The 140,961-nt window shown below is 46.5% G+C and overlaps 6 protein-coding genes and 1 long non-coding RNA gene across 8 annotated transcripts in view; 6 read left to right on the plus strand and 1 right to left on the minus strand.

Annotated features, from left to right (window-relative positions):
* Nucleotides 1-1,788: 1,788 nt before the first annotated feature.
* PPP1R3F (protein phosphatase 1 regulatory subunit 3F) lies at nucleotides 1,789-31,167 on the plus strand. The gene is made up of 4 exons (XM_063119145.1): nucleotides 1,789-2,937; nucleotides 21,488-21,543; nucleotides 24,505-24,581; nucleotides 29,868-31,167. Exons 1-4 carry the CDS (start codon nucleotides 1,802-1,804, stop codon nucleotides 30,975-30,977), a joined length of 2,379 nt encoding a protein of 792 aa, XP_062975215.1. The 5' UTR covers nucleotides 1,789-1,801; the 3' UTR covers nucleotides 30,978-31,167.
* Nucleotides 31,168-36,499: 5,332 nt separating this feature from the next.
* Nucleotides 36,500-37,667, plus strand: LOC134396519 (uncharacterized). The gene is made up of 2 exons (XR_010025278.1): nucleotides 36,500-37,277; nucleotides 37,357-37,667. It is a non-coding gene; the product is annotated as an uncharacterized LOC134396519 (long non-coding RNA).
* A 5,096-nt stretch (nucleotides 37,668-42,763) lies between these two features.
* On the plus strand, nucleotides 42,764-60,981 carry GPR173 (G protein-coupled receptor 173). The gene is made up of 2 exons (XM_063123031.1): nucleotides 42,764-42,977; nucleotides 59,166-60,981. The coding sequence occupies exon 2, from the start codon at nucleotides 59,256-59,258 to the stop codon at nucleotides 60,366-60,368; it is 1,113 nt and encodes a 370-aa protein (XP_062979101.1). The 5' UTR covers nucleotides 42,764-42,977; nucleotides 59,166-59,255; the 3' UTR covers nucleotides 60,369-60,981.
* A 15,549-nt stretch (nucleotides 60,982-76,530) lies between these two features.
* On the plus strand, nucleotides 76,531-82,243 carry LOC134394039 (putative testis-specific Y-encoded-like protein 3). The gene is made up of 7 exons (XM_063119161.1): nucleotides 76,531-77,350; nucleotides 79,114-79,191; nucleotides 79,383-79,494; nucleotides 79,583-79,728; nucleotides 79,809-79,888; nucleotides 80,143-80,270; nucleotides 80,543-82,243. The coding sequence occupies exons 1-7, from the start codon at nucleotides 76,604-76,606 to the stop codon at nucleotides 80,653-80,655; spliced, it is 1,404 nt and encodes a 467-aa protein (XP_062975231.1). The 5' UTR covers nucleotides 76,531-76,603; the 3' UTR covers nucleotides 80,656-82,243.
* Nucleotides 82,244-86,138: 3,895 nt separating this feature from the next.
* Nucleotides 86,139-93,723, plus strand: HSD17B10 (hydroxysteroid 17-beta dehydrogenase 10). Of its 2 annotated transcripts, XM_063119137.1 has the most exons (7): nucleotides 86,169-86,202; nucleotides 87,533-87,647; nucleotides 87,760-87,924; nucleotides 88,033-88,197; nucleotides 90,346-90,474; nucleotides 92,633-92,741; nucleotides 93,330-93,723. In XM_063119137.1, the coding sequence occupies exons 3-7, from the start codon at nucleotides 87,763-87,765 to the stop codon at nucleotides 93,518-93,520; spliced, it is 756 nt and encodes a 251-aa protein (XP_062975207.1). In that variant the 5' UTR covers nucleotides 86,169-86,202; nucleotides 87,533-87,647; nucleotides 87,760-87,762; the 3' UTR covers nucleotides 93,521-93,723. The 2 variants fall into 2 exon arrangements, with proteins under 2 accessions (XP_062975206.1, XP_062975207.1); XM_063119136.1 differs by lacking the exon at nucleotides 87,533-87,647 and having other exon boundaries at nucleotides 86,139-86,202.
* Nucleotides 93,724-95,233: 1,510 nt separating this feature from the next.
* On the minus strand, nucleotides 95,234-109,383 carry RIBC1 (RIB43A domain with coiled-coils 1). The gene is made up of 8 exons (XM_063123032.1): nucleotides 109,364-109,383; nucleotides 105,911-106,041; nucleotides 104,630-104,711; nucleotides 100,217-100,561; nucleotides 99,041-99,159; nucleotides 98,196-98,423; nucleotides 95,941-96,107; nucleotides 95,234-95,315 (listed from the first exon to the last, which is right to left on the minus strand). Exons 2-8 carry the CDS (start codon nucleotides 106,025-106,027, stop codon nucleotides 95,234-95,236), a joined length of 1,140 nt encoding a protein of 379 aa, XP_062979102.1. The 5' UTR covers nucleotides 106,028-106,041; nucleotides 109,364-109,383.
* Nucleotides 109,384-109,707: 324 nt separating this feature from the next.
* Nucleotides 109,708-140,961, plus strand: part of SMC1A (structural maintenance of chromosomes 1A) — a 36,070-nt gene continuing 4,816 nt past the window's right edge. Inside the window, exons 1-21 of the mRNA XM_063119138.1 lie at nucleotides 109,708-109,954; nucleotides 112,589-112,777; nucleotides 113,984-114,096; nucleotides 116,412-116,615; nucleotides 120,310-120,548; nucleotides 122,144-122,402; nucleotides 124,510-124,650; nucleotides 125,918-126,000; nucleotides 126,349-126,556; nucleotides 126,688-126,873; nucleotides 128,155-128,334; nucleotides 129,100-129,246; nucleotides 132,027-132,164; nucleotides 132,839-132,955; nucleotides 134,400-134,506; nucleotides 134,642-134,783; nucleotides 134,888-135,033; nucleotides 136,631-136,784; nucleotides 137,045-137,155; nucleotides 139,337-139,484; nucleotides 139,590-139,744. Coding sequence (XP_062975208.1) covers nucleotides 109,846-109,954; nucleotides 112,589-112,777; nucleotides 113,984-114,096; nucleotides 116,412-116,615; nucleotides 120,310-120,548; nucleotides 122,144-122,402; nucleotides 124,510-124,650; nucleotides 125,918-126,000; nucleotides 126,349-126,556; nucleotides 126,688-126,873; nucleotides 128,155-128,334; nucleotides 129,100-129,246; nucleotides 132,027-132,164; nucleotides 132,839-132,955; nucleotides 134,400-134,506; nucleotides 134,642-134,783; nucleotides 134,888-135,033; nucleotides 136,631-136,784; nucleotides 137,045-137,155; nucleotides 139,337-139,484; nucleotides 139,590-139,744 — 3,276 coding nt within the window. The 5' untranslated portion in view covers nucleotides 109,708-109,845. The remainder of the gene's footprint in view (nucleotides 109,955-112,588; nucleotides 112,778-113,983; nucleotides 114,097-116,411; nucleotides 116,616-120,309; nucleotides 120,549-122,143; nucleotides 122,403-124,509; nucleotides 124,651-125,917; nucleotides 126,001-126,348; nucleotides 126,557-126,687; nucleotides 126,874-128,154; nucleotides 128,335-129,099; nucleotides 129,247-132,026; nucleotides 132,165-132,838; nucleotides 132,956-134,399; nucleotides 134,507-134,641; nucleotides 134,784-134,887; nucleotides 135,034-136,630; nucleotides 136,785-137,044; nucleotides 137,156-139,336; nucleotides 139,485-139,589; nucleotides 139,745-140,961) is intronic.

Raw genomic sequence — 140,961 nt, forward strand, 5'->3', positions numbered from 1 at the left:
TTCGGAGCCGGAGCTCCGCGGCGAAGAGGAGCGGAGTATGGGCGGAGCGGCGCAGCGCGGAGCGGGCCAACCCGAAATTTTCGGATCGGCCCGCGGGGCGGAGCGGGGGGTCCGTGCACACCCCTACTGGAAGCCATATTTTTGTGAACCGCCCAGAGAGCTTCGGCTATTGGGCGGTATAAAAACGTAATAAATAAATAAATAAATAAATAAATAAATAATAAAAAATAAATATCCTCTGCCCTGCAAGCCCCTTGTCCCCAAGCCCAATTTATTGGGTGGCACTATTAATAGACATGGCACATAAGCAAAAAATAGATAGATCTCTGTCCCAAAGAGCTTACAATCTCCAATCACATCATGTGGTAGTCAATGGGGAAAGAGCAAAGCAACAGGCAAGGATAACAGGAGGCTGAATGTGCATAGGTGCAGTAGCACATACTGAGGCTTCATCATTCTTGATGGGATCAAAGGCTAAATTGTTATGGAGAAGGTGGGTGAGGTATTTATTTATTTATTTATTTATTACATTTCTATACCGCCCAATAGCCGGAGCTCTCTGGGCGGTTCACAAAAATCAAAACCATTCAAAGTATAAAACAACAGTGTAAAACCATAATATAAAATACAATATAAAAGCTCAACCAGATCAAAACAGCAGCAATGCAAAATTACAAATTTAAAACACCATGTTAAAATGTATTTATAGATTGTTAAAATGTTGGGAGAATAAAAAGGTCTTCACCTGGTGTGTAAAAGCATATAATGTAGGTGCCAAGCGAACCTCCTTAGGGAGCTCATTGCAGAGCCGGGGTGCCACAGCAGAGAAGGCCCTGCTCCTGGTAGCCACCTGCCTCATTTCCTTTGGCAGGGGCTCATGGAGAAGGACCTCTGAGGATGACCTTAGGGTCCGGGCAGGTACATATGGGAGGAGGCGTTCCTTCAGATAACCTGGCCCCAAGCCGTTTAGGGCTTTAAATGTTAATACCAGCATTTTGAATCGGGCCCAGGCCTGGACTGGCAGCCAATGAAGCTGGAAAAGGACTGGCGTAATGTGGTCTCGTCGGCCTGTCCCTGTTAGTAAGCGTGCTGCCCTGTTTTTACACATGCTCGAGAGTGCCTTTCTTGTGGGAGGATACTTGGCCCACTTTACATGCTCAGGAGCTAAGTCGTGGCATTAAAAGCAAGTAAGCGCCTGGCACACATTTTTGCCATCTCCTTCCCTCCCCGACCAGCACCCTCAAACAGTGTCTCTGGCTTTTCGATTCGCGAGTGGGAAGTGCTGTGTTGTTCCTCCACAACCCCACTCTCCGATGCAGGGGCTCTTCGGAGGAGGAACCCGGCGGTGTGGGCAGCGATGCCGCGCTGTGGCCAGCCAGCCTTCCCACCGCGCGCCTCTGTGCGCGCGTAGCTCGCCGTGCATGATTCGCTTCGCCTGATGCTTCGCTGCTTCTCTTCTTGTCGCCCCGGTTTTGTTTTGCATTTTTTTCTCCCCCCCTGGGGAAAAAGGGGAAAAGAGAAGGATCCTTCTTGTCTTTCTATTGGTGCCGCCGCTCTGCCTGCCTGCCTGCCTGCCTGCCACCAGCCTCGCAATCCTCTTCTCCTGCCTGCCCAGCTTGCTCCACCTCCCTCTCCCGGCTCGCTCCACCCCCACATCCACCCTAGCTCGTTGTCGTCGTCGTCGCCCCCCCCCGCTTCTACCTCCCCCCCACCCCCACCCCCACCCCAAAGAGCTTCGTCAATAGCAGCAGCTGCTGCCTGCGCGGCTGGCCCGTCGTCCTCCCTCCCTCAGCCGCCCGCCATGGCTCGCGCGGGGGCCTCCTCCTCCTCCTCCCCACCGCCGCCACTGCCTCCCTTGCCTCTGACTAGGGAAGCGGCAGAAGGGGGGGAGGAGGGGGAGGGGGAGGGGGGAGAGGAAGAAGAAGAGGAGGAGGAGGAGGAAGACCCCCCGCTCCGGGCTCTCGTGCCACGCTCCTCCCCGGTGCCCAGGCCCCAGCACCCCACCGCCCCCGGGGGGAGCAGCTCCTCCTCAGAAGACGACGACGACGACGACGACGTGGGGCTGGAGGAGGAGGAGGAGGAGGAGGAAGGGCACCACCAGCACCCTGGCTTGGCAAGGCCGCTTTCCCAGCATCCTCCGGGCCTGGCTGGGCCACTTTCCCAGCATGCAGTGCAGGATAGTCAAGGGCTGCCCTCCCAGCATGCTCAAGGGCAGGCAGGGCTGTTCTCTCAGCAAGCTACTGCTGTTGACACCACAGTGGAGGAGTCCTCCCAGCATGCCGCAGGCCGGCACGTGCTGTTTGCTGATGCCTTGGGCCTGCCCTTGGCACGGTGGCGGCGCTACCAGCCTTGGCCGCCGCCTTCGCCTGAGTCCCCCCCTGAGGTGATGCCCCCCTTGGCCTCTCTCCCAACCTCTACAGCTACCTGCTACCTTCTGCCATCTTTCGTGTTGCCGCCAGTGGGTCAAGGTGAGGACGAAAAGCTCGAACGCCTGCGCCGGGTCAAGGTGGAGCTGGAAGAGGTGCTGCCTCCTGAGCTGGGAGAGCCACGGGTGCTACGTGGCACTGTGCGCGTGCTCAACGTTTCTTACCACAAGGCCGTACACGTGCGGGCAAGCCGAGACCGGTGGCAGAGTCACCGCGACTACCCTGCCCTCTACGTCCAAGGGGGCTCACCAGATGGGGGCCTGACCGACCGCTTTGCCTTCCGCCTGGACTTTGGTCATGACGATGAGGAAGATGAGGAGGAAGGAGGAGCCCGGCTTGATTTTGTGGTGCGGTATCAGACTGACGAAGGTGTCTACTGGGCCAACAACCAGGGCAGGAATTACAGTGTGGTACTGAAGGGGGTGGTGCCTTCCCAGAGTCTGCCTAAGAGGTCTGGCAAAGAAGGTGAATCGCGCCGGCTCAAGAGCTGCATGAGGCCAATAAAAATCAGGTAATGCTTCTCAGTACCCTACATGCCCTTGCCTGGAAATGACACATCTCTGAGAGTTAGCAGTTCCTTTGCCCTGGTCCAAGACCTGGGTGTCTCTGCTCCCCAGATCCCTAACAGATCCTCTAGATTACACTCCTCTCCCAAAGGAGAGGGTTTGTATTCAAGATTTTTAATTCCTAATCCCTGTGCCATTATCAATTAATTTCCATCCCAGATTGACCAAGACTTGTTTCCCATTTAGCTTGTACCTTACATGCAGTAACACTACATATTTGCAAATTGGAGACTCCCTTTCAGACAAAACGTATTCCTTGTGAAGAGAGAAAGCAGCTATACGTAGTTTTAAGAGGAGTCAGAAAAAGTATGACCTTAATTTAAACACTCAAGTGTGCTTGGTTCCAATTCCTGCTCCTTTCCCCTCTTTGAATGTTTTTGATGGGTCCCTTCTCTGTGTCTCAGTGACGCAAGTGATTCTTGAGATGGGCATCTCTAAGGGAGGTGCACACACTTACCAAGAGAAGGTGTGAGCTTTTTCCTGTCCCCTCCCAATTAATGCCTTAGGGCATTTTCTCATGTGACCCTGAAAGTACCATTGACATATTTGTGTGTACATACATTTGAATGTTAACAAAGTGGAAGAGGGCCATTTTAATGCAAATGTGTACTCTAGCTACTGATGGTTTGCATCCAGATTACAGAACAGCAAAATGCATTCAGGGTGGTTTTGCAATTTATGAAGCAAACACGGGTTGTGTTTTCAGTAGTGGACATGTTATATATAGATTATATACAAGCTTCTTTAAACATCTGTACATATGCATCTGGTTGGTCCAGGTTTCCCAGGCTTGGTTCTCACTTAGGTGGTAAACCGGTGTCTGGGCCATTTCACTCTGAAAGTGGGAGCTTATATGAATCACGATTGCAGTCTTCCTCAAGCTGGTTCCCTCCAGATGTTTTGGACTTCAGCTCCTGTAAGCTCCAGCCGGCAAATTGCCAAATATTTGGTTGATTAGCATATTTTTACCACCATAGGGAGGATAATGTTTGAATTTTGCTGTAGGGAATAAGGTTGTGTACATAGCAGGTGCATTTGTGGGTTAAAGTGTACTTTTCAGTGTCCTGTGTGAAAACAGCTATATCAGGGCCCAAATGCAGACTTTCTTAAACATTATACTAAAGCAGACTGCAACAGACGTAGTGATGATAACCAGTGTTGGGGTATATTTTATGAATAGAATGATGAATGCTTGGTTGATTCCAAACTGGCTTTTCCCCCTGGAATTGCCGTTCTTGGTTGACTCAGTTTTTATGGAGAATCCAGAAAACATCATCATCAAACTGTTACAGTCCAGTATTTTCTGTGTTTTTCTCCTTTGATTTTTAACACTTTTTTGAAGATTTTGAGAGTATGTGGGGAAGATAAAATGCAATTTCAGCACTAACTTGAGGAAGGTTGACAGGCAAAACACTTGAGACTTTTCGGGGCTTCTGTGCTTTTAATTAACAATTCTTGTTTGCAAGTCCTGACTATTTTATTGCTTCTTGTTGACTGTGGTTAAGGGATTAGACCTCTTCCACAGGAACAAAAACGAACATTAGAGTAATCCAGAGAAGCTACTGAAGGGGAAATTAAGAGGCTATCTCTAATGCCCCAGCTGTGGTTCAACAGGAAGCAATCAAATGGCAAGGACCTGAGAACAGGAAACTTTTAATTAGCTTGTGCCAGGACCTTTGCTGAATGGGATTTACTTGTGAGCACATACTATAGAAGGAGGTTGGCCATGAGAAAGGGCATTGCTAGATGTTATAACACTATACTAAAGGTTATCTGCAACCCCTGTTTTAATTGCAATGTCAACTAAGTATGGAAGAGTAATGCCTCAGCAGCACTATAGGGCCCTAATTTGAAAACAACCCTCATAAGCTCTGATTCTCAAGGATCCCTTGTTAAGGCCCCCAGATGTAGAAACTGTGTCCATTATAGAGCAGGGAGGAAGACATTGTATAACAAAACAGGAGAAAGGTCAGGGAAATAGCAACCATAGAGTGAATGTGCCAGACAGCCAGTTCTCCCAATGTTTGGCCTCCGAGGAAGCAAAGAACTCCCCTAGAGTAGCCCAAAACAATTCACTTGAGCTAGAGGAAGGTAACTACCAGCTTATGAGTAAACACTTAATCACAAGCAAGACATGGGAGCCAGGGATTTGGTTTGACTGTTACTGGAGAGCCACACATAATACACAAAAGAAGGCAGACAGGGAAGAAATAATATGACTTCATGATCAGATAGACTTCGAGGCGAGGAAACTAGGTGACAATAACTGCTTTTGCCTTGGCTGAGGCCATAGAGGCTTCAACCTGGGTGACCATATGAAAAGGAGGACAGGACACTTGTATCTTTAACAGTTGTATGGGGAAGGGGATTTCAGCAGGTATCGCTTGTATGCGTGCAGCACCTGGTGAGATTTCCTCTTCACCACAACAGTTAAAGCTGCTGGAGCCCTGCCTTCTTGACCAGTTACAAAAGAGGGCAGGGCTCCTGCATCTTTAACTGTTGTGGTGAAGAAGGGATTTATTTATTAAATTTATTTATTATTTTATTTATTTATTAAATTTATATACCGCCCCATAGCCAAAGTTCTCCGGGCGGTTTACAAAAGTTAAAAACATTGAACTTTAAAAAGTATACAAAATTTTAAACCATCAAAAATCTAAAAACCTGGTGCTGCATGCATACATATGACAACTGTTAAAGATACAGAAGCCTGTTCTCCTTTTTATACCCTAGATTCAACCATCCCCCTGCTTCCTTGTGTTATTTTATCAGCATTTCAGACATAGTATAAAAATGTAGAGATTATTTCCTATGGGAATCTTAAGGCGCATGTGCAGTCCAACAATTTTTGATCTGTTGCACTTGCCTTTGGCTGTTGACAAGAGTGACTCACCTATTGTTTTACCAAAGTTATACCTAGGGAAGCTTAAACAGTTGTTTTCTTGCCTGGGGATAGACTCATTGTGGCTGTTGGAGATCCCTTGAGTTTTGTCCTAGGCAAAGTGATAATAATAATTAATAATATCCTACCTCATGGGGTTTGTGGAAAGTTGCAAGAAGTATGGGAGTGTATTATTCACCTTGAGCCGTAGGATAAGATAAGCTATGCTTTGCCAACTTTTGTAAACTGTCCAAACACGCAGACATCTAGAAATATAGGACTTTGATTACCAGGTGAGGTTTGTGAGCAACTTGTCATACTAAAAAAAAATGTTTTTAACATTTGGCCATTGGGCCTAAAATGTGTTTTTGGTCTCATCTGGAGTAGGGTGACCATATGAAAAGGAGAACAGGGCTCCTGTATCTTTAAAGTTGTATAGAAAAGGGAATTTCAGCAAGTGTCATTTGAATGCATGTAGCAGCTGGTGAAATTTTGTCTTCATCAAAACAGTTAAAGCTGCAGGAGCCCTGCCCTCTTGACCAGATAGAAAAGAGAGGCGGGCGCCTGCACCTTTAACTATTGCTATGAAAAGGGAATTTCACCAGATGCTGTCTGCATACAAATGGCACCTGCTGAAAATCCCTTTTCTCTACCACTGTTAAAGATACAGGAGCCTTGTCCTCCTTTTCATATGGTCACCCTAATCTGGAGGTTCTTTGTTCTGGACAGTTTATGTCATATCTTTCTTCCTTCATGTTTTGCTTTAAATTTATTTAAAGGCACATTTATCCTGCTCCTCAGCCCCCCAAAAGTCTCCTGGAGTTACTTACATACAATCAATAGAAACAAGACAGTCCCTGCTCACAGGCTAACATTCTAAAAAGTCGCAACACAAAAGGAAAAGGGGATGAGGGGAGCAGAGGAATAAAGCTACTGGTCTTTCAGCTGGGCTGGTGGAATGGCCCTGCTTGCCATCTGTTGCAGGCTGCTGAAATTTGAGGTGTTTATTTCCCGGTTCTGTTGCTGGGCTGCCTACAAGATTGGGCAGTGAGGATTTTTTCTGGGTTCCTCTCTGTTTGGCACCTCAAGAATGTCCTCCTTCAGGGACCATTCATAGAACAGGTAGGGGCAAAACTTGTAGTTTTCCTCTGTTGGGTGTTCTGGCATCAGGCCCCCTTTCCTTGTGACTCCAAGCATTTGATCTATTCTCTTGTTTTTTTCACCCCTCCCAACGTCTGACCATTTTTCTGCCTTGCCCTCCCTCAAATTCTGCTTAAGGTGGGGAATCGTGACTGTTTTGTTGGTGCACCCCTTTCTTCTTTCAGGTCTTATGTATTCTGTGTTTTTTACTGAGGAATTTTCCCTCAACATAATCAAGGCTGTAGGTACTCCATGCTACAAAAATGATATTCAGATTTTGCATCCAAGGAACCCAAATTCCGTGTGAAGAAAAGCAAAACTGTGCAACGTGTAAATCCTACAAACTGAACATATTCCTGTCATCCCTATCTTAGTTGCATAATCTATTCTGCAGTTTTTAAAAACGATTTTGCTTAATTTATTCTGGTTCTGCCAATCATGGAAAGAATGAGAAACTATGCAGGATGGTGCACCCCCGACCCTACTCACAGAAATCTTTTTACAGCAAAGTCCTATACATATCTCATCATAAGTAAGTCCCACTGAGATCAATGGGACATACTCCCAGCTGAGTGGGTATGGGATTGCAGTCATACTTACACTTTTTGGCACTTGGGAATTCAATAAGCATTGTTATTATTATTATTATTATTATTATTATTATTATTATTATTATTTATATAGCACCATCAATGTACATGGTGCTGTACAGAGTAAAACAGTAAATAGCAAGACCCTGCCGCATAGGCTTACAATCTAATAAAATCCTAGTAAAACAATAAGGAGGGGAAGAGAATGCAAACAGGCACAGGGTAGGGTAAGCAGGCACAGGGTAGGGTAAAACTAACACACATTTTAAAGCATATCTTGCAGCCGTAAGATCTAGAGAATTCCATTTAAACATAATAACAGCTGAGATTCTCCAAAGTGGATTCCTGTGCCTACTATCACATTCTGTGCTTTTTCTGTGGTCCCGAAGAGTTATGTCGTAGATGCTCAGCTATACACGTAACCTGCTCTTTACTATTCTTTTCTCCTGAGTTACAAAGTCTTCTTTTCTAGTTCTGATGTTTATGAAGCAGCTTTTGCTGCCACCAGTAAAACAGTTGGTTGATATGATACTTTCCCATGCCATTTCCTTTTATTAAAGCCTACGTTCTTGTCTTGGCAGCCATGCTCTTAGAGGGCCTCAGAAATTAACAGACCAGTTGCCACAATTGTACTTAGATAGGGTGACCATATGGAAAGGAGGACAGGGCTCCTGTATCTTCAACGGTTGAAAATACCCTCTTCACCACAACAGTTAAAGCTGCAGGAGCTATACTAGAGGGACCAGATACAAAAGTGGGCAGGGCTCCTGCAGCTTTAACAGTTGTGATGAAGAGGGAATTTCAGCAGGTGCGTGCATACAAATGACACCTGCTGAAATTCCCTTTTCAATGCAACTGTTAAAGATACAGGAGTCCTGTCCTGCTTTTCATAGGGCCACCCTAACTTAGCAGGGCTACCATTCTTACCCAATGCGTCTTTCATAGAGCCACCTCCCCCTTTTATATTCATTATTCAGGCCTGACCACACCCAAAGCCGATCTACAGTGTACTTCTGCAGATCAGTTGAGCATCTGGCTTAGTCACATGGTGCTCCTGTAGGTCAGCTGTCCCCACGGCTGCATCACAACTGATAACATGAAGCTACTGTTTTACTACAATGAGACTGCTGCAACTCGTTATGTGAAAGAGCAGAGCACCAAAGGACAGCTTCCATTCTGTAAGGGGCCAACAGTTGGGGACTGAAGGAAAGATTTGGGCAGCTGCATGCTGCAATGCCCTCTGCTTTGGCTTGACAGTGAAAGGCAGCAAGAACAGAATTATACCATGTACGTTCCAGAGGTGGGCATCCTTCAGGCTTACAAGATCTATTGTGTTTTCCTGGAATCCCAAGGCTTGGGGGAGTGGATGTAAGCAACAGGGTGCCTCTAAGCATGTTCCCAGGCCAGGGTTTTATTTTTAGTACCAGGATCATACTCACAGTATTTTCATATACCTAGGGTGACCATATTTGGGAAACCAAAAAAGAGAACACCTAGTGTGTGTGTGGTGAAGCAGCTTTCTGAGTCCTGCAGAAAGTACGTTATTCCCCCGCCACCTTAAAGAACCCGATTGGAGTGGAGGAGGGGAAAGGATTTCATTCTGCACCACCACCATCCACTCCAATTGGTTTTTTTTTTCCTTTTGCAGTGGAGCATGAGTGCACTCCTCTCATTGTTTTCAAAAATGGCGGCCACAACGTCCTTCCAGGATGTTGTGCAGCCGTCAAGTCACCCAGGGAGGATCGCGGAAGCCAGTAAGTCTGGGATTCTCCCCTTACATCCTTGTAGTATAGACATGCCCAGAGTCTAAGAGTACAGGTTCCTGCCCCAAGGAATTTACAATCTAAAATTCAACACAGTGGAAACAGCAGAGTAAGGGAAAGGAAATGGAGGCAAGAGTAAACTGGGACGCAATAAACCAATGTTTTAGTTGCATAAGCTTAGACTTAGTCATAGAGTAGAGCATAGGAATTAGAGGGTTGTGTCAAAGGCTTCATGGAAAAGGTGGGCTTTGAGAAGCAATTTGAAGGAGGTAAGACTAGTGGAATCATCTAGGTGTTCTGGAAGGCAGTACCAGGCATATGGGGCAGCAAGTGTGAAAGGGCAGAATCTTCTGCCGCAAGAATGACTGAAATAATGTGTTTGAAATGCTTTGAACACTCTAAAATATTATATAAAGAGAAACTATTATTATTAAACATTTAAAGCAGAGCAACTTTTGCAACTTGATCAATGTTTTCAAGCATCTTTTAATTCTGCATAACCCCATCGATATTTATGTAGCATGGTTCGATGGAAAGCACGTTGAGAGAATTGTTGGCAATGGGGCCGACAGAGGAAGGGACTGTGGGCATTTCCTTTTTATTATTTGGATCAAAGTACTTTTTATTCTTTTAAAAAGTAGAAAACTGAGAGACCTAAATACTTTCAACAAAATAGTTGAAGTAGGTATTAAAAGATGCTTGTGTAGCATTAAACCAAAAGCTGGGAACGTGTTGTATGTGCCAGCCTCAGGTGTGAGCAATTGCTCTGTGGTCTCTTGACTATATTGACAATAGTATTTCAAATGAGTAGATGGTATCTTGATAGTTCACTCTCAGCAGAAATCCCCACCCACCCTTCACGTGCAGAATCATTGACGACCTTTGTAAGTTGCTTTGTCAGGTGATATTTTACAACTCAGGGAGGGAGAGGTGGAAAGGACCATGGAACCATGATCTATTCTGAGTTTCATGTTGTAGTCTGAATTAGGGTGAAGACAAACACAACATTCCTAACCTTAACAGTGGTCATAGCAACATCTTCACTCATGGGTGAAGCCTGCTTTGCAGATTTCCTTTCACACATGTATACCAGCAAGTTGAATGCTGGATCAACTTTTATCTTGCCTTTCCTCACATTTCAGGCATCTGTTCACTTTAAAAAAAATTAAAGCAGCAGTAAGCCTATATAAAGCAGTTGCTGGGGAACATGGGTAGGAGGCTGCTGTTGCACCATGTCCTGCTTGTTCATCCCTGGCTGATGGCTGGTTGACCACTGTGTGAACAGAGTGCTGGACTAGATGGACCATTGGTCTGATCCAGCATGGCTCTTCTTATGTTCTTCATACCAGGGCGTAGTCTGAAGGCACATGAGACAGCTACCTTGCTGATGCTAAGCATGTATGGGTCTGGTTAGTGCTTGGAGGGGAGACCACCTGGGAACTGCAGGTAGCCACCTTCAGTTTCACGATGGAAGGAAGATGGCATATAAATTAATAAACAAATGAAATAAACAAACAAATATACTTGAATATATTAATCCTTTTCTTCACCTTATCTTCTCCCACCCAAAGTTGAAAAACTGCTTAGCACATTGGGGAGAGAAGTGTATTGATGTTATGGATACTAGCCAATGGGTGTTTTCCACAGCAGGATTCTCCCTAATTCAAACTGAAACATTCTGAAAACTTGCAGAACCATTTTTCAGACCTCACTCCAAGACAGAAAAATGAATAGGTATTTTTGTGGATTCTGGCATTCTTAAAATATTGGGCGGATTCCAGTGTTGCATGAGTGGACTTCCTCCCCCATTCCTGCACACACCCCAAATCTGCTTTGGAGGGTCCCCCAAACTTCTGGAGCAGATTTTGAGGAGATGCACAGGGCAGCATGTGGGGAGGGGGGATTCTACCCCCTTCTGGTTTTGCTGACACTCTAAAGAAAAGTACTCGTGTTCATGTCCCATTGAAATGAATGGGAGCTGCTTTTGCTCAGCTTCTATTTATTTCAGTGGGGCTTGAACAGGAGAAGTCCCCATTGGATTATGCCTTGAAAGTATGAGGAACAGGGACCAAAACACCAATAAGCAGACATGCAAACACATCCAATCTCCGTGATCCTTGTCAAATTCTATAAGCACTCTGAATCTCTTCCCCATTTTGTTGCAGGGATGAAGGTAAATTCATCAATCTCTGCTTGCTTTGTGGGGTATTCTGGGCAGAGAAGGATATCTGCCTTCTCCAGGATTTGTGCTTAGTCCTGTTTTAAGGACCTGTTAGCACAAATTGGATAGTATAGACCTAGCGTTTTCTTACAGGATCCATTCCTTGTTTGTTCCTTCAGTGAGGGCTCCTCCCCTTATTTGTAGTATAGTCCTGTTTTATGGCACCTAATCTTGGAATCTGGGAATCTACCATTTTGGATTGTGTGGAATCTGAACCAAATTCTACACCAAGCATAGTCCAGCACGCCTGAAGGACGCCAGGCATGTATAAATTATGCAGATTTGCATACATTTGCTTATTTATTCAAACTGTTTTCACATGCTAGTTGGAAGGAATTCTGCAGGGTATGGTATTACTTCTCCTAAGAAGTAGGGATCTCATTTGGCCCTCTGCTTTTTTGAGTCTTCACCAGACATGGGTTGTACACTTTCAAGTGTATCTTTGCAGACATAACTTGCTTTTAATAAATCAGAGCAGAGGTTCTGAAGTTGCTGAGTTCTGCAACCAGTGCAAAATTCTGAGCTATTCTTGCTTTTGTGCAGTACATACACAGCTGTGGCCTATAGTTCAGACATGTCCATAAGAGATATGGAAGTTGTGATTGATGATACGCTCTAGCCAGCGGTATCTTTTGAGGAAAGCAGCAGTTATTACTGAACTACCTGTGTTATCCCTTAAATCAGCCTTCTCCAACTTGGTGTCCTTCAGATGTGCTGGACTACAACTCCCATCATCCCCAGCCATGATGGCCAATTGGATGATTAGGACTGTAGTCCAGCACATCTGAACGGTGCCGGGTTGGGAAAGCTGTCTTAAATGTTATTTTCCCCTGGGCACACTTGGAACTGCTGCTAACTAAATCCAACATAATGTTGGAGAAAGGTGAAACCTTGAGACACATTCTTTGGTAGTCCCTTCTATAAAGCAGTCCTAAAATTCTTGGGCAAAAAGGCCCACACTAACCTGAATGTGTCATTCATTTTCCAAGAGCGTTTCTGATGTGCAAGTCTAACTGGAAGCTATACACTTCCTGTTCAATAAGCCTTTCCCATCCTGCCCCTACATCTCTATCCCCCATCCCCGAGGTTTCGAGATAGTTATGTGGCGGCTAAAATGTATGCTTAACAGTCTACTAGCATTCAAGAAAGCTATAAAGACTGATCTCTTCCGGCAGGCCTATCCAGTGGAATTTTAAGATGTTTTTAGAATCTTTTAGGATGTTTTTAACAATGTATATTATGTTTTAATTCAGTTTTATGGATTTTATCACTTATTGTTGTTTCCCGCCTCGATCAAAATGGAGAGGTGGGTAAGATATAAATTTATTATTATTATTATTATTATTATGCTGTATTATGTTCAGAGCTATCCTTTCCTTTGTTATTTCTTTGCCTATTCCAAAACTGAGCTCTGGTGCTGAAAGCACATTCTGAGGCTGAATTCTAGAGGGATCAAACTCAAATTAAGAATCTCAGCTAAATATTTTCGGGTCACAGACTGGGACCCTGTGATTTTGTTGAGGATGGTGCAAAAGTCTTAGGTTGGATTGCTGTGGCTACAGTGGGATTGAAGAATTTTTAAAAATCTTCTTTAAATAACTTGGCCTAAAATCCAAAACAGAGTTTAGACATGCTTAAGCCCATTGAAATCAGTCATGCCTAACTCTGCATTGGATTTAGGCCCATGTTCAAAAAGGCTTTAACTGTCTGTGATTCAATTAAGATGTTAAGTCAATATAGCTTTTCATTCAATTTAAGACATGGAGAAATGTCATTTTCTTTCCCCTGCCCCCAAAACCATGATTTAACAGTCATTGGTGAAAACAGAGTCATCCTTTTTCTTCCTTTTTCTTCAGAACGAATGAAATGCCCATCATTTTGGCAGGTGAAGGGCAAGAGAGCTCATGGATTGCAGAGACCCCAACACACACACCTAGTCACTTGTGTACCAGGTGCGAAATATGATCCTCTCCTGTGGTTCAGCATGAGGGAAGAGAAAGCACGCTTTGCCAAGCTAGTGGAAGCTGTCACCCCCTACCAAGTGAGGGCGAGAAAGAAGGACTGCGTACCACCACGGGCCCAGTGATCTTGCCGCTCCCTCAGTCCACAATAGAAGTGGATCTCTTTGAGTTGCTTTGAGGAGAAAGAGAAGGAGCAAACTCTCTTTCACTGCCCAGGGATACTGTGTATGGGTTTAAGGGGCTAAGGCAGAGGTAGGCAGCCTGGTGAAGGCTCTCCAGATGTTTTGGACTGCAATTCCCACAAACCCTTGCCATTAGCCCTGCTGACTGGGGCTAATGGAAGTTGTAGTCCAAGACATCTGGAGGACACCAAGTTGACTACCCCTGGGCTGGACCATGCTGAGAGAATGGATTGTCTCCTTACTCTAGGAACTACAGTGCCCGTGACTTTCAAAGGATTGGGTGGAAACTTTGCTTCTCACTTACCTCCTGTTTCCCCCACCCCACCCCAGGAGCAGCATCCAAGTAAGAATGAGGGGACAGTGTGAGGTGGGGCAGGCAGACTCGTGAAAAGGGCCCTTCACTGCCCTTGTGGCTTTGCATTGTCCCTGTACTTCAGTCATTCTGAAGACACTTGGGCTTATTTCTGGGCAACTGAAATCTAATTTATTGTTGCTCAGAATGCCTGTGATTAATTAAAAAAAAAACCCGCTGTAAGTTCAAATATATAAAACTATTTGACATATATGGTATATCTGATTCTGTGGAACTGATGTGATATAAATTCCTAGCATAAATGATACCATGGGCTGCTTGCGAGAGTCACCTTCTTGTGTGAGAAATGTAATGTGTGAGTCATAAATCCATGGATCTCAGCTGTGACAACTTCCATGACCTCCAAAGCTTCAAGATGGCTGAAGTTGCTGCAGCAGAGATCTATGCGCTCCTTGCAAACATTGCATGGAATGTTTATATTGAAGAGATTACTTTTTTGAATGGGAAGAAAGATATAACAGCTGTACAGGCCAGCATCCAAAATTTCCTCCGGCCTTATAAGAGGCTTGGAGGAAGATAAAGAGTATGCATTAAGCAAGTGGTGCTGGGCATCAGGATTCCTGGATTCTGTTCCAAAATATGAGAGTTGGGATACAGTAGGAGGTGAGTTCTACACAAGTTGTGACCACCTTGCTTACCAGCCATGTGTGGCAACCTGGACACCCTGCTTCCACCACCACCCCATTTATTTTTTTTACAGTCATAGGCAGTCAGCAAAGCCAGAAAGCTTATTCAACACCTGGCAGCCTGCCCATACTTGGGAGGAGAGCTGTGCTTGGCCTGATGGGTCACAGGTTCTTCAGGCCTGCAATGGAAATGTTTGGCAAAATCTGAGAGTCTAGCCCCCACCCCCCACCCCAATTTGAAGGAAGTCTGAGAAGAGAGGAGATGTAAACACCACACCTTTTATCTGTGTCAAGCTTACTTTTTTCCACTGAGTGATAAAAACTTGTCGCTGCCACTCACACATGTCTGCTCTCACTGTCTAGAAATCCTCGCAGACAGGCAGGTGACACATTTGTTCTTTGGCTTGTCTGCCTTCCCAACCTCAACCTTTCTCCTCTGTCATCTCCTGAAAGGTTTTGATTCCCCAAGTGGTTGGGGGTGCCACAGCTGTTGCTCTATACTGGTACAAGAGAAGTTTTTCGTTTGCTCTGACGAACCCTGAGATCTTCTGAAAAGCCATTGGCCAGATACTTCTACCAGAGTTTGGATTGATACAAGGAGTACCACTGTGGGGTTGGGTTTTTTTATAAATGAAAAACAGTATCGAAATTCTCTGAAATGAAATAAATAATATTTTTTAAAAAAGGAGTAAGGCCTTTTCTGTGGGGTCCCCATCCCTGCAATTCACATTTTCTAGGGAAGGTTGCTAGGCTCAAACCTTCCAGCTCTTAGGAAGATAGTTCCTTTTTGGAAAAAATTTAAGCTGCAAGAAATGAATAGTTTTATAGCTGTTGTTGAAGTGAGCTTTTTTATTCACGAGTTTAAAAGTTTTCTGTTGACAATTTTAGATGACTTTTTGAATTTTATTGTTCTTTTGTATTATTGGGAATTGCCTTGTGAGGCACTGAGGGGCTAAAGCAGCCTTCCTCAACCTGGGGCGCTCCAGACGTCTGGAGCGCCCCAGGTTGAGGAAGGCTGGGCTAAAGGGTGAGGTAGAAATGATGATGATGATGATGATGATGATGATGATGATGATAATAATAATAATAAATGAGTGCAAAGTGTAATCAATAATCAAAAACATTTGATCAATTTAAAAGTTGCCCCTGATTAACTGGGGAACAGACTTTGGTAGGGGGATTGTTTTTAGTATTATTTATTTATTATTTATTTATTTTATTACATTTATATACCGCCCCCCAGCCGAAGCTCTCTGGGCGGTTTACAACAATTAAAAATAGTAGACATTAAAAGTATACAAAAAATTTAAAAAACATAAAAACATGTATAAAAACAACAACAGTATTCATTTAAAACAACAATTCTGGGTTCCATTAAAACAAACTTAACGTTATTAAATGCTGTTAAAATGCTGTTAAAATGCCTGGGAGAAGAGAAAGGTCTTGACCAGGCACCAAAAAGATAACAACGTTGGCGCCAGGTGAGCCTTATCGGGAAGATCATTCCACAGTCGGGGGGCCACCACTGAGAAGGCCCTCTCCCTTGTTGCCATCCTCCAAGCTTCCCTAGGAGTAGGCACTCGGAGGAGGACCTTAGATGTTGAGCGCAGTGTACGGGTAGGTTCATGTCGGGAGAGGCGTTCCATCAGGTATTGAGGTCCCAAGCCATGTAGGGCTTTATAGGTTAAAACCAGCACCTTGAATTGGGCTCGGAAACATATAGGCAGCCAATGCAAGCGGGCCAGAATCGGTGTTATATGCTCAAATCTCCCTGTTCCAGCTATCAATCTGGCCGCCGCATTTTGCACAAGCTGCAGTTTCCGGACCATCTTCAAAGGCTGCCCCACGTAGAGGGCGTTGCAGTAATCTAATTTGAAAGTTACCAAAGTATGGACAACTGAAGCTAGGTTATCCCTGTCCAGATAGGGGCGTAGCTGGGCCACCAACCGAAGTTGGTAGAAGGCACTCCGTGCCACCGAGGCCACCTGTGCCTCAAGTGACAAAGATGGTTCTAGGAGAACCCCCAAGCTACGAACCTGCTCCTTCAGGGGGAGTGCAACCCCATCCAGAACCAGTTGAATGCCCCCCATCCGATCAGAGGAACCACCCACCAGCAGCATCTCAGTCTTGTCTGGATTGAGTTTCAGTTTATTAGCCCTCATCCAGTCCATTGTCGCAGCCAAGCACCGGTTCAGCACATCCACAGCCACACCTGATGAAGTTGAAAAGGAGCAGTAGAGCTGCGTGTCGTCAGCGCACTGATGACAGTGCACTCCAAAACTCCGGATGACCGCACCCAACGGTTTCATGTACATGTTAAACAGCATGGGGGACAAGACCGATCCCTGCGGAACTCCATACTGAAGAGTCCACGGGGCCGAGCAATGTCCCCCAAGCACCACCTTCTGGAGCCGTCCTGCTAAGTAGGAGCGGAACCACTGCAATGCAGTGCCCCCCACTCCCAGCTCAGCCAGACGTTCCAGAAGGATACCATGGTCGATGGTATCGAAAGCCGCTGAGAGATCAAGGAGAATCAACAGAGTCACACTCCCCCTGTCTTTCTCCCGACAGAGGTCATCATACAGGGCGACCAAGGCTGTTTCCGTGCCAAAACCAGGCCTGAAACCCGACTGAAATGGATCCAGATAATCAGTCTCATCCAAAAGTGTCTGGAGCTGTCCCGCCACCACCCGCTCAAGGACCTTGCCCAGGAATGGAACATTTGCTACCGGCCTGTAATTACTAAGATTTTCCGAGTCCAAGGAAGTTTTCTTCAGGAGTGGTCTCACTACTGCCTCTTTCAGACGGTCTGGGACCACTCCCTCTCGTAGAGAGGCATTAATCACCTCCTTGGCCCAGCCGGCTGTTCCATCCCTACTAGCTTTTATTAGCCAAGAGGGGCAAGGATCCAGAGCAGAGGTGGTTGAGTGGACCTGTCCAAGCACCTTGTCAACATCCTCGAGCTGTACAAGCACTTACATAGGGTGACCATATGAAAAGGAGGACAGGGCTCCTGTATCTTTAACAGTTGTATTGAAAAGGAAATTTCAGCAGATGGCATTTGTATATATGGGGAACCTGATGAAATTCCGTCTTCATCACAACAGTTAAAGCTGCAGGTGCCCTGCCCTCCTTTAAATCTGGTCACTCTAGTATAGCTCCTGCAGCTTTAACTGTTGTGATGAAGAGGGAATTTCACCAGGTTCTCCATATATACAAACGACACCTGCTGAAATTCTCTTTTCTATGCAACTGTTAAAGATACAGGAGCCCTGTCCTCCTTTTCATATGGTCACCCTAACTTACTAAAACAATAGGAGGCCGGAGCCATTTTAGAAGAGACAACTTCCCTGCTTTTCTCACACGCCGGACGGGATGCTCGCTTTAATCTGTGCTTGTGTCATATTGAAAAAAGGAATGTTTTTTCCTTCAGTATTTTATTCATCTGTAGATCAGTGCAGATTTAATTGATTAACATTCGTACAATTAGTTGCCTAAGATTTCTTTAATGTGGTAACAATAATAATAAAAACATGCTCAATTGTCAGGAAATTCCTGAATCTGTAAAAGACAGCATGACTTGGCAAAGCTCGACATGTTTGTCTAGAAAAGCCACCATGAGCGAGAAAGAGATAATAATAATAATAATTATTATTATTATTATTATTATTATTATTATTATTATTATTCAGAGGAAGAATCTGGCCTGGTCACCAGGGGGTTCCCTAAACTAGGCCATGCTCCGGCTTCTGTTCCGGCTCGCCTCTTGGGTCAATGCTGCATCTTGGGTCAATGCTGCATCTTGGATCAATGCTACATTCTCCCACACACCACACAGGTAAAGAAACTCCTACTCCAGCGAATTTCCTCAGTTCAGCTATTGACACAAAAGGTAGATGGAGTTTGTAGCGCATATGTGGTATATTTCTTCCCCTTCTCCCATCCATGATTGAACATTCAGAAGTGGTAGCAGAAGCTGAAGGGAGCATCGTCAGGGCTTGAGGAAAACAAACCCACTAGTTTACTGAATGGGCTGCACAATTTGGATCCCATTTGAAACTGGTAAACAACTCCTGGCTGCACTGTAGAAAAGCAACATTGCAGGGGAAGCAATACAAAAACAGGGCAAATAAATTAAATAAGCACAGGGGAGTTATTTTGGTGCCTTTGTAATTCGTCCTTTTTCTTCTGCTGCCCCTTATGCCTGGAACGCTCTTCCAGAACACTTGAGAACTACAAACTCAATCACAGCCTTTAAAACTCAGCTAAAAACTTTTCTTTTCCCTATAGCTTTTAAATATTGAGTTTGTTCTGACTCTATACTGTCAGCTTCACCCTACCCGGTGCCTGTTTACACTTCCCTGTGCCTGTTTGCATTCTCCTTCCCTCCTTATTGTTTACTACAACTTTATTAGATTGTAAGCCTATGCGGCAGGGTCTTGCTATTTACTGTGTAATCTGTACAGCACCATGTACATTGATGGTGCTATATAAATAAATAATAATAATAATAATAATAATAGTCTTTGTGTAGGTGTATCAAATATTACAGAGGTGCCCAATTGGATTTTATTAGATTGTAAGCCTATGCGGCAGAGTCTTGCTATTTACTGTTTTACTCTGTACAGCACCATGTACATTGATGGTGCTATATAAATAAATAAATAAATAATAATAATAATAATAATAATAATAACAACAGTCCTGGCCCCTCAAATCTCAACCAGACTTTATTTATTTATTTATTTATTGCATTTTTATACTGCCCATCAACCGAAGCTCTCTGGGCAGTGCACAATTAAAAACCCATAAAATACAACTATACATTTAAATGATGCACTGGTTTTAAACGTTTGAATTAGTTGTATGTATTTTATGGTGTTTTTATTAGTGTTGTACCCCGCCACGATCCAGAGGGAGAGGCAGGTAACAAACAAAATTATTATTATTATTATTATTATAACATTAAAAAGTTTAAAAGGCAACATAAAACCAGTTACTTTTGAAAATAACTTTATTGCATATTAGCCGCATGGGCCATTCGCAAACAGATGAGACAATAACATACACTAGCCAGCAAAAGTGCTACAAAAAAGAGTAACTAGGATAACAATCATCCAGGTTATAATTACAATGTTAACCAACATATAATATTGGTTATTAGAATTTAATCGTTTGAGTCATTAAAGCCTAAGGAAAATCCGGTGTAAAAAGGTATGTCTTCAGGAGGCGTTTAAAAGATACTATGTTTTCTGCCTCCTGAACCGAACAAGAAAGAAATAGAAACTTTTCTTGCAGCAGGTCAGTCAGTTCAGGAGCATGTTTTTAATTCTACCCACTCTCTACCCTCAGATGAAGAATGGTTTCCATGGAAGTACCATGCCTTTCAAGTAAATTCGAGGGATTCTGTGAAACAGTGTGGTTGTAATAGCGTGTTTCAGGTTATTGCCCATTTAACATTCCCTGTAACTAACAGACTATAACCTGCTCAAGTGAGAAGGCGTTGTCATTACACTTCATCATAAAAAACAAACAAATTGCAATCACTGTATTAGTTCTGCAGGCAAGATGGAACTGGGAAGCCAGAGACCTGAATAGTTTCTGGTTCAGCAGGCCAAGTCTGCTGCAACGTGGAGTGGAAGGCCCTGCAAAATGGTAATGGGGTCCCGTTTAAAGAGGGAGGTTGACAAAATGGGTTTTGGATGTCCAGGCTTTTGCTGTACAAGCATGGCATTAAATACACCCGGTGCCATGGCTGGCCAGCATTATTTTGCACATAGGACTGCCACTGCTAAATCTAATTTGTGTGTGTTTTCCCTCAGAAGAGCGATAGGCACCTAGCACTGCCTTAGGGTATCCGTGTCTAAGTGTATTCCATAACATCCTCCAATCACCTTCCTTCATCTACAGAGGCATTCTTGGAATTGTTGCTATCCTGCTTCCTTAGCCACATAAAACCACAGAATATCCACACATTCTGATTCCCACACTTTTGGTTCATATCAAGAGTGACCATACAGTTACATAGAGATCAGACCTCAAATCTTACCCTTCCACACCTCTCAGGTAGACTAAACCTGAAGGTCTTAATGGACCTCTGAAGACACAACTTTTCATCACAACGTTTGCTCTGATCACATGAAGCGCTGGGTTTTACTGCGTGCCCCAATGTGAAACTAGAGGGGGCTGTGGGACCTAACCTCATATGGGAGAGGGCATGCAAATTTGTCAGCTTCAAAGCTTTGCTTTCGCTTTTTTAAGAGAGTCTTGATTTTGGGTTTTCAGAGTTTCGGTTGCAGTTTGCACGAGGGTTATTAAAAATACAGAGAAAAGAAAAGGCAAAGGGTACTGGGAAAAGACTCCTCTTTCTACGGGTCATTGAGTAAGGCCTCATCCAGGCAACTGATTTGCAAGATTTTGGTTTGGTGCTGTAGTGTGTTCCTGGAGTTTGAAGTGTCCCAAAGAAAGGTATTATTTACCATCTCTGAAAAGAGTAGTCTAATGTCACTTAGATTATGAATTTAGGTGTATGTCTCCACATCCTGGGTTGTCTAGAGTTGGTACATGACTAACAATCCGAGGTTGTGCTGAGGATTGGGATCAGCAAATGAAATCCAGCATGCTTTTTATTCAAATTTGTTGATAAAGTACACTCATGAGAAAGCTTTAAAGTTGCACAGAATTCAGGTTGCACCAGCAATTCTGTCCCAGTAATCCGATGCAACGTCTAACTGCCAGCACTCACTTCTGTGTTGCAGGTCAAGTGAGAATGAGCTGCGAATAGAGGACATTGCCCAGCCGGCTTGTACTGAAGGTAGGTGCTGCCCTGCATCTTTCTAGCCTAGCCTTCTAAAGCTGGGCAGAAAATGTCACTAGGGTCAGTAGAGATGGGTTGAACCGATGCCATTGAACATAGGAAGGTGCCTTGTACTGAAACACATGATTGCTAGCAGAAGCATCTAATTCTGATCCACTAGGACTTGTCTTATGTTCTTATGTCTACTGTGATTGAGAGCAGATCGTTCCCTGTTCTGCTACCTGAGAGATATTTTTAACTGGAAGTGCCAGGAATTGAGCCTGGGATCGTCTACATTGAAAACATGTGCTCTAACACAAAGCCATGGCCCCTCCATATAAGACAGCAAAGGGGATGTGATTTGGAATGGGGAGACATCAGGAGAAGAAAGAGCGAAGAAGCACCACATTCTCTCCCTTGCTGCTTTTTGTCTTCATATCACAGCATCAGGAAGCTCCCGGGGAGGGGAGCACCATTTGTTACAAGTATTTGCATTTGCAACTGATGCCTTGCTTGGCCCTAAGAACAGAAGAAGGCTAGGTCAGATCAATGGATCCATCTAGATCAGTATTCTCTTTAGGCAATGGCCAACCAGATGCCACAGGGACATTCCCAAGCAAGGCAGGACAGAAGATCTGCTTTTGGCAATCATGACTTGTTGGCTTCAGCGATCCATGTAACTATGCAATCATTTTCATTCTGGTGGATATGATAATATCCTAGAGTGGTAAATACAGCAGGCTAATTCTTTGTGGCAAGACAATATTTCCTTTCGTTTCACCCTATTTCAGTGCCCTTCAATTCTTTTAATTTTAGGGTGCATTTAGTCCGTATTTTCTTATTTGATAACACCAAACTGAGTTACCTGTTCCTTCTTCTGTTGTTCGTTTTTAGAGCACTTTCTGGGTTCCAAACACATTGGGCATTTATTTATTTCATTTATTTTACTTATGGATTTTTATGCTGCCGTTCAGCCAAAAAAGGCTCTCACGGCGGCTTACAAAAGTATTTCTTGACAGTCCCTGCCCACAGGCTTACAATCTAAAAGACATGACACAAAAGGAAAGGGGATTGGGAGGGAGGAGGAGGAGGGGGGAAAGGAAGTTGCAAAGTTCTTAGTTGCAAAGTTCAGCAGTTACAGTTGACAGCAGGAGGGAGGGAGCTCTCAGCTGGAGCTGGACCCAGGCACGGTGGAGAGGTGCCTGGCTGCTGCTTCCTCCCTCACTGGTGGCATGTCTAGATGAGGGGGGTGGAAGGCAACGATCTTGCGATTTTATGATCGCGAGATTGTCACCCTCATCTACACGTGGTGTGTGACATCGTGGCCGCCATTTTGGATTTATTTTTCTTAAAGGAGAAGGAGCGCACGAGCACTCACTGAAATTGTAAGTTTTTTAAAAAACGAAAAAACCTCGTGCTTACCCCACCCCCCGTGGGCACAGAGCTCCTGAGGAGCTCCGTGCCCAGTTCTTTGCGTTACTCATGAGGAGCCAGAGGAAAACTGCAACAGCGGACCACATGTTCCGCCATCTCGGGATCATTCGGAAAAATCAGAATTAATGGGTAGGGTGATATCTTGGGGAAAGGGAGGAATCATCCCTCCCTGCTCCCGGGATGCCCTGCACATCATGATCCCGGGACAATCCCCGGGATATCACCCCATCTAGCCATGCCCATATATTACCCTATTTCTTCAATTCTAAGACACACTTTTTTCCCATATAAACATCTCTAAATTTTATTAATTTATTACATTTCTATACTGCCCAATAGCCGAAGCTCTCTGGGCGGTTCATAAAAATTAAAACCATAGTAAGACAACCAACAGGTTAAAAGCACAAATACAAAATACAATATAAAAAGCACAAAATGGGGTGCGTCTTAGAATCGCTAGTGTGTCTTAGGGTTTGTTTTTTTCTGTTGGTGGTACTGAAATTAGTATGCGTCTTACAATCGATGGCATCTTACAATCGAAGAAATACGGTATCTTGGTTATCCTTACAAAAATCTCATAAGGTAGGCCAGTGTTATGGTCCTATTGGCTAGATCATTTTACATTTTACATGTAAAGTGAACTACACTTGCCAAAAATGACACTTCAGTGATCTGCATTTACTGAAAATGGTAAGTGGTAGAAATTTTAAAGAAACCTTTGGCTCTGCAGCATTTTCCTCTTACTTTGTGTGTGTGTGTGTGTGTGTGTGTGTGTGTGTGTGGCTTCAGAGACCACATCAGGGACCACAATCAGTCCAAGAACTAAGCTAGTGGCCTAAACTAGCTTTTTGGAACTTAACAACAGTATAGTAATCTTGTGTTTTCTAAACACAGAAATCTTTTATTTCATTCCCTCCCATACATATGCTTTTGCTCAGAGGCCTTCTAGTATTGGTACACTTCAAAAACCACCAAAAAAGCCACCACACCATGCAAGAAATAACCAGAAAAAATGGGTGCTGGGGTTTCTTGGCAGAAGTGTTCTCAGATTTGCTAATCAGATTATCGCTCCACACATTCATTGAAACCATTATATTGTGCAAGATCAATTAAACTGAATGGAGATTGTAGGTTAGGCGTGCTTGGTGAATTATGAAGAAAAGCCAAGTCTTGCAATCTAAGTTGTACCACATTACATATATATTTGCTTGTGTTGCATATTATTTTGCTAGTTATGGGGAAGATCAGAGAGCCAGGCGGAGCACTTGTCTCAGCCTCTCACCACAAGAGTTCTGCTTAATCTTATTCTAGTTCCTCAGATTTCTCCAGATCTTATTCCTACCTTGCAAGTGTCTCTTTGCAACGATAAGGGCCAGGAACTTGTGAGATATATACATATATGAAATTGCCCAGGTACTGTCTTCCTTGCACCCTGCAGTTCTGAGGCTGTGAGTTGCACACCTGCACCCATCCACATTGAATTGCTGCCAAATATTGCCTTGGACGAGGAAGGGCAATTCTGACTCCTTCTGACTTTTTCCTCAGAATGGAACACTGAAAGAAACCTGGCCAGTGAATCTCCAAACCCTCCTGCACTGCAGCCCCCACCTTATATGACACAGGTAAGGAGTGAACGCCCTAGCACTACACTAAAGCATCAAGGTAAGCAATTATTTCCTAGGGAGAGTGCCCTCTTTGTTGCAGATTGTATTTACTCATATTTATTTACAGTTTCCCCTATCCCAATGTATCTGCCAAGGTAGCAAATATCTCTGTATCCTGTTCATCATTACAACAATAACTCCCCCCCCCCACTAATAATCTAGTGTGGTAGGAGACCCCTGGAAGAGAATCTGGAAGGCATATGATGCAGCCACCTTGCTCAATCAAAGTAGGTCTAGGTCGGATTAATACCTGAATGGAGACCACCTGGGAACCTCATCTGCTCCCCCTTAAGTTCCATCATTGAAGAAAGGCAGGATATAAATCATAAATTCAAAATACAATACCTGTTTCATTTCTCTATAATCAGTGTGATGTTAGGCAACCGAAGATGAAGGCAGATGAGATATTTTTAGAAGCAGGGAGACCAATTTGGAAGAGCCTTCTTCTGGATTCTGTTCTGGGGGGAAAACGGTTCTGTCTGTTTGTAGCAGGAGCTGGCTGTACAGAGCACTGATTTATTTATTTATTTATTTATTTATTTATTTATTTATTTATTTATTACATTTTTATACCGCCCAATAGCCGAAGCTCTCTGGGCGGTTCACAAAAATTAAAACCACAATAAACCAACAGGTTAAAAGCACAATTACGAAATACAGTATAAAAAGCGCAACCAGGATAAAACCACGCAGCAAAATTGATATAAGGTTAAAATACAGAGTTAAAACAGTAAAATTTAAATTTAAGTTCAAATTAAGGGTTAAAATACTGAGTGAATAAAAAGGTCTTCAGCTGGCGACGAAAGCAGTACAGTGTAGGCGCCAGGCGGACCTCTCTGGGGAGCTCGTTCCACAGCCGGGGTGCCACAGCGGAGAAAGCCCTCCTCCTAGTAGCCACCTGCCTCACTTCCTTTGGCAGGGGCTCACGGAGAAGGGCCCCTGTAGATGATCTTAAGGTCCGGGCAGGTACATATGGGAGGAGGCGTTCCTTCAAATAACCTGGCCCCAAACCGTTTAGGCCCCAAATGATTTTCTGCCATTATGTGCGAACAGCCCCCCCACACACACACACACACATAAATTGTCTACCAGACAAACCCTGAGTAGGGCAACAAACCATGGTTTAAATAAATCATGAGTTAATGTTACATGGCCAACCGTTGTGTTTGGATAATATGCTAACCCATGGTTTAGCATTACATGAGAACAGGTCTTTGTGAGCCTCAGGCTTGTGTACTCACCTCTTCCGCTGGCACAGAACCTTCTGATTCCATTTTAGATTAACCATGGTTTAATCTAAACCTTATAATCCTTAAACTGTGGTTAATTTTAAATATGGTTTGTTGAAACAAGACAGGTTCATAAATTATGGTTTAAAGTTGGCTTGTTTCAGCAAAACATAGTTAAGATTAAACACAGTTTATCAGGGTTTGGACACCACAACAAGCTGTGGTTAATATTGATTTATTTGTTTGTTTTTTATTTATTTAAGGATTTTTATGCCGCCATTCAGCCAAAAAAGGCTCTCAGGGCGGCTTACAAAAGTATTTCTTGACAGTCCCTGCCCAGAGGCTTACAATCTAAAAGACATGACATAAAAGGAAAGCGGATTGGGGGGGAGGAGGAGGGGGAGGAGGAAAGCAAATTCAGGCACTACAATCTTAGTTGTAAAGTTCAGCAGTTACAGTTGACAGCAGGAGGGAGGGGGCTCTCAGCTGGAGCTGGACCCAGGCACGGTGGAGAGGTGCCTGGCTGCTGCTTCCTCCCTCACTGGTGGCCTCTGCAGAGACAGTTGGTAGCAGGAGGGAGGGGGCTCTCAGCTGGAGCTGGACCCAGGCACGGTGGAGAGGTGCCTGGCTGCTGCTTCCTCCCTCACTGGTGGCCTCTGCAGAGACAGTTGGTAGCAGGAGGGAGGGGGCTCTCAGCTGGAGCTGGACCCAGGCACGGTGGAGAGGTGCCTGGCTGCTGCTTCCTCCCTCTCTGGTGGCCTCTGCAGAGACAGTAGGTAGGGGCTCTTTGAAGTGGAAATGAAGTGCCAGGTGGGAGACGGAATAACGGGCCTTGCAGGAGTTGTAGTGGAAGAATCACAGAATCATAGAATAGCAGAGTTGGAAGGGGCCTACAAGGCCATCAAGTCCAACCCCCTGCTCAATGCAGGAATCCACCCTAAAGCATCCCTGACAGATGCTTGTCCAGCTGCCTCTTGAATGCCTCTAGTGTGGGAGAGCCCACAACCTCCCTAGGTAACTGATTCCATTGTCGTACTGCTCTAACAGTCAGGAAGTTTTTCCTGATGTCCAGCCGGAATCTGGCTTCCTTTAACTTGAGCCTGTTATTCCGTGTCCTACACTCTGGGAGGATGGAGAAGAGATCCTGGCCCTCCTCTGTGTTATTATTATTATTTATTTATTTATATAGCACCATCAATGTACATGGTGCTGTGTGTGACAACCTTTTAAGTATTTGAAGAGTGCTCTCATGTCTCCCCTCAAGCTTCTCTTCTCCAGGCTAAACATCCTCCACAAGAACACTTTCTTTCCTATTCTTAACGCTGGATTTCCCTATAAAGTCAATTTTGCGTGAGAGAACGGATCAAACATGTAATTGCAACATCCCTCTAGCAGCCAAAATTGCAGGAAGGGGTTTATTTATTCTAATGTATCGAGAAACGAGTGCCACCCATTTGGGAAGATGGTCTAAACATAAGGATTCCAGAACTGACTAGAGTGGAAAATCTAAACGAACTGGAAAAGACCAAAACTTAGTGCAAGCCAATAGGTAGACCCGGTCTGGAAAGATCTGGAAAACCAAACCCACCTTCTTTAATTGGAACTGCATTTGTTTCAAAGGTATTTGTGGTGGGGAAGAACCCCAGAAGAATTTATGTAACAGAGCATTAAGTTATTGAAAATATTTAATGAAAATATTCATTAAAGGAATCCCACGCATAACATAGACAATTTGAAGTATAATACCCATCTTTAGTGTGTTGACTTTATCTCACAGACTCAACTTTAACGATGCCCATCTATCTATGTCTTGTGAATCTCATTAATCAGCTTATTCAAATTAATTTACTTAATTGAGATATATCTCTGTGTATAAGTATTCCCAGATAGGTAATAAAATCAGGGCACCATTAAAATTGGCCATTAGCCAACAATGTAGGAAATATGCTATCTTCATTTGGCATCAATTCAGACTTTGACCAATTAATTGAATAACTGAACAGATCACCAAAAGTATTAACCAATTTCATCAAAGCAGGCCTGCAGTTTAGAAATAAACAATGAAAGACCATCAGCTTAAAAATAATTTTGAATTCTTAGTCAGCATGCACAAACCTATAAATACTACTATCCTGATTAATTGCACAAGCCAGGGGTTCCAAACATAGATCAAATATCAATGGGGAATGTGGACATCCTTTTCTAGTACCTTGCCCAAGCATGACAACCAGCCATGGGTCATAACTCTTGCTCTTGGGATTGAAAATAAAATTCTAACCCATTTCAAAAATTCCACTTGAAAACCAAAATTACTCAATGTAGCAAGCATAAACTTCCAATGAGTTTTATCGAAGGCCTTCTCAGTTTCTAAGGAGACAATGGTCGCCTGGTCAGTTCTTCCTCTGTTTAAAGCTATCAAATCCACAACTAATCTCAAATTATCAGCCCTCTGCCTGTTTTTAATAAATCCCACTTGATGTGGTCCGACATTTCTTGTTGAAATCTATCAGCTAAAATTGCCATTAATATTTTAATATCAACACTGTTTCAACCCTGAAAAACAAATTATCTACTTGCTTTCGATCCAAACTGGGAGAAAAACATTGTCAGGGCAAATCCTGGAGCCCCCAAGTCCAAGTGTTTGCTGGCAAAGTCTAGCCCCAACAGCTAGAGAGACCGTAACCCAGTTCACACATAACAATTCAAGAGCTGTTGAATGCAGGAATTTGTGGGGTCACACAGCAGTGAGCATGCTTTCAATCAACAACCCAGGAATAGGGTTGTTATCATGATGTCCGAACTTTGAACTCCAAGTTGTTTAGTCTTTATACAACTCAGAGTTAGCCCAACAGCAAACCACTGTTACCCCTAAACAACCCAGAGTTCTGGATTCAGATGTCATGATAATGAGGCATTGATTGAATGCAGTAGCGACGAGCATGTGGGAAGCAGCACCTGCGTTCCCTGCTGTTAAATGTTATTTATGAACCAGTAGGTATCTGGAGCAAAGAGAGCAATGAGCAGGACAGGCAAGTTGCAGAAGGATATCCTGGGGGCCAACTTCAGTGATGTTCTGCCCACAGGGAGTGTTGCATAGTAGGCTGTAGTATGAAATTTGCCACTAGTCTGCAGTTTGAGTGTTCCTTCTCAAGCCAGTGACCTTTGTGGCACCGATAGGAGGAAGCCGGAAGTCAGGACTCTTGGTTTGATTCCCGTGGCACATGCCAGACATTGGTCTTTACTACTTCTTAGGGCCCTAAAATTTAACTAAAATTAAAGAACTCAAAGATTTTTTTCTAACCTTCTGTGTAGGAAGGAAAGGAACCTCTCGTGTAAGCACTGAGTCATTACTGACTCTTGGAGGGACGCCAGCTTTCGCTGACGTTTTCTTGGCAGGCCTTATAGCGGGGTGGTTTGCCGTTGCCTTCCCCGGCCGTTATTACCTTTCCCCCAGCTAACTGGGTCCTCATTTTACCGACCTCGGGAGGATGGAAGGCTGAGTCGACCCGAGCCGGCTGCCTGAGAACCAGCTTCCGCTGGGATCGAACTCAGGCGGTGGGGAGAGTTTCAGCTGCAGAAACTGCTGCTTTACCGCTCTGCGCCACACGAGGCTAACCTTCTGTGTACAGGGATATTTTGACAAATGAGTGTGTTTGTGGAGTCTACAGCACTGGAACATTTTTTAAAAAAAAAAAGATTAAATCAGTATTTGCTGGAACCACTGGTCCAAAGAAGAAGTGGTGGGTAAATTGGCTGACTATTTTTCCTTCTGTAGGTATACAATTGGGTATATGTGTGTTGTTCTTATTATTAAGTAATGCCATAATTATTCCGCAACAAAGACAGGTCCATTGCAATCTTAATGACAAAACGTTGTGCTGTCAAGGCAGGCCCCTTAGCTGTGCTGCTTCTATAGCTCCTCACATAGTTGTGAGTGTTCATCGCTTTTAAGATAAAAATCGCATCCTGCCATTTTCTTTGTATATCTTTTCTTCTTTCTCCCCATTCCACCTAGATTCCAGAGCTCATGGTCACCACCAATTCCCCAGAAAAGAAGGAGCCTTCTAAAGACCATCCTGTGGATTTCACTGACTCCCTACAGGCACCAGCTTTCAAGGTCCACCCTACATGCCATGAGGAGCTGAAAGTGCCGTGGGGCTTGGTGCTGGGAACTGAAAAACATCCTGTGGGCCAGTGGGATTTTCCAGAGTTCAGCAAGTGTGACCTCACCACAGAGGGGTCTTTCATGGAGGAGTGCAAGGAGGAGCAATTCAGAAGGTACCAAGAGCTGCCCTACCGCTTGGAGGAAGATGCCATAGATCGGGAGCTGGAGCAGCTTTACCTGTCCCACTTGAGCCGGCTTCGAGCAGAGGAGCTTGGAGGAAGAGGGGAGTGGGCTGAGGAGGGCTCAGGCAACCCCAGCAGCCCTGCACCTTCTCTCATTGCCCTGAGGCAGAGTGTCTTGACTGACCGTGACCTGATAGTCAACTGGACAGGCCCCGAGAGAGCACTGAACAGCTCCCTAGCAGAGGAAATCACGCTGCACTATGCCAAGCAGCGAGGTGATGACTCCAGGGACAGTGAGGAGGAGGGATTCACACTGGGTTGTGCAACTCGGGCGCCGCCTGAGTTGGTGGGACCAGGCCGTGATAGCCCACCAGTTTTACTAGAAGGCCGCTTTCGAAATCACCTGGAGGAGGGGAGTGTCCAACAGAGTCCAGCTAAGGACTCTGACTCCTTAGTCAGCTTGAGAGTGGTGTCACCCAACACTTTATGGCCTGCTACTCAGGAGGCCATGGTGATGCCCCTGGTAGTCCCAGCCCGGACTCTAGTGCCCCTACCAAAGCGGCCCACAGATCTGCCGTCCAGCCCTCTCGGTGCCCATGGACAGAGCAAGAGCCAGAGCCAGAGCTTCTTGATAGGGCAAGGCAGCCTCTGGCTGGGTGAGGGGCTTCATGCCCACAAGCCTACTGAAGCCAATCCCAGCAATCAAGGCGAACTCGAAAAGATCTTGACCCGCTCCTTGCGGTTCCTCAGCCTCTTCGTCTTCCTGCCTGTGGTTTTCAGCAGCTGCATGCCCCTGGTGGCCATTACGCTTTACCTCCTCCTGGATTGGTTCTCATAGCTTGGCATCCACACTCAGAGGTGTTGAAGAGCCTGAGGGAAGACTTTCTGTAGCTTGACTCCATCCCTGTTCCTCCTGAACAACCATGGTTTGTATATGAGAGGGGGGGGGGGGACGACAACTCAAGCCCTCTTGAGAGATTATGGCATGTCTATGTAACGGCTGCTCAAGATTTTCTGAAGTTCATGCACTTTTCTTTTCTTTTTTTTGTGTGAAATCATCTGGTATAAGAGGTGGAAGATTGAGGGGTAAATGCATTATTTATGGCCAGCCATGAGAAAATGATCAGGATTGCCTCTAAGTGTGGCAAGATTCGGCATGAGTGCTAAAGGCCCCATAGTCCCAATTGCACTCCCATTCTCACAGTACCAGTCAGAGGCAGTGTGAGAAAAACCTTGGGTTGGCTGTCTCCCACTTGCAGGTTAAGAGGGCCAGTTAAAGATACCATGCCCAAGGATATCCCACCCACCCAAATCACAGAGCCAGTACTGTGACTTGAATCTCATTGTTGCCAGGTATAAGTTTGTAGGAGGCATCTGTGATGGAGAAAGCATATTTTTCTCCTTAAAAACAAATTCCCTTCTTGGGGTCTGGCAGACTTTAATTTGAATTTTTCAGCCTTCTCCATTCTGGTGTTTGGCTTTTAAAGCTGAAATCATAAGCATACTTACATGCAAGTAAATCACATTAACTTGCTTCTGGTTTAGGACTGAGGCTAAAATTTCCTTAAAATTATCACATTCTATTATTATTATTATTATTATTATTATTATTATTATTGAGAAAGTATACAGGTAGACTTGTGTACTTAAGATATGCACTATGAGCAGGGTTTGAGTTACTTCTTTTGTGCAAAAGCAAAAACTTTTTTAAAGGGATAATATTAAGCTATTTGAAAATGTCAAGCTTTCACATTTTAAAAACGTAATTTTAAATTATCCATCTGAAAATTTTTAAAAAGAGAAGGTTTTAAGATCAAAACAATTCTGTGAAATCAGTGTGTTCCCATTCTGTACAAAATATTGTGCAGAATTTAGCACCTAGATTCCTGGGCAGGCTGGATCTTTAAGGATCCTTTGGCTAATGGTCTCAGGAAGCCCCCTCCTGCTGTGGGTGTGACAAAAAAGACTGGTGAATGAAGCAGGAACAAACTAGTTAGCTTAGTTTCTATCTCGCTCTTCTCAAGGGCTATGGGGAGGTAACAACCATTAAAAATAAAATGAAACATACATAATAAAAATAAAATACCCAACTGAATTAAAGTTACCCCACTCCGGTTAATCCCGTACCATAGAGGAAACTTTTACAGATCTTCCAGAAAGTATACAGGTTTAGACTTTGACAGACTGGTCCATACGGTAGCCTATATGTGAGCTAACAATTCTATCAGTGCTTTCATATGAAAAATAACAGAAAAATGGATGACCACTCCCCTCCATCAAAAAGCCTAGAACATTTTATTCTTGGGAGGCAGGAAAATTGGATTATTATTTTTAATGGGGCACAATCCAGCAGGATTTTCTCTTGTGCAAGGCCCAATAAAATTGAGCTGTGCAAGTACACAGTAATGCTTTTGTACAGCTCCGATTCCTTTTAGTGGGGTTTGTACAAGTGATGGTGCCCTTGGTTCCCATAATTTCATATTGTTTTAATCAAGCTGGCAAAACAGAAAGATGCTTTCCGTTCTGAAGGGGATGGTGACGTTTTCAGCCTTCTGTCCATCGACCTTCCGCAAAATTCAGCTGCTACCATTCCAGATGATCTCAAAGGTGGCAACGCTAAGTTCCATTCATGCTGCAGTGCTGAGCCACATCCCAGCTTCTTAGTGAGAGCCTTCAGACTGCTGATTCCGTCTCTGCTCTAAGGACCCCTTTTCTGCTCATGGATCCACCTATGCTTCTCTGCCACCAGCAGGGTCCAACACTGAGGACTACAAGAAAGCTTCCCCCCAAACAGATGGCCCCGTATTTATTTTTGTACCTGGTGAGAAGGCCTGACCTTTGTACCATAGAACTCACCCCATGATAGAGAGATTTTATTTATTAACCACTAGCAGTACAAACCCAGACTGGTGGTTTTGTAGATTAAAATAATTTATTATTCTATATCCATCTATGTTGTCTGCAGCAAAACAGTAGATTGGAAATACCTTGCCTTCATGTGCAATAGGATGAACTGGCATTGACACACCATGAAAAGACAGCCCGCCCGCCCCATGCTACAAAACATGCTTCGTTACTTCCTCTTGAATGTTGTGCTGTCAGCAGCTGCTGTGATATCGTTTGTGAGGCCTTGTGGAGGAAGAGGGAGGTGTTTGTGTGGGTTCTGAGGTCAGTCCCCTCTACTGATCCAGACTCAGCCCTGCTTTCCCCATCCAATGGCAAATGCTCTTATCTAGGGAATGTAGGTGTTTTTGGAAGGTGGAATGTTGCTCGTGCATCGTGAATAGAGATCGGAGTCCACTCCTGGTTTCACAGTCGTCTGTGGAAAAATCTGTATTTGCCGAACAGAAGCTGAGAGCAGAATGTAACTAGCAGTCACAGCCTTGTGTGTGTGTGTGTGTGCGTGCATGCACGCGTGCGTGCTCATACTTTTGTTGGTTTTTCCCATGGTTATGGTCTTCGTCCTTTCATCACTGTTTCTTCTTCTGGCTTAGTCAACCTATCTGATTCCCCTATCAGAGGCCTACTACTTGTCCAAATATGTCTGAAGACACCTGTTCCACCTCACAACAGTCTTGGAAGTCTTTTGGTACACCCACCTGACTACAAAGCATGCATCAGTTATACTTCACACATCTGCAGAAGCATTAGGAGAATTCAGAGGTAGCCTTGCCATGAGGTGGCTGCCTTAGGTGATAGGTTTGGGCCCAACTTTAAAGGCTGTACAGTGGGAGGCAAATAGATCTGAGCAGTGCATACCATCTGCTAGGGAATTCTCCTGAACAAGTTGCATTGAAATGAATAGGAGCTGCTCAAGAGTGTTCCTGTGTTCCTCATCTCATTTCAGTGCAGCTTGTGCAAGAGAATGACCCTGCTAAATATGTGCTATGTTAATTAGCAGGAGGTGCCTTGGGATATTTCAGGCATCAAAATAACTTGGATTGTCCTGGGTAAAGTCCAAGTTTAGTTCAGTGTAATACAGGGGTGCAGAACCTCAGGCCCAGGGGCCAGATCCAGCCCTCCGGGGTTTCCCAGACAACCACGCCACAGCCCTTTCCTCTGGTTGGGTAGTTTCCCAGCTTTTGCGCAATCCCTCCTGCCATTGCTGGTTTTGCCTCCCCCCCCCCCCGCTGGAATGCGGTCCCCAAGAACTTCTCTGAAATGAAATTGGGACCTTGGGCTGATAGAAGTTCAACAACTGCTGGTTTGTGGCCACTTTCAGGCCTATTTCTGACCCACAACACTGTCTGGGCTGTAACATTTCACATTGCAAGAAGGTTCAGAGCTCACAGGATTGGAGGCTTCTCCATATCCCCCTGAAAAAACAAACCCTGCACAGAGGGAGCTAGCATGTTGGGGAGAAGGTTAGACTAGAACCCTTCTTCCTTATATGCCAGTTTCTATATGATGGGATTATTATGTTTTTATGGAGTGTTTAGTTATATGAGTCCCCAGCCTAGGTCACGAGCGTCAGCTAGACCTACTGGTCTAGTGCGACGGAGGGGTGAAAATCTCACGATATTTTTATCGCAAGATCTCCCCCTCTGTTTACACGCGGTGCACGATGACCTCAGAGGGAGAGGACGTTGTGCCCGCCATTTTGTTTTTGTTTTTTAAAGAAGAAGGAGCACACGAGCGCTCATGCGCAAAAGGTAAGTGGGGTTTTTTTTTAAAAAAAATCCCCACTCCCCCCCACCCCACCCCCCCAATGGGCGCAGAGCTCCTGAGGAGCTCTACACCCCATGTGAGGGTCCCAGCTCCTTGTGAGTAACTGCGAGGAGCCGGAACAAACTGATGGTGGGCCACAATTTCCGTGGTCTTGGGATCAGCCCAAGACAGTGGAAAAAGCAAGCCTAAAGTGTAGGGCCATATCCCGGGGCAATGGAGGGATCATCCCTCCCTGATCTCGGGATCCCCTGTGGGTCATGTGAACGCACAGGGATGATCCCGGGGATCGCCCCGGGATAAAGCCCTATCTAGCTATGGCCTTAGTGTGTTAACAAAAACCTATCTATAGAATTTCTCCCATGTACTTGCATTTGTGTACAGAATGTTGGTTCTGTTGGATCCCATGTGCTATCTAACCTCTCACCAACAATATTCTCATTTTACGCAAGTCAGTGGTTTCTTTGTTCTGAACAGCAATAATCTGAAAAAGTTCAGCAGGGACTCTGTGGAGTTTTGGATAATAAACTTTACCATAAATGTCAAGTCTGAGTGCTTCTAGGAGAGCATGTATATAATGTGTACAAGGTTAGCCTATTTTTAAGGGCGCCCTTGTCTGCAATGTGTGTACAAAGTATGAATGGCATTAACCTCTTGTGGAATCTGAAATGTAAAGAGTAGAAACATCAAATACAGAGGAACCAAGTTTCAAATTACTGAGTTCTTCGATGTGTGCTACACCCTATTTCATCCCAGTGAAAGGTAAGTTAGCATGAGAGACCGTGACTTGCCCTAAAGCTACCTAGTGAGTGGGGATGAACTTGGACTTCCCCAATGCAAACAAGACAAGATTATCCACAACACAAGAATAGGTTTGGCTTCACATAGGAAGAAGAAAACATGTCTTCTTATCCCAGTTATAATCCTGTAAGGCTTCCCACAAGTCCAAGCTGGAACAAAATCTCATCACCCTTGCCCTCCTCAGCTTCAGAATGTTGATAGCTTGCTTGAGTTGCTATACTTCGGTACAACTAACTTGACCCATTGATTTCAATGGGACTTTTGTGTGACTAACTTCAACTAGCTAAGGTCCTAAGTACGGAGAACTAGGAGTGACATATAAGCCGTTTCTACACCTGCCTTTTTCCCCAGGATTGTCCTGGGATCATCCCTGTGCATGTTTACACCTGCCTTTTCCCCCGGGATTGTTCAAATGCATCCAAATACCACACGGGATCCTGGGAGCAGGCAGGAACGATCCCTCCATTTCCCTGGGATAATCCTTCGGTGTAGAAAGGGCCATAGTGGCAGTGTGTACTGGGAAATCTCCAATTCGAGCTCTTCTGGTGGGCTTTGACAAGCCACCGTCTCTCAGCCTTTGCCCTCCATTTTGAAGTTGGCGATAATAGTATTGTCCTAATGTAAGGGAGATGCTTTGAATGCACCTCTGAAATAGTATCTATTATTATTATTATTATTATTATTATTATTATTATTATTATTTACACTTATATACCGCTCCCATAGCCAGGGCTCTCTGGGCGGTTTACAGAAATTCTAAAATTGAGGTAAAAACAAGTATACAAAATTTAAAACTCTAAAACACAGTACATCCACACATAAAGCATTAAAAACCAATTAAAAACTAAACATGTGGGTAATTAGGATGTGCCGCCATATGCCTGGGCAAAGAGGAAAGTCTTAACCTGGCACCAGAAAGATAGCAGCGTTGGTGCCAGGCGAGCCTTGTCAAGGAGATCATTCCATAGTCTGGGGGCCACCACCGAAAAGGCCCTGTCCCTCGCTGCCACACTCCGATCTAAACACGGAGTACTATTGTTAGGACTCTTCTTAGCTCTAGAGTTTTCAAAGTCCTTTGCAAATTAAGTCTGGCTCTAAAAACACACACATCAGATTAAATCAACAAAGAGTCTTGTGACACCTTAAACACTAACAGATTTATTCTGGTAGAAGCTGTTGTGGACTATAGCCCGTCTTATGCCAGAATAAATTTGTTAGTCCTTAATACAAGAGCCTTTGTTATTTTTGCTGCAATAGGCAAACATGGCTACCCTCTGGAAATGTTACAAGTTGTATTTATTTGACTTCAAGGCTCTTCAGAAATAGTCACCAACGGTATGCTCTGTTACGATTTGGAGGGGAGGATGATTCACATGGTCACTTGTCCATTTGTGCTGACTTCTGCCCCCGGCATGGCAACTGTTCATACATATCCTTCTACTATGATTGCAAATTACCTGATGCGTATGGAAAATGCATTGTGGAGAGTTTCATTCATGGGTGAGTTGGTGCTTTGTCCACGAAACTGGTTTGCTATGGCAGATTCAATCCTTGCAGACCATTGGGGAGAAAATGGTTGTGTGGACTGAATTAGGTGTGATTGTGGACCCTCATGTTCAGTTGTGTCTTTGAGACTGATCTTGCAGGAGAAGATTCGTGAGAACTGGCAATGGTATATTTTCTTGATACAGTTTAGCATAGCCACACATAGTCAGTGATAGAAACAAAAACCAACCAAAAAACCCCAACAGCATTCTTCCTTCATCTTTGGGCTGACCCTGTAGTGTGGAATTAGATTTCCATCCCAGAAGCCTTATTTCCTTAGAGGATGTTCCTCAACCAGGAACTTTTCATCTGGAAACAGATCTCTGTAGGATAAACAACATGAAAGCTGGTTGGAAGTCTCATTGTCTGTTGTGTACCTACTGCCCTTTGTCACTAGCTATGGGACAAGGGATAGGATGGAACGTGTTTTCAGAGACTTGTGTGTGTGTGTTTGTATGTATGTGCATCATCTGAGCTGTGCCTGCATTGGAAGCACTAATAAAACATCCTGACCACAGCACTTGTGTCCCTGGGATTTTTTTGGGAAAGTGCAACAGGGTTGGTACAAGTATCTTCTGAGCTGTCAACCATGCAGTGAGTTTCTGGAAGTGTCACTGTGGGTAGCAGCTGCCAACATAAAGGAATTGACTAAGCTCTTCCCCAGGTAGGTAGAAGAGAAAGACACCAAATTGTAGCTGTTGCCTCCCTTGCTGGCCTCTTCCACCCTTGAATCAGTGAATGACCAGAGGAAGTCAATTGGAGGGGATGTCCTACCCACTAGTTGAGGATAGGCCTGCACTAAAACCTAAACTAGTTTAACTGTCGTGGCTCCCCGCCACCACCTCCAAGATTCCCAGAAACTGTTTTTTAGTGAAAATGTAAGTTAAAAAGGCATACACAATACACGTACATGTGGCTCTTTCACTGTATATTGTACTGCGCAGAGGGACTGCCTACTCACACAGTTTTGAGAGTCTAGTGTAGATATGCCCAAAGCAGGGCAGTTTGTGGCTCTCCAGATGTTGGACTACAAATCCCATCAGCCGTAGCCAGTATAGCTGGATGATGGAAGTTTAACAACCTCTGGAGGTCCATAAGTTGCCTACCCTTGTTCTAAAGGAACCTGCATCTTGTAGTGGTAGCCCTACATCAGTCCAATCAGCTGTGCCTGAAAATACCTGGTTGCAGTTTTTTGCCCCAAAGTTGAGAGGAAAGGGCCATTCTACCAATGGATGGGTGGGTAGAGAGGGATTCCAGTGAGATCTAAAACCTTGATTCTGTGTTGCCTGAGACACTTTTATGCACATCCCTAGAGCCTCTTGCACAGGGTATAATAATTTTAACCAAGGTTCAGCTCTTTGGGGCTTGTTCTGAGTGTGACCAGAATCTACCCCAGAATAGGAGAAATTATAAGGACAAGCGTGTCTTTGTGCATGTTTAGAGTGCTTTGCTCAGACTGTTGGGAGAGCTTGGGCTTCCAAGATGGAGCCTACGACAATAAGATTTCTTTGAGTGAACAAGCTACAAAGGGAGTTTAGGAAAATTTCTTGTATCAGTTTTCAAGAGAAGACACTTGTACAGGACAGTTTTAGGGTTAGAGAGTATTCATCTTTTATATGATTATAGTGATGGATTCTTGTATTGTCTTACAATAGAGCATTAGCAATTTATATAGCCTTTGGGCCAAATCCTACTCTCTGATTGATGCCACCTGCCTCTCCTTTACATCTTGAGTCAGGTGAGGCAATAGGAGTGTACCTGGAATTGGTAATGGACTAGATGAGGGCCAATCAACTGAAAATCAATCTAGACAAATTAGAGGTATGAACAGTGTAACAAGAACCCTGCTGGATCAGACCAAACATATCCAGCATACTGCTTTCCATGGGTCAACTAGATGTCTGAGAAGCCCACAAACAGGATATGAGGGCAATAACCATCCTCTGTTGTGACTCTGATACTGGACATAGCATATATCCATCGTGACTAGTAGCCATTGGGAGCTTACCCTCCATGAAGATGTCTAAACTTTTAAAAACATTTAAACAAGTGGCTGTCGGTACATCTTACACTACATCTGGATATTGCATTCTGGACATTTTAAAATGATGGCTGCCTGGTGTCAATGGAAGATGAGCACCCAGATCCTCCACTCCTATCAGAAATGTGCTACTGCTGCTAGCCAGGTGGTGGGTGGAAGGTGGCGAGAGCACAATCATTGGTGTGGCAGTGACAGGCTCTATCAGCAGTAGGCCAAACAGAATAGCTGTCAGGCCCTGATGGGATCTGCTGGGGTGTATGGGTCCCAGCATTGACTAAAGGGTGCTGAGTTCTGATGCTGACACTGTTTAATCCGGTCAGAGAGGTGGAGTTCAGCATTTTCTGTATAGAATTGTGCTCCCCCAAAAGCAGGGCCCTCCAATCTCTTAGGATTGGTGGGCACATTTGGAATTTTGAGAATGACCTGAGTGCTCTCACAAAATGACTGACATGGGAAACCTGCCCATTCATAAAATGGTTGCCACTGTAGGGACGACCTGTCACAAAACACTCATTTCCCAGAAGGCAAACTAGTGAGACTAAAAAAGAAGTAATTTGCCCGAGAACCTAAATAGAAGGCAGAGATAGGGGCTCAGCTTCAAAACACAAACCACTCTTTTGAATCCAAATAAAGCTAGTATGGGAGCGCAGCGCTTTGCTTTGCAGCATGCCAATGTCCCAGTTTAAAAAGTTAATTTAAAATAATCCTAAGAAATGAAATAAAAAATTAGGAGGAACTGGGAGCCTGCCAGATGCCAAGAAAGGTGTCCACTGGCACCATGTTTGAGACCCTGGCCCTGAAGGATCAGGTACACAGTTTGATCCATCTTTGTCATTGGAAGCTGAAGTGGCTCAGAGCATCTTTCACCAGCTGAGGCTGGTATGACCGTTGTGACCTTTCCTGGACAGAGATGCTATGAACTGGTAACCGCTATTACATGTCACTGTACATAGGGCTGCATTTGAAGAATGTCTGGAAGCTTAAACTAGACTTTTGGACAGGACCAGTTGGTGGGAGTATATCTCAGGAACACCTATATATCTTCACTGGTGACTAGTACATTTCCATGCACAAAGACCTAGTATTTACCTTTAAAGCTGTACAAATTTTGGGGTCAGGATATTTGAAGACATGCCCATCAAGCTGCCTGTACATTACAATCCTCATTGGAGGTCTTCCTCAAGGTGCCTCCAGCCTTCTCAGTTGGCACACTTGATTATGGAATTCTTGTTGCTCATTTGGTCCCAATTTTGTTGTCATTTAGACATCATGTGAAACCCTTTTTATTTTCACTGATTTATTAATTTCTGAGGTTTTTTTTTATTGCTCCCAGTTTTATCTGTATTGCTATCGGAGCATTGTATTTTACTCTTTGGTCTGGTTCTTTATAGTTAGCTGCCATTATAATATTGAAGGGCAGTGTATACATTTAATAAATAAATTCTTAGAGGGAAACAGGTGTGGACGAGAAGCATCTATGACAGTGGTCTTTGGGGAGAAGGGTTAAGCATAGGCTGTTGGCCCACCTCACTCACACACCCCTCCCTCGTCCATCTGGACCTCTAGTTGCTGATCATGGCTTTATTGCCACCACATGGGAATCATTCTGCACGGCTGGAGAACTGCACACAAACAGTGCGTTTGCGGCTATTTGGGTGGGGTGGGGGTGGGGAATCGTTTAAAGATTTTAATTGCAGAAGTTTTCCTTCTGCATTTACAGCTATGGTTGACTTGGCAACCAAGTATTAGAAAGTGCAGAAAGAAAGGAGAATACAGTATTCTAGAACGACTGAGGGTGACCATATGAAAAGGAGGACAGGGCTCCTGTATCTTTAACAGTTGTAGAGAAAAGGGATTTTCAGCAGGTGCCATTTGTATGCAGACAGCATCTGGTGAAATTCCCTTTTCATAGCAATAGTTAAAGGTGCAGGCGCCCTCCTCTCTTTTGTATCTGGTCAAGAGGGCAGGGCTCCTACAGCTTTAACTGTTTTGATGAAGACAAAATTTCACCAGCTGCTACATGCATTCAAATGACACTTGCTGAAATTCCCTTTTCTATACAACTTTAAAGATACAGGAGCCCTGTCCTCCTTTTCATATGGTCACCCTACGACTGAGTGAGAGAATTGGGCTAAAAAAGATGTGTGTTTGGGGGAGGGGGGTGCGCGTGTATAGAAGAACCAAGCGATGTTGGTTGCATCACCAACCCACAGCCTTGAAGGAGAGGAGCTGGGAGTAAAACCCGGAATCCTGGCTTGAGCTCTGGAATGAACCGCCAGACCGACTTTCCAAAGCTGCGACTCGCCACTGACCCATCAACGTCTTCCGGGGTCTCCCCACCCTACTCTGTGGTGCGTTTGGTTCCTCCTACCAGCTGGTCCTGATGTTGCAAGTGAAAAAGGATGCTCAGTCCTGGTCCAAGCCCTCCCTTCGCCGCTGGGGCCGAAGCTCTCCGGAAATTCCCGAGCCCTCTCTCTCTCTCTCTCACACACAGACACAAACACACACACACACACACACACACACACACGGGGCAGGGGGGGGAGAGAGATGCGCGCGCGCGCATACACACACATACACAGCGCGCGCGCGCGCGCTTATCACTGGCCATTGTCCTCCCTGCTAGCTTCAACAGCCATTTCATCCAGCGCTGCTTCCTTCAACACACCGTCCCTCCCTCTCTCTAAAGCATCAACTCAGTGGATCTGATCCTGCACCACCAACATCTTCTCCCTATGGAGCTTGGAGACTCTGGGACCTAAGCTTCTCTTCCCCCTCCCCTCCCTCCCTCCCTCCCTCCCTCTCTCCCACCCCATCTGAAAGAATCTTCCGGTGGATGGGACCAAGATGGCTTGATTTCCACTGCTACAGGAGCAGTTGGGTTTGGGGGTCCATGTTGGAGGAATCCTACTGAAGAAATGGACTAAGCCAGAGCAAATCTTTTGGGATCCGTTGGGATTTGGGGGCAAACCCAGCTGGGATGTGTGATTCAGTGCTTTGGGTTGCCCTGATGAAATGGTCCAGGGGAAGATCTGGCGAGACCCTGGGTTTTGCTGTAGGAATGGATCAGTCCGGATAATTTTTTTTTTTTCTTAAAAGGAGGAGGGGGGTTCCTGCTACTTGGATTTCAGAGTGGAAATGGACTGATCCAAGGTGTGATCTGGTAGGAGGAAAACCTAGCAACCTGGATTTTGCCGCTGACTGATTAGAAAGTCAGACTAGACCAGCTTGAATTTCATGGGGGAAAAGATGAAGTAACCTTGGTCCAGACATGGCAAACGGGGATCAATTCGGCTGGATGCATCCTTTAACCCGGTGGTAGACTCTGCACTCCATCTCCACCAACCAACCAACCCTCCTCCTCCTCCTCCTCCTCAGCAAGGGCTGGTTCTGTCGTTCTCCTAAGCATTAATCACCATGACGAAAAGCGGTAAAGACTCGGATCTATGTTCCAGATGCCACCTTATCCAGGCTGACTACAGAGGACAATAGGGGGGAAGGGCAGGATCAGGGCCTGCCGGAAGAGACTGAGGGGGAGGGGGCGATCCCGTCGAGATGACAGCTTCCCCATCCCCATCCCTTCCTGGGAAAAGGAAACAGGACTGGCCCTGTCTCCAAGGCAACAGCTCTGGGGCATCCCTAGCCAGTCTCCCTTGATAGGGTGTGAGCCTTGAGCAGCCAGGACAGGATAGGGTGGATCGGGAGGAGGCTCTTAGCTCTCTCCCCCGCAGCCAGCTGGTTGGGGTATCATCTCTACCACTGATTTTCCAGACCAGAGGAGCGGAGGTGAGCAGGCCCAGTCACCAGGCAAAACCGCATGCTCAAAACTGGTGATGCAGGGCTGTTGTCTGTGGCCATCCCCCCACCCCATAAACTCCCATCTCTCCTTTCTTTCATCTCTCTTGTCTGCACATCTCTTCATCTCACTGTCCATCCACTTATATCTCTATCCACCCACCGACACATACACCCTGCTGCCTGTCAGTCACAGTAGGAAACCCCTCTTTCCTTCTAGTCAAACATCTCACTCATTCTACCTCCCACCCACCCCACACACATTGTACTGCTTCTCCATTACACACTTGTTCTTCAGATGTCTCCATGGAACCACTACCTGTTTCTTGTCTTTCCCTGTGTGTGGGGTGGGTGGAGGGCGCTTTCCCCCCCTCTACCACCCCCTATTCATGGCCAAACTGGGTGTGGGAGTCTTATTTCCATTTTGCAAGAGCTACATCCACCCCACCTTCTTGCTGCCTGCCAGCTCCTTTTGTCTGCTCCGCCCTGTTGCTCCTGAAATCCCACGCCCTCTCCATTCTATTGTGGGTCGTCACCCCCACCCCGCTAATTTGTAATTATTTAAAGACATGGGAGGAGGTGGGGGAAGATTTTTAGCAGATCTGGTGCTCAAGCACCATCATCCCCCCCCCCCGACCTCTCCAAAATTGTCATTCAGGAAGCATTCATATAGAAGAGGATTTGTCCCTTTCTATCAAACTGAGACCACTTGTAACAACCCAGCCTCCAACGCAGCATCTGATTTATAATACTCCTCTTCACCACTGAAATCTGCAAACCAAAACACAACAAAGGGCCTAAGACCCAATTCGATGCAGAAAGATGGAGTGGGCTCTTGGTAGGGGAGCACAGGGGTCCCTTTGTTCCAGCATACCAGGCCTTGTCTGGATTTAGTAAGCAGTGAGGGGATAACTTTTAAGACTGCATGTATTCTAAATCTGGAAAAAAAAAAAAGCGATGTGAGGCTAATTCCCCCTCCTCCCCCCCCACAGAAAATGCCATGGTGTAAATTAGTAGTAAGCACCTTGTAAACCTCAGATGGAGCCATGTTGGTTTAAACGCCTGACACTGACTAGTGTAAAACAAAATTAAGTCTGTTAGAGAAATAGTACCTGGTTCTCTCTCACCCCAGTGTAAACGATGTGTAAAATCAGAGGTAATGACATTTGATTTGAACTGTTTGCATTCAACACAGTACTAGTGCCATTCAGGGGCATCTCCATTCTGAATGGCTTTAATTTCTGTTGGAGACAATGTACTAATCTCCACAATTGTGCTCACATAAGTAAATCCATGCTTCATGCTTGTAAATAGCCACTCATCTGGTCATCTGTAGTGAATAAGAATCACCCCCAGACAATCAGGCAGGCAAGCTTTACAAAAGTGAGAGTTATTTTGGCCCCCAAGACTAAATAAGAATGGTATATTTAGGGAAGGCATGCTAGTAAAAAATAAATAGATTGTGTACTAGTGACTTTAACAGACTTATTTTCAAGGGTGAGTAAATCACTAGTAAATTAGGAGTAATATCACTTCAGACAATTTGGCTGACTGTGATGTAAATAAAATGTTATTATACTTAAGTTGGGGGTGTGGGTTGCTTTCTATCCTTTCCACATTCATTGTTGAAAATTAGCAGTAAGCTAATAACGGATGAGTTAATTGGAATAATAGCAGGATCTTGGCTATGTTAGTTTCGTGAAAAAACTGAGTAAATCAACCAAATGTAGACCTATAGTAACTTAAGTGATTTCAGTCACTAAAACCAATCAGTATGATTTCGTAGAGTAAATCAGTTGACATCTCTAAAGGTAAAGAGACCCATAGGTGCCTAATCCCACTAGAAGGTCTCTAGGAGCTAGTGCCTTTATTTTACTGATAACGAGCCAGAGTGCTTATGTATGTGAAAACAGGTAAGAGAACATTAAGTGTTTGTTGTATGGCATAGTATCTGAATGGGCATTAATCTGTTTGAATGGGCATTAATCAGTTGCTGTGTGTGTGTGGCAAGCGGTTCATTGGCAATGTTAATCAGTGTGTGTGTGTGTGTGTGTGTGTGTGTGTGTGTGAGTCCACGTAATGAACAGAGGCATGCCTAAAGATAATTATCAGTACATTGAATGAGTGTGTTGTGCAGTACAATCCTAAAATAGTTTATTCAGAAATACCACTGACATCAATGGGACTTACTCTTTAGTAAGTGTGTTTGGAATTTTAGTCTCTCTGTGTGTGTTCGTGCATCCATACGTACATAAATGCCAGCATTTATGTTTGAATGTGTTTGTCTATTGCATGGGTATATTGAATGGATATCAGTGTCAGATGTGCATGACCAGAGTAGGCTGTTGGTGTTTTTGTGAATGAATATTATTGTGTGCTTCGGTCTGTAAGTATATAGAATAGGTCCCATAAGTTCCTCTTGATATACTCATGGATTGTATGGACAGACACATAATTGTGTCAACACATAACCTTGTAAAACTTTAAGATACCACAAGTCTCTTTGCCCTCCACCCCAATTCCATGCCTGCCTTTGTGTATTTCTCCACAGAATGATCTATCTGCCAATAAAACCGGACACTGGTATGCATAGATCAATCAGATTATGAACGTCAGTGAAATAATTTGTGAGTCTGGGAAGAAATTTGTGTATTGCTCCAAAAAATGTGGTACTGAGACCCTGTACTTATGCATTATATGCTAATTTTTATAGATGTGGAATAGTGTGCTCATGAGTTTGTGAGTTTGTGTGACTTAATGAGTGTTAAGGTGTTTCTCTCTCTCTTTCTGCGTGTGTGTATATAATCATGACTATGTGTATGTCCATTTGAAAGTACAATATTGCCTGCAACAGTATCCCTGTATGTTATATCAATCGTATTAGGGTGTTGTTAGTATGTGTTACTGAGGGGCACAGAGGAATTCCCTTCCCAATATAGGAGCAGGGTTCAGTGCTGCCATTGCGTTTTATCAAATGTGGTAAGGAACATCTGTGTAGAGGGAGTTCTCAGATACTCAGCTGGTGTTCTGGCATATAAAATCTTATACTCAGGAAACTGAAAGGGGCATCTACTCAGGGCTAAAATCCAGGCCCTGCAGCTACTACTCCCCCCAGTTGCCAAGCTACAGGCTCCGGAGTTGAGTAGAGGGAGTGGTAGGTGTGGCAAAAGGACTTGCTGACAGTCCACTTGGAGTGATGAAAAGAGGTCACTGGCCCACCTCTCTACATCCTGCTTAATGTAGCTCTCCTGTAAAGCTACATGCTGTCCAGGGATCTGGTGCATCCCCTACCTCAAGTCAGGACCTATCCAATTCCTCTCTCAGATCAATCGATGTAATTCGAAACAAAGGGTGGCACAAACAGGTGTTTGCAAAGCTGATAGGTTCAGATGACTCAAGCAAGTGAGTCAAGCTGGAAAACACAGGAGAGGAGGAAACAACAAATTCTACCAAATTCCCCCTAATCTGTTGAACAATTCTTTAGCAGCGCAGATGTAAAAATAAGGCAGACTCTGCATATGAGAAAAAAGCCCATCCTGAGATTCTCCCAAGAAGGAAAGTGAAGGGCACAAACACATGCTATGCATGATAGAGACGATCCCTGGCATTCTCACTTAAAACGATTTCAGATAGCAGGGCTGGGAAAGAATCCCTGCCTACAGAAAGCTGAAATTTAATTGGCTCTTGCCACCCAAAGTTTGGTCTTTAATGACCCAGCTCCAGGAGCAAGAATGTACATTGTTGCACCATGTACATTGATGGTGCTATATAAATAAATAATAATAATAATAATAAGAAGAAGAGCCCAGTATCACATGTGTGTGTGAAAATATCTTACTGATTTCTGGAGGCCATGACTGGTGCATAAGGACCAGTCTGGTGCATTATTCTTTATATAAATATTCACTGTGTCTCTGTGTGTGTGTGTGTTGTACGTGCATGAATTGTATATGTGTGGAAATATGTGTATGTACTTATCTATTACAAGCAGAAACGTGTAAGACCACAAGGGGTGTACATGAGATAAAAGGGCAGATCCTGTGATTCTAGGTGCAACATGTATGTGTGTGTGTACATTTAAAGACAAGGCCCACATATTGTTTTCTATTTCTGTAAGTAAAGCTCGGCTTGTGGCTAGAATGTGCATGTGTGTGAATTTGTGAGGAAATAACAGAAAGACCTTCATATGCATGTAAAATTGCATAAATATGTTGTGACTTTATTACTGTAGGGGAAAACTCCAGCGTTAGTATTCATTGCAATGTATTGCATTGAGAGGTGGTAGCTGGAGCTTGTGTCTTCATTATGTACATAAAAACCCTTCAGCATGGCCAAAAAATGAGTAGGCCTATGCAGACACAGGGTGAGGGCTAGGCAGATGAACAAAGCAGCAACAGGTAACCCAGGCCTATCTTTGGATCTGGAAGGCCTCTCCAACCTGCCTTCCTGAACAGCAGGGGTAATCTGCCTGAGGGCTGTCGTTATTATGAGAAGTTGTTGCAGGCTGAGCTTGTAATTTCCCAGATTTCCCACCTCCGTTTCCTCTTCAGAAGCAGACAGAGTTCCTGAACATCAAGAAGAGGTGGGGTAGCTGTGGATGGGTGGGGATAAGGTTTTCCCTCCCTACAGTAAGGTGACCATATGAAAAGGAGGACAGGGTTCCTGTATCTTTAACAGTTGTAGAGAAATGGGATTTTCAGCAGGTGGCATTTGTATGCATACAGTATCTGGTGAAATTCCCTCTTCATCACAATAGTTAAAGCTGCAGGTGCCCTCCTCTCTTTTGTATCTGGTCAAGAGGGCAGGACTCCTGCAGCTTTAACTGTTATAATGAAGACAACATTTCACCAGGTGTTACATGCATTCAAATGACACTTGCTGAAATTCCCTTTTCTATACAACTGTTAAAGATACAGGAGCCCTGTCCTCCTTTTCATATGGTCACCCTACCCTACAGCAGCAGCAGCTAAGTCTGAGACATTTTCAGTCTGGCTTTCCTAACACAATCTTAACTGTCATCTCCTCCCCCCATAGAAGTGAATGGAGCTAAATCACTTTTTGTGGCAGACAGAAAACTGTTGCTCTTAGAGACAATATTGGTGGAAGATTAACATTTGCCCCCCTAATGCTAGGGTGATGACCAATTAAATGTTATAGTTTTGTATTTCTGGAAGTGTTACTCTCACTTAAATACTGTCCTGGAAAATCGTGGTTTTCTCACTGAACTGAATGAGGGAAAACAAACACTACAGACACACACACACACACACAGAGCAACCCGGCTTTCTCTGACTGCATGTCTTCCTGCACATCCCTGGTCCTGGGAGCCCTGCAATATTCTTGATCTCTGACTGCCCCTATCATAATAGTAGGCACTTTACAAGTCAGACATAAATTTTAAGTAGAAGATTTCACCAATATGTGTTTGTGATTCAGGATTATATTTGTGTCACTGTCAGAATATGCACTAGGGTGACCCTATGAAAAGGAGGACAGGGCTCCTGTATCTTTAACAGTTGCATAGAAAAGGGAATTTCAACAAATTTCCGTTGTTTATATGGAGAACCTGGTGAAACTCCCTCTTCATCACAACAGTTAAAGCTGCAGGAGCTATACTAGAGTGAGCAGATTTAAAAGAGGGCAGGGCACCTGCAGCTTTAACTGGTGTGATGAAGAGGGAATTTCACCAGGTTCTCCATATATACAAATGACACCTGCAGAAATTTCCTCTTCAAAACAACTGTTAAAGATACAGGAGCCCTGTCCTCCTTTTCATAGGGTCACCCTATGCAGGCCTGTATTTCTGTAGGCCAAGGTAGGCCTGAGTTTCTAAGCCAAAAGGTTGCTTTCATATGGCAGCGAGATGCAGCATTCAGTCCCACCACCCAGCTGCCCCAACCTTCTTGCCCTACAGCTTCCTTTCCCTGTACTTCTCGATACTCTTCCATGATATTCGCTCAATCAGAGGCAAACTGACTGCCAGGACAGCAGTAATTGGGAGTGGGTGGAATAATTCAGTGAATATCCCATATCAGAGCCTTAGAAGCGGGTGGGGCATAGACAGGAAACACTCTTCCTCAGCCCATATGTCTTCCACAGTGATCTCTCTGCTCTCTATCTTGCTTTGCCCCTTCATTTTAGCTCCCACGGAGCAGGACTTTCCACACTCTGCCCTGGTTGTTGGGAAACCCTGTGGTGTGTTTGGGGGAGAAGTATTCCTCTGCCCCTGAAGCAATGGGGGCTGGGAGTGTTACATTGGTCCCAGGGGAAGTTTGTCTCAAATACTGTGCCAGCTGTTATGTCAAAACTCATTTCTAAAAGATTTCTTTTTTAGGAAAGTTGGGGACTGTATATTCTTTTCGGGGGGGAGGGCATGGTAAAACCCTAACCCTGCACTCCCCCATTGTCCAATTAACACACACGGACAGACCAAGTTTGTTAATGAGATACAGATGAGCAGACAGTTGAGGAAATAGCCATTGCAGTAAATTGTATTAGTAAATGGGCTATAACAGTATATTAATGTTTAATATCACAAAATGGATTTCTTACTTACAGAATTGCGGCAACTCAAGTTCATTGCAACATTTACTATCTGGGTGGGCTGTCGTGAAAGGGAGCCATGCACTGGTATTTTGTGCCTCTCTGTGTACATTTACCTGCATTTTTACTAGAGTCAATATGCAACCCCACCCCATCCCTGAGATTTAACAGAGTTTGAATGTCAACTCACATTAACTACGTTTTCATTCTCTAAAATCTCTTCATCGGATAAAATAGTCTCAGTGATTTACTAGGTACCTCAAGGAGGAAAGGAAAGGAACCTCTCGTGCAAAGCACTTGAGTCATTGCTGACTCCTAGAGGGATGCCTGCTTTCGCTGACGTTTTCTTGGCAGGCCTTTTAGCGGGGTGGTTTGCCGTTGCCTTCCCCGGCCGTTATTACCTTTCCCCCAGCTAGCTGGGTACTCATTTTACTGACCTCGGGAGGATGGAAGGCTGAGTCGACCCGAGCCGGCTGCCTGAAACCAGCTTCCGCTGGGATCGAACTCAGGCCGTGGGGAGAGTTTCAGCTGCAGAAACTGCTGCTTTACCGCTCTGCGCCACACGAGGCACAGGTACCTCAAAATAGGGACTAATCCTGGTATCCAAACTATGCATCTTTCCATCTAACTGCAGGAGTTTTGTTTTTTCAAAATGTTGATTGCGTTAGCTGGGGGTGGGGATGAAAATTAACAGGATGGGAGTAGTCATGGGTGGGGGGGGAAGAGAATTTGAATTTGGTTAGGAGCAAAATCTCAAGGCAATTTAGGGCACAATCCCATGCATGTTTAGACAGGAAAAAGTCCTAAAATTCCCAGCATTCCCAGCCCAGGAATGCTGGGAGTTGTAGGACTCTTTTGTCTAAACATGCATAGGATTGCACTCTTATGGGATAAAATAATGATACAAAACTAAAGTTCACATTAAATTTCTATAAAATAAAGGCAATATAAATAAACAGGTCAATTTCATAAAACCACCTCATTCTGTACATTCAGAAATGTACAGTCAACACCAGCATATTATCCAAATACTTTTATAAACAAAAAATATCTTTTTTTTAAAAAAAAAATTATTGCTTTTCCACATTAATTAAACATACATCATTACAATAAAAGAAAACAACAACAACAACATACATGTTGAGTAAATGTTGAATACATATATATTGAGTAGATAATAACTATAAAATATCATATCATAACATAATCATAATCATTCTTAACATATAAGTGCACCCCCCACCTCGGGATCTATTCCTGATTCCAAAATCTCATACTCTCATCTGCTGGCGGTTTCCCACTTCCCTTAGAAAACACAAATATTAGGAACTGTTTCCAAATTCCTTCAAACTCATTTATTTTAGTTATACCTTTCCTCCACTTAATATTACAAGTCAATTTATCATTAATAGCTATATCCCAAACTTCTTTATACCATTCTTCAATAGTGTATTCCCCTTGAATCTTCCAGTTCCTAGCTACCATCAATCATGCTGCAGTCAGCAAACTCGATATCAATTCTTTAATTTCTTTCCCACATTTTAAATCTTCAAATAGTGACAGCAATGCAATTTTTGGTGTTTGAAACAAAAAATATCTTAATCAGATGCCTAAATACAAGCAGAGGTGGCTCCTGACAAATCTCCCTGTGGAGGGGAGGGCCATCCGTGAAAAATCCCTGCTCCTTATTCTCATGAAACTAACTACTGATAGTCATAGCAGTCAGAACAAAGGTCTAAAAAGGAGAACTATGTACATGTGGAAGGATGTCATACAACAGATTATGGGAACAGGTACAGAGGCTTTTTACATTGTGCATATCTAAGCTCCGTACGCTGACAAGGTTTCTGTGCCCTCATGAGTTAGACAGAAAGAAAAATTCCACTAAGTGTAGTGTTAGTGCATCGTTGAAGCAACACAGTGCTTCAACGATGGGAAAAATTGCACCTGTCGAATTTCCCTTTCCTTGCTATTCTTAAAGTTACAAGATCCCCCAGGCTCTGTTTTTTGAAGATGAGGGCCAGGATCTCTTCTTGATCCTCCCAGAGTGCAGGACACAGAATAAAAGGCTCAAGTTACAGGAAGCCAGATTCTGGCTGGACAGCAGGAAAAACTTTCTGACTGTTAGAGCAGTACGACAATGGAACCAGTGACCTAGGGAGGTTGTGGGCTCTCCCACACTAGAGGCATTCAAGAGGCAGCTGGATAACCATCTGTCAAGTATGCTTTGAGGTAGATTCCGCAATGAGCAGGGGGTTGGACTCGATGGCCTTGTTGCAATCCTAATAAAGAGCAACTCTAGATGTTAGGAGATGTACCAACATTTAGCTGAATAAATGCCTTGTGCTTCAGCTTTAAGAACTCCCATTGCAGTATCCAACTGGGGAATTCATGTGGGGCGGGATTGCACATATATCAGTTCAAATCTGTGCATCCCCACTTGCTCATGAGCTCTTCAGATATCGCAAAAGATGCTCAGAAAGCAGCAGTGCAAGGCATTCACGCCCCAGCTTTTCAGAATCACCTGAAACTGCACTCAGTGTACATGTACAGTGTACATGTGTGCACGCGTATAGCTAGGGCGGCATAGTGTGTGTAAGATAATGAGTTATGAACTAGCAAATATCTCATCTCAAGCCGTAAACTCGCTGAGAGGCCTTAAGTAAGGCCTTGGGTCTGCCATCTGGGGGATGAGGGGGACTACACTTGTACCATTAACATCAGCTTGACATGAAAGCAGGTAAAATCTCCCTCCTCATTTTATCTCCAATGTTGAAAAAAAAACATCAACTGCTTAATTTCTTCATATTGAGTTACTGTTAGAAGCACAGAGCAGGTGCAGGAAGAAAAGTTCCACATCCTTTTCAGCCCCAGCCTCACAACCACAGAGGGCCAGCCAAAGATTATTGAGATGATGTGTGCAAAGCGATTTGAGCGCATCTGATCAGAAACCTGGGGAAGGAGTGGAGTGGTAATAGTCTCCTTGCTACTTGACAGAAGCATACTAGAGGACTGACTCATCAAGTGGTTAAAATGTCCACTGTGATATGTTACTAGTACCACTTGGTAAACAGCCACCTGTATTTACGTGATGTTTCTGCTGTGGAAGGCAAGGGCGGGCAAGAAGTGGTCTGTGTGAGAGAAAGCGAGACTAATTCAACATCCACGCGAATGAGTCAGGCTGCGGGAACTGCATGACACAGCAGTTTAAGTCTGTTTGGCAAACTCTTGTGTGCACTTGACTGGGGTCAAGGTAGTATGTGTGTTTCTTTCTGGGCATATTATTGGATGGTTTGCTTAGATTAGAAGGACGCATCAATGTATGGTGTGTGGAAAGGCCTTATATACTGATATTTGGGGGATATGGTTCCCTTTCAGTCAACAAAGGTCTACCGTTGGAGGTAAATGACACTCCTCCCAACATACATGTATTGAAAGAATAGGTGGGGTGGGGTGGGGGTGTCAAATAAATTAGGTCTGCCCAGCAATACTGCCCAGTGGCCACACACATTTGGAGTATATCAGAAGAGGCTGTATGTGCAATGCTCTCACCTTGTATGAGAGCCTGATTGGGGCAGGATGTGTACATCCTTTGTGTGAAGGAACTCTATTTGTGTACATTGGTATGTACGTACAGCTGCGTCCAATGCACTCAGAATGCATGGAAAGTGGTGGCATGGCTGGCTTATACAGCCCCACAACACAGACACCCTACACATGTGCTCTCAGCAGAACCCCCCCTACTGTGTTAGCTCCCTTGTGTCATAGTGATGAACTATCGGACTTAGACTGGGGAGACTTAGATTTCAGTCCCCACTTGCTATGAAGCTCACTAGACCAACCAGATTCTCACGGTAGTTCTGAGGGTAAAATGGGTGAAACCTGCCTCTTTCATATGTACTGCTTCTTGAATGAAGGGTAGGTAAAAATGTGAGAAATATACAAATCAAGTCATGCCTTACTCAGGTCTCCTGACAGTCTGGAAAAACGAACTTTGTAATGTTGTTCAGGCTGGAGGCAGGGTAGTGGGTGGCAGGATGAGAAAGGTGGAAAGTACCAATGGAGGAATTGAAGTCCAATACATCTGGAGGGCTTCAGGTTGGGGAAGGCTGAACTAAATTGATAGACACACTCAATTGGCCCAACTTCATTCATTACATTTCTATACTGGCCTTCCAGATGTTGTTGGACTGCACCCATGACACTCTCTCAAAATTCCAAACATACCCACGGACCCAAAAAAGTTGGGGATCATTTGTGAAGCTCTTTGTAGCAAAGGTTGCTACCTGTGCCTCATTTTTATTGACTGCTCATATTTTGAGAACTCTACCCATACAAAGCAGAAGATGTATTACAGATGTTTTCCCCAATGTCGTTTGAGAAAGCAGATTTGTGTGTCTGAATAAACTTCAGCCAATTATGCGTTCAGTGTCAAAAATAAAAGGGTACTTTGAACAGGTAATATTTTTCTCATATTTGCATGACAAGCTGCACCTGTCCAAATCCCCTCTTTTATAAAATTATTAAAGATTCAAGAGCCCTGGCTGCTTCTCCAATTGATCACTTTAGGAGCAGATTCATTAATCCAGAGAAAATAGTGTTCTCTCATTTCTGGACCCAAAATGTAGTTCCTTGTAGGACCATATGTGTACGTGTGCTCAGATGTAGAAAGTTGAATGCAAGAATGTTATTACTTCTTAATATTTAACAATAGTAAATAGGTATATTTGTTTTATGTTACGTTAATAGTGCAGAGGTGACCAAAGTGTTTTCTTCTTCTCCACGAAGCTTAAAGCATGGGCTACCAAAACATTTTGCAATATAAACTTTCCCACATAGCCTTGATTGCACATTTTCACATTGGGTTCATAAATTTGAAATTTTAATTGTCACGCAAACATCTCACGGTCAAAATTCTAATATTTTCAGGATTTCAAAATTCAGCACATCCAAGGAAAATGGTTAGGTCCAGTTCTAGAGTAAAGCATATGTGTGTGGCGTTTTTTTAAAGCAACATCCAAGATAGGCACACTCATGTATTCTACTCTGAGAGCCAAGCTAGACATAATGTGGGCGATTCATGACAGTAGGCAGGACAGCAAAGGGAGAGGAAAGATGAGGGAAGAAATGGGAACAAGAGAATGGGAACAAAAATGTCAGTCCCTTTCTGGATTAAGGCTGCCTGTTTAGCAGCTGTGAGGCGATGCATACAAATTCCATTTCTTAAAACTAAGCTCCTAACCTGCTCCAGGACTCCTCTGGATAGGCCAGCAGCCTGTTTGTACACACTGTGAGGATTTTCCAAGGGTTTGGCCAGTATTCATGTAACCATGAATAAGAAAATTGAAAGCGGAACCCCACCACCTTCCCAGTTTTTGATCCCTTTGAGATTGATTTGGTCCCCTGGAATCAGTGGGCGGTTTCAGACTTACACAAAATAAACCACTCAGAATCAGCTACTGGTGCCTTCGCTGGCGACTCTTAGGACTTGACTGGTTTTGAAAGTGGACAGTAAAGAAACATGAGAAATTATCAGATATGTCTCCAATGCAAGATATGTCCCTATCAACATCTTACCCTCTTGCCTCCTGCTGGCTAACCCAGCATTTCCCAAACTTTTGAGAGCTGAGACTTTTTTCTGAATTAAAATAAGTGTTCCTCTTATTTTAATTCCACTCCACTCTCACATCTAACTGCTAAACTAGATGTAATGTTAAAATATTTCACTCAAATAACAGCCACAGAGGACCTAGATTGTTATTTCAGCAAACAGGGAAAGGGGAGAGGATGGCCAGAGTCTTAATGAAAATTTCCCTCAAAGCTACTATTGACTCTGGGGAAGAAGTTTCTATTGGTGCCATCTGTAGTTTGGTCCTAAAATATCCACTTTTAGAATTAGAATGAAACTTTCCTCACCCTCTTTCTCTGTATTTCTGGAGGAGTCATTTATATGCTCATTGTCTCTTCATTGGGTGGAGGCAAGTGCAGAACAGTGACTTGCATGTAGTTGGAATGGCCAGACCATCCTGCTACATCTCTACACTGGGAGTGGATGATTGGTCCAATCACCTCTGAAGCAGGGACACAGCACAATTACCAACCCACAAAAGAGGCTGATTGGAAGAAGGCCAAGCCAGAATCATGCAGAGATGCAGCAGGATGCCTCATTTGTAGGTGGACACTTTGGGATCACAGGAACCTTTAATGAATTAGTTTTTTGTCATGCCACACTTGCAAGTCTTCCAGGATACACATTTTGCAATTTCCTGTGTACAGGTAACCCATTCGAAGGGAGACATCTTTCAGAGTTACATAGATAAGGGTATTTTAATAGGGGTTTTTTTTTTATGTGATGATGAAAAAAGCAGTACCTGCTGAAATTCTATACTATGATAATTTTATTGGGGAGGTCCTGTAGTTTAGTGGTAGCAATAACAAACAAATGCTAAAGGGCACACAACTGTTCAAGGAATATTATAATGAGTAACAACACATAACAAAAGTAATTGCACAACGCAAGCAGAAAATGGTGAATTGAACAATTCTACACATAGGGCATACAGTTTTGTACAATTACTTTTGTTATGGGTGGTTACTCATTCTAATATTCCTTGAACAGTTGTGTGCCCTTTAGCATTTGTTTGTTATTCCTACTCGCCCTTTTTGGGTAATTCTGTGAGTACAGTGTTAGCACCTCACATGCAGAAGGTTCAATCTCTGGAATCTCCAGGTAGGACTGGGTAAGACTGCTGTCTAAAACCCTGGAGAGCCTCTGTCAGTCAGGTGCAGTTAGATGGACCAATAGTCTGGCTTGCTGAAAGGCAGCCTCCTATGAAGGAATGTACAAATTGTGTAAAATTCATTCTGTCTGTGTTTGGCAAATTGTCAGGTGCCTTTTATTCCATTGTCTGCCCACCAGTGGAATCAGGTGTTTTTTTAAAAAAAAATTACTATTATTATTATTATTATTATTATTATTATTTATTTATATAGCACCATCAATGTACATGGTGCTGTACAGAGTAAAACAGTAAATAGCAAGACCCTGCCGCATAGGCTTACAATCTAATAAAATCATAGTAAAACAATAAGGAGGGGAAGAGAATGCCAACAGGTACAGGGAAGGGTAAGCAGGCACAGGGTAGGGAAAAACTAACAGTAGAAAGTAACAGTAGAAGTCTGCACAACATCAAGTTTTAAAAGCTTTAGGAAAAAGAAAAGTTTTTAGTTGAGCTTTAAAAGCTGTGGTTGAACTTGTAGTTCTCAAATGTTCTGGAAGAGCGTTCCAGGCGTAAGGGGCAGCAGACGAAAATGGACGAAGCCGAGCAAGGGAAGTAGAGGCCCTTGGGCAGGCGAGAAACATGGCATCAGAGGAGCGAAGAGCACGAGCGGGGCAATAGTGTGAGATGAGAGAGGAGAGATAGGAAGGAGCTAGACCGTGAAAAGCTTTGAAGGTTAACAGGAGAAGTTTATATTGGATTCTGAAGATTTGCATGCGTGCAAATTTGCACAAGTTTGCATTTGCGCAAATTCACATGTGTGAAAATACACACATTTCCCCAAAACAGGCACTTTTACTCTTTAGCCTATGGGGGAAATGCACATTTTTTGTCTTTTTAAAAAAATTGCGTATTTTTCTACAATGACATTTGCGTAAATTTCCCAAAGCTTAGAAAGCCAGTCTGCAAAACTGCGGAATCTGCCCAACAGGGGAAAAGCTGGTCTGCTGCGGAATCTGAGGGTTAAATTCATAAAAATCCAAACTCATTTGGTTTTATTGCAGTTTTCTCCAACATCCCTATTCCCATGTCCCTCTTAAAAGTATTAAAAATTCAGTCCGCTACATCTTGCCACCTTACACTGGTCCAAGGTTTTGGCAACACGAGTGCACAAAATAAGTGAAGTGATTACTGATTTCAGTGGGACTTGCTCCCAAATAAACATGCATAGGATTGCTGCCTTAATAAAAACAAGCTTCTTTTGATGAAAAAAGCGCATGCTTTGGAGTTAGTCAGAACTCTTCGTGGGGCAGAATGACAAGACAGCAAAATTCTTAGGTACACAAAGAATTCAGTTATCATTGACTAACAAAATTGCTTTTAGTAACTTCAAAACAAAATCGTCTTTATCCCCAAGCTGTATCTTCATCAAACGATTATAATGAAATATATTAACTAACAGAGTGTTAAATTTAGAAAGATTACTACGTCCCAGGCAAGTGCAAGAAACATAAGATCATTCTTAGAGCACTTTCCTTCTATAACTCTCTGACTGTTGACTGTGATATGCAATTCAAATTGTGCCAAGCAGCTTTGCAGAAATGACATCTCTCTTGCCTGAGCCAAAATTAAACCATGGTCTCCTATCCCAATTCAGAGGGCACATCAAAATTACCAGTTTGTATCTATTCCATACCAGTTTAACTTTCATGTCTTCTCCCAAAGAATCCTGGGAATTCTGGTACAGATCCCTATGCCACCACTCCCAAACTACAAGGATTTCCTCTTGATATTTTATTTATTAGATTTCTATACAGCAATAGCCAAAGCGCTCTGGGCGGTATGCCCTACTAGGACTCAAGAATGTTGTCTCTCAAAGCTATTCCCATTCCCTCTCCATCAGCCTACTGGAAGGACAATGACCTTTGATTGACTCAATAAAATGTTTGGATGACTGACATTGAGCATGTTTTGTGAAAATTCTGAGCTGTATGTTTTGGGGGTTGTTTGGCTTTTTGGAATCGTTGGCTGTTCACCTCTAGAGGGCAAACCATCTCAGCTGATATAGTGTTAGGATTATGCCAAATGTTTTTATGGTCCTTATTTTATTTGTTCTCAAAACAGCCCTATGAGGAAGGGCATGGTTCTTTCCATTTTACAGACAGAGGCTGAGAAGAGAGTGATCTGCCCAAGGCCACCAAGTGAATTCAGTGCAATATATCGTTGGTCTCCCAGATTCACGTCCAATACTGGCTTAAGGAGGCAGTGGATGAAAGATCTTCCTTCTTTTGAATGTCGGTCACTTAAGGCTGGAGGAGGAAGGCATTGTCGATTTGTCCTCTTCAGTCAGGAACTATCTAGCTGGGGAATGAGTTGTGTGAAAAACCAGCTCAAGCAGTCACTATCTCTCAGCCTAACCTATCTCACAGGGTTGTTGTAAGGATAAAGGGGAACATTATATATGATAAGTTCTTAGAAGGTCAGAATAAAAATACAATATTTTATCACATGTGTAAACCAGGGAGAGAATTCAACAGATGCCCAGGATGCCAGAAATAGCAGGCAAGGATGGATTCTTGTGCTGCTGGCATGACTTGCTCTTTCTGGAAGCCAAGAGTGAGCCTTCAAAAATCCTTTGCAACATCACAGGGTATTCTGGACGTCACTTTTGTGCAGATACATCTCCACCTCATCTAGAGCAACAAAAATCCTTGAGAAAGCTATGGATGTTGAGACTTCCCTTCTAGGAGTCTGGGAGCATCTCATTTAAGTTTGAAATGTTTCTGTTTCTTCCAGATCACTGCATCTTTGTGCTTGATTTGGGCCTTCATATAGGGATGTTGTGAAAAAATATTTATGTTACTATAATGGACTAATGCTTCCTTTCCCCCACTTTCCTCCTACCTTTTCCCCACAGAAAATGCCTCCCTTTAGCACTGGGGTCATGGGCCATCACCGCGCACGTCGCCGCTGACCCAGATTCCCCCTTTCCTTCCCCCACCTAAAGATGGCCAGTGCAAATGAGACTGAAGAGGCCCACGGCTCAGCACCACACGCAGCCTCCACCTATGCCAAGCTGCTGATCCTGGGCCTCATTATCTGTGTGAGCCTGGCAGGGAACCTATCCCTCTCACTGCTGGTGTTGAAAGAGCGCGGCCTCCACAAGGCCCCCTACTACTTCCTGCTGGACCTGTGCCTGGCTGACGTGATCCGCTCCGCTGTCTGCTTTCCTTTCGTCCTTGTCTCCATCCGCCATGGCTCTGCCTGGACCTACAGTGTGCTGAGCTGCAAGATCGTGGCCTTCATGGCTGTCCTCTTCTGTTTCCATGCTGCCTTCCTCCTCTTCTGCATCAGTGTCACCCGCTACATGGCTGTGGCCCACCACCGCTTCTATGCCAAACGCATGACCTTCTGGACGTGCATAGCTGTCATCTGCATGGTGTGGACTTTGTCGGTGGCTATGGCCTTCCCACCGGTCTTTGATGTAGGGACCTACAAGTTCATCCGTGAGGAGGACCAGTGCATCTTTGAGCATCGCTACTTCAAAGCCAATGACACCTTGGGCTTCATGCTCATGCTAGCTGTGCTGATCTTTGCTACCCACGTCGTTTACATCAAGCTCCTTCTCTTTGAGTACCGCCATCGCAAGATGAAGCCCGTCCAGATGGTTCCAGCTATCAGCCAAAACTGGACGTTCCATGGGCCTGGAGCCACTGGGCAAGCCGCGGCCAACTGGATTGCTGGCTTTGGCCGTGGTCCCATGCCTCCCACCTTGTTGGGCATCCGGCAGAATGCCCATGCTGCCAACCGGCGCTTGCTGGGCATGGAAGAATTCAAGGCTGAGAAGAGGCTAGGCAGGATGTTCTACATCATCACCTTGCTCTTCTTGGTTCTCTGGTCACCCTACATTGTGGCCTGCTACTGGAGGGTATTTGTCAAAGCCTGTAGCATCCCCCACCGCTACCTCTCCACAGCTGTTTGGATGAGCTTCGCCCAAGCTGCTGTCAACCCTATAGTTTGCTTTCTACTCAACAAAGACCTCAAGAAGGGCTTAGTGGCCCACATCCCCTGCTGGAGGACAGAGCCTGAACTACCTAGAGAGCCTTACTGTGTGATGTGAGGAGTGCTGAGGGTTGGCTGAAAGGCATCCACCCGTGCCAAACTGAACTTGGGTTTCATTTTCTTTCTTTCTTATACATCACACAAGATGCCAAACAATGGGTCGTTCTTCTTCCCCTGCAACTTTGGTCATGGTTCCTCAGAGTATTTGGTATCACAAATGGACTCTGATCTCTCAGTTATGCTAGGGCAAATATCGAAAATAACCCATTAACTGTAATGAGAACAGAGCTGGATTCTGGTCTCATCTCCCCTAGGGTAAATCCAGAGCAATACGATGACTGTAACTGATCACCAGTAGTATTCCATCCAGTTCTTAGAAAGGGTGCAAAACACCCTGTGTTTTACAGAGCCTTCGTGTTTTGATAGCCTCCAAACTCTACCAAATTGCTAAAATCACTCACCACAAAAACCCCTAGAACTAACACCTTCCAAGCTTCTTAGTATCCATTGTTTCCTTGATCTGGCACTTATAAAGTTATGCATGGCACCACTGAAAGGCCAGGGTCAGATTTTTGAGTTTAGATCTCTCAGAGTGAAGGCAGAGCCATCCCACTCCCTGGGACAAAATGGGTTTATGCTCAGCAGGGTTGATTTAATTTTACACCTGGAAGATGGTGATGGAAGCAGAGTGATGGAAAGTGCTTTTATGCAAGATTAGTTTTCTGATCCAGTCAGTCAGTCCATCAATGACATCAGTTCCACATAGTCTCAGAGTTTAGGGCGGACTGGGGGTGTTCTACAGGAGTAGGAAAGATGGAGAAAGGGAGGATGGCGTAAAGGAGGCAGCAAACACAGCTGTTCAAGGGAATGCCAGGGAGGCAGCCGTGACTTAGCTCTTTGTCAGTTAGAAGCTGTAACCAGGGAGCCTTGGAAACCCCACCTCAGTTGCCATGGTAGCAACCAATCCAAGGCCCTGTGGACCATGTCACCCTGGAACAATGCAAGCAGGAAGATGCGGGGTGGGGTGTGGGGGAGGAGGAACCCACCAAGAAATCCTAATGCATTCCCTAAAGAGTGGGAGAAGACAGAGACACATCAATGAGCAAGGCAGACAGTGGAGAGCATCCAAGGCTGCAGAAAGTGTAGGGTGACTACTAGGACATCACGAGCAATGATGTCAGAATGTCACATACTCTACTGAAATGGAAAGCAAAAATATCCCTGTTGGGAGCTTATTATGCTCCAATAGGTCCACCCTTCCCCCCCCCTCACACATTTAAATTGCACGGCACATTGATTTCATCCTTGCCATGTTACATCACCGCAGAACTGTTTTCGCTCTTGTTGTGAGATGCATTCAAACCAAGTATGGGAAGCCCACTGCTCCCAGAGTTGCTGTCTCGTATCTTTGGATTTATTCAAGTGGACAAGTTGATGAAAGAGGGCAACAGCCTTATGGGTGCCCAACTCTAAGAAAGGAATCAAGCCTAGAAACAAAAAGTGGGGGGGATATGGGGATAGGAGCTTTGCCTGCTTCTGAGAAGAAAGACAGGTACAGAAAGACAGGTATAGAGCAAGTGGGAAAGAGGACTCCAGACCTCAGTAGTAGTAGTATTTTTTAAGGGAAGGGAAAACATGGGGGAGTTCAAAACTTCAAGGTTTAGAGGAAGAGAAGTTGGGAAATGGAGTGGCTGGGTTCATTCTTAGCTGTGATCCCCATCCTTCTCATTGTTGCATTACCCCTATGGTAAGAACTTCCTAAATTCAAGCTGATAAATTCCCAACCATTTTGTTTGATCCCTGCTGAGGATGGGAGTGGGCATATAGGGCACTTTAACTCCATATGACCGTTGTTAGCAATGACACGCCCCTTATGAGGTGAGGTGGGAGAAATGATTAGTGAGGAAAGAGGTAGCTGGTAAGAGGGCCTAGAAGAGGGCTTGTTGGGCAGTATTGTGGGAGAAAAGCAAATAGGACATGAAGAGCTGAGTCAGGGGAAGAGCTAAGGGAACAGAGCACAGTTCGAGAGGTGGAGGAATCAGAGCCTGGGGTTGGGGAGAGAGGACATAGGGAACCAGCTAAGAGCATGGTGCAGGGGTTGGGGCTTTCCCCCACTCTTCCCACTTCGAAGGACCCTGATGTTGACTTTTGCCTCTGAAGACAAGACTGTTCGTCTTACCCTCCAGTCCTGCCACCACAGTATGGCCTTAATCACTGGCCAGCATTACGGCCACCCCAAGGAAATCCATATTTGAAAAATATGGGAGCTGTACACCGAGTATTTCCAGAATTCTTTTTCTGGAAAGAGACATGAAAGAAATTGAGATTTGCGTTTTTTTTGTTTTTGTTTTTTAAGGGAAGTGAATAAAGAAATTGCGACTTCGATGGGGGAGGGAGGGTTGGGTGGTGGGCACCGGACAGACAGATGGATGTGTGTCCCCTGCGATGTACGCTTCTGAACTTCTATCAGATGGGGCAGCTTGGGGTGGGTGGGCAAGGGGGATTGGTTCAGGGGTGGAAATGGAGATTTGGGGTAGGGATTCAGTTTGATCCTGCCCCACCACCCCCTTTTTGTGTCAAACTTTGCTTCCATTCCCCCCTTTTTCTGGGGTTTTCTTGTTTCTTTTTCTTTGGTTTTTTTTTTTATAAATATATAAAAAAGATGGAATGAAATGCAAAATTCCTGGGTGATTCTTTTGAGTCAGAAGCAAAATCTTTTTTTAAAAAAAACAACAACCCAACTTGAAGCTGTATGGGCAAAGTGTTACCCTTTCCACCTTGTGCCATTTTCCCAACGGGAAATAATGTGTTCACCAACCACACAGTACTTTGTTTCATTTTACATCTCCTTCTGGCACTTAACCAGGAAGATCGCATGCTGGCAGGACCAGTAACATTTTGACAAGCTGGCAATCCTAATATGGATTCCAAGCTTAACTATGGATTCTGGGATGCCAGACAGGGTTTAATGCAAGAAAAGGGATATCACTGTCCAGCCTTTGTCTCTCCTTTCAGTGCTAATGTCTCACTATAGGTGACAAATTATATTAACACATTTGCATGGGGAAAAGAGCATCTATACACAACCTTTCCCTCACCCAATATACAGCCCCTAGGCTTGAGCCCTGGTTCTGCTGTTAATCGAATAAATAAATCCACAACAACAGAACAGCAAAAAATGGAAGAACTTCTAAAAGCTTTTGTAAATAAAAATGGTCTTAAGCATCTGGCAGAAGGTATCTAACTCTGGCTGGTTACTATTTAACAGTCCATAGCAGGGGCTATACAGGAAGTATTTGGGGGGCAGGATTTGACCCCTGGAGCTCCACTTGCCTCTCCCTAAAGTATAAAGATAGATTTCCTTAGCTGAGCTATTCCATAGGATGAATATGAATATATATTTTATTACGGTCATTGACCAATACCAACAGTACATTTAACAAACACTCTATACAAAATATGTTAACACATTAAAACTACCAACATCTAGAGAGTCAGAGTTCAAAACAATTATATCAACAAATCCATCTAAAATCACAGAGTACACTCAGGGGCTAAAAAGGTACGGCATGTTATTGCAATTGCACAAAATTTAGCTACTTTATTGGTAATATAGGGAATCTTATCAGAGAGTAATAAGGAAATGTAAAATTTTGCAGTTCTACCCGGGTATTTATATAAAATAGGTAGAATAAGATCATTCCTAAGATCCCGATAAAAAGAACAGTATAAAAGTACATACCTCACCATTTCAACATCCCCGTTATTACAGGGGCATAGATGGTCTTGGAATGGTATTCCCTGGAATCTCCCCTCCAAAAACTTGGAGGGCAGAACATCAAATCTGGCCAAAGTAAAAGCTTTTCTATAGTTAGGGTAAGTCAGATTAGTCAGATAAGCACTTGACATTCCATAGGATGGAAACAAGTACAGAAAAAGACCTGCTCTGTACATTGGCAGATTTTACCTCAACAACAGAAGATACATGAAGAAGAACCACAGCCTAGACCTGAGGGAACGGGGCTGTTCCACACACATCACATGCTCTCTCCTCTTCACTCACACAGAGGCAGGCATGCTTCTTCCACCACACTAGCCCCAACTCTGAAAATGAATGTTGGTCATTGGCCCATTATTTTACTGACCCAACTAGTAAAACCATATTTTGGTCGATTACCATTGAAAAGACAGTAGCAGTCCCAAGAAAGATGTCCCCTCCTCTGGACCTGCTAGGCTCCACTCATGACCTTTCTATTTTTCACAGTCATTTTTATTTTCTCTTTATGCTGCTGTTGTATTATCAATAAACAACAACAGAGAGGAGCCCGCACAGGTAACAAGCACAAAACAGGAGACCTTTAAAATGATAATATTAATATAAACTCTGCAAATTCATAACTGTATTAGCTGACCATTCAATTATTTATTGACATAACACATATATGTATGACCATTAAATATTGTAGGAATTTTTATATATCAAAGCAACTTTTTTGCTATAAGAACAATGCACAGAGTGATGTATTATTATAAAGCAGTGGTTCTCAACCTGGGGCACTCCAGATGTGTTGGACTGCATCTCCCAGAATGTGGGGCATTCTGGGAGTTGTAGTCCAACACATCTGGAGCGCCCCAGGTTGAGAAAGGCTGTTATAAAGCAACATATTTGCTATGAAAACACTGCACAGAGTGAAATGACTACTCCGGATTACATTCAGCGTTTCATTACTTCATCAGTCAACTCTGTGACAAGAAACTTTAATTCGTATAAGGTGCTCCATATCTTTCTCGCTTCTCTCTCACTGAGCGTTGCAGATAAAGCTACAAGCACAAAGGTGATAATTAGTGATAATTAGTTTATATTTATATTATCATTTTACAGGTGTCCTGTTTTGTGGTTGTATTATCAATATAAAGAACATTGTCGGCCACTGCTCTCCTTTGGACGGACCAAGGAAAAGTTACTGTCAATGCAGAGACAGTGTAGTGTAGTGGTTAGAGTACTGGACTGGGAAGATCAACATGCAAATTGCCACAGCCATGTCATGCTTACTGGTGACCATGGGACAATCACTCTTTCAGTGTAATTTATCTCACATGGTTGTTGTGAGGATAAAAGGGTCGGGGAAGAATCGTATACAACAACGTAAACTCCTTGGAGGAAAGGCAGGATATAAATACAATATAATGCAGGAAGTATAACTGTTGGGCAGTTGAGCAATTCTGTTCATCACAGGGAAAACTATGCAAATATTTTCACTCATTCTATAACAGTATCCTGTGTGTAGGTCAGGCCGTCACTTGTCTGATTTTAAATTGCTCTGAGCTGTTTGTGTTCCTTAGGTTGTTGTTTTAAAAAACACCTTGAAGCTTAATGTCAGACAATGGCACGCCTTTAAATCTATTAGCATATGTACACAAGGACAATCACCAACAAGACAATACCCAGGACAATAGGACAACAGGACAATAACCAGGACAATAACCAACTCTGATTTAGAGCCTGTCCGGAATGGCTGTATTTCAGGGATTGTTTGGTGTTCAGTTTAGAGACATGACAGGGACCAGATTTTGGCTGTACAGACTGCCAGTGAAACAAGTACTTCCAGTGTTGTCTAAAGAATAATTCTGGGGGAAGAAATCCTTATTTATTTATTTATTTATTTAAGGATTTTTATGCCGCCATTCAGCCCAAAAAGGCTCTCACGGCGGCTTACAAAAGTATTTCTTGACAGTCCCTGCCCACAGGCTTACAATCTAAAAGACATGACACAAAAGGAAAGGGGATTGGGAGGGAGGAGGAGGAGGGGGAAAAGGAAAGCAAATTCAGGCACTACAATCTTAGTTGTAAGGTTCAGCAGTTACAGTTGACAGCAGGAGGGAGGGGGCTCTCAGCTGGAGCTGGACGCAGGCACGATAGAGAGGTGCCTGGCTGCTGCTTCCTCCCTCACTGGTGGTCTCTGCAGAGACAGTTGGTAGCAGGAGGGAGGGGGCTCTGAGCTGGAGCTGGACCCAGACACGGTGGAGAGGTGCCTCCCTGTTGCTTCTTCCCTCACTGGTGGCCTCTCCAGAGATAGTTGGTAGCAGGAGGGAGGGGGCTCTCAGCTGGAGCTGGACCCAGGCACAGTGGAGAGGTGCCTGGCTGCTGCTTCCTCCCTCACTGGTGGCCTCTCCAGAGACAGTTGGTAGCAGGAGGGAGGGGGCTCTCAGCTGGAGCTGGACCCAGGCATGGTGGAGAGGTGCCTGGGTGCTGCTTCCTCCCTCACTGGTGGCCTCTGCAGAGACCGTTGGTAGCAGGAGGGAGGGGGCTCTCAGCTGAAGCTGGACCCAGGCACGGTGGAGAGGTGCCTGGCTGCTGCTTCCTCCCTCACTGGTGGCCTCTGCAGAGACAATCCTTGAATATCTTCAAGTCGCTGGAGAGATTTTTTTATGTGCAACACAATATTGAAGGCTCTTCTCAAACAGCAACAAGTTTGTCTAGGAGACAGTCCTCCATTTCACAGTAAAACCCTATTCCCTTTAACCCCTTTCCTGATAAAGCGTTCTTTTTGTCTTCTGAACCTTTTGTGTGCAATTCTTTAGCCTCTTCAAAGAATATAAAGCTGCTGCCTTAAACTTTGGACAGGTATTCCAGAAGAAACAAAAAATTGGGTTGGGAAGGATTAAATCCCTTTTCCAAAATTGGGTGCATGACTCTCATTTTTTGAAAACCAAAGGGAGTACAAAATGCAGGAAAGATATTTTATCTTGTAACTGCTTAGCCTACATACATTAGTTTTTCTCTCCACACCAAACCCCTACACATGGCGCCTGGAAACCCTTGAAAATTCCATTTTCAGCAACTGACAGATGGATTTCTACTTCCCCAGTGCTGCTGCTATGGTGATTAATCTGATTTAATTGGCACAGGAAGACCCAACTATAGTTTTGAGCATCTCAGGGGGATCCAGCATTAGGAGATGGTTCCAGGATTCTTGCGTCCTTCAGGACCTTCTTATGTATAGCAGAACATAAATAGATGTCAATTTGAAATGCATGGTTGGCCCTACCATGAGATACGATGAAGCTGCTGCCTCAAGCGGCGGATCTGGGGTGCTGTTTACTACAAAGGGAGAGCCGTCCTGTTTTTTTAGCTTCAAAGGCCTAAGCTCAGTTTGTATGAGCATTGACATTTCTCCTTATTTGCTCCAAAGCGTGGTGGTTTAGATTTTTCTGCAAGAAAAACAACAACAGAGAAGCTGGTGCATATATACTGAGAACAACAATAGCATTAATCAGAGGCTAACTAACTGACCTGGGATAGCAAAATAACAATTGTTTTTGGGAGGATGGAAAGCTAGATAAGCTAGTGCCTATGAGCTCACCAACATACAGTGTGGTGTAGTGGCTAAGGTGTCGGACTGGGAGTTGGGAGATCTGGGTTCTAGTCCCCACTTGGCCATGGAAACCCACTGGGTGACTTTGGGCCAGTCACAGACTCTCAGCCCAACCTACCTCACAGGGTTGTTGTGAGGATAACATGGAGAGGAGGAGGATTATGTATGCCACCTTCGGTTCCTTGGAGGAAAAAAGGTGGGATATAAATGCAATAAATAAATAACATACGTAGTCTTCTCCCTGCAATCCCCTTGGCAGTTTGCAACTAGTTTGTAAATGTTTTTGATGAAGGTGAAGAATGTATTCCACTTTAAAATATTTAATTTAAATGGCACATTTCCTGCCAGTGTGAGCATAGGGGCAAGAACCAGAGTTGAGTTGCTGGTACATTCTGGATATGTTTACCACAAGTGGTGATCACACTGTCGATAAAGTTGTGATCACTGTGAAAAACTTTGTTTTCACCCAGAGAGGATCAATATTCATGGACATTAACATTTTGGGGTTGTTATTTTTTCGAAGTGCAATATTTACAAGTCTCAGTAGCACTGTGGTTAAATTAAAAAAAAAACTCAGCAAGGATGTACCAAAATAACTTTGCAGAATGTAGATTTGAGTGGGGGTATTATTATTATTAATAATAACAACAACAACAACAACAACAACAACAACAATAATAATAATAATAATAATTTATTTGTTACCTGCCTCTCCCTCTGGATCGAGGCAGGGTACAACACAAATAAAAACACCATAAAATACATACAACTAATTCAAACGTTTAAAACCAGTGCATCATTAAAAGCAGCACACCATTAAAAAAGGCATCTTAAAATTCAACTGGGTAGGCCTGCCGGAAGAGATCAGTCTTTATGTCTTTCTTAAATTCAGGAAGACTGTTAAGTTGACGAATTTCTCCCAGCAAGCCATTCCACAAACTGGAATGAAACTATTGAAAAGGAGTGCTCAATATTTTAGGCAAGTGGGCCACAAATCCAAATTATGGTGGTCCACTCTAGGCTCCAATACAACACATATGCAGTAGCCCCACAAGTTTTGGGCCTGGGAGCAGGCAGCTGTGCCATGTTTGAAGAGTCAGGCAGAAATGGAGATCTGACTTCATGCCATAAACTCAGCCTACAAACCTTCCTGCTCCTATCTAGGCGTGCCATAAAACTCGTGTGCCAGTGCACCCACCCATGGGTGGGTCACCTGGGTTTCAAAAAACAACATTGGCACCACTGAATTCCTTCAGTAACTCTGTAGGAAAAGCTCTCTGTATACTGCTGTGCTACTCCTTTCCTTGCCCCAAAATTTAGCTTAAAAGGCCAAAATTGTTCTATGTCAGTTTCTGTGAGGAAATTAGATGCTAACCAGGTATGGGGTTTGTTATTGTAGGTGTATTTAACAGTCATGTTAGACAAAGTTTTTCATCAGACGTAATGGAGCAGTTCTTAGCCAGACAGCCATTATTTTCAGTTCTTCCATAGACTGTGGACTAATCCTAAAAATAATAGCTTTTAAAACATTTAGTTTGAAATGACTAAAAATATTGCTCATTGAAAATGTCACCTATGTAAAAAGCGATCATCTAATCTCATTTGTAGCTGGAAAGGTCAGAAAGAGATTTTCTAGTTGAAATAATATTTAGCATTTATAGAGAGCCTTTTGAGTGTTCCAAACACTTCACATATGATGTTCCTAATTGCTTGGGAAGAATAGCATAATATCTGAGGGCTGTGTGAGACGCAGAAGGGGAGGCTAAATTCAGTCAACATCCCTGGTTTTTCTTCTCCTTGTTCTCTGCAGCATAATACCCCACCCAGAATCAACCCCAGAGGAAATAGTTTCCATCTTCTTCTCTGCAGCACAGCACCAACAGGTACACTCACTTCAAAGTTTCACTATTAAATTCAGATCTGCTTCCAGATCCTGGACTCACATTGCCACCTTGTGGAGTCGGTTGCCACAGGACCTTCCCTTCTGTCATCCTCTGCTCCACTTGTAAGGCAGTAGTAACAAACCCTCGAGAGCCATTCTACACAAACAAGCCTTCCAGCCGATGTCATACAGACACTCGTATGGAAAAATCATTATTTTTTGATGTGTTAAGGGTATTTCCAGTTTCCTCAGAAGTTGCCTTACTGTACTACTTACATTTTTATTTATAGGCTCAAGTAAAACCAACTTTGGCTAAAAGAGGTAAAGGCTTATTATTCCAAAATGCACACAATCAAGACAACTTACTTTGTTCTTCTTTGGCATGGTGCCTCATCATGTTATATTGAGCTGCTTTGTACTGAGCTAGACCACTGGTCCATCTATCTACCTCAATTGGTAGTGGCTTCCCAAGTTTTCAGACAAAAATGTTTCCTGAGGATTTCTGCTACTGAACATCCTTTTCACTGAGATGATGGGAGATTAAATCATAGAATCATAGAATAGCAGAGTTGGAAGGGGCCTACAAGGCCATCGAGTCCAACCCCCTTCTCAATGCAGCAATCCACCCTAAAGTATCCCTGACAGATGGCTGTCCAGCTGCCTCTTGAAGGCCTCTAGTATGGGAGAGCCCACAACCTCCCTAGGTAACTGATTCCACCGTCGCACTGCTCTAACAGTCAGGAAGTTTTTCCTGATGTCCAGCTGGAATCTGGCTTCCTTTAACTTGAGCCCGTTATTCCGTGTCCTGCACTCTAGAGGATCGAGAAGAGATCCTGGCCCTCCTCTATGGGACAACCTTTTAAGTATTTGAAGAGTGCTCTCATGTCTCCCCTCAATCTTCTCTTCTCCAGGCTAAACATGCCCAGTTCTTTCAGTCTCTCTTCATAGGGCTTTGTTTCCAGACTCCTGATCATCCTGGTTGCCCTCCTCTGAACACGCTCCAGCTTGTCGGTGTCCTTCTTGAATTGTGGAGCCCAGAACTGGACGCAATACTCTAGATGAGGCCTAACCAGGGCCGAATAGAGAGGAACCAGTACCTCACATGATTTGGAAGCTATACTTCTATTAATGCAGCCCAAAATAGCATTGGCCTTTCTTGAAGCCATATCGCACTGTTGGCTCATATTCAGCTTGCAGTCTACAACAATTCCAAGATCCTTCTCATTTGTAGTATTGCTGAGCCAAGTATCCCCCATCTTGTAACTGTGCCTTTGGTTTCTATTTCCTAAATGTAGAACTTGGCATTTATCCCTATTAAATTTCATCCTGTTGTTTTCAGCCCAGCACTCCAGCCTATCAAGATCACTTTGAAGTTTGTTTCTGTCTTCCAGGGTATTAGCTATCCCACCCAATTTTGTGTCATCTGCAAATTTGATCAGCGTTCCCTGCACCTCCTCGTCCAAATCATTAATAAAAATGTTGAAGAGCACTGGGCACGTGCTCTCTCAATACTCTATGGAACACCCTTTTCATTTATTTTATCAACTCTCTTAATCATGTTCCTGTTTTAGAATGAGATCCTGTTTAAGATACAGACCTGGCACAGCAGATGCCAACCAATTTGGTATGCCACAAGTCAATAGTGTAAGATGGTGCAATTCTAGTGTACAGCTGCATCATGCCTTGATTCTAGTCTACATGAGAGAAAACAGCAATGCAGTGTTGGAGAACCGGTTCAAGCCTAGGTTTACAGCAGGCCTATAGGCCCTCTTACTCCTGTCCTGGTGCGCTACAAATTCCTGCTGTCTTTTGTCACTGGTAGGCTTCATGCTGTAGGTTGGCCATCCATGCTTTATACTGAGCCAGACTAAGGTCCATTTAATTTAACTTGACAATGGCTCTCCCAGATCCTACACAGAGGTGTTTACCAGCTATGATACCAGTGAACTTCTTGCTGGAGATGATAAAAAATGAAACCAGGGCCTTGTATGTATGGTATCGCTCACCCCTGAAGAAATGTCTCAGCTGAGGAGTGCTTAGACCATACTTTTTGTTGCAGGTAGAAACCATTATTTCCTTTCTTTTTCTCTCTCTTTTTGTTAGCCACGTCTGCTCCGTTTCATTTTCAACTATGAGAAAAATTTCAGAATCACGCATTCAGCTAGGGTTTCTGTATTTCCTTTCTTATTACCTGTGGCTGAATTTACATGTGTAAAACATAACCAAGGGGGGAAACACGAAAGGCATAGCTGCATGGCAAAAATTACAATTGCACCCTTTCCTTTTAATCTCATATTATTAAAAACACACCATGAGACTATTGGAAGTTGAATTAGGATTATTTATATACTGCCACAATGCATGTCATTTTACAAAGTATGATAGGACAACTGCGTGTCCCAAGGGGCTCACAATCCATTTATGAACACAAAGGAAGCAACAGAAGAAGGAGAAGGAAATTAAGGTGGGATAAACAGCAGAAGAATATGCAATTATTCTATATACATACTTTGCAACATGGAAATGTCATGCTATACCATCGGCCTCCCTCTGCTTTCAGAAGGCATGTGTGGAAGAATTTGTACATGCTCCTCTTCCCCCTTACCTGTTTAGGAAATCCACCATACAGAGCTCCTTTCCAAAACACAGAGTTGAACAGTACTCTGAGAAATCCATCATAGCTTGCCTGATTATGACCTGTGTGGTTCTATGAAGATGGTACAAAATTATGGTGTGGAGAATGTGGATGGGCGACATTTTTCTCCCTCTTCATTACTAGAACCCAGAGTCATGCCATAATAATAATAATAATAATAATAAGAAGAAGAAGAAGAAGAAGAAGAAGAAGAAGAAGAAGAAGAAGAAGAAGAAGAAGAAGTTTCTTACCCGCCTCTCCCTTTGGATCGAGGCAGGGAACAACATTAGCACGGGAATCAACACCTTTTAAAAATTCTTGATTTTACATTGATCTGGATAGGCCTGCCGGAAAAGGCTAGTCTTTAAAGCTGCCTTAAAATCAGACAGAGAGTTAATTGCCATGAAGCTGATTGGTGGAAGATTCAAGACAGATAAAAGGACTTCACACAGCATATAGTTAAACTATGGAATTCACTACCACAAGATGTGATGATGGCTTTAAAAGGAGTGTGGATAAATTCCTGGAAAAGACTATCAATGGCTACCAGCCCTGATGGCTATGTGCTACTTTCAATTTCAGAGGCAGTGAGCCTATATACAGCACTTGCTAGGGAAGATGGGTGGGAAGGTGCTGTTGCACCCATGTCCTGCTTGTGGGTTCCTGATTGGCCATTGTGTGAACAGAGGGCTGGACTAGATGGACCCTTGGTGCATGGCTCTTATGGTAGAGGGAGAAACAAGATGGACAAATGCAAGACATGGTGCACATTCCACCATGAAGTTCACCTGTTCAAAGCTCAATTGAACTATGCAAGAGTTCCCCATGTCACTGGGGGAAGGAGGCAGAGTGCCACTTGGGTTTTTTTTTACATCGGGCACCAAAATGTCCAGAATAATGACCACTCCCCTTCTAAACTGGATTGTCTGTGTGGATTATCATTGCCACTACATACAGATACATGCAAAGAGTGGCAATCCCAGCCTTTGCCAAAGTGAGAGCAAGAACTAATCAGCAATAAATGACCACTATGTTCAATGGGACACTCTCTAGTAAGTGATCATAAGACTGCAGCTGTGGCCTATGCACCAGCGATCTTTACTATTTTTTAAGCAGGGGCCACTTTGGCTTCAGGCACCATCATTGAGACTGCTTGGGTGCCTTTCCTGGGCAATGGGAAGGAGTCTCTCCTCTTACTCCCCCACTCAGTCAAGTGGTCCTGCTGTGTACTGGGCTTGGGTGGAGGCCTTTCCCAACACCACAGCTAATTGGCTGATTGCTCCTGCATTCCTCCCCCACCAGCCACCCTGAAGATGACAAGTGTCAGGTCTCCTGACTTCCTACCCCTGAAGTCTAGTCTGGTAGCCCAGATCACAGGAGCCAAATGACTGCAAAAGCAGCCTCTGCTGAGTGAGAAGGTACTGCAAAAAGAATAAGAGAGGTGGAGTACAGCATTTGATGCTCTTGGGCCTTGCAGTGAAGAACAATTCTACTTGCTTAGCTAGTAGCAAGCCAAACTGAATAGTTGCCAGGGCTCCTTAGATTCAGGAGACAGTATAGAAACAAGTTAGAATTGCTGGTTTAGGGAAGAACCCAATAGCAGAGGACATCACCTGGTAGAGCAAATGGCAAAAAACACTCATGCCAAGGACAAAACAGCAGGCTGCATGGTATCTTGCCGTTTCAAGCAATGGGCAGCAATAACCCTGGGGAACTAACAAGCTATAACACCTACCCACATTGCTCACCTAGTATCTGGCACATGGGAGGTATACTACTCTTGACCTTGGAGGCTCTAATAATAATAACAATAATAATAATAATAATACTAATAATACTAATAATAATAATAATAATAATTTCTTACCCACCTCTCCCTTTGGATCAAGGCGGGGAACAACATTAGCATGGGAATCAACACCTTTTAAAAATTCTTGATTTTACATTAATCTGGGTAGGCCTGCCGGAAAAGGCTAGTCTTCAAAGCTGCCTTAAAATCACAGAGAGAGTTAATATTACGAATCTCCTTCGGCAGGCCGTTCCATAATCCAGGGGCAACAGAAGAAAAGGTCCTCTGGGAAACTGATGTCAGCCTAGTATTTGCTGACTGAAGTAAGTTCTCCCCAGAGGAACTGAGTGTGCCGGGCGGACTGTACGGGAGAAGGCGATCCCGCAGGTAACCTGGACCCAAACCATGTAGGGCTTTAAAGGTGATGACCAACACTTTGTACTTTGCCCGGAAACTAATCGGCAGCCAGTGGAGTGATTTTAATGTTGGGGTAATGTGCTCACCCCTAGATGTACTGGTGACCAACCTGGCTGCCCTATTTTGAACTAGTTGAAGTTTCTGAACTAGGTACAAATGTAGCCCTATGTACGGCGCATTGCAGAAGTCGAGCCTTGAGGTTACCAGCACGTGCACAACCATCTTTAGGTCGTCTGACTCTAAGGGGCGCAGCCTGTCCAGTCAATACACGAAGCCAGGTAAAAGGCTGACCCTTTTACAACAAATGGTTAGTTGGCATGTTTAAACCATGGTTATGTAGCCACCACGATTAGGAATGGTTCAGACAACACGCTAACCCATAATGTTTAGCTCAAAATGCTTAACCACCAATAGCATGTCTTCTGAACAGGGTCATTGTAACTAACAGTACAACCTTATGCATATGTACTCAGCCACAAGACGCACGGAGTTCAATAGAACTTACTCCAAGGTAAGTAAGTGCAGGATTGCACCCAAATAGATGGATTTGCTTAATACCCCTTTAAAGCAGGCTAATTCGGGATCCATCAGTAACAATAACAGCGTCAGCTAAGGATAGTGCGTCTCCTCTGAATGAATGCTTGGAGGCAGTAATGGGCTGGATGAGGAAAAACAAACTGAAGCTGAATCCAGACAAAACAGAGGTGCTTCCTGTCAAGGGCTCTGACCTAGGTTTGGAGGTGTGTCACCCAGTTCTGGTTGGGGCTACACTCCCCCTGAAAGACTGTGTTCGCAGTTTGGGGGTGCTCCTGGATCCGTCACTCCAAATGACAGCCCAGATAGATGCGACGGCCAGGAGTGCCTACTATCAGCTTCGGCTGATACGCCAGCTGCGCCCCTTCTTCGAGTCAGAAGACCTAAAGACAGTAGTGCACGCGCTGGTAACCTCAAGGCTTGACTTCTGCAATGCGCTCTACATAGGGCTACCATTGTACCTAGTTCGGAAACTTCAACTAGTTCAAAATATGGCGGCCAGGTTGGTCACTGGTACATCTAGGGGTGAGCACATTACAGCAACATTAAAGTCACTCCACTGGCTGCCAATTAGTTTCCGGGCAAAGTACAAAGTGTTGGTTATCACCTTTAAAGCCCTAAATGGTTTGGGTCCAGGTTACCTGCGGGGTCGCCTTCTCCCATACAGCCCGCCCCGCACACTCAGGTCCTCTGGGGTGAACTTACTTCAGTCAGCTAAAACTAGGCTGACATCAGTTTCCCAGAGGACCTTTTCTTCTGTCGCCCCCAGATTGTGGAACGGCCTGCCGGAGGAGATTCGTAAAATTCACTCTGTGTGTGATTTTAAGGCAGCTTTGAAGACTAGCCTTTTCCAGCAGGCCTGTCCAGATCAATGTAAAATCATGAATTTTTAAGATGTATTGATTCCTGTTCTAATGTTGTTCCCTGCCTCGATCTAAAGGGAGAGGCGGGTAAGAAATAAATTTTTATTAGTAGTAGTAGTAGTAGTACATCTCCTAGCAGCTATTTCCTCAAGCTAATGACGCATTGTCATGTGAAGTTATTTCTTTCATCATCTGCCCCAAATCGCCCGCGCAGGCCTCGCTCTACCCATTCGCCCCACTTCCTCGTTGGCCACTCGCCTCTCATAGCGCATGCGCCACAGGGCAGGAAGGGCGGACCGCGCCCGAATGCTCCTGCTGCGCATGCGTCTCTTTATTAGTCTCCCCAGAGGCGCCCGAGAGTTGTTGCTTCTTCTCCGGCCGACGCGACCGAAGCAAGGTCTGTAGAAAAGAAGCAACCCGGGCAAAGAGGTGGGGGCGAAGCCGTTGACCTATCAGCGTTTGCCTCCCCCCACGTGGGATAAGGGGAAGGCGGGATCTTCTCGTGGATTGCCTGCCAGGGCTAGCCAATCCGCCGTGGCGTCGTCCACGTGAGGGAGGAAGCGTCTCCACCATTGGTCCGACCGCGATCGCCAGCGGCCAATCAGGGGAAGCTGCGCAGGATTCTCGCGCTTTGGCAGTTAGAGGAGTCTGTTCCCCTCGCGCCCTTCCCCCCATCCTCAGCCTCCCCGCCCCTCCCCCTACTTCGAAATCGACGGTTGGGCTCGCGGATTCTCAACCCCCTCCCCCTCCCCCTCTCCCGATTTTGATCTGTCGGTGAGGCCGCAGTTGGACGTACCATGAGCGGGGACGGTGGGGATCGGGACCCACCATCCCCGCCCTCTAAGCAACGGCGCCTAGACCCGGCTTGCCAGTTGCAGAAGGAAACCGAGGCTGCCCAAGCTCTGGCTGACATGACGGCTTGGGGCGGCGGGAGCCTTGAAACCGCCCTCCGGCAGGCAGCGCGAGAAGCCCCTCAGAAGGGGGGCCTGGAAACCGGCGACCAGCAGGCGGCGCGCGCAACTGAGCGGAGCGCTCCGGCGAAGGGCGGCCGCGCAGGGGGAGACACAGAGGAGGCGCCAGGCAGCGGCGCGGGGGGCCTGGAAACCGACAACGGGGCGCAGAGGGGCCTGGAAACCGCCGCCAGCGGGGCGAAGGGCGGCCTCGACGCTACTTGCGGGGCCGATGAGGCCGGGGACGGCCGGGAGAGCAGGAGGAAGAGGAAGGAGGCCCGGGAGAAGCGGAGGGCGGTCGAGGCGGCAGCCAAGGCAGCGGAGGATGAGTGCTCCATCATCTCGGTGGGGGAGGACGACGACGACGAGGACGAGGACGACGAGGAAGAGGACGGCGGAAGGCCGCAGCCGCCTCGCAAAACCGAGCAGTACTTGGAAGCCCTGGAGGCGGTGCAGCTGGAACTGGAGGCTGTGAACCAGCAGGCCAGCCGCACCTTCGCCCAGCTCAAGGCCAAGTTCGGCCACATGCGACGGCCGCACCTGGAGCGGCGCAACCTCATCATCCAGAACATCCCTGGCTTCTGGGTCACCGCTGTATCCTGCCACGGCGCCCCGCCAGCTGTTCTTGACAGCTCTCAGGGGAGGAAGCAGTTTAGTTAGTTAGTTAGTTAGTTAAGGATTTTTATGCCGCCCTTCAGCCCAAAAAGGCTCTCAGGGCGGCTTACGAAAGTCTTTCTTGACAGTCCCTGCCCACAGGCTTACAATCTAAAAGACATGGCACAAAAGGAAAGGGGATTGGGAGGGAGGAGGAGGAGGGAAAGGAAAGCAAATTCAGGCACTGCAATCTTAGTTGCAAAGTTCAGCAGTTATAGTTGACAGCAGGAGGGAGGGGGCTCTCAGCTGGAGCTGGACCCAGGCATGATGGAGAGGTGCCTGGCTGCTGCTTCCTCCCTCACTGATGGCCTCTCCAGAGACAGTTGGTAGCAGGAGGGAGGGGGCTCTCAGCTGGAGCTGGACCCAGGCACGATGGAGAGGTGCCTGGCTGCTGCTTCCTCCCTCTCTGGTGGCCTCTCCAGAGACAGTTGGTAGCAGGAGGGAGGGGGCTCTCAGCTGGAGCTGGACCCAGGCACGGTGGAGAGGTGCCTGGCTGCTGCTTCCTCCCTCTCTGGTGGCCTCTCCAGAGACAGTTGGTAGCAGGAGGGAGGGGGCTCTCAGCTGGAGCTGGACCCAGGCATGATGGAGAGGTGCCTGGCTGCTGCTTCCTCCCTCACTGATGGCCTCTCCAGAGACAGTTGGTAGCAGGAGGGAGGGGGCTCTCAGCTGGAGCTGGACCCAGGCATGGTGGAGAGGTGCCTGGCTGCTGCTTCCTCCCTCACTGATGGCCTCTCCAGAGACAGTTGGTAGCAGGAGGGAGGGGGCTCTCAGCTGGAGCTGGACCCAGGCACGGTGGAGAGGTGCCTGGCTGCTGCTTCCTCCCCCACTGGTGGCCTCTGCAGAGACAGTTGACAGCAGGAGGGAGGGTCCATCTCCAAAAAAAACCAAAAACTGAGAGGGTGGGGTTGTGTCACAAAGATCATAGGAACATTTGGAGTTGTCTTGTGGTTGAGTAGGGCCAGTGCGGTCTACTCTGACTGTAAGCCACTCTGGGAGCCTTTTTTTGGCGGAGGAACGTCATTTTCAAATGCATCAAATAAATAAATAAGGTCTTAGACGCATGGATTAAAACCCAGCCCTACTACCTGAGACTTTTTTTAAAAAAAAAAATGGCATCGTCTGGGATTGCGCCCCGGAAGTTTCTGCATGCAAAGCGTATGCTGTCCAATGTGGCATGCCTCCTCCCCCAGAGGGTGCTGGGCAATGAGGGGTGGGTTATAAATCACACTGTGTTTTGGATTTTTTTAAAAATTAGGGGTTGTTTATACTGAAAATAGGAACCACAGAGTGTTTCCTTTTCTTCCTGTTGGTTTATGATGGGCGCTACTGGCCAGCAAGAGACAAACTTCTTCCAAAGTCCTAAAGGGCAATTTTCCCTTGAGAATTTGTAGTTGTTACTTCCTACCAAGGCAGAAGGTTGTGAGGAATGTCACCCTTCTTTATTAAATAATCCATTAGATGATGAATTCAAGGAAATATTGGTTAGACTTGTTGAGTGGAGTTTGTGTTCTTGATATTGCAAGACTCTCAGGGAAAACAAGCCCAGAAGCTTAGAGAGTTCTCTCTTTATGCTGGACAGTGCTTTTAGCTGAGGCATATAGGCTGTCTCTAGTGCTTTTGTTTCCTTAAATTTGTATCCCATCCTTCCTTCAAATATGTAGGCAGCATATGTAAAATTTCTTTCCTTGACGCTAGCTTTGCAGTTTCTCAACCATCCCCAGCTTTCGGCCATGATCAATGACCGGGATGAGGACACCCTGAGCTACATGACCAATCTGCAAGTAAATACAGCAAGAGTAGTGCGTAGGGGCTAGGATGGATAACATTAACATTCCCAAGTTATGAAGGGAAGTAATCTAACTGTAGTCTGGCGTTGTGGGCTTTTTCTGTTTGAAGGACCCTGCCTTGAGTCAGGGTGGTGATTATCAGTTCCCTGCTAATCTTGTGATTCTGACATTCTTTGATGTGCTAGGTTGAGGATTTCACCCATGCAAAGTCAGGCTGCAAGATCAAGTTCTACTTCAACAGCAACCCCTACTTCCAGAATGAAGTAATTGTGAAGGAGTTCCAGTGTGGTTCTTCTGGTACGCAATGGGAGCCAACATTTTAGGGAAGCAAAGTCCGGGTATGATGTGCACCTTCTCATACCTCCTGTGTGTCTGTCCTTTCCAGGAAGGCTGGTATCCCACTCTACACCTATCCGCTGGTGGCGTGGTCTGGACCCTCTGGCACATGGCCGAAAGAACATTGAGATGGGCCGCAGCTTCTTCAGCTGGTTCTGTGATCACAGCTTCCCAGCAGGAGACCGCATTGCTGAGGTGGGAGTTATACTCTGTCCTAAATTGCTCCTTGTATCTATTCTTCCCTACCCCTCATACTCTTTTCTGCCTTCTCATAGATAATTAAAGAGGATCTCTGGCCCAATCCGCTGCAGTACTACCTGATGGGGGAAGGTGGAGAAAATGGTGAAGACGACAGGTGAAAATATTGTCCCTTGGTTCATCGTTGCACTGGGTCTGTTAAAATATGGGGAGGAGTTGGTATGAATATTTTGAGCAAGAATCTCAACCTGCCATTGTGTGTGCGCATATGGATTGTGTAAAGGCTTGTGGCAGCAGGAGCGCTGTATAAAATCCTAAAGGGATGTGGCTCATGAAGAGACAGTTTTGTGACATCCAACAGAAATGATGGATAAAGGGTGACACATTCCCTTTCCTTTGCTGTGTGTTTAGTGAGACAGAGAATGGTGATGACTTTGTGGTGATTGTGGATGATGACGGTGAAGAGGAAGAGGAGGAGGAGGAGGAAGAAGAAGAGGTGGCAGATGTGCATGAGATCATGGATGAGGAGGGCAGGAAAGGTAAGTGGTGGTGGAATGCAGATGTCCTCAATAAAAAGTTGGGCACCAAAAGAGGAATGGTAGTAGAGGAATTGGTCGGGATCTGGTAAGTTGGGACTGAAGGGACATGTGATTTTGCAGGAACACGTCTTTAAGTAAGTATGGTAGGTCAAGGGGCTGGAAGTGGGACTGAGGGACAATGTATCAGAGATATGTGAGCAAGGAAGGTTTAGTTCTGGCTAGGAAGTCGGGGTCTGAGAGGCATCCTGACATATCCTCCTTTGCTGACACAGGTGAAGCTGTGGAAGAGGTCCTGAGTGGCCAAGAAGATGACGTTGCTGATCCCAAGTCCTCCCTCTGTGAGGAGCCAGATGGGAGGGATTCTGATGTGGAAGAAGACGGCTAGATCATTATGGAAGGACAGTGTGTCTGGTTGGACTTTCCCATGGTGACCTAAGTGGCACTTTGACTCTGACCAATTGCACTTGGACATGGCAGGAGATAGTGGGAGGCTTCAGGAGCAGTCACATTGGTTATTTTGGACCTTTATTTATTGCAGCGACTGCATTTCCCTCCCTGCCCTTGGGGGTGGGTGGGTGGGTGTCACCACACACCAGCACCCCCCTTCATCGTCTGATGCTTAGCATCTCTTCCTACCTGCCTGTGCGGGGGCTATATGCGTACTTGCCCTGTCCCCTGGTGGCTACTCAGGGTACTGCCTGCCCAGTGGCCTTTTCAAAATAGCTCAGGGTCCCCTTCAGCATTATTAAGTTGCTGATTTTCGCACCTTCCCTGCACTATTGCCTATGAGGATTCTACTCACCTTGTAGATACATCAGCTTTAGAATGCCTGCTAGAGGTCAGTTAGTGCCTCCTGCAGACAAAACATAGTCCCAGCCATGCTTTTTCCTTGTCAAAAGAGTCAGACCCAACCATTTTGGGACTCTTCCATTGCCAGCACCCTGCCAATTCTAAATGGGTTTAAAATAGTCCCTGCTGATCCGGTTGGTGGCCTCGCACCTGTTGGCTTAGTTGAAGCAATAATAGCTCTCTCGTTGCACAGTATTCTGCTTGGGGTTGTTGTGTGAGGAAATGAGTCACTGGCTAAGAGAAGGGCTGAGGCACTCTACCCTTATTCTCAGTGCTTTCTCCAATGCTCCAGAACATGATGGTGGTGGCAAAATCTTCCTTGCAACAGCATGGCACTGGATGTGATTTTCACACACCCAAACTAATCTATGTATAAAATGCATACAACTTCCTAGCACTGTTTCTAAAGCATCATACCCAGTTGGACCCCTTCCCTATCCCCTGGACCCCTTCCCTATCCCCTGCACCCCATAGAGGCTGTTCTATGCAATGCTACTGATATTTGTAGAAAGGCAACTGTTTTCCTTGGCTGCATTTTTTGTATATTTCGTAACAGGACTTTGTACGTTTTTTTTACTACAAAAAAAAGCACTTAATATACAGAGAGCTTTCCAACTTGGTGTGTTGCTCCTTTACTTTTGGAGGTCTAGAAACAGAGCTGTTCATATTCTGTGTTCAGAAAACATTGTGTAAATCATCAGGATATGCAAATAGACAGGCTCCATCTATATGCTTTGTTTTGTATTGTATACTGGAGTTCTTTGCATGTTTTCGTTTTGGAAAAGAGTAGAATGGGGCAGGAGGAGAGCGAGGAATGCTATTGTAGAGATACAAGATGGAGTGGTAGGTTGTTCAGTGTGTCTATCCACATTGTTTTTAGAAGCCACCCCTGGAGAACCCACACACTTCCCAGAATTAAAATGGATGTGGGGATTTGGTGTAAGAGTTTTACAAGAAAATCTGCCGGTATGTAATGTAGTGCTCTTTTATTCTTCAAACTCTTATGCTAACTCCACAAACTGCTTTTTGAATATGGAATTTACAGAGTAGTTTGGGGGTTCTGTGGTGACAGCTTCTGAACACCAAATAGTAATAATAATTAATAATAAAATAAATAAACACACCAGGAGTGCATGAAGTGTGTAAGTGAATCCCTTTGCACTGCAGCTGAAAGTTCCACCTCCCAAACACTGGCACCATATGTAGACTTATCCCCGCAGCCTGAAGCCAAGATCCTCAGAAATCCAAACTTTAGATTTCAAACTATGTGTGGGATTGCAGACTAGCTGCACCCCGAGCTGTTAAAGCCAACAGATTGTGTAATAGCATTTTATTGTTTTAAAGAGTGTACATTGACAGGAGCAAAACAGTATGTCATATTCACTACAAAACGTTGGCAACATTTCTACTGCTCATGGGAAAAGGCTTGGATTCAGATATATTTCTAAGGAACATGGAGCTTGCCACCAGCCCCACCACTGTGTCTGAAAAATCAGGTTGCTCTGGGGGCTAGGAAAATTTACCAACTCCTCTGGTTCACAACTGCCACTTCTCCAGTTCAGGCCTAGCAACTATCATGCATGACTTTGTAACCTTGAGGTTTGTTTCCTGGAATAAAATCTATATGGTGTGGTCAGTAAAGGCTGCAACTTGTGCAAACATTGGCTTAACTTGGAAGCCAATTTTTAGCCATCAGGGCGGCTTGATTTCTTGCTCCACAGAAGTAAAGGAGATGTGTCCCTTTGTACCTGCTGCTAAGACAAGAGGTGTTAGAAAGGACAAGAGGTAGATGGTGCGCATGCATACCTGTGACAACCTTTCCCCTTTGACCTGCAATATTGATGCTACATTCTAGTACAAACTGCAACCTGAAGCTATTTTAAAAGAAGCACTCCTTTGCTCCCCGTTTTGACAGTTGCTATTAAAGCCATATTACTCCTGTGACAAAGAATATTAGAGGCTTTCCCTGCTCTCCAGAATTAAATTTATAATCTTCACTGATGACTTCATTTATGGTCCCGTTGCATGGGATACGCATCATAGCTATGACTTAAGGGCGGTTACCTTGCAGGAGTACAAGGGGATGCTTTTAAACGTCTTTTGATACTTTGGCGGCCTTTTTAACGTTGTATTATACTAATTAAGTTCAACCAAGTGATCCTACATAATAAAACTTGAGCATTTTCTGCAGACATCACAAGACTTTGGCCCTGGCCATTCACATTTCTACTAAGGAGAATGAACATGGTGAGGCCTTATTCTTTTGTAACAGCTATGCTTGCACCAAGCACCTAGTTTAATATTAAACTGCAAATCTTAAATTAAATCGGGATGCTTCAAGTTCCAGTCTTTCACTCCCTGCATATACAAAATGGAGGAAGTGAACAGTCAGTAAAGAAATGGCAAAAAAAAAATAGGACCAGGCAATGCGAAGCAAAACAAAGTGAGAAAGAGTGCTGGTGCCTGATCTCTCAATGAGCATCCTAAGAGTAGTTTTACACATTACATAGTAGTAAGTCTGGGTTTGCTACCAATTAGGGTGACCATATGAAAAGGAGGACAGGGCTCCTGTATCTTTAACAGTTACATAGAAAAGGGAATTTCAGCAGGTGGCATTTGTATATATGGAGAACCGGGTGAAATTCCCTCTTCATCACAACAGTTAAAGTGCAGGAACTATACTAGAGTGACCAGATTAAAAAGAGGGCAGCTTTAACTGCTGTGATGAAGAGGAAATTTCACCAGGTTCTCCATATATACAAATGACACCTGCAGAAATTCCCTTTTCAATACAACAGTTAAAGATACAGGAGCCCTGTCCTCCTTTTCATAGGGTCACCCTACTACCAATTGGATACTTGACAGGGAGCTATCACTAATCCTGGCTCTCTGACAAGAGTATTACATACCTGTGCTTGCAAACATGTATTCACATGCCACAAACTCGGTGTACACCTAATGTGAGAAGTGATTCCACCTTAGATCTCCACAAGCTGAGAATGGTGCCAGAAGGGCATGTCCCCCAGCCCATATCTTTTCATTAGCCATAAACTCACCTGGGTTTTATTATTCCAGAGGAAAAACGTAGGGAGGATATTCTCTCTTACAAGCCCTCATTTACCTTCATATGGCCTGAATAAAGCCTTTATTTATTAATTTATTTATTTATCTATCATTCACTTATTACATTTTTATACCGCCCAATAGCCGAAGCTGTCTGGGCGGTTCACAAAAATTAAAACAATAACAACCAACAGGTTAAAAGCACAAATACAAAATACAGTATAAAAAGCACAACCAGGATAAAACCACGCAGCAAAATTGGTATAAGATATACAGAGTTAAAACAGTAAGATTTAAATTTAAGTTAGAATTAAGTGTTAAAATACTGAGAGAATTAAAAGGCCTTCAGCTGGCGACGAAAGGAGTACAGTGTAGGCGCCAGGCGGACCTCTCTGGGGAGCTCATTCCACAGCCAGGGTGCCACAGCGGAGAAGGCCCTTTAATCCTCCCTTTTTCCATCCCCATCAATACAGCAGCCACTGAAGACACTCACCGGCCGTTGACTTTCTGTTTCCACTCCAGAAAACAGAAGTAGAGCCCGTCTCTCTCTCTCCCTCTCTCATAAATCACCCTGCCTCGAACTCCTTCAAAGCTACGATTCTACCCATTGCAATTAAACTTAACTGAGCACCGTTGTGTCGGCTTCCTTGCAAGTAATCTTGCCCGGGACGGCGCTGCATGTTCCCTATTCACGGCTGTAAACTTCTGCACTTTGGGGACATATCTTGCGTGTCAGCAAAGCTGCCTTGGGGCACATTATTATTATTATTATTATTATTATTATTATTATTATTATTATTATTTAGAATATTTATATACCGCTCCCCATTGAAAAATTTCAGAGTGGTGTACAAGGTAAAATGAAAGTAAAAACAGAATAAAACAGTTGAAACAAAATGTAAAAAGAAACAAAAATCAGAAATCCAAGGCTGCATGTTAAAGAAAGGCTTCTTGGAATAAAGATGTTTTCGGGAGGTGCCGAAAGGAGTACAAGGTTGGCGCCTGCCTGACCTCCAGAGGCAGGGTGTTCCACAGGAGGGGCACCACCACGCTGAAGGCTCTTCCCCTGGTGGATTCCAATCGGAGGATGGATCTAGGTGGAACCACCAGGAGCAGGCCCTCGGATGACCTCAGTGACCAGGCAGGTTGGTAAGGGAGAAGGCGCTCTCTCAGGAAAGTCTTAACCTGGCGCCGGAAAGATAGCAGCGTTGGTGCCAGGCGAGCCTCATCAGGGAGATCGTTCCACAGTCTGGGGGCCACCACCGAAAAGGCCCTGTCCCTCGTTGCCACATTCCGAGCCTCTCTCGGAGTAGGCACCCGGAGGAGGACCTTAGATGTTGAACGTAGCGAGAGAGGCGTTCTGTCAGGTATTGTGGTCCCAAGCCGTGTAAGGCTTTATAGGTCAAAACCAGCACCTTGAATTGGGCTCGGAAACATACAGGCAGGCAGCGCAAGCGGACCAGAGCAGGTGTTATACGGTCGAACCTTCTGGTTCCCGAAATCAATCTGGCCGCTGCATTTTGCACGAGCTGCAGCTTCCGAACCGTCTTCAAAGGCAGCCCTACGTAGAGCGCATTGCAGTAATCTAACTTGGAGGTTACCAGAGCATGGACCACTGAAGCCAGGTTATCCCTGTCTAGATAGGGGCGTAAAACCTGGGGCCTTCAACCTGGCCAGGTAGCGAATAGGCAGCCAGTGCAGCTCCCTCAGCAGAGGAGTGACATGCTGGAAAGGGGCAGCTCCAGACAGCAGCCCAGCTGCAGCATTCTGCACCAGCTCCAGCTTCAAGGGCAGCCCCACAGAGACAGCATTGCAGTAATCCAATCGAGAGTTACCCAGGCGCACGCCAGTGGGGTTTCCTTCCGAGTAAGCCCTACGCCCTCTGGGCTGCGGACGACAACGAACTACCCGCCTCTTGCCCTACTTCCGCCCTCCTGAGGAAGGAGGCGGGGCTTGCTTGGAGGGGCGGCCCTTTGGGAGCGACATGGCGGCGGCGGCGGCGGCATTGAGGAGCGTGAAGGTAACAACCCAAAGGCAGCAGCCGTCGCCCTACGGGGCCCGGGAGGGGACAGAAACGTGGGTTTGCGGCGCGAGCTCGTTCCCTCTCCGCCGCTGGGAAGCAGAGGCTGGGTGAAACCACCAGCATGGCCAAACAGGGGGGGAGACACCCGGTCCCTGGGAGAGACCAATGTTCTTTCAGCGGGGGGGGGGGAGGAAGAGGGCTAGAGAGATACCACCCTCCCTTCTCCTATGAGGCCTTTTCTTTTTTTGCAGGAAAAACGCCTTTCACAGCTACATGGCTGGCAGTAAGGCAACAAGTGCAGCGTTTCCCTAACATAGGGTGACCCTATGAAAAGGAGGACAGGGCTCCTGTATCTTTAACAGTTGCATAGAAAAGGGAATTTCAGAAGGTGCCATTTGTATATATGGGGAACCTGGTGAAATTCCCTCTTCATCATTTCAGTTAAAGGTGCAGGAGCTATACTAGAGTGACCATTTTAAAAGAGGAAAGTGCACCTGCAGCTTTAACTGTTGTGATGAAGAGGAAATTTCACCAGGTTCTCCATATATACAAATGACACCTGCAGAAATTCCCTTTTCTATACAACTGTTAAAGGTACAGGAGCATTGTCCTCCTTTTCATAGGGTCACCCTACCTAACACAGATACAATTGTAGGAGAAAGCTGCACCTGTTGCATTTGTGCCTGTCATGCAGTCATTTGACGTGCAGGAGCCTTGTCGGGGGTAGGGTGGGGGACAAAGATAGAGGCCTTCAAGAGGCAGCTGGACAACCATCTGTCAGGGATGCTTTAGGGTGGATTCCTGCATTGAGCAGGGGGTTGGACTAGATGGCCTTGTAGGCCCCTTCCAACTCTGCGATTCTGTGATAATAGGGTTGTGAATGATATGCTCCATCTCCAAAACCAAGTAAAACTCCTGTGCCTCAAACAGCTGCTTGGCAGGCAAGTTCCCCACAATTGCATCTGCCTTGTGGGGGAGTACAGTGACCATATGGAAAGGAGGACAGGGCTCCTGTATCTTTAACAGTTGTATTGAAAAGGGGATTTCTGCAGGTGTCATTTGTATATATGGAGAACCTGGTGAAATTTCCTCTTCATCACAACAGTTAAAGCTACAGGTGCCCTGCCCTCTGTTAAATCTGGTCACTCTGGTATAGCTCCTGCACTTTAACTGCTGTGATGAAGAGGGAATTTCACTAGTTTCTCCATATATACAAATGACACCTGCTGAAATTCCCTTTTTTATGCAACTTAAAGATACAGGAGCCTTGTCCTCCTTTTCATATGGTCACCCTAGAAAGCCACTTGTATTTCTGCTTGTCATGCAGCTGTTTTGAGGCGCAGGAGCCCTGTCAGAAAACAAGATGGCAACCTTATTTCTCTTGGGAAGTACTGGCGTACTTTCCAAGTGAAGGGAATCCTTGGAGGCACCAGCGTATATCCGTGAGTGTCGCCTGAAAGGCATTTGTGGCTTCAGAACCTCTCTGTGGGTCTTCTGTATTTACACGGTGATTTCCCCCCCTCATTTTCTTTATCCCCACCTCCTGTCCCTAAGGGAATGGTCGGCCTGGTGACCGGTGGTGCTTCAGGGCTGGGCCGGGCCACGGCAGAGCGACTGGTGCAACAGGGAGGCAGCGCCGTGCTGGTGGATCTGCCAAAGTCTGATGGTGCAGCTGTGGCCAAGACGCTGGGGGAGAGATGCATCTTTGCTCCTGCTGATGTAAGGATCTTTTGGAAGGAGAATTTGAGAGTTTGGGTTGGCCTCAGCTCCGGCTGGAAAGCAAGACGTAAGGGCTGAGCTGAGTCAATCTCTTCTCTCCTTGCCCAGGTAACGTCGGAGTCAGATGTGAAGGCTGCCCTGGCTCTGGCACGGGAGAAGTTTGGGCGTGTGGATGTGGCAGTGAACTGTGCTGGGATCGCAGTGGCCGTCAAAACCTATAACATGAAGAAAGACCTTCCTCACAGCTTGGAGGACTTCCAGAGAGTTATCAATGTGAGTCGGATGTGAGAAGAGCAACCTAGTCCATCCCGGTTCTCTTGTTTGTCAAAATCTGCTCTTGTTTCAAGCATTTCAATAACCCTGCTTGCCTAACAGGGAAGCAGCAGAAAACAGAAAAATATTTAGCAGATCAGGGGGACCTGCAACAGAATTCTGCAGTGTGAGGTGCTCCTGTCCCGGGTTCCGGCCAGCCATAGTGTTTTTCAGGATGCTCCATTCTATTTCTGTTCCTCAAACATTTTCGAGGATGGGGGTTAGAGGATGGAACAGTTAGTTAGCATTCTGCGGCCACTGGGCACGTTCAGTCCACATTGGGCTTTTCTATTTTTTCCCCCTCTACATTTTCATTTTTGTACTTCTCCAAATGTTCCCCCAAGCCTGCTAAGAACTCCCTGTTGTGCATAGGTAGTGCAGATTTGGTTACATAAGCAGCAGTACTTACAGAATTAATGTGTTGTTAGGATAGATGAAGAGGATTCAGAATGTGGAGGTGGCAGTGTTTCTAGGCCTGCAGTTTAGTTCTAGTAGTAGTAGTAGTAGTAGTAGTAGTAGTAGTAGTAGTATCCCGCCTTTTGCCCAATGCTGGGCCTCAAGGCGGCCTTACAAAGTTTAAAATATACATGGGGGGGGAGGGAAACAAAACCATAAACAATTAAAAAATACACAACAAAATTATAAGACATTAACATAGATGGAGGTCTGGATTATTCTCCAAAGGCCTGCTGGAACAAAAAAGTTTTAGCCTGCTTCGGAAAGCCCATCAAGGAGGGAGCCAGCCTAGCTTCCCCGGGAAGAGAGTTCCAGAGCACCGGAGCAGCCACCGAGAAGGCCCTCTCCCATGTTCCCACCAAGCGTGCCTGTGAAGAAGGTGGGACTGAAAGAAGGGCCTCTCCAGAAGATCTCAAAGCACGGGCAGGCTCATAAGGGAGAATACGTTCTTTCAAATAACCTGGACCCGAACCATATAGAGCTTTATAGGTCATAACCGTCACTTTGAATTGTGCCCGGAAACAGACTGGAAGCCAGTGGAGCTGTTTTAACAGAGGAGTTGTCTGCTCCCTGTAACCAGCCCCGGTCAACAATCTGGCTGCAGCTCTTTGAACCAGCTGGAGTTTCCGAACACTCTTCAAAGGCAGCCCCACGTAGAGCGCGTTACAGTAATCCAGTCGGGATGTAACTAAGGCATGTGTCACCGTGGCCAGGTCTGACATCTCAAGGAACGGGCGCAGCTGGCGCACTAGCTTTAACTGTGTAAATGAACTCCTGGCCACCGCCGAAACCTGGGCATCCAGGCTCAGGGCTGAATCCAGAAGTACACCCCAGCTGCGGACCTGCGTCTTCAGGGGGAGTGCAACCTCATCCAACACAAGCTGAATCCCTGTTCCCTGATCTACCTTTCGACTGACCAGGAGCACCTCTGTCTAATGTGCCGCTCTGACCATGTCACTCCACTTCTGAAATCTCTTCATTGGCTTCCAATTCACTCCAGAATCCAATATAAACTTCTCCTGTTGACCTTCAAAGCTTTTCACGGTCTAGCTCCTGCCTATCTCTCCTCTCTCATCTCACACTATCGCCCCGCTCGTGCTCTCCGCTCCTCTGATGCCATGCTTCTCGCCTGCCCAAGGGCCTCTACTTCCCTTACTCGGCTTCGTCCTTTTTCTTCTGCTGCCCCTTACGCCTGGAAAGCTCTTCCAGAACACTTGAGAACTACAAACTCAATCACAGCTTTTAAAACTCAGCTAAAAACTTTTCTTTTCCCTATAGCTTTTAAATATTGAGTTTGTTCTGACCCTATACTGGCAGCTTCACCCCACCCGGTGCCTGTTTACACTTCCCTGTGCCTGTTTGCATTCTCTTTCCCTCCTTATTGTTTACTACAACTTTATTAAATTGTAAGCCTATGCAGCAGGGTCTTGCTATTTACTGTGTAATCTGTACAGCACCATGTACATTGATGGTGCTATATAAATAAATAAATAAATAAATAAATAATAATAATAATAATAATAATTGTGTTCTAATAGTTCTAATGTGTGCTGGTGGAGTGATGTCGTATTGTCTGGTCTTACGGGTTTGCGGGGGGGGCGAAGCAAGCATGGCTTTTGGGCCCATACAATTTAATATGTCTGTGTTCCTCAGGTGAATATTGCTGGGACATTTAATGTAATTCGTCTGACTGCAGGCGAGATGGGGCGAAATGAGCCCGACTTGGATGGACACAGAGGGGTGATCATCAACACTGCTAGTGTGGCTGCGTTTGAGGGGCAGGTGAGTCCCAAGTATCCTCTGCCAGCTAGCCTACTTAGCAGCAACTAGGTCCTACCTTAAAGTGAAAGCCCAGGTGTTTCGGTCTGTGGCAATAATCGTAAAAACTGCAGCAGTGTTAAGGTCTGGGTATGGCAGCAAGCAACGGTCTGCACCCGAAGGTGCAGCAGTAAGGAGAACCTGTGCACAGCATCCGTAGAGCAGTTAAGGGTCAGAGTTGCCATACTGTGCCCTTAATGCCCTGAAGGTCTGCGGGGTGATGTCCGGCGAGGTGATGTTTGCCCTGTCCTGGACGGGGTTGCACTCCCCCTAAAGGACCGGGTCTGTAGTTTGGGGGTGCTCTTGGATCCAGAACTGTCACTTGAGGCACAGGTGAACTCAGTGGCAAAGAGCACCTTTTATCAGCTCAGGCTGATATACCAGCTGCGCCCTTATCTGGACAGAGATAGCTTAGCTACAGTTATCCATGCTCTGATAACCTCTCGTTTGGATTACTGCAATGCGTTATATGTGGGGCTGCCTTTGAAAACGGTCCGGAAGCTTCAGCTGGTGCAAAACAGGGCACCACGTTTACTAACAGGGACTGGCCGACGAGATCACATTACGCCAGTCCTTTTCCAGCTTCATTGGCTGCCAGTCCAGGCCCGGGCCCGATTCAAAGTGCTGGTATTAACATTTAAAGCCCTAAACGGCTTGGGGCCAGGTTATCTGAAGGAACGCCTCCTCCCATATGCACCTGCCCGGACCCTAAGGTCATCCTCAGGGGTCCTTCTCCGTGAGCCCCTGCCCAAGGAAGTGAGGCAGGTGGCTACCAGGAGGAGGGCCTTCTCTGCTGTGGCACCCAGGCTGTGGAATGAGCTCCCTAAGGAGGTTCGCTTGGCACCTACATTAGATGCTTTTAGATGCCAAGTGAAGACCTTTTTATTCTCCCAACATTTTAACAATCTATAAATACATTTTAACATGGTGTTTTAAATTTGTAATTTTGCATTGCTGCTGTTTTTATCTGGTTGAGCTTTTATATTGTATTTTATATTATGGTTTTATATTGTTTTATACTTTGAATGGTTTTAATTTTTGTGAACCGCCCAGAGAGCTCCGGCTATTGGGCGGTATAGAAATGTAATAAATAAATAAATTACAAACAAACACTTTTCTTACTGAAGCGTTGATGACTTGGAGATGAAAGTGTGAACTGAAGCTTTTACATTCAGGGTTTGATCTGCAGTGGCTCATTCAACACCTGTCGGTCATCATTTGAGGGTAAAGTGATGGCCATGCAACGTGTGACCCTCCCGGTCCTTAGTATTACAATTGAAAAGTTGCTCTAATAGACCTGGAAGCATGTTTACTCAGAAGCAGTTCCACTAAGCTCAACAAGACTTACTCCCAGTTGGTTGTATATTGGATTGCGGTCTTAAGGTGCAAGCCTATGCAGGTTCAGACAGAAAAAAAGTTGTCCATCTCCCAGCAATCCCCAGCCAGCATGGGTAGACAGGACTAGCCCAAGACATTTTGCTTGCCCTAAATGCCTGCACCTTGTAATTTCGCAATATGTGCCCCAGCTTTTGCAATAATACTCAAGGGATTCCTGAATGTGTGGCAGCAGGGGAGTAATCTTCTCATAGTTTTTTTTATTATTATTATTGGCTTTAGGGTCACATTAGACTTTGTGTTGGGAGAAGCCTGGACACCGAAAGCTGAACTAATCCAAGGGAAGCCAACCTCCCTCTTAGAGGCAGCCTGTAGTTTACCGAACATCTGGCCAGGTGCAGAGAGATCCCTGTGGGTCTGGCTATGGCACAGGAGCAGGCTTGCATTCCTACCTGCTCCTACCAAGGGATGAGGCGGAGGTGTGGGGCTGCATACGTTCTTCAGTGTGAACTAAAGTATCACCATCTCATGTTTTGGACTTATTTATAAGTCCCAGAGATGCTGGCCAGCACTAAAGTACCCTTTTTGGACTCCCAGTGGCTGGTTCCTCTCGCTACTTTGTGCCCCTTGCCCCCAAATTCAGCAGCTTTCTCACAGTGTTACTTGGCATTCACACTGTAACTTTCCATGTAGTTCAGATAACGCTTCTTAGTTATGACTGTAGTAAGAATGGGCATTTTGCTCTGTTATCTTTAGGGAACTAAACTATTCATTGTTTACTCTGCAGGTTGGCCAGGCTGCCTATTCAGCTTCCAAAGGCGGCATTGTGGCAATGACGCTGCCCATTGCCCGGGATCTCGCCCCTATGGGGATCAGAGTTGTTACCATTGCACCAGGTACCAATCCTGTCTTGAGTTTGGGCACTGGCAGAGAAGGCCAGAATGTGCGAAAGGTGAACAGGGCTGGAGTGGCAGAGGATTAATGGCTGACGGGGCCGGGCTGGGGCTGCACTAACCGTTCCCCCTAAAATCCTGTTACCAGAGCCATGCAAATTCTGTAACCTGCATATAGTATGCAAGTTAAAGGAATCTGTGCAGTGTTGCTTTTTGTATAACCTATTTTGCTACTCTGAATGTTTAGTTCTATTTCACTAGTCCCAGGTGTGGGAAATGAGCGCTACAGAGCATTGAGGCTTCTCAGGGCCCACAACCTCTAGGAATCTTATTCAGGCACCTCTGTCATAGCCCAGGTTTCAGTAGGCACTGACTATGCGCTTTCAAGCCTGTATTTGCAGCCACGAGCCCTTGAAACTCTTCTTAAAACGTGGAAGCGAAGATTCTTAGGAAGTTGAACTCTGCACCTAATCACGCCTTCTGCGCTCCAAGAATTGCGACATACACCCAGCCTTGCTTAATCGGTCTTACCGAAGAGTGTAGAAGGAACTGGCAGCAGCTCTGAGTGTCTTTTTTTTTTTTTTCCCCCAGGCCTGTTTGCAACACCTCTGCTGGCCTCGCTTCCTGAGAAAGTGCAGACGTTCCTGGCGCGACAGGTGCCCTTTCCAAGTCGCCTTGGTGCTCCCGGGGAGTATGCCCATTTGGTGCAGTGCATCGTGGAGAATCCCATGCTCAATGGCGAGGTGCTCCGGCTTGACGGGGCTATCCGAATGCAGCCCTGAGCTGTCTCCCTGGCCTAGGAGAGCAAGAGGGCTTGGCCTCCCCATTATTATCCAGGGGGTGTTTATTCCTACTGGACTATAATCATAGTACTTTGAACCTGCTGGTGGTTCCAACTGCCTATGCCAAGGTCCCTTCATTGGGATCTGGGCCAGCAATGCAAATGATTAACATCTGGACCTTAATAAATGAATGCTTACTGTTTGCCATAGGAGTCCTCTCTTCCAGCACTAGAGGGGCAATCTAGAAACCCCTGCCCGCTAGACTTCTCACCCCCTATTAAATCCTCCTCCAAATGTTCACTGCAATTCAGGAGTCCTCCCTCTCATTCGCTTTCAGATACAAAGACAGCTGCCTTGGCATTTGGTGTCTTCCTAGAACTGTAATTCACGGGTGGGGAGGCTGAATGACCCCCACGCAGCCCTCCACAGCCAGATGACGCCAGGGCCACACTCCCTGATGGCATTTGATTCTTGGCCGACATGCCGGGTGGATGATCCACTAGGTGCGTTGGCTGGGGCCCCAAGCCGTCTCCCATAGGGTGGAGGAGGTGGGGCAGGTGAAGTCAAGCCAGCCACCTGCCTCCTTTGCAGGCTGCTCACCATCCCGACCTGCAGAGGGAGCCCAAGCCTCTGCAGGCCGGAGGTTCCCCACCCCTGCTGTAAACTGAACCTCAGTTTGTATCTTTCACTTCCCCCATTACGAGGATTCAGTGCATAGTGCACCAAAAGAGTTTCACTGGATTTCATGGAAAGCCAAAGCTTCTTCGATTAAATTGTGCAAATGAAATGCACAATTTAGCAATGTATTCCTAATGCTTCCAAATGCTTTAGAGTTCTCCACAAAAGCGGGGGCGGGTGGGCCCAGAGCAGCAGGAAATGGTAGTCGGATGGGAGTATTTCAGAAAGGAAATGACCACTGTAATGCAAAGCACTGGAAACGACTCCTGCCTTTTCTCTCGTGTTGGACGAGTAAAACTTAGGTGCAGCCAAGAGAGCTGTGTATCACGTTTTGTTGTTTCTTGCTATACATGAAAGCTGAGAATCATAATGTGCAGGTACAGGGTGAGTTTCTGTACTGCATAAATGTATGCATAGGCAAGTACTCAGTCCAGGATAGCCCTATAGGAGAGCATGAAACCAACTGTGTGGGCTGCCCAGCTGGCTTTCATCTGAGGTGGTCCTCACCTGTCACGTGGCTGACGAATAAACTATTGTACTATAAGGCTGTGGGTCCTGGAGCTACCTCTAAGGGCCACTGAGATCTGCCCTTGCACTTTGGCATTCTGGGTTGCGCACCACACTCCGCTGTGCACGAGCCAAACAAATCGCCCAGTACCTTACTCTAATCTCTTTTGAAAGGGCCAGTTTACGCATGACGGAGCCACTTCAAACCATTCCACGCGGTACATGCAATCACGCGGTAAGCCATTTGTGCAAAGCAGCTGGTCGTGGGGTTGGGCAGCCTTCTCTGCCGGTGCAAACAACCACACAGAAAACGGCCCTGCCGGATGAAAGGCTCCACCTGGAGAGATTTGGAGCGGAACCCATGTGATAACATGTGAACGAGGCCAAACTGGACTTTATTCATCATAGTCGCTGGTGAACAAGAGTTTCTAGTCCTTGCATCTCTGCCTGACGTCCTCCAGAGGGCACCATTGATCTATATGGAAATACTTTTACTTTGCTAATCCCAGAGATTTCACTCCTCTTCGGTCAGCGGCTGCTGGTGTTGAACTGCAAGTGGTACTGAGCTGTGGGTGCGTTGGTGTAGACCTCTTTCTCCAGATACTGTAAGCTGTCAAGCAAAGAGCGGAGATGCGTTCTATGGAGAAGACGACTGCGTGTGCTGCTTTTGTTTGAGCCGAGCTCAGCCCTGGCATCATTTCTTTCAGTGGCAGGACTTAACCCAGGAACAGATGAAAGAACCCCTGAGTAGGAGAGTAATCTGCTCCCTCCACTAACTACAGACATCACAATTTAGAGGGAAGGGCTTCTGGCACCAGCAGGAGGTGCTTCCAGATAAACCTGAGTGGCACATTTCAAAATATTGCCTCTTCAGCACAGCTATGCCCCGGAGAGACAACTATGAAGTAAGGACGGGGTGTTTCACCAGCCTTAGCTACCCCTGTTCTTTTGGCAGTCAGCCTTCCACCTCCAGCTGCCCTTGAGGGTTTTGGTGGCAAATGGAAGCCCATTGGCATTCCCCGTTTGCTACTTAACGTGAGTGGAGGTGGGTGGGTGTGTTCTTGCACAGCTCCCATTCATTGAAATGAGAACTTCCCAACAGGTTGTGTGCCAGGGGACAGATTGTGCCAGTCCCCCACTCCTCTGCCCTCTAAGCTACTTCAAATTCTCTACCTGAGGACGGTGCCTCACTTGTCCCGTGAGTAAGCATCGCCTTTCTCCCCTGGGCTACTCACTTGGACTTCTGTGCATCTGCCAGCTCCCGGTTGTAGGCGTCCAGGCTCTTCCTCAGCTGCAGGCGGAAATTCTGTTCCTGCTCTTCCAGCTCCAAGGCAGCGCGGGCGGCCAAGTGCCGCTGCCGGTCCCACTCGGCATCTCGCTGCCGCTCTGCTTCCCGCAGCCTCTGTGAGGAGGGAGAAGGCGCACGGCACTTGAGAGCGGGCGCAGCAGGGAGGGCAAGAGCGGGCGTAGTGCATTTTGCTCTTCCAGGAACTCACAAGGTGGCCAGATGGAAAGGAGGACCGGGCTCCTGTATCTTTAACAGCTGCATAGAAAAGGGAATTTCAGCAGATGTCATTTATATATATGGAGAACCTGGTGAAATTCCCTCTTCATCACAACCGTTAAAGCTGCAGGAGCTATACTAGAAGGACCAGATTTAAAAGAGGGCAGCTTTAACGGTTGTGATGAAGATGGAATTTCAACCATTGCCTACAAATGACACCTGCAGAAATTCCCTTTTCAATGCAACTGTTAAAGATACAGGAGCCCTGTCCTCCTTTTCATAGGGTCGCTGCTGTGTCCCGCTCCTCAAGGTTTAATATGGAGACCACAGTGGTCTCCCTTACAGGACTGATGTGATAGTGTGCTTGAAGCGCCTTCGAATGCTTCACCTGTGCTATACAAATGCCGAGGATCATTGTAATGATGTTCCTGTTGTCTGTGAGTTTGTCAGACAGCTTCTACCATACCAGGCAGGGGAAAGCTCAGAGGGAGGGAACGGTGATCGTGTGACCTTTCACCTCTCCCAACGCCACATCCCCGCCCTAGGAGCAAGAGTAAGGAAAAGGCCCTCTCTTGAGGCAGAAAGGCTGTTCTGAGACCAATCTGCCTAAGGAGAGATTCCTCTCCCCTGTTGCTGAGCTCACAAGGGCAAGCAGGCCATACTGCAGATTTCAAAAGGTTGCCTAGTCAACATGGGTGGGCGACCTGCCACCCTAGGGCAGGAGACCTGTGGGGACCCGCCTGGGCCCTCAGGAGGGATGACCATGGTTCCATCCCCACAGGAGGAGAGGGCTCGGCCTCTGAGGAGGAGGCTGGGCAGCCACATGGTCCCAGAGAGCGTTGGCGCCTCAAGAGGCAGGCCAGTCGGGCTCCCATGAGAAGGAGTGCTTGCTTGCAGAGAAGGACTCCTCGGGAGAAAGTTCCTCCTGGCCAGAGAGCTCTAACGTACAGCAGCTGAGCCCTGGATGGGGCTCAGCTGATTCTGGTGATCAAAGCCTTCACTGCCTAGCCAGCTCTGGAAACGACGTTGTTCCTTCAGCTCTAGTGTCTTTCACCTTGTCTCCTGGACTATGCCCTGTGATTGATGTGCCGTGCTACCGACCCTTGGACTCCTGCTCAACTTTGCTTCTGGGCTGTGTAACATCTCTGGGCTGTGTAACAAAACGCCCACCGGTGTTTTGACTTCGTCCTGCTACCTTGACCGCTCTTGCCTTAGCCTGTCCTCACGGAGCTGATACTTACTTCGCTTTTGGGTTAGCCCCTTCACGCAGAGTCTGCTGCAGCCAACGCAGGACGATCGGAGAGAAAAGGGGTGCCTCAACCCAATTTTGGCTCTGGTCCTGCCGACCACCAGCTTCAGCTGTGCCCACTGCCGGCATACAACCCCTGACCGATTCCTGCCTCCATTGAGAGAATGCCGCCCTCCAAAGAAAGAAAAAGATTCCCCACCTTTGCCCTGGACAGGCAACTAGTTGTCCGCCAGCGTAGACCCTAATCCTGGCTAGTGAACAACCACGCGCACACAAACTATTCTGCGAAGGCCCACCCACTCGGCTGCATCACACCCGTCGGTACCCAACTCCCACCGTTCATTGGACATCCGACCACCTCCCAGAAGTCGTTATGATGAATGAGACCGCGTGCCACTCCCAAGCTCTCTTTTCTAGCAGAACTCGGGCTACAGGTCACTGAACCTGGAGCTAAAGGGTTAATGTGTACCTGAACAAGGTGGGAGGGGATTGCTGGGATGTTTGTTCTTCCCTTTCCTGTCTCGTCCCCTCTACTTCCTCCTCCTCCTGCCTCATGGCTTGCTGACCACATGGCTGAACTGAGCCATCTTACTCTAAGATGGAAAGTCGCTTATTCCTAAAGTAAAGTCTCTTTCAAACCTCCACTGGAGAGTTTCTTTTGTCGGCACGCATGGCTCCTCGCAGGCAGCTGGTTTGGACGACAAGACACCCTACGCGATTCTCTTCATGCCACTTGCCTGGTTCTCCTTGCACTGCTCTGCTTGCGTTTTCCACACCGCTTCCATCTGCTCAAGGGTCATCCCCTTCCAGCGGTAGGGGATCACACGGTGTGGGCCCACCAAGCTATTGGCGATGTCAGGGTTTTCGGTCAGGATATCGCCGGTCAGGTGGTTGTGGATCTCTGTGTAGTTATCGTCTTGTTCCCGCTGCTGGGCGAGACGCTGCTGCTCAGCAACCTCTGCGGCCTGGGAAGAGAGGGGTGGCTTTGGATGGGTTGGGCGTTCCCCCTGCCCACACCCACACGTCACAGTGGCTCTTTGGGTCAACTCTCTGGGCCAAATGATGGAGAGACAGCAGATAGAGGTGTAATGCCAGTCTCTAGAGTAAAAGGGGAGAGGCACAGAATGGAGTGAGGAGAGAGCAAAATGTTGGTGGAAGAGCGGAGTGGAGGAGAAAGAGAGGAGGCAGAAGGAGCACGTGGAAGGAGGAAAGGGGAGGAAGAGAAATCGGCAGCGTCGTGAGGAGGAAGAGACCGTCTGCAGTTGAGTGAAGAGCGCACCTCCACACACACAGGGACTAGCAAGCAGGGAACTCAAGAACTGGGATAAACAGCTGCTGTTGGGCCAGCGAACCTCACTCTGTGCTTCACAGAGAACTGCGGGTTAAAAACGGAGTTAGACGTAGTTGATTCGTAGTTGTATTAATTGTTTTCTTCATGTTATTCTTCCCTAAACCTTTTTAACTAAAGTAAATTTTGTTAAATATATATATATATATATATTGTTTGCTTCTGGAGTGATTGTAATCTGACCCTCCTCATTCAAGTTATAGAAACCGGAGACATTAGAGAGGGTGGTGGTACCTGGGCTCGATTAAAGTCAGCCGTTGCCATGGCTTTGGCCTTGCGACATTCCTCCTCCAGACGGGCCAACTCCAGGGCTCGCAGGTCCAGTTCTATCCTCTTTTTGTCTTCCAGGGTATCTGCAAGGAAAGTGGAGCGACTGCAAATGGAACCAGGCGTTCTGACGTGCAACCTTGGCATTATTATTATTATTATTATTATTATTATTATTATTATTATATTTATTATTATTATATTTATTTGTATCCAGCCTGTTGCCCAATACTGGGCCTATCTAAAACTGCAATCCCACACATAGGATTGCAGTTTTAGATAACTAAAGCTTAGATCGCTTTCTTTCTTTCCCTAGACCTTTACATATTGCTCAGGGTTTTTTTAAAAAAAATATCCTAGCCCCCCACTCACCCACCCCAAAAATTGTCCCGGTTTTGTGGATTCAGAATATGGCAACCCTAGAGGGCGGATGCCACGCGTTGTTGCTTTTTCAACCACAGGCATCAAGCGTTCCTGAGCAGGATCAATGCTGGGATCAGGGGGATGCGCCCTCATTTTCTTGGCAATGGTCACTGGTGGCTGGTGGCTCCTATTTCAGTGGGGTGGTGAATCCACTCTGGGTTACAGTCAGAACTCTAAAGCAGTTGTCTCAAGTGTAGGGTGACCCTATGAAAAGGAGGACAGGGCTCCTGTATCTTTAACAGTTGCATAGTAAAGGGAATTTCTGCAGTTGTCATTTGTATATATGGAGAACCTGGTGAAATTTCCTCTTCATCATCACAGTTAAAGCTGCAGGAGCTATACTAGAGTGACCATTTTAAAAGAGGACAGGGCACCTGCAGCTTTAAATGTTGTGATGAAGAGGGAATTGCACCAGGTTCTCCATATATACAAATGACACCTGCAGAAATTCCCTTTTCAATACAACTGTTAAAGGTACAGGAGCCCTGTCCTCCTTTTCATAGGGTCAGCCTACGTCAAGTGTGGAGCCCTATGCCCAAAATGGGTTCAACCCTTTGAATGGCCCCTTTAGCATTCCAACTGGTTCTGACTGAAACCCAGAGAAGATTCACTGCCCCATTGAACAGGAGCCACCAACTTCCACTGGCAACAGCTCCCTCTCACGCAGCACCAGCGCAGAGTTCTCAAGCTGCCACCTCCTGCTCCCCAGCCCAAACGGACCTGCATATTTCCGGTCCGCGAGGTCCTTTTCCCGTTCGGTTCTCTGCTCCTCCAGGACACGCTTGTTCTGTTCCTTCTGCAGTCTGAGCCGGGCAGGCGCACGGAGGTCCTCTCCGGCAAAGCGCTGCATGCTAGAGGGGCCGCAGCGCGGGTCGTCATCGCTCACGCGGGCTGGGTGCCCCTTGCGCACCGCCTCCGGGTCGTGGATGTCCCACTCCCGACGCGTGGAGGGCTGCTGCTCCCGCTCACGGAACTCCACGACGGCCTGCTGCAGCTGCTTTTTCCGTTGGCGCTCCTCTTCCTCCAACATCTGGGCAATCTTGTCACACTGCACCATGTCTGCATCTGTAAAACACACACACACACCCAAAAAAGGCACAGGCTGCAGCCAGGCATTTCACAGGCCGCCCTTTTCAGTTTCACGCGCATGTACCCTTCCGAAACGAGACGTGGGCAATGGGTGGGTATGTGGTGCTAAATGAATGAATACATCAAAATGCTGCATCAAGGGAACCAAACCACTGTGACCAAAAGGAAGAAAGAAATCTGAATTCTGCAACCTGTAAAAATTATGTAATTTAAGCAAGTTAGCAGGGCTCCTGTATCTTTAACAGTTGTATTGAAAAGGGAATTTCACATTGGTATATATGGGGAACCTAGTGAAATTCCCTCTTCATCACAACAGTTAAAGCTGCAGGTGCCCTGCCCTCTTTTGTATCTGGTCACTCTAGTATAGCTCCTGCAGCTTTAACTGTTGTGATGAAGAGGGAATTTCACCAGGTTCTCCATATATACAAACGACACCTGCTGAAATTCCCTTTTCTATGCAACTGTTAAAGATACAGGAGCCCGGTCCTCCTTTTCATAGGGTCACCCTAGCCTAACCCACCTCACAGGGTTGTTGTGAGGATAAAGTGGAGAAGAGGGGGATTATGTACACCGCCGGGTTCCTCGCAGGGAAATCGGTGGGATGTAAATGCAATAATAATAAAAACATCCTGTTCTGTACAACTCAAGGTGGCTGTACTTCATAGCAGGGACAGCTTTGGAATTTCAGGCCTCCACCCCACAACAGCACTATTTCATAATTATATAGCCATGAAAGGAATCCAGTAACTAAACTGCCCCATGAGGACTAGAAACTGAGCAATTAAGGTTATTCATCAGTAATACTGCTGCTGAACTGATCAGGAAGCAACAGAAGGGACAAGGACAAAGCTACTAAAGCTGCAATCCTATGTATGTTTACGCAAAAATAAATCCTATAACTCCTAGTATCCCCCAGATAGCATGACTGACTAGGGGATGCTGGGAGTTGTAGAACCCTTTTCTGTCTAAACAGGCATAGGGTTACACCCTAAATCAAAGCTGCAGGGCAGCTTTGCTGAATGGGACTTCTGAGAAAACATTATAGATGGATCTTGATCACAAGGAATGGGCCTTGCCGGCAAATGTAGCACTGTGTGGAACCACTGGTTTAATTCTGCTTCCCGCTGATGGCAGAAAAGTAATCCCTCGGCGGTACAAAAGGTCCCTAATGCAGAAGCAACCTCACAGAAGTTTCTCTGCTTTTGGTATATTCAGCAACGTCTCTGGCTTCTGAAATGTCGCTGAGACACTGCCCACACACTTCCAACTATATCCCTGCAACCATAAGGGCTAGAAAGCTGAGGGATTTTATTTTTGTCTTTGAAGTGAAAGCGGAGATTCTTGGGAAACTAAATTATGCGATCAACCCCCCCCCCCCCTCTCTCAGTTCTTCAGCTTTTCTGTACTCCTGCAGCATTGCAGCATAGATACAGCACAGCCTCATTGGAGTCAGGTCTGTAGGCTTGAAAGGAACTTCAGCATCACTTTGTTCAACCTTCGGTACCCATCCATCCGGCTCACAGATTAGTTGAATAACAGCCAAGTTGATGGGGGCTACCTGGCCTTACCACCCCACCCCACCCAACAGCTGGGCTGTTGTCTGGAGCTGCCCCTTTCCAGCATGAAACTCCTCTGCTGAGGGAACGGCACTGGCTTCCTATTCGCTACCGGGCCAGGTTTAAGGTTCTTGTACTTGTGTACAAAGCCCTAAACAACTTGGGACCAGGATACCTGAGAGAGCGCCTTCTCCCCTACCAACCTGCCCGGTCACTGAGGTCATCCGAGGGCCTGCTCCTGGTGGTTCCACCTAGATCCATCCTCCGATTGGAATCCACCAGGGGAAGAGCCTTCAGCGTGGTGGCCCCCCTCCTGTGGAACTCCCTGCCTCTGGAGGTCAGGCAGGTGCCAACCTTGTACTCCTTTCGGCGCCTCCTGAAAACATCTTTATTCCAAGAAGCCTTTCTTTAACATGCAGCCTTGGATTACTGTTACTGCTTCTTTTAAATTTTGTTTTAACTGTTTTATTCTGTTTTTATTTTCATTTTATCTTGTACACCGCTCCGAAATTTTTCAATGGGGAGCGGCATATAAATATTCTAAACAAATAAATAAATAAATTATGGAAAATTCTCCCCAGTGAGGTCCGCCTGGCGCCAAGTTAAGACTGTCCTCTATTCCCAGGCATTTGACAACACATGATAAGATTCCTATTGGGTCCTGGGATGTTTGTTGTTCATTGTGCAAACCTGTTTAATATTTTTGTATGCAAATGGTTTTATATGACATGATATTGTATTTTTAGGGTTTGAATCAAAGGTCCGCATAGTTAAAGCAATGGTATTCCCTGTAGTAGCCTATGGCTGCGAGAGCTGGACCATAAGAAAGGCTGAGCGAAGGAAGATAAATGCTTTTGAACTGTGGTGTTGGAGGAAAATCCTGAGAGTGCCTTGGACTGCAAGAAGATCAAACCAGTCCATACTCCAGGAAATAAAGCCAGACTGCTCACTTGAGGGAATGGCATTAAAGGCAAAACTGAAGTACTTTGGCCACATAATGAGAAGACAGGATACCCTGGAGAAGAGGCTGATGCTAGGGAAAGTGGAAGGCAAAAGGAAGAGGGGCCGACCAAGGGCAAGAGGGATGGATGATATTCTGGAGGTGACAGACTCGACCTTGGGGGAGTTAGGGGTGGCGACGGCCGACAGAAAGCTCTGGCGTGGGCTGGTCCATGAAGTCACGAAGAGTCGGAAGCGACTGAACGAATAAACAACAAAAACTACCTAGAGAGCTTTGGCTATTGGGCAGGTCAGAAATGTAATGAATGCGTGAGTCTATTGTCTTCATGTTCTCCAGACAGCTTACAGAACTGAGAAAAAGCACACAATATCTAAAATGCAAGGAACACAGTAAAAGGCAGCCCCTAAACTTCCTTTTTGAGCCGTGGGGAACTAACACCAGCTGTTAAAACCCTAAGAGCAAACACGGCAAGTTGTTGAGAGGGCCTCGGTGAATACAAAGGCCTGGCACCAGGAAGACACTACAGAAGGTGCAAGGCACAAGCCTCTCTACGGATGACTTCCCACAACTGCAGTGCCACCTAGGCGGCCCAAGCTCCCTTCTTTCAAAGAATAATTTCTATATTGATTTGTCCACCATGGAATCCCTGTTCTTCTGCTAGGCCGCAAAGGACTTGGGCCTACATACAAGGCTCTCCGAGGGTAGCGCTGGAACAAGCCTTTTGGAAATAGCTGTTGCGCTCTGCAAATAGAAACGCGTGTTGTAGGGAAAGACTGATAATGGCAGACGAGGTGTCTTTTTTTGGCAGCTCAGCTGCCATTATGAATCTTTTCATTAAGGAGCTCTTGATGCGCTTCTGCAGAACCCCAGGGTTCCAGGAGCACCATCGGAAACCACTGTTGTAAGGCATGATAGACAATCTCAGGACTACTGACCCATCGGATCCAGGAGAAAATTATTTCCTGATCCCAAATCAGCCTTCCCCAGCCTGTTGTAGTCCAGCACATCTGGAAGGCAGCTCCTGTTCTCTCTCACTGCTCCTTACAAGTAGGGTGACCATATGAAAAGGAGGACAGGGCTCCTGTATCTTTAACAGTAATGTAGAAAAGGGAATTGCAGAAGGTATCAATTGAAGTGGGTGAAATTCCCTCTTCATCACAGCAGTTAAAGCTACACTAGCTATAGTAGAGTGGCCAGATACAAAAGAGGACAGAGCTTCTGCAGCTTTAACTGTGTTGATGTAGAGAGAATTTCACCCTCTTCAATTGACACCTGCTGAAATTCCCTTTTCTTCATTACAGTTAAAGATACAAGAGCCCTGTCCTCCTTTTCATATGGTCACCCTGCTTACAAGGCTCTGGGTGGTGCACTTCATTCTGCCAGGGGTCACGTACTTTCCTGCCCTTGAAAATAACCCTTGTGGATCCTGACTTGCATGAACAGAAGGCTACAGACTGTTTGATCTGCCAACGCCCAGGCCAACATCCTAGGACAAGCCCAGTGGGGAAGCAGAGCAGAAACACTTACCAAAAGCTTCATCCCGTCGCTTCTCTGCATTGTCTCTCAGATTTCGCTCTTCTACTTGGTTTTTCAAGCCTTCCACGTCCACCTTAAGTAAGATGAGGACTTCAGTGACAGCGTGTGTCAGGAGCAGCCCATGGCGGGGCTGGTTCAGAAGCAAACTCTTCAGCAAATGGAACGCAGGGTTCCTGCATGCTGCCTTCCCACCTCTCCCGAACCCAGGACGTCATGGTACCTTAAAGACGTCTCTACTCTGGCATAAGCTTGTCTGTTCCATAACTTCAGCTGGCTCAGGTTCATACTAGCTCTGTGGGCTTTTTGTTCATTTCCAGGCTCACATCAAAGTACTGGCTATTACTTTCAAAGCCTTAAATGGCTCGGGACCAGGAAACTTAAAAGGCTGCCTCCTACCACGTGTGCCTGCCTGCTCTCTCTGGTCATCTGCTGCATATCCCACCACCCTGGGAACACGTAGGACCTGGCTTTTGCCTAATCTCATGCTGCTGTTGGTTTGTCATATTTTTATCTGCTATTTCCTGTTTTCAGGTTGTTGCATTTCAGCATTTTAACGTTTTCTGAGTTTCTAAAGTGAGGTCTTCTTCTACGACAGACAGGCAGGATACAAATATTTTAAGCAAAGCAGGGGTGAACAACTTGTGGCCTTCCAACTAAGATCCAAAACCAGACATTTTGGGCTACAGCTTTCATACTCCTTCACCATTGGCTATAATGAGTAGAGCTGATGGGCATTGTAGGCCAAAATATCTGGAGGGCCACAAGTTGCCTGACCCTGCTATTAATGTGAATTCTTTGCTACTAAAACTCCTAAATATCTCAAATGGATCTGAAGTTGTTTAGGCCTCAGCTTTAACTTTTGGCACACATACGCAGCACAAAGGCCCATTCAGCGTCTAGATCCATCAGTGGTCCTGAAGAATAATCACGTGCGATCTGCCCTCTGAACCACAGAGATGAGCTCTGCTGCTTGCTGAATGGTGCCTGCAGAATGTGGCATCACAGAAGATGGCAACCCCCAAGCCCCTGACGTTCCAAAGTTATTCTTGATGACATCTCTTTTTGCTGGGAAGAAAGCTCAGTTGAATGCCTAGGCCATCAAATGGAACAAGCCCTGTCGAAAGGGGCCCTTCCTATTAAGGAGGGTGCGTGTGTAGGGATGACTTCCTATCCTACAGCTGTCCCAGCTCTGAGGCATGTTTAGGGACTCCTTTCCAGAGCTTCCAACCAAGGCAGGCCTTAACTCCCAACACACAGCTCTGCAAGTCTCACCCCCATGGTGCGGAAGCGAGCGTTAAAGATGCGGCTCTGTCTTTGCTTCTCCCGGTTCCTGCGGGCTTCAATGGCAGCCACCTCTTTTAGATCTGTCTGAATGTCCACTTTATACATCTCTGCAGCTGTACCTGAGGGATGAGTTTGTGTGTAAGAGAGAGGGAGAGAAAAGTTCCTAAAGTAGGCCAGATTTCACCCCATTGCCAACTAAGCTGATCCCATTCCCTTCTGATTGGTGGCTATGAATGCCTAGCTAGAATTGTGCCACTGTCTATTCTAGGGGGAGATCTACACAACTGCTTTAAAGTGCTTTAAAGCACTTTATAACAGTTTTGACAACTGTTGGGGCCCAGGACACACTGCATATACAGTTTTCAAAACGTTTTCAAAGTGCTTTAAAGCGCTTTAAAAGCAGTAGTGTAGATCCCCCCCCTAGATCAACTTGCAAATAGCTCTCAAGCCAGTGTGGGAGAGGCATTTCTCCGGAATCAGACCTCCCAGTCATGGCTAACTCTTCTGGCCCTCTGCCCCAAAGACAGATTCTGTCTTTATCCCACTCTCTTAACCAAGCAGAATGTTAAGGGCAGCTGAATGTCAATTTGAGAAAGAAAAAAATAAATAGGGAGGGGAGGCCCTGGCAGCTTATAGTGGCCTTCCCTAACCCAACGCCCTCCAGATGTGTTAGACTACAACTCCCAGCATTCCTGTTCATTGGCCATGCTGGCTGGGGTTGATGGGAATTGGAATGCTGAGAGTTGTAGGGCACCAGGTTGGGGAAAGCTGGCTTGCAGTATCTTGGAAAGTGAGGATTAGTCTGGCAGTGGGGAATACATGTTGTGAGGTTACATGTTGGGGAGTGGTAGAGCACATGCTCTCCATTCGAAAAATCCCAGTTTCAGTCTCAAGGTAGGGATGGAAAAGACCCCTCCCAGAGATCCTGGAGAGTCCACTACCGGTCAGTGTAGGTGTCGACCAGCCTTCCCAAATCAGATGTCCTCCAGATGGGCTAGAGTACATCATCGCCAACCAGATGACAGGAGTTGTAGTCCAACACATTTGAAGGGCTCCACGTTGGAGAATGCTCATGCAACTCATACTGGGCTAAATGGGCCAACAGTATGACAGTATAAGTCTGTTCAAAGGCTGTCCTATCTTGTTAAAAACGCCCCATGCTATACGGGAAAGTTTCAGGAGGTCCAGAAGAAAGCACAGGAAGCTGTGCCTTATTTGAAGTTGGGCCACTGATCCATCTAGTCCAGTCGTGTTGCCACTATGGGTGGGCAACCTTTTTTTCTGTCAAGGATTGAGGACAGCTAATCTCAATCACCTGGCAGTTTTAATTTTGCAAAAAGTGCCTTGCTGTTTCAGCCTAGCCGTGTTTGTTAGGGGTCATATGCCGGCAATGGGAGGTGCTGAAGCCAGTGGTGGCAGGGGCAGAGCCAAAAGTGGGCGGGCCACCCCTTTTCTCTCTCCTAGCCCAACAGGCTACCATCGGAGGGAGAGATCCCTCTTCCAGATCACATCCAGCTGACTTTGCAATTAGGTTGAGGGTCACATGTAGCTTTAGGGCTGCAGGTGTCTTGCCTCTCTGGCCTATGTGGATTGGCAGCAGCTATCCAGGTTTTCAGGCAGGGGCTTCTCTGAGCGCTACTGGAGATGCCAGGAACTGAAATTGGAACCTTCCGGATGTAAAGTACGTGCTCTACCACCAAGCGACAGCCATTCCCCAAAATCTTTTTCACTTCCCACTCTCCAGACACCTCTCCCTTCCATTTATACAGCAATAAAGCACTTTAGAATGACCCACCACAACCTTCTCCATTGCTTCCTAGTCCAACGCATCTGGAAACCCCTAAGTTGGGGAAGTGTGATTTAACACTTCAGGGGAACATTTGAGAAGGGGGGGGAATTGAGGGGGGGGAATCTTTCTTCTCCCCTCCTCCTACCTGAACACCATTACAAAGATCATGCTGCAGGCTGGCTGGCGCCGTGAAGAAGGAGCCCTCCTGTTATGAGCTGGGGTTGCACTATAATGTTTTGTTGCTTATAAGAATAATAACGATATTTCTCCCTGGACTCTTGGGAAAGGGCAATATATCCTAAATGCTGTTACTTGGAAACAGTGAACAACAGTGCAATGCTATATATACACCTATTCAGAAGTAAGCACCACTGAATTCAATGGGCCTTACTCCCGGGTAAGTATGTATAGAAAAGTAGCCTTACTTGAACTCAGCAGGAATTAGTTTTGAGAAAACATGCATGGGATCAGAGGCTGTAGCCCTAAGCACACTTACTTGGGAGTAAGGTCCATTGCAATGCATTTCTTCCAAGTAAACATGGTGATAAGGAAATCTGAAAATGCCCCTGTTGAAGCCCCTCAATTTGATGTGAATAAATTGCTCTGGACGCACTCCAGAGCAATTTCCCTCTAGCCCCCGCCTTCATGCCTCTAAAGAGAGGCACAGAAAGCCTCAAGGCTATCTTGATCTCTTGGCTCCTTATCTGCCAGGGTTGCGTGTTACTTATTCGAGACACGTCTGCTTGTGCTTAGGAACCAAGCTGAGCAACATAGACTTAAGAGGCGCATCGTGTCATCTATTTACCACGAAAAGCCCTGTGACTAGGCATTTCTGAAGGGTCAGAGCATACTCTGGAATTCCTATCTCTCCTTGAAGTGCTTCTCAAAGAACAGAATGCAACATTTTGTACTGGTCGTAGGCTGCCAAAATATGGCATTGAATGGGTTTCTGCTTATGGAACATGTATGGGACTTGTGATCAGTCACAGGAGGGCAGAGGGGAAAGTATGACTTCATCAGAGCAACTTGGATGAAGTATAAAAGTATGCTGACATGGATGATGGGCAGAGAGTCTCTGCCATCGGTTTGTATGGGGTAAAGGGCTTTTCTCCTGTGCGCACAGATAATAAAGGATCTCTATGTCTGGACCGGTTGTGAGGTCCTCCCTTTCCTACCAGGTTAGGGGAATTTATTATTATTATTATTATTATTATTATTATTATTTATTTATTTATATAGCACCATCAATGTACATGGTGCTGTACAGATTACACAGTAAATAGCAAGACCCTGCCGCATAGGCTTACAATCTAATATTTCCCTAACAATGGCCAGGCTGAAACAACAAGGCACTTTTTGCAAATTAAAACTGCCAGGTAACTGAGAGTAGCTGTACTCAATCCTTTTTTATTTAGGAATTTTTAATCTATATATTAAAAAATCACATTAGTTTCTTAATGCAAATTATACCATCTGTTACAAACTTCCCAAACAGTTTGTTACAATAAAGTGATGCTTAAATAAATAAATTACCCAAAGGCAACTATTATTATATGAAATTATAAAAAAATTCAAAATCAAACCCATGCTCAAGGTTACAACTTACAACTAAGCCTGTAGGTGAATCCTTTCCTTTATCTTCCCCGGTTCACCTTTTCCCTCTGTAATGTTTGCGGCTGGCTTTGTTTACCTTCTGGTTCCTATGGCAACGAGCCAGTCTATTTTCAAACCTATTCACCCTTGGAAGGGGACACATTGGTTCCATCCGGTTTATGCAAATTTCAGGAGCGGGAAGCCTATCAGCATCGAGAGAAGCACGGGGCCGGACGAAAGAAGAAAGAGGGCGGCGCTTCGTATGTAAAATTCCTTGGGCAGCGGCGACCTATCCGCTGTCGAGATTTCGGAGGGGGAGGTGGCGGCAGCTCGCATCGTATGGCCATTGTGGGATCGTGACTTCTCGCGAGGTTTCCGGTTTCCCGTCCTTGTTGTCGAAAGCGGGCTAGAGCGGTCGGGAGCTGCTGGGCCCCTGAGGTTCTGACCGAAGGCGGAGGGGGGGCGGCTGTCGTCCCGTGTCCCCTGCCGGGCCCCGTAGTCCCCCTCCCATTCCTGTCCCCCCTCCCCGCCAACCCGCGAAATGGGGTTCCTTAAGCTGATCGAGATCGAGAATTTCAAATCGTACAAGGGGCGGCAAATCATCGGGCCCTTCCGGCACTTCACGGCCATCATCGGGCCCAATGGATCCGGTACGCGACCCTCGGAGGGGGAGAGACGAAGATTGGGGGGGGGGGAAGGGGACCAAGCGCTAGGCCACAGGAGGTGCATCTCTGTCGCCCCAGTCGCTGCTCTGGGGTTGCTCCCCTAGAATTGGCCCCCGTTGCTTGGCGCGGAGTGCGGGGATTTATTTATTTTATTTATTTTATTTATGGATTTTTATGCCGCCCTTCAGCCCAAAAAGGCTCTCACGGCGGCTTACAAAAGTATTTCTTGACAGTCCCTGCCCCCAGGCTTACAATCTAAAAGACATGACACAAAAGGAAAGGGGATTGGGAGGGAGGAGGAGGAGGGGGGAAAGGAAAGCAAACTCAGGCACTACAATCTTAGTTGGAAAGTTCAGCAGTCACAGTTGGTAGTAGGAGGGAGGGGGCTCTGAGCTGGAGCTGGACCCAGGCACGGTGGAGAGGTTCCCGGCTGCTGCTTCCTCCCTCACTGGTGGCCTCTGCAGAGACAGTTGGTAGCAGGAGGGAGGGGGCTCTGAGCTGGAGCTGGAAGCAGGCACGGTGGAGAGGTGCCCGGCTGCTGCTTCCTCCCTCACTGGTGGCCTCTGCAGAGACAGTTGGTAGCAGGAGGGAGGGGGCTCTCAGCTGGAGCTGGAAGCAGGCACGGTGGAGAGGTGCCCGGCTGCTGCTTCCTCCCTCACTGGTGGCCTCTGCAGAGACAGTTGGTAGCAGGAGGGAGGGGGCTCTGAGCTGGAGCTGGAAGCAGGCACGGTGGAGAGGTGCCTGGCTGCTGCTTCCTCCCTCACTGGTGGCCTCTGCAGAGACAGTTGGTAGCAGGAGGGAGGGGGCTCTGAGCTGGAGCTGGAAGCAGGCACGGTGGAGAGGTGCCCGGCTGCTGCTTCCTCCCTCACTGGTGGCCTCTGCAGAGACAGTTGGTAGCAGGAGGGAGGGGGCTCTCAGCTGGAGCTGGACCCAGGCACGGTGGAGAGGTTCCCGGCTGCTGCTTCCTCCCTCACTGGTGGCCTCTGCAGAGACAGTTGGTAGCAGGAGGGAGGGGTCTCTCAGCTGGAGCTGGACCCAGGCACGGTGGAGAGGTGCCTGGCTGCTGCTTCCTCCCTCTCTGGTGGCCTCTGCAGTTACAGTTGGTAGCAGGAGGGAGGGGGCTCTCAGCTGGAGCTGGACCCAGGCACGGTGGAGAGGAGCCTGGCTGCTGCTTCCTCCCTCACTGGTGGCCTCTGCAGAGACAGTTGGTAACAGGAGGGAGGGGCCTCTCAGCTGGAGCTGGACCCAGGCATGATGGAGAGGTGCCTGGTTGCTGCTTCCTCCCTCACTGGTGGCCTCTCCAGAGACAGTTGGTAGCAGGAGGGAGGGGCCTCTCAGCTGGAGCTGGACCCAGGTATGATGGAGAGGTGCCTGGTTGCTGCTTCCTCCCTCACTGGTGGCCTCTCCAGAGACAGTTGGTAGCAGGAGGGAGGGGCCTCTCAGCTGGAGCTGGACCCAGGCACGATGGAGAGGATGGGATCCCGCCTTTGCCTCTGTGGAGCCCTTTCAGCGGCTCTCGGATTCAGGGGAGAGTGACCTGCCCGCAGAGATGCATCCTTCCAGTCAGCCGGCCTGCCCCAGAAACGGGGTGGTGGGGAACCTGTGAAGGCAGTTTAGTTATAGGCCTTGCCCTCGTTGAGGTGATTTGAGCTGCAATATATAGAGGGTTTGCATAGCTAAATGCTTATCTATGTTAAAAAAAAAAAGAAAAAATATATTAAACCCTTGCATATGGACAACTAGCGTTTCAGGGAGAGGACTAGGCTAGAATCGTTCTCCCTCGTGGGGCCTGTTGAGACAGCATGCTAAGCCGTGGTTAGGCTGGTAACCCTTTTGCAGGAAATGGTTAGTGAGCGTGTTTAAACCGTGGTTATGTAGCCACCATGGATAGGAATGTCCTGCACTCCCAGAGTGCAGGACACGGAATAATAGACTCAAGTTAAAGGAAGCCAGATTCCAGCTGGACATCAGGAAAAACTTCCTGACTGTTAGAGCAGTGCGACGGTGGAATCAGTTACCTAGGGAGGTTGTGGGCTCTCCCACACTAGAGGCATTCAAGAGGCAGCTGGACAACCATCCGTCAGGGATGCTTTAGGATGGATTCCTGCATTGAGCAGGGGGTTGGACTCGATGGCCTTGTAGGCCCCTTCCAACTCTGCTATTCTATGATTCTATGGTTCACACGACACGCTAAGCCATAATGTTTGCCTTAAAACGCTTAACCACAGTGGCCGAGCGTGTCGTCTGAACGGGGTCACTGCCAGGTTTTTTGCGAAGAGCTGCCCATGGACGTTCGGCGGTAACACAGCACACAGGCAGGTGTGAGAACTAGTCATATGACCTCCTCTCGGAAGACTCTGCTAGTTTGGGCGCACCTTCTGGGAGGCCCTATGCTGCCTCCACCTCAGATTAGAGGAGACATTCTGTGCGAGATGTATATTTTGCACATGTTCAGAGACAATCTTGTCTTTTCACATGTTATAGAGTTGAGGCTTAGCATTGGAAAATGCTTGTAGGGCTGAAGCCCAGCAGACGCTATCTCAAACGGCACCCTGAGGAATAGCACTTCTTACCTTTTTGCTAAAATGCGCCACGCTTTCTTTGCTGTCCTCCATCCAGGCAAGTCAAATCTCATGGATGCCATCAGCTTTGTGCTCGGTGAAAAGACCAGTAATTTGAGAGTAAAGACCTTGAGGGACTTGATCCATGGGGCCCCAGTAGGGAAGCCAGCTGCCAACCGGGCATTTGTCAGCATGGTCTACTCTGAAGATGGTGCAGAAGATCGCACCTTCGCAAGAGTCATCGTGGGTGAGTTTCGGGGCAGTGTGGGGAAATCTTTGGGGGGCATCATCCTCGGGGTTCAAGAAGGCTGTCGTGGTGGGGTGTCTCTGGTTTGGCATGTTGCAAGGAGTTGGATGGTAGGAGCTCCAAATGGTGGGCTGTGCTGTGCTAAGGAGAGGTAGAGAAGTGCGTTTCTCAGCATCGGGGAAATATATGAAATACCTTTAGGCAACTTGAGGCCCTTTAGATGTTTTCTCCTGCAACTCCCATCAACCCTAGCCAGTGTAGCCAATGGAGAGGGATCATGGGAGTTGTAGGCCAAACATCTGAAGACCTGTAGGTTGGCCACCTCTGCTTTAGGGGTATGTTACAGTCCAATGCCAGTCATGTTTATTTTGAAGTGACGCCAACTATGTGGTGTATCCCTTTGTCCATTCACAGGCTTAATCTCCCAGAGCAGAAGCCCCGTTACTTAATCTAGACCTTAGTTGTATGGCAGGTCAAACCTCCTGCATTATCTCTCTCAGAAAGCCAGCAGGACATTTTGCTTTGGTTTTCTGCAGCAGTAGTGTTGTGTTCAGAAATAATGACAACTAACAGACCTAACTAAATGTGAAAACCAGGATGATCAGGGGTCTGGAAACAAAGCCCTATGAAGAGAGACTGAAAGAACTGGGCATGTTTAGCCTGGAGAAGAGAAGATTGAGGGGAGACATGATAACACTCTTCAAATACTTGCAAGGTTGTCACACAGAGGAGGGCCAGGATCTCTTCTCGATCCTCCCAGAGTGCAGGACACAGAATAATGGGCTCAAGTTAAAGGAAGCCAGATTCCAGCTGGACATTAGGAAAAACTTCCTGACTGTTAGAGCAGTGCGACAATGGAATCAGTTACCTAGGGAGGTGGTGGGTTCTCCCACCCTAGAGGCATTCAAGAGGCAGCTGGACAACCATCCATCAGGGATGCTTTAGGGTGGATTCCTGCATTGAGCAGGGGGTTGGTCTCGATGGCCTTGTAGGCTCCTTCTAACTCTGTTATTCTATGATGCTATGAATCCCGTCCTGCTGTTTGCGGTTTTTTTGTTCCCCTTATTTTCTCTGAATCTCTTTTGCAAGGCTCCTCACCATCACCTTCAGCATAATAAGTCTTGTGGGTGAGCCCTTCTGGGTCTTGCCATATCTTGGGTTTCAAGTCTTGTCCGGCCGAGGCTAAAGAAGCTGTGTGTCTTCTAGGAAGCTCGTCGGAGTACAAAATCAACAACAAAGTGGTACAGCTGAGCGAGTACAGCGAGGAGCTGGAGAAACTGGGCATTCTCATCAAAGCTAGGAACTTCCTAGTTTTCCAGGTGAGTTTTGTTTTTCAGATTCATCGCCCAACCAAAGCACGCGTGCCCTTGCTGGAGCGTAATGGAATGCACGGCAATGCCAGACCCATTGGTATTTTCCCGCCCTGCATTTGCACGGGCAGCCCAAGCCCATGGTTCTTCTGAGAACATTCCTGAAAAGTGTGCAGGCTTAGGTGTGCTTGGAGCAGTTGTGTTTTGAGGATGTGGTATGGATTCCTGGATTCGACAGTGGGCTCATCTAATCCTGCAAAGCAGAAGGAGGTTGTCTGTCCTCAACAGTTCTGTTGGGCCCAGTGGTGGCTAACCTTTATGTTCACAAATACATCCTCATTGACAGAAGTCTTGGCAGAAGAGACAGACAAAAATGATCGAATATTGCCAGGATTCGATCATTTTTGTCTGTCTCTTCTGCCAAGACTCTTGTTCATGCACTGGTTATTTCTCGGTTGGACTACTGCAACCTTCTTCTCACCGGCCTTCCTTCTTCTCACATCAGTTCATTGGTTTCTTGGCTCAGATCATCTTCTTGGCTCGCCGCTCTGACCATGTTACTCCACTTCTGAAATCTCTTCATTGGCTTCCAATTCACTCCAGAATCCAATATAAACTTCTCCTGTTGACCTACAAAGCTTTTCACGGTCTAGCTCCTTCCTATCTCTCCTCTCTCATCTCACACTATTGCCCCGCTCGTGCTCTTCGCTCCTCTGATGCCATGTTTCTTGCCTGCCCAAGGGCCTCTACTTCCCTTGCTCGGCTTCGTCCATTTTCTTCCGCTGCCCCTTACGCCTGGAACGCTCTTCCAGAACATTTGAGAACTACAAGTTCAATCGCAGCTTTTAAACCTCAGCTCAAAACTTTTCTTTTTCCTAAAGCTTTTAAAACTTGATTTTGCTCTGACTTTTATACTGTTAGTTTTACTCTACCCTGTGCCTGTTTGGTGCATTCTCTTCCCCTCCTTATTGTTTTATTATGATTTTATTAGAATGTAAGCCTATGCGGCAGGGTCTTGCTATTTTATTGTTTTACTCTGTACAGCACCATGTACATTGATGGCGCTATATAAATAAATAAATAAATAATAATAATAATTGACTCTGAAATGTGAGATAATATTGCCTTTCAAGTTAGCGCTGAAGTACAGGTGCAGGCTGATGGTTTTTATTTAGTTAGTTAGTTATTACATTTTTATAGGGACCAATACCTGAAGCTCTCTGGGTGGTTCACAACAATTAAAACCACAACATGAGTGAGTGTCTCTAGGCCCAGTTGACCCACTTCCATGCTTGCCCGTTGTGCTTCAGATGTGGTGCTGGCCTGGTGCAGCCCAAGAGACGGTTGCCACCGTTTAGAGCAGGGAGCGCAGGGCCTCAGTCCAGCCCTCTGAGGGGCTCCAGTGGTCCGTGACCTTTGCCCAACCACCAGCCCTGGGGCGGTTTTCCAGCCTTTGTGCAGCCCCGGCTCGCCTCTAAGTGGTCGAAATCCCTCCCCTATGGCTCTGTTAATAGTAGTTGGAGCACTGAACTCAAACACCCTGGCCTTTTGGCTTGCTTCTTCCACCTCTTCCTCAAGGCCCTGCTCTGCCAGTGGCTGGATGAACCGCGCCCCCACACCACTGCATGTCGCTTGCTCTCAACTCCTGCTGTTTGGGTCCTGGTTAAAACTTGGTTTAAAACCTGGTTTAAAACTTGATTTTGTTCTGACTTTATACTGTTAGTTTTACCCTACCCTGTGCCTGTTTACCCTACCCTGTGCCTGTTTGCATTCTCTTCCCCTCCTTATTGTTTTACTATGATTTTATTAGATTGTAAGCCTATGCGGCAGGGCCTTGCTATTTACTGTTTTACTCTGTACAGCACCATGTACATTGATGGTGCTATATAAATAAATAATAATAATAATAATAATAACATGCATCTTAAAATACAATATAGATTTTAAAAGCTTAAAACTACAATATAGAAGTACAAACCGCAATAAAACCTTGCAGCAATGCAGGGATTTACAATACAATAACAGAGTTGAAAGGACAGAATTAACAGTCTAAAATGCCTGGGAAAATAACACGGTCTTTACCTGGTGCCAGAAGGAGGGCTTGACTCTAACCTTCTGGGCTGGGATGCTGGAGAGGCAGGTAGAAGTCCAGACCTACGCTGCCTAGGCATCCCAGAATGTCCTGCTGTTTGGTGTGTTGGTGGCACCCGTCTCTCAGGGATGTTGCTGCCCGTTGCTCAGTTTGTGCCGAAACATAAGAGGCTGATTCATGAGGTGAACCTCTTGGATTGGTTTGAGGCTTTGGTCTTTTGTCACTCTCCCAGGGTGCCGTGGAGTCTATTGCGATGAAGAACCCGAAGGAGCGCACAGCCCTCTTTGAGGAGATCAGTCGCTCGGGGGAGCTGGCTCAGGAGTACGACAAGCGCAAGAAGGAGATGGTCAAGGCGGAGGAAGACACCCAGTTCAATTACCACCGCAAGAAGAACATTGCAGCTGAGCGTAAGGAGGCCAAACAGGAGAAAGAAGAGGTAAAAATGAGAGGCAGTAGTTGGCCATGATTCTCTCTGGGCACAGGAAGGTATTGCACTATTCCGTGGCATCTCTGCCTGCATTGTATCTTGAGTCAAAATGGAAAAGCAGCTCAGTTTCAGGCCAGCCTTGTCTCACCATATCCTTCCTCATTTCATCTCCTCAGTCTTTCATCTCCCTACCATTAGGCAGAGTGAGGCAGCTGCATCAGGCAGCAGATGTCAGGAGGCGGCAGCAGCCCCCTCACACACACACCCCACCCCGGAGTCCCGTAACCTAGCTTTCTTTGTGCCCTTTAAGTTAGCCAGTTGTCCTCAGGTACAGTGGAGGATGCTGTTCCATCACCGGTGTTGAAGGAAGATTCAACTGCCAGTCTGGACAGATGGTGGACGTGGGAGGGTGTACATTGTCCTTTGCCTCAGGCAGCACAATGTCTTGGGCCAGCCCTGTGCTCTGTTGGGCTGTATGTGGTGGTGGCTGCCTCCTAATGTTACTAGGCTGCACAAAGGTTTGCTAGCCTGCAAAGAGGCTAGTAGAGGAGGGGAAGACAAGGAGACTGGTGGAGAAGGGATGGAGTGGTCCGTCTGCCTTGTGCCAGCCTGGTGTGTGTCCGTGCTGGTTGTGGAGGACAAGACTTCATTCCTCCACAAGTAGTGCAGAAACTAAGCCAGCGGAGAGGTTCAGCCAGAACGTTTGAGCAAATCATGCAGTCTGGCTTAAAATGGGTCCACAACCTACAAGTCGTATGCAACCCTCTGGCACTCTCTGTGCGTCCCGTGGAGCCTGCAAGCGCCTCACCCAATTTACCACGCAGGCCTGATGTGTGGAGGAGACTTTTCCGGCATGACTGTGTTAGAACAGCCATCCCGATCGGGAGAGCTACCCTGTTTCCCCGAAAGTAAGACATCCCCCGAAAATAAGACCTACTTCCAGTTTTGCCTCTCGCTGTAATATAAGGCGTCCCCCCCGAAAATAAGACCTTTTTTTTTTGTTCAACAATAAATGTGTACCGTATTCTTCTTCATGGAAAAATAAGACATCCCCTGAAAATAAGACCTAGCGCATCTTTGGGAGCAAAAATTAATATAAGACACTGTCTTATTTTGGGGGAAACAGGGTAGGTAGAACGGCTTCTGCCTCCAGTGACCCCAAAACAGCCGGGATTGCGGCTTTCCCACTGCTGATGATGGTAGAAACATGGTGATTCCCCCTTGAGGGTGCTAATGTAGGAAGCAGGCTTTAGCCTCCTCCTGATTGGGAATGTTGTTCTAGCGCTGCTAACGGCAGGACTGGAACAACAGTTCCCCCACACCCCCACTGCCCGGTTGATCATCCCAGGCTGCAAGGAAAACTGAGTGGGGGCACTGGGAGAGGAGGGGTATATATGTAAATGAAGTCCGTCAATCCAAGGCTATTCTCTACCGCTTCACCATTTCTTCTGCTTCCTCTCTTTCCCCGCTGCCGTTGAATGTTAATTGTAATAACAGCTGGCGCTTCTCAATGTCCAAAGTGCTTTGTATTAGGGGTGTGCACGGACCCCCCGCTCCGCCTCGTGGGCCAATCCGCGCTGCTCCGCCCATAGTCTGCTCCTCTTCGCCGCGGAGCTCCGGCTCCGAATTGGAGCTCCGCGGGGTTTACCGGGCCCCGCCGCCTGTGCAGTGACAGCGGCAGAGCCCGGTAAGGGACCAAGGGGGAGGGGGGCCTTACCTGCATCCGTCCGCGGTCCCTCGGCTTCTTCAATTGAGCCCGTGGCTCAACCAGGAAGTCTGGGCCGTGTGGCCTAGACTTCCTGGTTGAGCCGCGGGCTCAATTGAAGAAGCCGAGGGACCGCGGACGGATGCAGGTAAGGGAGAGGAGGGAGGGGGGGTTACCGGGCCCTGCCGCTGTCGCCGCATAGGCGACAGCGGCAGGGCCCGGTAAACCCCACTTACCTTTCTTGCGGAGCTCCAGATCAAGGCGAAGGATCCGCCTTCACCTCGATCCTCTTCGCAACGCTCCGCCGGCCCCCCAATCCTCTTCGCCTCCGCTTTAAGGGGAGGCGAAGCACCCCGCTCCGCTCCTAATTCGCCGATCCGATTAGAAGCGGAGCACATCCCTACTTTGTATGCATTTATTTATTTTGCTTGTTACACACTTATAAGCTACCTTTCTATTAAAAAATATTTGCAGTGGTTTTAAAAATTACGTTTTAAAAATTACTGTATCTATGACGTCGTTGTGGGGTGAAGCACATGGACAGCGTTCAGCGTATTGTTGTTTCGTTGTAATCCTTACAACAGCCCTGTAAAGTCAGCTTTATCCCGTTGAAGGGCTGCAGCTGAGAGACTCATTCAAGGCCGCCTCGGACCACTTCTTGATTCCTAGCTCAGGCTCCTAGTTGCTACACTTCCCCAGCTCTTAGTGTGTTCTATAAGCCTGCAGTTAAGACTGTTATTTCTTTATAGACCATGTGGTATCTTTTTGGCGTTTTAATCAATTGGAAAGCTCTAAATTGGTTAATAAAAACAATTGATTAACAAACAGTGTAATTGTCTACATGTCTGTTCAGAATGAAGCCTCAATGAGTGCAGTGGGACTTAGTCCCTGGTAAATGCAATGGGATTAAGCGCTTGTTGTAGCCCTTAATCAGGGGCACAGAACCTCTGGTACGGGGTCCCAAGCCAGCCCTTCTGAAGTTTATTTATTTATTTATTTATTACATTTTTATACTGCCCAATAGCCGAAGCTCTCTGGGCGGTTCACAAAAATTAAAACCATGATAAAACAACCAACAGGTTAAAAGCACAAATACAAAATACAGTATAAAAAGCACAACCAGGATAAAACCACGCAGCAAAATTGATATAAGATTAAAATACAGAGTTAAAACAGTAAAATTTAAATTTAAGTTAAAATTAAGTGTTAAAATACTGAGTGAATAAAAAGGTCTTCAGCTGGCGACGAAAGCAGTACAGTGTAGGCGCCAGGCAGACCTCTCTGGGGAGCTCATTCCACAGCCAGGGTGCCACAGCAGAGAAAGCCCTCCTCCTGGTAGCCACCTGCCTCACTTCCTTTGGCAGGGGCTCACGGAGAAGGGCCCCTGTAGATGATCTTAAGGTCCGGGTAGGTACATATGGGAGGAGGCGTTCCTTCAGATAACCTGGCCCCAAACCGTTTAGGGCTTTAAATGTCAATACCAGCACTTTGAATTGGGCCCGGACCTGGACTGGCAGCCAATGAAGTTGTAAAAGGACTGGCGTAATGTGATCTCGCCGGCCAGTCCCTGTTAAGTTCCAGTCTGGCCCGCTAGGATCCCTTAGGCGGCCCCACCCACTTTTCTTCCCAAACACCAATTGGTTCCCGGCTTGCGTGCAGGTTCTTCCCCATTCTGAAAGGTTGAAATGTCTCCCCTAAGACTTAGTTACCGGCAGAATGAGCTTCAGACTAAAACATGCTGGTACGTTGGAACCGTCACTTTTGGCTTTGGCTCCGCCCATCCCTGGAACGTGGCCCCCGGGAGTCTTTCTGCAGTGGAGTTCGGCCCTCGGCCCAGAAGAGGTTCAACACCCCGTGCCCTAAGTGTGTGATGGCGGTGTCGCTTATGGGAACTGGGCTTGACTTAGTGAATAGCTTTGGGATTTGAGGATCCCTAGGTCTGGACCACGTGTGACCCCCCATAGCTGATGCTTTCCGCTCTCCTGTCTTGGCGGCCAGGCGGATCGGTACCAGCGCCTGAAGGACGAAGTTGTGCGAGCTCAAGTCCAGCTGCAGCTCTTCAAGCTGTACCACAACGAAGCCGAAATTGAAAAGCTGAACAAGGAGCTGGGCTCCAAGAACAAAGAGATTGACAAGGACAAGAAACGCATGGACAAGGTGGAGGACGAGCTCAAGGACCGGAAGAAGGAGCTGGGCAAAGTGATGAGGGAGCAACAGCAGATCGAGAAGGAGATCAAGTAAGGCTGGCGGGGTTTGTGTTATTGGACAGGGGGCAGGGGTGGGTGGGGGGGCACCAGACTTCCAGCTTGCACGATCGACTCTTTTTAAAACAAATCACAAAATGAACTGCTGGAGCTCTGGGTTCTACCATCCCCGAACCCATCACAAAATGACAATTTGAAGGGCAGAGCAAATCACTAAGAACTCGGGTGACCTGCAGATGCAAGATCTGACTTAATATAGAAATCAGAGATCAAACAACGAGCCCTGAAAATCCACCAGACAACCAATTTATTAATTGTCCCATTTTACATATCAGGATCACCGAGGCTAAGACTGGTCCCAAGGGCAATCTGCCCTGGGCATTTCCCATGATGGAGAATTAAAACACAGATTAAATATCCCGTGGAGCGAATAATTCAAGGAAGTAAGCCAAGCCACTGACTACAGGTCGAGTACACGCAAAGACACACACGCACACAAAACCATGGAAGTGTGGGGCCCAATTAATATGGACGGCCGTGTTAGTTGATCAGAATTCTTCTCTCACACAGGAGGAATTCTAACATGATGCTTGTTCCATGTGTGCATCATCTAAAAATTGAGGAAACGCATACTTCTTGCTATAGACCTTGGGCTAGATCCAACATCCGCACAATGAAAAATGGTTGCCTATTATTATTGGTCTTCTTCTCTCCTCTATCTTGGTTGTTCTGGGGCGCTTGAAGCAAGGGTGAGGCCTAACAGGCCCAGCTAGTACCTCATTTCAGTGGAATGTGTGACTGAGAGCACTACCCCAGAATCCTCTGCAGTGAACCATGTGCTTTCTTGTGCACCGACCTGCACAGCTGTGGTTTGTGTCTGAACAACCATGTAGGTGGGGCCAGTAGTGTGCGTCTTTCTGGCTTGCTTGGCACCTTCCCAGTGGGATGCCAGTTGGGTTGGAAAGACCATGTGATCACAGCCCCGGCCCTCCACATAGTTGTGGTATTCACAGCACCATAGCAGAGCGGTTGACACTGGGTGAGAGTGTGTGTGACCTTTTGAAATCCACTGTGATAAGTCATCTGCATGTTGGACTGCAGCAAATTGCGTGATCCAGACAGGGGTCCTGGGAGATCATAAACTATGCTCACTGGAGTCTCCAGTGTGGTGCCTGTGGGCATCAGTGCACCCTCAGGCATCTCCCTACTGCTTCTGATTTTAAGTTTCTTTCCTAAAGTGTCTTAAACTTAAAACTTTTTTTGAATGGGGATGCTGGCGTGCCGCATACTGCAAAGTGCTGCTTTCAAGTGCCATTTTCACCTGGATTCAAAAGAGTGGTTTTGTGTTTTGGAGCTCAGACCCCTCCTCTGCCATGTGCTTAGGTTCTTAGGCAGGTTCCTTTTCTTTTAGCCTTACACATTTGCCTTCTGAGAAATGCTTTGTGCGCAGCCGTGCCCTCTGTGACCGCCATTTTGTGAGAACACCCATGGCACTCTCTCAAGAATTCCAAATGTGCCAACCCAACCCCAAAAGCGCACAGTGGCTTTACAGCGTGATCTAGAATGGGAGTGGATTCTCCCGGAGAGTAGACACAGAATAGTTTGCTTAACAAATGTTGTTTTGGCAGGGAAAAGGATTCTGAGCTGAACCAGAAGCGACCGCAGTACATCAAGGCCAAGGAGAATACGTCTCACAAGATCAAGAAACTGGAAGCTGCCAAGAAGTCCCTACAAAATGCCCAGAAGCAGTACAAGAAGCGCAAGGGGGACATGGACGAGCTGGAGAAGGAGATGCTGTCCGTGGAGAAGGCCCGGCAGGAGTTTGAGGAGCGCATGGAAGAAGAGAGCCAGAGCCAGGGCCGGGACCTCACGCTGGAAGAGAACCAGGTGCGTTCAAGGCATTGGGGATCAACAACAGTGGCCTCTAAGATGGGTCGGGATGCGCCTAGGGGGGAAAGGTGCTTCATGGGACACAGGACAATACAAAATCAGGGTAGACATCAGGCCACGGCCTGTCTAGCCATGTACTGTTGCTCTCTAAAGCCTTTCCCAGCCAAGATACCTGAAACCCCTTCAAGTTAACTCATTTCTATAATTGTTGTACTTTATTTCCTACCCTTCCATATCAAGATCTACTCAGGGCAGCTCATGAGGATTTCAGTGTTTTGTTTCAGCAACAAAACAAGTCACAAAAAGGGTTAATGAGTGAAATATGTAGAATATTACTTGAGAAAGGGGCGATGGATATTGCAGGAAAATTGGTTTGGGAGACAGATTTGAAGGTACAGATAGGACAGCAGAGTTGGGGAGGTTTATGGAGACAAAGAGTGTTGGGAAATATGTCAGTGAGAATAAAAGAGAATTATTATAAAATTATATGGAGGTGGTACCTAACCCCGGTTAGGCTAAACAAGATAAATAACCAGCATTCAGCAAATCGTTGGAGAGGTTGTGGGGGAAAAGGAACGTATGTACATATGTGGTGGGATTGTAAATATGTGCAAAAGTTGTGGAAGATGGTGTTCTCTGAGATTGAAGAAATTGTTGGAATGAAAATAGAAGAAACACCAAGAGTTGCATTACTCTCACTATATGAAGATTTAATTAAAGAATTGATAACGAATTTGCTGACTGCAGCAAGGTTGATTGTAGCTAGGAACTGGAAGATTCAAGGAGATTATTGTATTGAAGAATGGTATAAAGAAGTATGGGAGATTGCAATTAATGATAAATTAACATGTAACATTAAAGTGAGAAGAGGTATAGCAAAAACGAACGATTTTGAGGAAATTTGGAAACAGTTCCTAATATTTGTGTTTTCTAAGGGAAGTGGGAAACCGCCAGCAGAAGAGGTGTTCAGATTTTGGAAACAGGAATGATCCCGGAGGGAAGGGGGAGCACTTGCTATTATGTTGATTTATGTTGTTATGTTATGACAAAGTATTATATGTTAATAACTATATATTCAAGTAATTTGTTAGGTATTGGTATGTTAGTTGTTATGTTGGTTTGTATTGTTTGTAGTAATAAATAAAATCTAACAGAAGTTCTAAAAACAAAAAACAAATCACAGCAGTAAGACAGAAGTTATTTTAAAAGAAGCAGCCTGGTTGTTGTTTTTAAGCAATAAGAGCTTTTTAAAAAGCTTGCCTAAAAGCGGGCAATGCAGGGGCCAGGCACACCTCTCTCGGGAGGCCTTTCCATAATCCAGGGGCCACCGCCAAAAGGGCACTATCCCACTGACTGCCCATCTGTAAACTGAGAGGAGGGCCTTGGAAATTTGTGGGTTTTAACCTGCAGGTTGTATGCTCTACTGCTGAGAATTCCCAAATTCTCCATCAGTGAGGAGGGAGGAGTTGTTTGTGCGCTGTGGAAACCTCTAGGCATGGGTGGAGAAGTATACAAACACCACAGTAAACGGAGATTCTTGGCTTTGTTCTTCAGTTCCCAGCTAGGGCTAAGTAGGAAGCACCAGGCTTTAGAAGCACAAAAATGTCCCATGTCCCAACATACATTTCTGTGCATGGCCCTCTTCTCACTCAGGCAATGGCCTCTTTGAATTGGAGCATTGAATACTTCCTAAATTGGAAGTAGGGAACCTCAGGCCCAGTCCGGCCCTCTTGTCGTTCCCCAGATGGCCACACCCCCTTCTCCTTTCTCCTGAGGACCGATTGTTCGGTGGTTCTCCAGCTTTTGTGCAGCTTTTCCCCACATTCCAAATGGCTGGTCTAAAAAAGCTTAGTTACTGGCAGTAAGAGCCTTAAGCGCAAATAGGGTGGTATTCTGGCCCTGCTTCTTTTGCCGTTGGCCCCCGCCCACCACTGGAATGTGCTCCCCCCCCCCGAGCTCCAAAATGGAATGCGGCCCCCGGGGTGAAAGAGGTTGAACACCCCTGCTCTAAACGGATTATGTGCTCACTTGGGAGAAAATGCGGCATATAAACAATACCATCACCATTTTCCTTCCTCCTCTCCTCCTACCCTTTACCAAACAGGTGAAGAAATACCACCGGCTGAAGGAGGAGGCTAGCAAGAGAGCAGCCACCCTGGCCCAAGAGCTGGAGAAGTTCAACCGGGACCAGAAGGCAGATCAGGACCGGCTGGATCTGGAGGAAAGGAAGAAAGTCGAAACGGAGGTGAACGTTTGCAAGCGTCTTTGCTGGCTCTCCCCATTTATTTATTTTATTTTATTTTATTTTATTTATTTATTTATTTATTTATTACATTTTTATACCGCCCAATAGCCGAAGCTCTCTGGGCGGTTCACAAAAATTAAAACCATCGTAAAACAACCAACAGGTTAAAAGCACAAATACCAAAAATACAGTATCAAAAGCACAACCAGGATAAAACCACGCAGCAGAAATTGATAGAAGATTAAAATACAGAGTTAGAACAATAAACTTTAAGTTAAAATTAAGTGTTAAAATACTGAGCGAATAAAAAGGTCTTCAACTGGCGACGAAAGCAGTACAGTGTAGGCGCCAGGCGGACCTCTCTGGGGAGCTCATTCCACAACCGGGGTGCCACAGCAGAGAAGGCCCTCCTCCTGGTAGCCACCTGCCTCACTTCCTTTGGCAGGAGCTCACGGAGAAGGGCTCCTGTAGATGATCTTAAGGTCCAGGCAGGTACATATGGGAGGAGGCGTTCCTTCAAATAACCTGGCCCCAAACCGTTTAGGGCTTTAAATGTCAATACCAGCACTTTGAATTGGGCCCGGACCTGGACTGGCAGCCAATGAAGCTGGAAAAGGACTGGCGTGATGTGATCTCGCCGGCCAGTCCCCCATTTGTCTCTCCTTCCCAGGACTTTGCCAGTGTTCCCCATACTGAGGGATGTGCACCCTCTGTGCTTTAAAAGATAATAATTCTGCACCCAGGAGATCCAAATTCGGTGCCCAGAGTCTACCATTTATATATATTTACACAGTGAATTATAATTTATTTTGCATATCAAAAAGCTGCTACGGAAGCTTGAAGGGTAGAATTTTGTGCCTCTGTGAAACGAGTGGGATCCGGCGACCTTCCGTCTTTCCATATCCAAGACACACTTTTAACATCCAAGCTTGCAACACTGGACAAAAATATATAACACAGTGCATCTTGTATAATAATAAGTTGACCTCTTTTTCCGCCCTTTGCTCTTTGTTCTTTCTCCCGAAGATGGCCTTGGTGTGTCCACCCGCCTTTGATGTGAACCACTTTCGGTTGCCTAACCAACTGAAGAGCAATGGATTAAGTGACCTCTTTGGTTCCTTCCCTGTCCTTCTGGCGTTGCCTTTGGCGGCGGTTCTCCTCAGGGGGAGTGACACCCTCACGCTTGTCATTGCTTGAGCCAGGCCCTGACGTTGAGCTAACCTGCCTGGTACTTGCTTAGTTGTTTCTTATTTGTTCTCTTCTCTAGGCCAAGATAAAGCAGAAATTGCGGGAGATTGAGGAGAACCAGAAGCGCATTGAAAAGCTGGAGGAGTACATTGCTACTAGCAAGTAAGGACCAGGGTGGTGGGGTGCACAATCCTCTTACTGGACTGGTGTGTGTGTGTGTGTCATGAGCAGAGTGTGGGCAAGAGAGAAGGAAGTTGAGCTCTAGGGGCCATCCTAGAAGAACTCAGGGTAGCCCCAGCGCAGTGCAACCAAATACTCTGGCATAGCGTGCCCAGGGCAGGGGTAGACAGCTGTTGCCCTCTAGATGTTTGGGACTGTAACTCCTAAAATCCCTGACAATTGGCTGTGCTGGGGTTGATGGGAGTTGTAGTCCAGAACATCTGGAGGGCTCCAGGTTGCCCACCCCTGGCCTACCGTTCCTGTGTCATCTTCTCACTGTCCCTTCTTCAGGCAGTCCTTGGAAGAGCAAAAGAAGTTGGAGGGGGAGCTGACGGAGGAGGTAGAGCTGGCAAAGCGCCGGATCGATGAGATCAACAAGGAGCTGAACCAGGTGATGGAGCAGCTGGGGGACGCCCGCATCGACCGGCAGGAGAACAGCCGGCAGCAGCGCAAGGCCGAGATCATGGAAAGCATCAAGCGCCTCTACCCTGGCTCCGTGGTAGGTGGTGCGTTGATAAAACCAAACCACCAATCTGGCTGGGCCGGGCCTAGGCCAGGCGTGGTGGAGCAAAGGTGAGGTTGGATCGGCGTAGCCCTGCTGGCCTCATTCTTCTTCCTTGCTTCACGCAGTATGGGCGTCTGATTGACCTCTGCCAGCCCACCCAGAAGAAATACCAGATAGCCGTCACCAAGGTGCTGGGCAAGAACATGGATGCCATCATTGTTGACTCGGAGAAGACTGGCCGGGACTGCATCCAGTACATCAAGGAGCAGAGAGGGGAGCCCGAGACCTTCCTGCCACTTGACTACCTTGAGGTGAGGCCTGCCATGGATTTGATGAGGGGAAATTTGAGGTTACCCTCTCTGCGCAGCCATGGAGCTCTGTGGGTGGCCTTGGGCATGTCGTTTGTCCTGGTTGTGCTTGTATATTGTGTTTTTATACTGTTGTTCGTTTTATACTTTGAATCGTACTTTTGTGAACCGCCCAGAAAGCTTCGGTTATTGAATGGTATAGAATTGCAAGAAATACATAAATAAATAAATCTCTCAGCGTAACCTGCTTTGCAAGGTTGTTATGTGGATAGCATACGATAATCCCATTTATGCTGATTGAGCTTGTTGTAGAAAGAGTGGGATATAAATGTGGTGATGGTGGATTATTGACAGGAAAACCACGTGTTTGGCCTACTCTATCCTTCTCCCCCTCTTCTTTTTCCCACCTTCAATTGGGCACTGTGGGTGTCCAAACCCCTCCACAGGTAGTCCTCTCTCAAATTTGCCATACCCCGGTGGGAGTTCGATTCAACCTTTTCCACGTGTCATGTTTTTTGCCCTTTTCTGCTCCTGAGGCACCCCTCCCCCGCTCCCCAGATTTCACTTGCTTTTGAACTGAAGGTATAAACCAGTGGTTCCCAAAGTGGGCGGTACTGCCCCCTTGGGGGCAGTGGGATTGCATAGGGGGGCGCTAAGAGGCAAGGGGGCAGCAGGGGGATGCTAAGAGGCAAAGGGGCAGCAGGGGGGCTCTCGAGGTGGTCTTTTCCAAGAAGCACCTCTCCAGAAGGTCTTAAAACCCAGGGACATTTTTATGGGAGAAGGTAGTTTGGTCCCAAGCCATATAGGGGAAGAATCCACACATGTATTAATACTGTTTAAGAAGTGTCCTTTTAATGATGAATTGAAATGTTTCAAAAGCACCAAAACGCTAATGAAGAGACATACCCTGCTTGGTGTGCCCCGCCACGCCGGCTGCAAAACAAAGGCGTTCGCTCTCTTTTTCCTCCCTCCCTCGGCAAGGCTGTGGCGGGTGCTTCCCATTTAAAGGGGCTGCATGCAGGGGGCACTGGGCATGAGTTTGTGGAACCAAGGGGGCGGTTACCTGAAAAAGTTTGGGAACCACTGGTATAAACCCATAACCTGGGAAAGGGATGACGGTTCTGCCTCACCCCCACCCCAAGTTCACTGGCTGGAATAGGCTTATGAGGACAAAGCAAGCTGGCATAAACTTGTTACGTTTTGTGCCCCTGCCCACTTCCAAAGCCAGAACGGCCTGTATGCTGCATGAGCCTGACTGAGAGTTTGTCTGTTCCCCTCTCCCAGGTGAAGCCCACAGACGAAAAGCTCCGGGAGCTGAAGGGAGCCAAGCTGGTGATCGATGTGATTCGCTATGAGCCCCCACACATCAAGAAGGCCCTGCAGTACGCTTGCGGGAACGCCCTCGTGTGCGACAACGTGGAGGATGCCCGCCGCATCGCTTTTGGGGGGCACCAGCGTCACAAGGTCAGGGGGAGCCCGACTAGCCCATTCCCCCTGTAGGCCAGCCTTCTCCAAACCAGAGCCCTCCAGACCGGTTGGATTATAACCCCCATCATCCCCAACCAGGAGGGAGGCATGCTGTTTGGGAGTGATGGGAATTGCAGCCCGCGTGGGGAAGGGTGCGGTATGTTGACCACAATCCTCCCACAAAACCTCAAACGTAATCCAAGTCAAAATTGTGCAACAAGGAAACCTGAATGTTTTTGACCTTGTATAAATGTGTAACAGCTAAGAAAATGCGGTTTGATTTGTTTTGCATGAAGTATCTGGTTTCTGCTAGTTGTGGCTGTGAGAAACAGCTAATTCAGGACGCTGAAGTCACAGTGTCTTTACCAATGCAAGTCTTCCTCTGCCCCCTCCTTTTGGTTTGTGAGAGTTCGCCAAAAGTTCATACATGTCTACTTTTGCAACCAGAAGGGCTGGAAACTCGCTCTTAAATAAATAAATAAATTCAGGTTGCAGAATTTTGCCCTCAGTTCCCAATTCTGCGCATGTGTAGAACTGCAGAATAACTTCTGGTCCTGTCTTTGCTCTAACCTGTGGCCAATCAGATGTTTTGGCCTATAACTCCCATCAGTGCTGAGGGATCATGGGAGTTGTAGGCCAAAACACTGGGAGGACAACGAGTTGGGCAACCGATGAATCCTGCTTTCTTCTTGCACAGAATCATTGATTGTAGTTGTTGCTAGCTGCTGTTCTGTCTGCCAGCCAAGTCTCTTTCTCTTCCAGACTGTAGCCCTGGACGGAACCCTGTTCCAGAAGTCTGGGGTGATCTCAGGAGGTGCCAGTGACCTGAAAGCCAAGGCCCGGCGCTGGGACGAAAAGGCTGTGGACAAGCTGAAAGAGAAGAAGGAGAGGCTGACGGAAGAGCTAAAGGTTGGAATTTTGCATTGTAGCCATAAGGCCTGCCCACCTCTGCTGTAAGCTATAAGTATTGTAGAGGGGGACAAACTGATTTTTTAGTATCTGGGGCACCACTGAAGGTCCTCACTTCTGAATAGGCGTTGGACTCCTTTGCGGTATTCAGAGGCATAAAAGAAGGGCATTTGGCTTGAAGATATTGGCACCGAAATTCTACATGAAGAGTAAAAGGGCACATAGACAAGTCGTTTTGAAGATTTTGTCTCTAGCAGAATTCAGACTACTTTAGCTGGCGATTGGAACTATTTGGTGAAAGCCCAAGGTTGAGAGGTAAAGTGGAGGTTTTGCCCGAGAGGGATGTGATGTCCTGTTCTCCTCGAGAAGGGCAGCCATGTTGGATGTGGGAGTGAAGGAGCTGTGTGGAACGCAAGCGTCCTTTGTGCTGCCCTCTAGAAGCACCCTCTCCTTTCGTTTCTCAGCTTTCATCAGCCACCGGCTGCTTTCATTGGTTTTGTACGAATGCGAGAGCTATACCTCTCAAGTGTGGATAATATGCCATCAGTAAGTGGAGATAGTTCAAACCAATGAGTGCCTTGAGGGCAGGAATTTTCAGTCAAGGGAATAAACAATAGTACCTAGTTGTTTACGCAAGCAGTTTGTCTTATGGACAAGAAGGAACCTTGCGACTTAGCCAGGGGAAGCTGGGGCCTGCTGCTGCTCTGGGCCCCTTCGGTAGCTAGAGGCAAGTCCCGGAGGTGATAAAGCAGGGTCTCCACTATTCCCACTTCAGATTGCAGGCAGGGACTCAAACAGTGGGATACTCCCCTGTACAAAACCGGTATGCAAGAATACACCAATTTTTTAATATGTGTGTATGTGTGTGTGTATACATAGAATCAAAGAATAGCAGAGTTGGAAGGGGCCTACAAGGCCATCGAGTCCAACCCCCTGCTCAATGCAGGAATCCACCCTAAAGCATCCCTGACAGATGGTTGTCCAGCTGCCTCTTGAAGGCCTCGAGTGTGGGAGAGCCCACCACCTCCCTAGGGAACTGATTCCATTGTCGTACTGCTCTAACAGTCAGGAAGCTTTTCCTGATGTCCAGCCAGAATCTGGCTTCCTGTAACTTGAGCCCATTAGAATCAAAGAATAGCAGAGTTGGAAGGGGCCTACAAGGCCATCGAGTCCAACCCCCTGCTCAATGCAGGAATCCACCCTAAAGCATCCCTGACAGATGGTTGTCCAGCTGCCTCTTGAAGGCCTCGAGTGTGGGAGAGCCCACAGCCTCCCTAGGGAACTGATTCCATTGTCGTACTGCTCTAACAGTCAGGAAGTTTTTCCTGATGTCCAGCTGGAATCTGGCTTCCTTTAACTTGAGCCCGTTATTTCATGTCCTGCACTCTGGGACGATCGAGAAGAGATTGGGCAACTCATGTTCCTCCAGATGTTTTGGCCTACAGCTCCCATCATTCCTCACCATTGACTATACTGACAAGGGCTGATTGGAGTTGTAGTCCAAAATATCCGGACGGCCACAAGTTGCATGCCTGCTCTAAAGTATGGGTGGGGAACCCTGTGGATGCTGTGGGACTCCAACTCCCATTAATCCCAGCCAGCATGACCAATGATCAGAAATGACGGGAATTGTACCCCAACAACATCTGGAGGATCAACATCACGAGGACCCTGATAGAAAGTGTGTGCGTGTGAAGGTTGTGATTTATTTCCCTTGTTCATAAGACACCCCCAATGGGTGTCTTAGTCACACAGTTCATAAGACACCCCCAATGGGTGTCTTAGCCACCCAATTCATACTTTTTCCAAGCTCTGACAGTGGGCTTCCTCCAATGTCCGGCTCAGCAAATACGTTTTGGAATATCTGACCTAGGTAGACAGATAGATATTGTCAGCCCTTTGTTAGAGGTGACATTGCCTTGTCAGTTTTATTTAAATTCATATATTTGCATTTTATACTGCAAACTAAGCGTGGCTCCCCTGCTGAGATTTGACAATTTCAGTTATTTTGGTGAGCTCTGGGAACATGTTATGTATGAGGAGCAAACGTATGCAGTTTTCCCCCCTCCCACCCCATGAACCCATCAACAATCACTCTTCCTTTGAAAGGTTATTTATTTATTTATTTACTTCTCATTCCATCCCCCCCTTCTCCCTTCCTTTCAAATGAAGGGCGATTGTTGATGGGATCATTTGGGTGGGGGGGGGAATCCTCTGGGTACATGTGCATCTCATATATAACACGTTCCCAGAGGCATCTATCATAAGACTTGTTGACCAGAATCATTGAAATTGTCAGATTCAGAGGAGCTGTGCTTAGTCTGCTGTAGAAAAATGGAAAACAGTCCTGTGATGCGTTGAATACTAACAAGTGTATTGTGTCCTGAGTTTTCGGATGCATCTGACTAAATAGCCTCTTTGCCTTTAGAGAAACGTCTCTCTGTGGGTTTTTAAGTTGTTACAGGACTGTGTCACGTTTTGCCTGAAATTGCACTGTTTATGCACTGTATCAAATGCCTCTTTTTGGGGTGTTTTTTTTTTTTTGGATCTCGGGTTTAGTTGTTTTAAAAAAATGCCTGTTGGGAATTGTTTGCCTTGGCATCTTTCAAGTTCCTGAGACAGAGCTAGGCTTCCTCCTTAATCCTCATTGATATATCCCTGCCATCTAACTGCTGCGTGGAATTTATTCCTGCCATCTAACTCTGCAGTACTCATAGGTAGCTACAAGGTCACCTTCTCATTCAGGGCTGTTGTTCTGTCTCTAAATCTCCCTCTCCCAGGAGCAAATGAAGGCCAAGCGGAAGGAGGCGGAGCTGCGCCAGGTCCAGTCCCAGGCCCACGGCTTGCAGATGCGCTTGAAATACTCCCAGAGCGACTTGGAGCAAACCAAGACCCGCCATCTTGCTCTCAATCTCCAGGTATGGTGGCTGGCTGGGGCCAGATGCCCTTCAGGCCTCCAACTTCCGTGTCAGCGCCTGATGTGCGAAATGCTTTCCTTTGCCTTTGAACTAAAGCAGGGATTCTCAGGTAATGGGTGTTGGAGACTGTGCAGCAGCCGAAAGTGCTGAGGGAGGCCCGTCTGTTTCCAACTCAGGGGAGCCCTGAGTGAAACCCCATCCCAGTTGGTTCCCCACCACCACCACCACCACCCCTTGGTTGGAACCCTTGAGCTCTTGGGACAGATTGGCTCTTGGGCCAGATTGGCCCCAGGATGCTTCACTCGCATCCTGGGGCCCGGCGTCTTACTGTTGGGGTTTATGAAGACCTGCTGCAACCCTGCTTTTGGGTAGGCAGCATTATACTGAGTGGGCAGCTTTCCAAAAGAGCGGCCATGTTAGTACGGTGTAGGAAGAACAACAGAACCCTTGAAAAGGCCACATGGCTTAGCGTGGCGTGTGTTTTCATTGTTGAACTTTGGGCTGCGCCCGTCCCACCCACTCTTGAAGCGCCAGTTATGCCATTTTCCAAATTGATTGAAGTGTCCTTGCTTTTTCCATTTAGAGGGGGTGGGGGTGGGTTGGTTGATTGGTTCCTAATGTCAGTTCTTCCGCTCCCCTGAGCTACACCCCTGTTTTGACGCTGTTCCCAACAGGAAAAGTCCAAGCTGGAAAGTGAGCTGGCCAACTTCGGGCCCCGCATCAACGACATCAAGCGCATCATTCAAGGGAGGGAGCGTGAGATGAAGGAGCTCAAGGAGAAGATGAACCAGGTGTGGAGGATCAAGGCCGAGGGCAGCCAAAGGGGCATCGCCTCAAGGGAAACATGGGAGGAGCAGGATGCAGAGGCACAAGCTCTGTGGGAAGCTCCTCTTCCAGCCAACAGCCTTGGGGAAAGCGGGGTGGGGTGGGGGAGTAGTGGGAAGTGACCATGTCTTCATACCCATCCTCCTCTCTGGCAGCTTTGAAATTTTGTTCCAGGCAACTTAGCTGAGATACAGATGTGCATTGTAATAATAACAACAGTAGGAACTCTGGGCTTCTTCAGAAGGCTACCTGGGTTCCTCCACTGAGAAGATCTGTAATGGAGGACAGGAAAAGGAAAGGGACCTCTCGTGCAAGCACTGAGTCATTACTGACTCTTGGAGGGACGCCAGCTTTCACTGACGTTTTCTTGGCAGGCCTTATAGCGGGGTGGTTTGCCGTTGCCTTCCCTGGCCGTTATTACCTTTCCCCCAGCGGGGTGGTTTGCCGTTGCCTTCCCCAGCCGTTATTACCTTTCCCCCAGCTAACTGGGTACTCATTTTACCGACCTCGGGAGGATGGAAGGCTGAGTCGACCCGAGCCGGCTGCCTGAAACCAGCTTCCGCTGGGATCGAACTCAGGCCGTGGGGAGAGTTTCAGCTGCAGAAACTGCTGCTTTACCGCTCTGCGCCACACGAGGCTCTTAATGGAGGACAAGGTGCCCTGAAAGATGGCGGCCTCCCTCCCACCTCCGATTCCAGACCTTCCCCTGCAATGCACAGAGCCAGGGCTGTCTTCCAGGGTACCTTTGTGCTTAACATGGGGAGGGGCCATAGCTCTGGGCTAGAGCCCAGGCTCTGCAGGCAGGAAGTGCCAGGTTCAGCTCCTGGTGTCTCTAGTTGAAAGGGGCAGGTAGCAAAGGCAGGTGGGATACCGGAGACCCAGCCAGAGTTAATTGCCCTGGGCGAGATGGACAAGGCTTGGCCAACATTCTGGACGGATGGACCCTGTGCATCCTTATTATTATTATTATTTATTTATATAGCACCATCAATGTACATGGTGCTGTATAGAGTAAAACAGTAAATAGCAAGACCATAGGCTTACATTCTAATAAAATCATAATAAAACAAATAAGGAGGGGAAGAGAATGCAAACAGGCACAGGGTAGGGTAAACAGGCTCTGGGTAGGGTAAAACTAACAGTATAAAGTCAGAACAAAATCAAGTTTTAAAAGCTTTAGGAAAAAGAAAAGTTTTTAGCTGAGCTTTAAAAGCTGCGGTTGAACTGCCTAGATCCACGCCCCAGAACCTTCTGCAATGCCGATGGGCTGCACGGCAGACAAAGGTCAAGGGGGCAGAGGGGTTTACCTAAAAGTAGAACATTGGTTTTAAAAAATAACGCAAGAGTTGCCCTGCCCCATCCTCTTGTGTGCATCTCCTGTCTTAATTTAGCTTCTTCCCATCCCTGCAGGTGGAAGATGAGGTCTTTGAGGAGTTCTGTCGGGAGATCGGGGTGAGGAACATCCGGGAATTCGAGGAGGAGAAGGTGAAGCGGCAGAACGAGATTGCCAAGAAAAGGTACGGGCCCCCGTTCTCCCGTCACCGCTTGCGTTCTCCCAGTCTCAAGAAGCCGTATGCGCCGCAGGATGGGGAGGAAGGTTTGGGTACAGGACCCAGCCTTTTACACACGCACCCCCTGCATCCCTTCCACAGGCTGGAGTTTGAGAACCAGAAGACCCGTCTGGGCATCCAGCTAGACTACGAGAAGAACCAGCTAAAGGAAGATCAGGACAAAGTGCACATGTGGGAGCAGACCGTCAAGAAGGATGAGGCGGAGATCGAGAAGCTCAAGAAGGTGCCCGAGGGGCCGTGGCTGGGGAGGGTTGGGGTTGGGGGATCCAGCTGGAGTGGGCCAAGCCTTGTGGTGGCGGGCCTCACCCTTTCTGTGCCCCTGCTTAGGAGGAGCAGCGGCACATGAAGATCATTGATGAGACCATGGCGCAGCTGCAGGACCTGAAGAACCAGCACCTGGCCAAGAAGTCCGAGGTGAACGACAAGAACCACGAGATGGAGGAGATCCGTAAGAAGCTGGGCGGAGCCAACAAGTGAGTCTTGGCTTCCGAGGGTGGGTGGGGATTGAGGAAGGGGACTCTCCCTCGGCTTCAGCCTGTGATTTGGCCTGATCTTGGGTTATTTGTGTTGGGTTCACAACCTTCCGCTCCTTCTAACGCTGAAGAAGGGAGGAGGGAATATGGCAGAATGTAAAAGACTGTCAGAGCAGAACCCTGTGCTGGATTGGACCAGATGCAGCCTTCACTGGGTCCAATGACAGCCAGCCAGTGCCCCCTGGGGAACTTGCAAGTGGGTCGCGGCAGCCTCAACCTTCCCCTGTATAGTCTGTCCCCTGCATCTAGCACTTGTGCGGTACGCTTCCTTTGAACATGGAGGTGCCATTTAGTTTTCACCGTTAATAGCTATTGATGAAGGACAGGACTTTGTGTTTGTTTTAAGCCCAGGGATCCACAAGTTTTGGCTTGGTTTCCTAACCAGTCACCTGTGCTTGCCGTTGACCGTCCTCTCTTGAGTTCCCTGGGCGGCATGTCACCGGGAGGGGGGAGGGGCTCCCTGGCACCTGGCAGTTCTGCAATTTGTGGAAAATTTGGGGGAAGAGAGGGGGATCTTTGGGGGAAGTGTGTAGGGGAGGTACTGTTGCCAGAAGCAAAGGGATGGTTGCCACTGGCAACCAGATCTTGAGATCCCGGTTAAAGTTCTCTAAGCTAGAAGCCACCTCACGGACACATATGCATACACACTCTTAGAACTTGAACATCCAGCAAGTGAGAGAGAGGTTTCTTGCTCTTTTATAACTCTTACCACACAGTTTGTGATTTAATTGGCCTCCATTGTGTACCCCCTTAATAATAATAATAATAATAATAATAATAATAATAATAATAATTTACTTATTTATTTCTTACCCGCCTCTCCCTTTGGATCGAGGCGGGGAACAACATTAGAACAGGAATCAATACATCTTAAAAATTCTTGGTTTTACATTGATCTGGACGGGCCTGCCGGAAAAGGCCAGTCCTTAGCTGTCCCCTCAACTAAAAAAAAACCAATCTCTGTGTCTCACACCTCCCCACTGGCTTGTTATTAAAATTGGTTTTCCTCTATCTATGGGAATTAATGGCTTGAAACCTGGGATCAAAATTTGGGCAAGTGTGTCTGTGGAGCCCTAGTGCCTCTTGGTGGGGTGCAACATTGAGAGGGGAGTGTGGGTACCCGTCCTGAGGTGTGACCCATATATGTCTCCTGTGCCATCGGGTGTGTTGCCTCCGTTCTGGCTGGGCCACACCGGAGCGGAGATGACAGCCCAGAGTACTCTCCACCGTTGAAAGGGTCTCTAGGAGGTGATCTTCCTGGAGCAGTCAAGTCAGAGATGGGGCTTGCTGTCTCTAGCGTGGGAGGGCCCCAATCCAAGTGAGATTCATGAAGGGCGAAGGTGGGTCTCGGAACCATGATAAAGGTTAAAAAGCATCCACGCCCGCCACTGACTCCCAACAGGTGAGTAATAGGTCCGGTATAGTGCCAAGCTCTGAGAGCTCCTAGTTGTCTCCAGGCTTTCTGTCTGGCTTTCACATAGGTGCAGCCTTCCATGCCTTGCCCCTCACTCTGTACCTCTGTGGCCTCTGTCCGCAGGGAGATGACGCACTTACAGAAGGAGGTGACGGCCATTGAGACCAAGCTGGAGCAGAAGCGGAGCGACCGCCACAATTTGCTGCAAGCCTGCAAAATGCAGGACATCAAGCTTCCACTCTCCAACGGCACCATGGATGATATCAGTCAGGAAGAGGTCAGGAGAGTGTCCCCAACCAAGGGACGATGGGCAAGAGGCCAGAAATGGGGTGTTAAAACGGCTCTCTCGTTGATGCTGTTCAGACGACACGCTAAGCCACAGTGGTTAAGCGTTTTGAGCTAAACATTATGGCTTAATGCGTCGTGTGAACCATTCCTAACCGTGGTGGCTATGTAAGCATTTGCTGCAAAAGGGCTAGCGGCTTAACCATGGCTTCGTGTGTTGGCTGAACAGGCCCTTTCTTGGCTCTGCTGCAGGGCAGCTCCCAGGGTGAGGAGGCAGCGAGCAGCTCTCAAAGGACCTCCAACATGTACGCGCGAGAAGCTCTCATTGAGATCGACTACAGTGATCTCTCTGAGGATCTGAAGGTAAGGGCCTGCCCTCCAGGCCGGGGAGCTGAGGGGTGAGCAGGTGGGTGGGTTGCAGGGGCGGAAGGCCCCCTTTCTTCCCAGCCTAGCAACAAGGCCCCAAAAGTTCGTAATGCGCTAGTGTTGAGCCATTTTATATGTTTTCTTAAAAAAATATTTATTGTGCCCTTTCATCAAATGGTCTTCAAGGCAGCTTACATCAAAATAAAAGCTACCCTTTTAAAAAAACACAACAGTGTAATAACAGCATGATTATCGAATGGAATTAACAACAGCAAAATATTAAACTGTTTTTGAAGAGTCAGTCATTTAGAATGAATAAGAAAAACTGGGAAGGAATGTCAGCTATCGACTTCCAAAAAGCCCTACTTGAAGGATATGTTTTTAACCTGCTGCCTAAAAGCTATCGGTGAGGAAGCCGGGTGCATTGCCCTCAGGGTAGAATCCCAAAATTCTAGGTGCCAATACTGAGAAGGCCCTGCCACCAATGGGGAAGAAACGCAAAGGACAGCCGACAGAGGTTGCCAGAGTTCATATGGGAGATGTTCCTGGCCCTAAACCATTTGACCTGGCAGAAGAATTTTATAATTCCCAAAACCATCCTTGCCTTCTCCTGTACGAATGTGGCATCTGAAAGACGTTACCTGGTTTAAATCAACAGTGGTCAACTTAGATATTCTTGTGGGCTGCTATTCTCAAGACAACGATTGGGCCCTGGAACTGTATTTAGCCATGCAAATTGACCTCTTCATGTACTACCATTTCTTGATTAAACTCTAATCAAGATACCAGGTGTTGTATAGAATTGGCTCAGGAAGTGGATTTAGTAACTGATCACCCTGTTGACTATCCCTGACATGAATTAGTGCAGCAGACTAAAGACGAGTGTTGTGGATACAGTGCCGGTTCCTTTAAGAATTTTCCTATCTGGGTATAGTGGTTAGAGCAGCCTTCCTCAACCTTTGGCGCTCCAGATGTGTTGGACTGCATCTCCCAGAATGCCCCAGCCAGAGCTGGCTGGGGCATTCTGGGAGTTGTAGTCCAACACATCTGGAGCGCCAAAGGTTGAGGAAGGCTAGGTTAGAGCATTGGACTAGGACTGGGGAGACCTGGGTCTAGTCCCCACTCGGCCATGGAGCTCATTGGCTCTCCGCCTAACCTACCTCACAGGGTGGTTGTGAGGACGGAATGGAGACGAGTTGAACCATGCATGCCACCTTGGGCTCCTTGGAGGAAAAGGTGAAGTATAAATGTAGCAAATCAATAAAAATCAAATGACGAATCAAATTTCATGTATCACGCTTCGGGGGGGCCCCCTCAAGTTTTCAGGATGGGGTCCCTCTGCTCCCGCCCTCCCCACCCCAAGTCAGCCTATTTGTGAGGAACCTGGTACAGATCTCTCCTTTTTGCTCCTCGTCCCCACCTATCAGAGCTGTGGGCATGTGTAAGTGACGGGCTTCCGGCCCCTGTGCAGACGAAGCCACGTCTCCAGTTGGTGCCACTCTGGGATTTGCCTCCCCCCCTGCCCCTCCCCAGTACTACAGGAATGAAATGAGTCCGTCTTCTGTTCTTTGTCATCCACATGTCATCCCCTTTTGTCTCAACTGAACCATGGATGATCCTGGGTGCCTTTTACGCGTAAGTTTTGATCTTCTCTTTAAGGACTGTTTAGCGTTGATATCTACAGAGTAGCACGTTTCCTTTGTCTTAACCTTGGTTTCTTGACTTTCTCCCTCTTCCCTGCATCCTTTTCTTTTTATCAAGCCTTTAAGTTGGAGTCTGGGGGTTGATTGTGTACTCTGGCCTTCCCCCTCTTCATGCCATACTGTTTGTCCACGTTACAGGCTGCATTTAAAGGGGAGGTAAAAGAGACTCAAATTGGACTCTGTCCCAGGGGAGACTGAAAGCATTCCCCCACCCTTAACCCCAGAGGTCTGGGGATTCTCCCTTGCCCCAGAATTTGGCTGGATAAAATGAGTGGTGGCAGCTACTCATTAGGAAGCCATCTTCCAGCCTAGTCCTGCATCACAGGGCAGGTGGAGCAGCTGCCCTCCCTGATGGTTTCAAAGGCAGACGTGCCTAGCCCCTGTTGAAGTTTCTGGGGCTTTGGGGGGGAGGGAAATCCCTCGATTCTCTGGCTCCCAGCACCTCCTCCTGTCGTTCTCCTTGCAGGATGTCCAGGCTGAAGACGAGATCAAGCAGGAGATGAACCAGCTGCAACAGAAATTGAACGAGCAGCAAAGCATCTTGCAACGAATCGCTGCCCCGAACATGAAGGCCATGGAGAAGCTGGAGAGCGTGCGGGACAAGTTCCAGGAGACCTCCGATGGTATGGGATGGCCCTTGTGGCCTCCTGGCTAGCTGGAGGGTTGGGGGACTTGAACTGGAGATCTGGGAAACGTTCACCTTTGCTCCTCTCCCTGTGCCTGGATAGAATTTGAGGCTGCCCGGAAGCGTGCCAAGAAAGCCAAGCAGGCCTTCGAGCAGATCAAAAAGGAGCGCTTCGACCGCTTCAACTCCTGCTTTGAGTCGGTGGCCACCAACATTGATGAGATCTACAAAGCCCTGTCACGAAACAGCAGCGCCCAGGTGAGGACACCCCTAGTTTGCCATAAGACACCCACTGGCTTAGGACAGGGCTGGGCGTCATCCATACTTCAACAACAACGCAGGGCATCCAGGCAATCTAAATTCTGAGTCAAGAAAAGTTTGATTCTGCAACTTGTGTACAGATCTTTCCTTACTTTGCTTCGCACTTCACCGCTAACGTTTGCTCTTTTGCACTATTTATTCTGTTTTGTTCATTGTGGGGATGGGCAAGTTGCTGTGCAGCGCACTGAAACCCCACCCCACCCTCTTTATGCAGCCATTTCTCTGCCGTCTGATATATCAGGAAGCATTGGCCACACGCTGTCAAATCTATCTCCTCAACCAGAAGGGATAGCAACTTGCTGCCGCGTTATTGTTGTTGTCAAAGAAATGTAGAGATCCCGAGGAAGCTGAATTCTGCACCCAGTATCACATTTTGTACTCTTTAAGTACTTCCACAGAAATGTAGCATTTCTGTGAAAGAGCATTTCATGAAAGAGCAAGTCATGAACCCAGTCAGATGCCTTCAGGCCGTGATGTTTGAATATTTCTGGGTTATTATAATGGATGCCACGTCTTAAAATGAGATGGAGTCCACAAAGAACGAAGTGTGTGCTTTCTCCTCCCCGTAATTGGCAAAGCCTTTTTTTTTTGTAATTGGGAGCCAATTTGCTGCAAATTGGAAATCAAAATTCCATTTCCATGGGAGTCAGATTTAGGGAATTCACCGCAAACAGGCTATAGAAACTTTATTCATGCAAATCTGCCTTCCAGTGGCAAGCAAAATTGCCTTCTAAAACATCAACACCCCAAAAGACTGATTACAGCCTAGCTGCTGTTCTTTTTATTCGTATGCAAAATATGCTGTTTATCCATGTGTTGCGCTTTGAAACACTGCTCTGCATTGTCCTCAGACAAATTCTACCAATTGGCAGTCACCCTAATCTAGAAAGAGTCATGCTTGTGAGGAAACAGGCAGTTCCGTGCATGTATCACTAGCTGCCTGAGGAACTCTACACATTGCCCCTGTCAGGTCGTCTGCTGTAGCACCATCGCCTGTTTGTGAAGACCTAACACAACCCTCAATTTCCCTTCTCCTCAAATAGAGGGTTGGCATTATCATCACCCCACCGCAAATCCTCAGTGGGGTTCTCCTTCAGCCGTATGGCCTAGGAACTTGATTCATTCTTTCGTTTTTGGGAATAAAGGTCACACTT

Source organism: Elgaria multicarinata, chromosome 3 (assembly GCF_023053635.1).
Source record: "Elgaria multicarinata webbii isolate HBS135686 ecotype San Diego chromosome 3, rElgMul1.1.pri, whole genome shotgun sequence".
Classification (NCBI taxonomy): Eukaryota; Metazoa; Chordata; class Lepidosauria; order Squamata; family Anguidae; genus Elgaria; species Elgaria multicarinata.

Bases quoted from the DNA above. Each gene is read 5' to 3' on its own strand.
- PPP1R3F (XM_063119145.1), top strand. From the start codon at position 1,802: ATGGCTCGCGCGGGGGCCTCCTCCTCCTCCTCCCCACCGCCGCCACTG. The intron at 2,938-21,487 runs GTAATGCTTCTC...TCTGTGTTGCAG, and splicing joins ATGAGGCCAATAAAAATCAG to GTCAAGTGAGAATGAGCTGC. The intron at 21,544-24,504 runs GTAGGTGCTGCC...CTTTTTCCTCAG, and splicing joins CCAGCCGGCTTGTACTGAAG to AATGGAACACTGAAAGAAAC.
- GPR173 (XM_063123031.1), top strand. From the start codon at position 59,256: ATGGCCAGTGCAAATGAGACTGAAGAGGCCCACGGCTCAGCACCACAC.
- LOC134394039 (XM_063119161.1), top strand. From the start codon at position 76,604: ATGAGCGGGGACGGTGGGGATCGGGACCCACCATCCCCGCCCTCTAAG. The intron at 79,192-79,382 runs GTAAATACAGCA...TTGATGTGCTAG, and splicing joins GCTACATGACCAATCTGCAA to GTTGAGGATTTCACCCATGC. The intron at 79,729-79,808 runs GTGGGAGTTATA...GCCTTCTCATAG, and splicing joins CAGGAGACCGCATTGCTGAG to ATAATTAAAGAGGATCTCTG.
- HSD17B10 (XM_063119136.1), top strand. From the start codon at position 86,167: ATGGCGGCGGCGGCGGCGGCATTGAGGAGCGTGAAG. The intron at 86,203-87,759 runs GTAACAACCCAA...CCTGTCCCTAAG, and splicing joins CGGCATTGAGGAGCGTGAAG to GGAATGGTCGGCCTGGTGAC. The intron at 90,475-92,632 runs GTGAGTCCCAAG...TTTACTCTGCAG, and splicing joins TGGCTGCGTTTGAGGGGCAG to GTTGGCCAGGCTGCCTATTC.
- RIBC1 (XM_063123032.1), bottom strand. From the start codon at position 106,027: ATGTATAAAGTGGACATTCAGACAGATCTAAAAGAGGTGGCTGCCATT. The intron at 99,160-100,216 runs GTCCGTTTGGGC...CTTTCCTTGCAG, and splicing joins CGCGGACCGGAAATATGCAG to ATACCCTGGAAGACAAAAAG. The intron at 95,316-95,940 runs GTGAGTAGCCCA...TTTGCTTGACAG, and splicing joins GCAGATGCACAGAAGTCCAA to CTTACAGTATCTGGAGAAAG.